Source organism: Carassius carassius, chromosome 9 (assembly GCF_963082965.1).
Source record: "Carassius carassius chromosome 9, fCarCar2.1, whole genome shotgun sequence".
Taxonomy (NCBI): domain Eukaryota; kingdom Metazoa; phylum Chordata; class Actinopteri; order Cypriniformes; family Cyprinidae; genus Carassius; species Carassius carassius.
In genome coordinates this window covers 34,399,585-34,543,763 of record NC_081763.1, presented here as the reverse complement: position 1 = coordinate 34,543,763, position 144,179 = coordinate 34,399,585, and the positions used below count along the sequence as shown (strand labels likewise).

The 144,179-nt window shown below is 39.2% G+C and overlaps 3 protein-coding genes across 7 annotated transcripts; 2 read left to right on the top strand and 1 right to left on the bottom strand.

Moving 5' to 3' along the window:
- The first annotated feature begins 40,315 nt into the window (after window positions 1-40,315).
- LOC132149781 (uncharacterized) lies at window positions 40,316-50,905 on the top strand. The gene is made up of 6 exons (XM_059559180.1): window positions 40,316-40,448; window positions 40,567-40,890; window positions 40,993-41,298; window positions 41,440-41,526; window positions 50,681-50,761; window positions 50,850-50,905. The coding sequence occupies exons 1-6, from the start codon at window positions 40,388-40,390 to the stop codon at window positions 50,903-50,905; spliced, it is 915 nt and encodes a 304-aa protein (XP_059415163.1). The 5' UTR covers window positions 40,316-40,387.
- A 24,279-nt stretch (window positions 50,906-75,184) lies between these two features.
- On the top strand, window positions 75,185-133,312 carry LOC132149698 (uncharacterized). 3 transcript variants are annotated; one of them, XM_059559102.1, is made up of 15 exons: window positions 75,185-75,308; window positions 87,827-88,178; window positions 88,300-89,921; window positions 90,272-90,655; window positions 103,133-103,552; window positions 109,683-110,132; window positions 110,603-111,037; window positions 121,482-121,568; window positions 121,765-122,019; window positions 122,106-122,348; window positions 124,588-124,845; window positions 129,047-129,355; window positions 132,454-132,702; window positions 132,788-132,871; window positions 133,203-133,312. In XM_059559102.1, the coding sequence occupies exons 3-15, from the start codon at window positions 89,272-89,274 to the stop codon at window positions 133,267-133,269; spliced, it is 3,891 nt and encodes a 1,296-aa protein (XP_059415085.1). In that variant the 5' UTR covers window positions 75,185-75,308; window positions 87,827-88,178; window positions 88,300-89,271; the 3' UTR covers window positions 133,270-133,312. The 3 variants fall into 3 exon arrangements, with proteins under 3 accessions (XP_059415085.1, XP_059415082.1, XP_059415084.1); XM_059559099.1 differs by lacking the exons at window positions 121,482-121,568; window positions 121,765-122,019 and adding an exon at window positions 120,855-121,292; XM_059559101.1 differs by lacking the exons at window positions 121,482-121,568; window positions 121,765-122,019 and adding an exon at window positions 120,855-121,292 and having other exon boundaries at window positions 132,788-132,866; window positions 133,203-133,306.
- LOC132149700 (uncharacterized) lies at window positions 78,164-85,281 on the bottom strand. Of its 3 annotated transcripts, XM_059559108.1 has the most exons (6): window positions 82,560-85,281; window positions 82,341-82,449; window positions 81,253-81,336; window positions 80,353-80,722; window positions 79,440-79,599; window positions 78,164-79,152 (listed from the first exon to the last, which is right to left on the bottom strand). In XM_059559108.1, exons 1-6 carry the CDS (start codon window positions 82,753-82,755, stop codon window positions 78,929-78,931), a joined length of 1,143 nt encoding a protein of 380 aa, XP_059415091.1. In that variant the 5' UTR covers window positions 82,756-85,281; the 3' UTR covers window positions 78,164-78,928. The 3 variants fall into 3 exon arrangements, 1 of the variants encoding a protein (XP_059415091.1); XR_009435051.1 differs by lacking the exons at window positions 78,164-79,152; window positions 79,440-79,599 and having other exon boundaries at window positions 80,592-81,336; XR_009435050.1 differs by lacking the exons at window positions 78,164-79,152; window positions 79,440-79,599; window positions 80,353-80,722; window positions 81,253-81,336 and having other exon boundaries at window positions 82,148-82,449.
- Window positions 133,313-144,179: the final 10,867 nt, after the last annotated feature.

Here is a 144,179-nt window from a genome sequence, read left to right as displayed (position 1 = left end):
ATGAACACAGAGACCTCAATACTTGGTACACCACACACAATGACGGTAACAATCAGTGAATAGTGTTTGAGTATGAATGGGTCATTTTGAGTAGAAAATGAACTCTAGTGACAGTATGTTACTAAAACAAACAACAAATAACAACTAAACTAAACAACTAACAACAAAAGCAACCATAAAACAGTGTAATTTTTTTATTATTCATGCCCCATTGCATGATGGGGAAAATGGATCATTACTTTGATATTTACTTAAAGGCAGGGTAGGTAAAAAATATATAAAAAACTTTTTTTCCAAATTTGTTTAAACTTTATTTATATATCAATACATAATTAAAATGTAAGTACTCTGAAAAAGAAAGTATAAAAATCGAGTGTCTGTAGACCTCTCATGACTGTTTTAAAGACAGCTCATTATTTCCATTCACTCCACCCCCTCCCTTCTGGGCTCCTTCCAAAGCCTCTACTACGGCTCGCTAAGTAATGTTATGTTAGCTATATTACGCAGCTACGTGTGCTAATGACACATGCTTCATGAAAAAATAAACAAAAAAACATGTATGATCAAAATACAAAAAGAAAGATTTACCTGTCCAGCAGAAATAAAGCCATCAAGGAGTCACTTTTCAGCCCCTTGAGTTCCCTCAGTTCTCGCCATCGCTGGAAAGCCACGCCGATATTAACTCGCGTTTTATTTCTTTGTTTATCCAAAGACTTTTTGTTCATTGCCTTTTCTTGTACTGTTACGGTCTTCCTTTTTTTTTGCCTGGTTTGCCTTCACTAACTGCATAGGCCAGTACTGTGAATTTTATGGCCTCAGGACTCGGCCATAAAGCCAGTGCTGGAGCAGTCTCATATGTAATAGGCTGAGCGGTTTAAGTGCCGTCGCGGCTGCCATATGCCCCAGGAGCCTCTGAAAGAGTTTCAGTGGGACTGCTGTCCTGCTCTTGAACATATTCAAGCAGACTAGCACCAACCATGCACGTTCCTCTGTGAGGCATGCTGTCTGTTCTACCAAATCCAACTCCATACCGAGAAAAGAGATCCTCTGCCACGGCAAGAGTTTGCTCTTTTCCCAGCTGACCTGAAGGCCCAACAGGCTCAGGTGCCGGAGCACCACATCCCTGTGCTCGCACAACTGATCTCGAGACTGTGCTAGTATCAGCCAATCTTCTAACGAGTTGAGAATGTGAACACCCTGCTCTCTAAGAGGAACGAGAGCTGCCTCCGTAACTTTCGTGAAGACACAGGGAGACCGGGACAGCCCGAAGGGCAGGACCTTGTACTGATATGCCAGTCCTTCGAACGCAAACCGCAGAAAAGGTCTGTGGCACGGAAGGATGGACACATGAAAGTACATGTCCTTTAGGTCGATCGCTGCAAACCAATCTTGGGGACGGACGCATCTGAAAATGAGTTTCTGTGTCAACATTTTGAACTATAGCCGATGGAGGACCCGATTCAAAACTCATAGATCCAAGATCGGTCGTAACCCACCGCCTTTCTTGGGTAGGATGAAGTATGGGCTGTAAAACCCCGTCCTCGTATCGGCTGGAGGGACCAGCTCTATCGCGTCCTTCGCCAGTAGGACTGTAATCTCTTCCCGCAAGACAGGGGCATCGGACGCTCTCACTGTAGTGAAGTGGACACCGCAGAGCTTGGCCGGGCGATCTGAATCGCATAGGCGAAGTTGATGGTTCGCAGAAGCCAGCGAGACAGGCTGAGTAGCGCTAACCAAGCGCTTAAAAACCGTACAAGCGGGAACCACAGCCATACCCGCAGTGGGACATCGCACGACCCAGCGAACTCGCAGTGACAAGAGGAGTGGAGGTCCCCAGAGGGTTGGTTCCCTGCGGGGTTTGCCACCACTGTGACCCTCAAACCACCCGCACTACTGCCGGAAGTGGCTCTCGTCTGTCGACTGCCAGAACGAGCCCCAGATCCCGGCCGCGGCAACAGGTCTCCACCCCCTGAAGGTATCGAAGCCTGCTTTGCAGCTCTGAAATGGTCATATTCCAGCAGTGAGAACATGACTCATCCACGAAAGCCACCTCAGCGCACGGGTGAAACGCCATCCTCATAAGGACGATCTGTCGTCTTTACAAAGACGCACCAGTGAAGCTCTTTTAGAGAAATTGGCTCGTTTAGTTTACACTCGAAGTAAATTGGTCTATGGAAGCGATATCCCATATTCGTTGGTCACTGATGTGGCGTAGAGAGTGAAGAAAGGGAACTTTAATTTCTACTTGGGCAGTTCCATTTGAATTGCGAGGATTTTTTTTTTCCAATGTAATAGCACAGAAATGTAATGCCCCTACAGCCCTCTTCTATAGGGCTATGTAAGCAGGTATCGTTGGCACAAGTGAAGGACATTATTATTCACTTAAAGCCGACTTCTGGTGGTTGTGATGTGGTTCCTTTACGTCTTCTCAAGGAGAAAGTGGATATTGTTGGGCCAAGTATTACGTCAAATATTAATTGTAGCCTTTATAATGGGGTTGTTCTAATGGGCCTTAAGCAAGTGTATGTTTAGCCACTTCTTAAAAAGCCTAAATTGGATCCACTAGATTTGAAGAATTACTGGCCTATCTCAAAATTACAAAATAGTAAGGTAAGCCATTTTTTTGCAGTGTGCCAGACCCATATTTCACGCTTTCAGCTAGTTCAGAATGCATCAGCTAGGCTGCTTGTGAGTGCTAAGAAGTCAACACAGCTCTCCTATCTTGGCCTCTCTCAGATGGCTACCGGTGGGTTTCAGGATAAAATATAAGGTTCTGTTGTATGTGTTCAAGGCAGTGCATGGACTAGCTCCTACTTATGTCTCTGAGCTGATTACTTAAGCCTTTGGAATAGCCTACCTTCTGAGATTAGAGAGATAACATCCATAAATGTTTTTAAAGTTAAGGTTAAAAATGATTTATTGGCATTAGCTTTCAAGGAGTTGGGCTAGTATCTACGTTTTATATGGATTGTTGTGTTTTAAGTATTGTTCTTGTTTGTTGATTGTACAGCATGAATGAATGAATGAAGTTTATTTTGCCTCAGAACTACTTTCTGCTATCTGTATATAACAATGAATTGGTCTTTTACAAATGGGAATAACATAAAAAAGTAGTTATAAAATGATAGAACAGATTTATATACACAATTATAAAATAAATCACAAATTATAATATATAGATAATAATAAGACATTATTCATTATTATTAACTATGTGTTAATCATGTAGGCTTATTTATTCAATTCCTTTTGTATGAAGCAGGATAAGTGTCTGTCCCCTGACGCAGGCTATAGCTGAACTTAGCCAGGAGTCGACTTAATCCACAGACACACTTTCCCATTTGAAACTGCAGTCACCAATCCCAGACCAGGTTTTCTGTGTCACGGTTCGTGAACGCACCGTCTCCAGCTGTAGTCATGTTATGTCATGTTGATTGGTTCATGTGGGTGTGGCCACTGATCGCCTGATCAGCGGCAGGTGCATCTCATTCCTACCGCCTTTATAACGCCCTGTCTTTCGTCTCCTGTTTGTCAGATCGTTGTTTGAGGTCCGTATGTTGATGTCTGTTCGTGCGCCTGTGTTCCTGTCCTTGCCTTGTTTCCTGTTCGGTCTACTTTGGATTATCACTGTCACTCACGGATTATCACCACGGCTCACCGATCTACCACCACCGTCATCTCTACCAACGCACTCAAATCACCTACCCACCTGTCTGTGCTGCCATCGCGGTTCCTGCGTCACTCACCAGCATTCATCCATCACAACTCCTGTCAATAAACTACCTTTACTTGCATCTGCCTCCTGTCCTCCATTGTTAGCGTCACAGAACGATCTGACCAACATGGAGGCAGCGAGTAACCAACCTTCCTCTCTCGAAGCTTTCCTCAGCGCCAGTGTTCGGAGGATGGACTCCCAGGAGCGGACTCTTAACGACACTGGTCGCGCGGTTCAGGCTTTAGTGACGCAGGTGTCCGAGCTCACCCAACAGTTCCAGCTATTACGAGCCCCCACTGCGCCACCCACACCGCCTGTTCCACCAGCACCATCGGAGGCCCCCTCCCAGCCGGAACCACGCCTCCCGATTCCGGAGGCTTACTCAGGTGAACCCGATTATTGTAGAGCTTTCCTTAACCGGTGTGATATGCATTTTGCCCTCCAGCCTAGGACGTTCGCCACTGAGAGGGCCAAGGTGGCGTTCGTCCTGACCCTGCTCTCTGGGAGGGCGGCATTGTGGGGAACAGCGGTGTGGGAGAACCAGGACCCATGCTGCGCCTCGTTCCAGGCCCTCTCCGTCGAGATGAGACGGGTCTTTGATCGGGCCACCGCAGGACGGGAGGCGGCCAGGAGGCTGGCGGAGCTGCGCCAGCACGAAAGATCCGTCTCGGACTACTCCATCGAGTTCCGGACACTGGCGGCGGAGTGCCATTGGAACGAGGAGGCGCAGTGGGACATGTTCCTGCATGGGCTGGCTGACCGCGTCCAGAGGGAGATCTACGCCCTGGACCTTCCACATTCCCCCGTCGTTCAATGGACTCATTGAGCTGGCCCTTCGGGTCGACGCACGTCTGGCACGGATGGAGAGGAGGGGGCTACTCAACACCCCATCCAGGGGACCGGCAGACGTGCGGTTCAGCGGCGGGGACGTGGCCAGCCCCGTCTACGATCACGAGCCCATGCAGGTAGGGCGAGCTCGGCTTTCCCGGGAGGAGAAGGAGAGGCGGAGGTCCCTGGGCCTTTGCCTTTACTGCGGGGGAGCCGGACATCAAGCCCACGCCTGTCCGGTAAAAGGCCAGGCCCGGTAGTACGTATGAGGCTACTATCGGGTGGGATCTCCGCCGAGAAGACCTCATCATCATCATCATCATCACCATCATCTTCTACGCTCCTCCCGGTATGGCTGCGGTGGTCAGCACAGACACATCACTGTCAGGCACTACTGGATTCCGGGGCAGAAGGTAACTTCATGGACAGCACATTAGCTCACAAGCTCCACATCCCCCTCAAACCTCTTCCGCACCACATCACGGTTCACGCCCTCACTGGTCAGCAACTTCCTACCATATCATACATCACTGAAGACATTACACTCATCACCTCTGGCAATCACTCCGAAACCATCTCTTTTCACATCCTTGACTCTCCCCTGGCACCCATTGTCCTCGGACACCCTTGGCTCCTCCTCCACAACCCTAGCATTGACTGGCTCTCTAACTCCGTTTTGTCTTGGTCCAAAAGATGTCATGAGTCTTGTCTAGTGTCTGCCTGTCCGTCTGTGTCTGTGTCTGTGTTGCAGGAGGAGGCGGTGGATTTGTCTAACGTGCCCGCTGAGTACCTCCATCTGAAGGAAGTGTTCAGTAAGTCTCGGGCTGCTTCTCTTCCTCCGCATCGTCCTTACGACTGTGCCATAGATTTACTATCAGGTAAGTCTCCGCCTAAGGGCAAACTCTATTCACTTTCTGTTCCAGAGAGGGAGGCTATGGAGAAATATATTTCTGATTCTCTAGCTTCTAAATTCATCCGCCCTTCCTCTTCTCCTGCGGGGGCGGGGTTCTTTTTTGTGGGAAAGAAGGACGGATCTCTGCGACCTTGTATTGATTACCGGGGACTGAACAACATCACGGTAAAGAATACTTATCCTTTGCCGTTGATGTCTTCGGCCTTCGAGAGGTTGAAGGGAGCGTCAATTTTCACAAAACTGGACTTACGCAATGCGTATCATTTGGTTCGGATCAGGGAGGGGGATGAATGGAAGACCGCTTTTAACACCCCCAGAGGGCACTTTGAATACTTGGTTATGCCGTTTGGGCTCTCCAACTCCCCAGCGGTCTTCCAGGCACTTGTCAACGACGTGCTGCGAGATATGATCGATCAATTCATTTATGTCTACGTGGACGACATATTGATTTTTTCTTCTTCTCTCCAGGAACATGTGCAGCACGTCCAACGAGTGCTTCAGAGGTTGCTAGAGAATGGGCTTTTTGTCAAGGCGGAGAAATGCGAATTTCATGCACAGTCAATTCCATTTTTGGGGTATATCGTGTCGACTGAGGGAATACGCATGGATCCCGAGAAGGTTAAGGCTGTGGTAGAATGGCCAAGCCCAGATTCCCGTAAGGCCCTACAGAGGTTTCTGGGGTTCGCTAACTTCTACCGGCGTTTTATTCGCAACTTCAGTCAACTAGCCGCACCTCTGACCGCCTTGACCTCCGCCAAGACGGCGTTCAGGTGGTCGGACACAGCTGAGGCTGTGTTCGCCAAACTGAAGAGCCGTTTCAGTTCAGCCCCTATTCTGATTACCCCTGACCCTACACGTCAGTTCGTGGTGGAGGTCGACGCATCAGAGGTGGGGGTAGGAGCGGTGTTATCTCAACGTTCTCCCTTAGACGACAAGGTCCACCCTTGCGCGTATTTTTCATATCGTTTATCTCCGGCAAAACGAAATTATGATATTGGTAACCGAGAATTGTTGGCAGTTAAGATGGCATTAGAGGAATGGCGACACTGGTTAGAGGGATCGGGGGTTCCTTTTATAGTATGGACTGACCACAAGAATTTAGAGTACATTAGCACCGCCAAGAGGTTGAACTCCAGGCAGGCTCGGTGGGCACTTTTTTTCGGACGTTTTGACTTTACTATCTCGTACCGCCCGGGTTCCAAAAATATCAAACCCGATTCTTTGTCGCGTATTTTTGACCATTCCGAACGCCCGTCCACTCCCGAGTGTATTTTTCCTGAGACATTAGTGGTCTCCACTCTCACATGGGAGATCGAATCGAAGGTCAGAACGGCCTTAGAAGGGGTAACGCCTCCGCCCGGGTGCCCACCGAACCGTTTATTTGTGCCGGAGGGATTAAGGTCCAACGTTATCCAGTGGGGACATTGCTCGAATGTAGCTTGCCATCCAGGGGTTAACCGTACTAGATTTTTAGTCAAGCAACGATTCTGGTGGCCACTTATGGCTCGCGACATTCACAGTTTTGTTTTGGCTTGCTCGGTTTGTGCCACTGGTAAGACTTCCAATCGGCCCCCTGATGGGTTACTCCAACCGCTGCCGGTTCCTTCGAGACCCTGGTCCCACATCGCTCTAGATTTTATTACCGCCCTCCCACCCTCCCAGGGAAACACGGTAGTTTTAACCGTGGTGGACCGGTTCTCGAAGGCGGCCCATTTTATTCCCTTGCCCAAATTACCCTCAGCCAAGGAGACAGCGTTGACCGTCGTAGACCACGTCTTTCGTTTACATGGCCTCCCGATAGACGTGGTTTCCGACAGGGGACCCCAATTTGTGGCTAAATTTTGGCAAGAATTCTGTAGACTACTGGGAGCGACTGTAAGTCTGTCCTCAGGGTTTCACCCCCAGAGCAATGGGCAAACCGAGAGAGCCAACCAAGACTTGGAAAGGGTGTTGCGATGTTTGGTCTCCAAGAATCCTTCCTCCTGGAGCCAACAATTGTCTATGGTGGAGTACGCCCACAATACCTTACCAGTATCAGCTACGGGCTTATCTCCTTTTGAGTGTAGTGTAGGTTACCAGCCACCTATTTTTCCCAGTATGGAATCCGAAGTTGCGGTCCCCTCCGCTCACGCCTTCGTCCAGAGGTGCCACCGCACTTGGACCAGAGCCCGTGAGACTCTACTCCAAGCGGGGGCGCGCACCAAGGCCAAGGCCGATCGCCACCGGTCTAGGCCTCCCGTATACGTCGTGGGTCAAAAGGTGTGGCTTTCAACCAAGAATATTCCTCTCCGTTCCGTATCTAATAAATTGGCTCCCAAATTTATTGGCCCGTTTACTGTCACCAAAATCATTAGTCCGGTGGCAGTCCGCCTTAAACTCCCTCCTACGTACAGGAGAATTCATCCCGCCTTTCATGTGTCCAAAATTAAGCCCGTATTTCATTCTCCCATTAATCCGCCTACCCCGGTCCCTCCCCCGCCGCGTCTCGTAGATGGGGAGACCACCTATTTGGTAAATCGTATTCTGGACTCTAGAAGGAGGGGACGCGGATTTCAGTACTTGGTGGACTGGGAGGGTTACGGTCCGGAGGAGAGAAGTTGGGTACCTGCCAGGGACATCCTGGATCACTCCCTTATCGATGATTACAATCGACAGGTAAGAGATTCTGGGGACGCCAGGAGGCGTCCTTAGGAGGAGGGGTACTGTCACGGTTCGTGAACGCACCGTCTCCAGCTGTAGTCATGTTATGTCATGTTGATTGGTTCATGTGGGTGTGGCCACTGATCGCCTGATCAGCGGCAGGTGCATCTCATTCCTACCGCCTTTATAACGCCCTGTCTTTCGTCTCCTGTTTGTCAGATCGTTGTTTGAGGTCCGTATGTTGATGTCTGTTCGTGCGCCTGTGTTCCTGTCCTTGCCTTGTTTCCTGTTCGGTCTACTTTGGATTATCACTGTCACTCACGGATTATCACCACGGCTCACCGATCTACCACCACCGTCATCTCTACCAACGCACTCAAATCACCTACCCACCTGTCTGTGCTGCCATCGCGGTTCCTGCGTCACTCACCAGCATTCATCCATCACAACTCCTGTCAATAAACTACCTTTACTTGCATCTGCCTCCTGTCCTCCATTGTTAGCGTCACATTCTGGTCCAGGTCCAGAAGAATCATCATAATAATCGACCTGACCAACCCATGATGTGCTGCACTGCTGGAAACACAAACTAGACTTGATGTTTGTTTATTTTATTTCCATATTATGACTTTGGTAACTATGCCCTTTGAAGGTTATTGGACACTGTGAAATGTGTGCTTTAAGTTTGTGACAATCATATAAAAATTATTACTTTTTTCATTGGAGTAATAATAAAGAGGCTGTCCTACATTTATAATTACTTGGATACACACACACACACACACACACACACACACACACACACACACACACATCAGTATCGGTGAGTACCAGACAAATGATTCAGGGATTTGTCTCCACCTGGTGGCGGTTTGAGTGTCATAGTCTGTTTATTTATCTGTGAGCTAAACCAGTCTGTGCCAGCACGAACACACACTCAGCAAAATATCTTTTAATTATCTTAATCGACAAAAATCCTTCCAAAATACTGAGATATAATTTTGTTAATACGATTAACTAAGGGGCATCATTTAGGTTTTTTGGCATGAAAGTGTTTCAGGTTTAGTCGCCATTTTCACTGAATCTGATCACAGCGAGCCCATGAAGATGAAAGCACATAAAAACTTGTAAACTCAATATAGTCTATATTTATAATGGTTTACAATATATAAAAAGTACCATATGTGCATAAAAAACATTGTCACTGGAAATATAGTCTGACCAGAAGTCTTTCAGCTTTACTTTCACTTTCGGTTTGACGTCATCTCAGTGGCATCACGTGATCCCGTAGATGTCTGATTCCTTCCTTTCAGAATCTGAATCAGAATAAGCTTTATTGCTTAAGGTAAGGTATTTTTACACATATGAGAAATTTGTTTTCGTGACAGAAGCTTCTGCAGAGCAACAGAATGATGGCGACAGAACAAAAAACACATAATAAAAGAATAAAAAATACAAATAAGTAGCGGCATATTGCCGGAACATTGCCAGGTCGCCTTCTGTGTGAAAGCAACCACGTCCCGGGATTGATTCCGGCATTGAACCCGGGTCGGGGACCTAGTAACATTGCCAGGTTCGACCCGGGATGAACGCTGTGTGAACAAAAGCCAGATCTAATGCTGTGTCGAAGTGATGACGCACGTTATCGCGCGACTCTTTAACCGGTTGTTTTGAAGGAAGATCAACATTTGCGAGATCAACGTTTATGTGCAAACTATAATGAAGCAGAGATCAGTTAGTTCCTCAATTTTTGCGCTGACGCCAAGATCGTTCGCTTGCTTCAGTGAAAGTATAACCCCCAATTTCCACCAGATGCGGAACGGCTGCGGAACGGCTCCGCTGCGTGACAGCTCCGTGTTCCGTCGTCCGTCAATACCCACCAGGTCCGTATTTGTTGCGGAACGGCTGCGGTCATGACTGACAGCTGACGTCACGATGCCCCATGTAATCTCGCGAATTCTGGTTTGATCGCGCGATATGTAGTTTCTATACAGAACTACCAAACCAGGAACAGTTTTCCATCCGAAGGAGTATAGGATAGAACTCTTTTCTTTTCTCTTTTCATTTCTTAATTAAACGGATCTTTTATTTTGTTTCTTGCTGTTCTGTTTTGTCACTCGACTTCCTGTCCTGCGTACTCTGCCCTGTAGTGCTGCGGAGCGCTCCGGCATCCGGCAAAAATAGAAGCTCTGCGTATCTGCTCCGGAGGGCTGCGGATCGCCGGAGTCGGAACGCAGCTGTAACGCATTCAGTGGAAATACACTCATTGACTTTAATGGAAACCTATTGACTCCGCCGCCGTGCCGGAGCCGTAGCGCAGCCGTTACGCATCTGGTGGAAATTGGGGGTGACGCCCATTTCACACATACTCCGTCTGCGGTGCGTATGCGTTGCGTAATTTTTTACGCACCCATGTTAACGGATTCCAGCGTTCACACTGCACGCGGTTGCGGTCCGTCAGTGCGTTCCAGGAGCAGTGCGTCAGCGATCGTTTACGTACCAAGTCTATTTTTGCTGTGCTGCATGCGCTGAATTAAAGTGACAGCGCATTGTTCGCGGTAAAAATGAACATGGATTGACACGGAAATGCAGACATTTCACAATAAATGTATACTAATTAAAGCCTACTGTGTTTCACACGCAAAACATGGGTTTTGGCTAGATTTAAAACAAGAAAAAGAGCAACTTTAGAGAAACAATGCATATATAATGTTGCCCTTTTATAGAGGCAGAACAACTAAGTGATTTAAGACCCATTGGATTGCGTGTAATAAAGATTTAAATGCAAAAGGCACGAGAGTCGACTGTTTCTGTCAGTGGTGAGTTTTAATTTTGAATGTTTGTGATATCCTAAAAGAGAACAGTAGGCTAATGTTGTGTTTAAATGTGTTGCAGCTTGTTTCAGTAACTTATTATAAAAACCTAGCAGTCAAATGCATGAGTGATACCTTGTTTATATTTGAATTTAAATATGTCTATGAAAGATTGTTACTGTACTGTGATGAAATAGTATCCCAATGCTGAAAAAGCTTTTTGATGTTTTTTTTTTTTTTTACATGATTTGATATCAAAATAATGGACAAATGTTTTTTGTGGCATAAACAGCCGCGGATCAGTAGCGGATAGCAAACGCATCCTGTGTGAAAGCACATTGAGTCCCTGCTGCTTCAGCACCACATACATAACGCACACGGACTGCAGACGCACTGCAGACGGATTATGTGAAACAGGCGTAACGTGCCTAATGTTTTCGACTCGTACATTACACGTCACGCCCTGATGTCACGTGTCGTTACGGGATCTTTATGGGTTGTGTGTGAAAGCACGCACATATCCCGGGTCATCACTGGCAGTGTGAAAGTGCAAAATCTAGCGACCCGGGAACAATTGCCGGAACATTTTACCCGTGTATTTGCCGGAATGGCAGTGTGAAAGGGGCTTATGACTGGTAATATAAGTCTTTAGATGATTTTCTTAAATGTAGCTAGCACATGAAACATTGATCAGAAGTAAACGAATAGAGCAGGACTGTGAATAAACTCATGTCAGTGTTTACAGTCAAAGCTCACTGAACACGAGAGAAACACACGATATGAAGCACAAAACACCAGACACAAGCAGAGAAACATCACCAGACTATTCATGCTCACTAATAATAATAATAATTAAATCATGATATCTGGCGCCACCGACCGCACACTCAGTGAATATTAACATCATTAAACACATTACAGTGTCAGAAACAGATCAGATGCTGGAGTTATTATTATCACACATGTGCTTCAGTAAAACCAGTGTCATTACACTTACTAGCACAGTCTTCCTCTGTCTATGATTGTATGCTGTATTGATGCTTTGGAAATAAAAAAGTTGCAAGATCTTTTGGTACACATGTGTCTGAACGCTCGTTTGTCTCGTTTGGTCTAGATGAGGCATGTCTGAGCACATATGGGCCAGACTTTCACCATACTCTACATGTTTTTCTTCAGATATGGAGATCATTTTCATTTAGATGTCTGTTTGTATTAAGGTATATGACACAGATCACAGCACACAACTGAGAGCCATATTCAAATTAAATTAAACGTGTTTATTGTCATATGCACAGTGAAGAAAACAAGTTTCCCTGAGCAATGCAATTCTTTGCATAATGCCAAGACAAGTGCAAAACTTTGTAAACACACACGCACACACACACACACACACACACGCGCGCACGCACACACTCTCACACACATAATAACATAACACTGTGCATCTATATGTCTGTATGTGCAATACTGACTTTGTACAATAGAACAATAACGTGAGCAAATTACATCATGATGATATCAGCAGTAACATTAGCATTGTGCAAATTAAAATGAAGCTCCTTGATAAAAAACAGCAATAGTAAAATTAACAAATGTGAAAACTGAGTGAAGTATTATTATTAGAAGTAGAAATAATAGAAGCAGGTCATCTAATGAAAGGAATTTATATTATATTAATCACTTGATATATTATGTGTATGTGTTTACATTAAACGTTATAGGCCTATGTTATGATTAATATGACACACACACACACACACATGTATATATATACACACAAATTGCTGTAATACTGTGAGATAGTAGTACTGTTTGTAGTTGTGGGGGGTCTATTTGGGAGAAAATTCAGTGCTATTTTTACTCCCAGTTTGTCCCTGGTCATCTATGGAGGATGATATACCAATAACAGATAAAGTAAGAGATATTATTAAGGGATATGAGTTTAAATAGTCCAGATGGATAGAAATTAGTAACACACTTGAATTCTGAAATAAAATAAAAACAAATTGAAGACCAACTGAATATGATTTAAGCTCTTACTGCAATTATTGTTAAATGTGAATTATTAGTCATTTAAACCCCTTTATCTAAACCTCTCTACTTAACCGTTGGCCGTGTGCATCCGCCATGTTTGTAGTTTAAGGCTTTGTAGTTTGTAGTTCTGGACCTAATCCTTAACCAAAGCGCATTGGATTGTGGGTAATATTAGCCATTAGAGTGTGCACAGATCCACACTTCAGAAATCGACCTCAAATAGTAGACCATCCGGGGACTTCTGGCTCACTCTTTTCAACACACTGTGCTTTGGGACAAACTTATTTTAATCTCACATACTACTTAGGATGATGGACAGCAGGTTTGACAGACTATGGCATAATGTGGTATTATTGTTCTCGTTATGACTGAAGGAAGACACTCATTGACAGTGAATACCTTTTCTGTAACAAAGCAGTTTTATCACTAATAACTGAATGACTTTGTTTCTAAAATGTAACACCATGAGAGGAACTGCCAAAAAAAAAAAAAAAAAACAGCAATGCAGATTGTGTTCAGATTAAATGAGTCAGTGTGGTTAACAATATACAGATCTCACACCTAACAACATGTTTCACAACCACTGTTATGTTAATCTTGTGTTTCCCCAGGTCAGTTGTTATAGTTAATACATACACACATTATATATACAATTGCTACAGAAAGTATTCAGACCCCCTTAAATTTTTAACCCTTTGTTATATTGCAGCAGTTTGCTAAAATCATTTAAGTTATTTTTTCCTCAATGTACACAGCATCCCATATTGACAGAAAAACACAGAATTGTTGACATTTTTTCACATTTATTAAAAACGAAAAACTGAAATTTCACATGGTCAGAAGTATTCAGACCCTTTGCTCAGTATTTAGTAGAAGCACCCTTTTGATCTAATACAGCCATGAGTCTTTTTGGGAAAGATGCAACACGTTTTTCACACCTGGATTTGGGGATCCTCTGACATTCCTCCTTGCAGATCCTCTCCAGTTCTGTCAGGTGGGATGGTAAACGTTGGTGGACAGCCATTTTCAGGTCTCTCCAGAGATGCTCAATTGGGTTTAATTCAGGGCTCTGGCTGGGCCATTCAAGAACAGTCACGGAGTCACCTTCGTTATTTTAGCTGTGTGCTTAGGGTCATTGTCTGTTGGAAGGTGAACCTTCGGCCCAGTCTGAGGTCCTGAGCGCTCTGGAGAAGGTTTTCATCCAGGATAGACTGTACTTGGCCGCATTCATCTTTCCCTTGATTCCAACCAGTCTTACTGTCCCTGCATCTGAGTTAAATATATGAGTGTCACAGCAAAAGGTCTGAATACTTATGACCATGTGATATTTCAGTTTTTCTTTTTTAATAAATGTGCAAAAATGTCAACAATTCTGTGTCTTTCTGTCAATATGGGATGCTGTGTACATTGAGGAAAAAAAATTACTTCAATGATTTTAGCAAATGGCTGCAATATAACAGAGAGTGAAAAATTTAAGGGGGTCTGAATACTTTCCGTATCCACTATATATATATATATATTAGTGGTGGGCCGTTATCAGCGTTAACGTGCTGCGTTAATGTGAGACTCAAACACATCAAACGTGACGTGCTAACATGGATGCAGCTGAAGCCGCCGGGTTTGCTTCAGGGAATTTGTAAAAATTTTTAAAGAAGCTTCCCAATGGAAACCTCGACAAAACGCACGCATGTTTCACACATATGTTTCACACAGTGCGTATGCAGTCTGTGTGCGTTACGTATGTGGTGCTGAAGCAGCACAGACTCATTGTGCTTTCACACAGGACGCGTTTGCAGTCCTCTACTCGGTACGAGAACGATTGCTGCACTGCTGCAGACGCAATGCTCCTGGAACACACTGACGGACCGCAACCGCGTGAACGCTGGATCCGTTAACATGGGTGCGTATACGAAACACATACGCACTGCAGACGGATTATGTGTGAAACAGGCGTAAGGTTGTTTGCACCTTGTGCTTTCTCAAGCACTTTGTGAAACATTTTGGAAACAGGAAACAGCCCCTGTTCTAATGCACCACCTGTCTTGAGAAAACCGTTCTAAAAGACTTACTTTTTAGTCAGTAGTTTATGTGGGTAGCACACATATTCTGAATGCCTTCGGCAGAATTCAAATGAACTCTCACACACACATAATAACATAACACTGTGCATCTATATGTCTGTATGTGCAATACTGACTTTGTACAATAGAACAATAACGTGAGCAAATTACATCATGATGATATCAGCAGTAACATTAGCATTGTGCAAATTAAAATGAAGCTACTTGATAAAAAACAGCAATAGTAAAATTAACAAATGTGAAAACTGAGTGAAGTATTATTATTAGAAGTAGAAATAATAGAAGCAGGTCATCTAATGAAAGGAATTTATATTATATTAATCACTTGATATATTATGTGTATGTGTTTACATAAAACGTTATAGGCCTATGTTATGATTAATATGACACACACACACACACATGTATATATATACACACAAATTGCTGTAATACTGTGAGATAGTAGTACTGTTTGTAGTTGTGGGGGGTCTATTTGGGAGAAAATTCAGTGCTATTTTTACTCCCAGTTTGTCCCTGGTCATCTATGGAGGATGATATACCAATAACAGATAAAGTAAGAGATATTATTAAGGGATATGAGTTTAAATAGTCCAGATGGATAGAAATTAGTAACACACTTGAATTCTGAAATAAAATAAAAACAAATTGAAGACCAACTGAATATGATTTAAGCTCTTACTGCAATTATTGTTAAATGTGAATTATTAGTCATTTAAACCCCTTTATCTAAACCTCTCTACTTAACCGTTGGCCGTGTGCATCCGCCATGTTTGTAGTTTAAGGCTTTGTAGTTTGTAGTTCTGGACCTAATCCTTAACCAAAGCGCATTGGATTGTGGGTAATATTAGCCATTAGAGTGTGCACAGATCCACACTTCAGAAATCGACCTCAAATAGTAGACCATCCGGGGACTTCTGGCTCACTCTTTTCAACACACTGTGCTTTGGGACAAACTTATTTTAATCTCACATACTACTTAGGATGATGGACAGCAGGTTTGACAGACTATGGCATAATGTGGTATTATTGTTCTCGTTATGACTGAAGGAAGACACTCATTGACAGTGAATACCTTTTCTGTAACAAAGCAGTTTTATCACTAATAACTGAATGACTTTGTTTCTAAAATGTAACACCATGAGAGGAACTGCCAAAAAAAAAAAAAAAAAAACAGCAATGCAGATTGTGTTCAGATTAAATGAGTCAGTGTGGTTAACAATATACAGATCTCACACCTAACAACATGTTTCACAACCACTGTTATGTTAATCTTGTGTTTCCCCAGGTCAGTTGTTATAGTTAATACATACACACATTATATATACAATTGCTACAGAAAGTATTCAGACCCCCTTAAATTTTTAACCCTTTGTTATATTGCAGCAGTTTGCTAAAATCATTTAAGTTATTTTTTCCTCAATGTACACAGCATCCCATATTGACAGAAAAACACAGCATTGTTGACATTTTTTCACATTTATTAAAAACGAAAAACTGAAATTTCACATGGTCAGAAGTATTCAGACCCTTTGCTCAGTATTTAGTAGAAGCACCCTTTTGATCTAATACAGCCATGAGTCTTTTTGGGAAAGATGCAACACGTTTTTCACACCTGGATTTGGGGATCCTCTGACATTCCTCCTTGCAGATCCTCTCCAGTTCTGTCAGGTGGGATGGTAAACGTTGGTGGACAGCCATTTTCAGGTCTCTCCAGAGATGCTCAATTGGGTTTAATTCAGGGCTCTGGCTGGGCCATTCAAGAACAGTCACGGAGTCACCTTCGTTATTTTAGCTGTGTGCTTAGGGTCATTGTCTGTTGGAAGGTGAACCTTCGGCCCAGTCTGAGGTCCTGAGCGCTCTGGAGAAGGTTTTCATCCAGGATAGACTGTACTTGGCCGCATTCATCTTTCCCTCGATTGCAACCAGTCTTACTGTCCCTGCATCTGAGTTAAATATATGAGTGTCACAGCAAAAGGTCTGAATACTTATGACCATGTGATATTTCAGTTTTTCTTTTTTAATAAATGTGCAAAAATGTCAACAATTCTGTGTCTTTCTGTCAATATGGGATGCTGTGTACATTGAGGAAAAAAAATTACTTAAATGATTTTAGCAAATGGCTGCAATATAACAGAGAGTGAAAAATTTAAGGGGGTCTGAATACTTTCCGTATCCACTATATATATATATATATTAGTGGTGGGCCGTTATCAGCGTTAACGTGCTGCGTTAATGTGAGACTCAAACACATCAAACGTGACGTGCTAACATGGATGCAGCTGAAGCCGCCGGGTTTGCTTCAGGGAATTTGTAAAAAATTTTAAAGAAGCTTCCCAATGGAAACCTCGACAAGACGCACGCATGTTTCACACATATGTTTCACACAGTGCGTATGCAGTCTGTGTGCGTTACGTATGTGGTGCTGAAGCAGCACAGACTCATTGTGCTTTCACACAGGACGCGTTTGCAGTCCTCTACTCGGTACGAGAACGATTGCTGCACTGCTGCAGACGCAATGCTCCTGGAACACACTGACGGACCGCAACCGCGTGAACGCTGGATCCGTTAACATGGGTGCGTATACGAAACACATACGCACTGCAGACGGATTATGTGTGAAACAGGCGTAAGGTTGTTTGCACCTTGTGCTTTCTCAAGCACTTTGTGAAACATTTTGGAAACGGGAAACAGCCCCTGTTCTAATGCACCACCTGTCTTGAGAAAACCGTTCTAAAAGACTTACTTTTTAGTCAGTAGTTTATGTGGGTAGCACACATATTCTGAATGCCTTCGGCAGAATTCAAATGAACTCTCACACACACATAATAACATAACACTGTGCATCTATATGTCTGTATGTGCAATACTGACTTTGTACAATAGAACAATAACGTGAGCAAATTACATCATGATGATATCAGCAGTAACATTAGCATTGTGCAAATTAAAATGAAGCTACTTGATAAAAAACAGCAATAGTAAAATTAACAAATGTGAAAACTGAGTGAAGTATTATTATTAGAAGTAGAAATAATAGAAGCAGGTCATCTAATGAAAGGAATTTATATTATATTAATCACTTGATATATTATGTGTATGTGTTTACATTAAACGTTATAGGCCTATGTTATGATTAATATGACACACACACACACACATGTATATATATACACACAAATTGCTGTAATACTGTGAGATAGTAGTACTGTTTGTAGTTGTGGGGGGTCTATTTGGGAGAAAATTCAGTGCTATTTTTACTCCCAGTTTGTCCCTGGTCATCTATGGAGGATGATATACCAATAACAGATAAAGTAAGAGATATTATTAAGGGATATGAGTTTAAATAGTCCAGATGGATAGAAATTAGTAACACACTTGAATTCTGAAATAAAATAAAAACAAATTGAAGACCAACTGAATATGATTTAAGCTCTTACTGCAATTATTGTTAAATGTGAATTATTAGTCATTTAAACCCCTTTATCTAAACCTCTCTACTTAACCGTTGGCCGTGTGCATCCGCCATGTTTGTAGTTTAAGGCTTTGTAGTTTGTAGTTCTGGACCTAATCCTTAACCAAAGCGCATTGGATTGTGGGTAATATTAGCCATTAGAGTGTGCACAGATCCACACTTCAGAAATCGACCTCAAATAGTAGACCATCCGGGGACTTCTGGCTCACTCTTTTCAACACACTGTGCTTTGGGACAAACTTATTTTAATCTCACATACTACTTAGGATGATGGACAGCAGGTTTGACAGACTATGGCATAATGTGGTATTATTGTTCTCGTTATGACTGAAGGAAGACACTCATTGACAGTGAATACCTTTTCTGTAACAAAGCAGTTTTATCACTAATAACTGAATGACTCTGTTTCTAAAATGTAACACCATGAGAGGAACTGCCAAAAAAAAAAAAAAAAAACAGCAATGCAGATTGTGTTCAGATTAAATGAGTCAGTGTGGTTAACAATATACAGATCTCACACCTAACAACATGTTTCACAACCACTGTTATGTTAATCTTGTGTTTCCCCAGGTCAGTTGTTATAGTTAATACATACACACATTATATATACAATTGCTACGGAAAGTATTCAGACCCCCTTAAATTTTTCACCCTTTGTTATATTGCAGCAGTTTGCTAAAATCATTTAAGTTATTTTTTCCTCAATGTACACAGCATCCCATATTGACAGAAAAACACAGCATTGTTGACATTTTTTCACATTTATTAAAAACGAAAAACTGAAATTTCACATGGTCAGAAGTATTCAGACCCTTTGCTCAGTATTTAGTAGAAGCACCCTTTTGATCTAATACAGCCATGAGTCTTTTTGGGAAAGATGCAACACGTTTTTCACACCTGGATTTGGGGATCCTCTGCCATTCCTCCTTGCAGATCCTCTCCAGTTCTGTCAGGTGGGATGGTAAACGTTGGTGGACAGCCATTTTCAGGTCTCTCCAGAGATGCTCAATTGGGTTTAATTCAGGGCTCTGGCTGGGCCATTCAAGAACAGTCACGGAGTCACCTTCGTTATTTTAGCTGTGTGCTTAGGGTCATTGTCTGTTGGAAGGTGAACCTTCGGCCCAGTCTGAGGTCCTGAGCGCTCTGGAGAAGGTTTTCATCCAGGATAGACTGTACTTGGCCGCATTCATCTTTCCCTCGATTGCAACCAGTCTTACTGTCCCTGCATCTGAGTTAAATATATGAGTGTCACAGCAAAAGGTCTGAATACTTATGACCATGTGATATTTCAGTTTTTCTTTTTTAATAAATGTGCAAAAATGTCAACAATTCTGTGTCTTTCTGTCAATATGGGATGCTGTGTACATTGAGGAAAAAAAATTACTTCAATGATTTTAGCAAATGGCTGCAATATAACAGAGAGTGAAAAATTTAAGGGGGTCTGAATACTTTCCGTATCCACTATATATATATATATATTAGTGGTGGGCCGTTATCAGCGTTAACGTGCTGCGTTAATGTGAGACTCAAACACATCAAACGTGACGTGCTAACATGGATGCAGCTGAAGCCGCCGGGTTTGCTTCAGGGAATTTGTAAAAAATTTTAAAGAAGCTTCCCAATGGAAACCTCGACAAGACGCACGCATGTTTCACACATATGTTTCACACAGTGCGTATGCAGTCTGTGTGCGTTACGTATGTGGTGCTGAAGCAGCACAGACTCATTGTGCTTTCACACAGGACGCGTTTGCAGTCCTCTACTCGGTACGAGAACGATTGCTGCACTGCTGCAGACGCAATGCTCCTGGAACACACTGACGGACCGCAACCGCGTGAACGCTGGATCCGTTAACATGGGTGCGTATACGAAACACATACGCACTGCAGACGGATTATGTGTGAAACAGGCGTAAGGTTGTTTGCACCTTGTGCTTTCTCAAGCACTTTGTGAAACATTTTGGAAACGGGAAACAGCCCCTGTTCTAATGCACCACCTGTCTTGAGAAAACCGTTCTAAAAGACTTACTTTTTAGTCAGTAGTTTATGTGGGTAGCACACATATTCTGAATGCCTTCGGCAGAATTCAAATGAACTCTCACACACACATAATAACATAACACTGTGCATCTATATGTCTGTATGTGCAATACTGACTTTGTACAATAGAACAATAACGTGAGCAAATTACATCATGATGATATCAGCAGTAACATTAGCATTGTGCAAATTAAAATGAAGCTACTTGATAAAAAAACAGCAATAGTAAAATTAACAAATGTGAAAACTGAGTGAAGTATTATTATTAGAAGTAGAAATAATAGAAGCAGGTCATCTAATGAAAGGAATTTATATTATATTAATCACTTGATATATTATGTGTATGTGTTTACATTAAACGTTATAGGCCTATGTTATGATTAATATGACACACACACACACACATGTATATATATACACACAAATTGCTGTAATACTGTGAGATAGTAGTACTGTTTGTAGTTGTGGGGGGTCTATTTGGGAGAAAATTCAGTGCTATTTTTACTCCCAGTTTGTCCCTGGTCATCTATGGAGGATGATATACCAATAACAGATAAAGTAAGAGATATTATTAAGGGATATGAGTTTAAATAGTCCAGATGGATAGAAATTAGTAACACACTTGAATTCTGAAATAAAATAAAAACAAATTGAAGACCAACTGAATATGATTTAAGCTCTTACTGCAATTATTGTTAAATGTGAATTATTAGTCATTTAAACCCCTTTATCTAAACCTCTCTACTTAACCGTTGGCCGTGTGCATCCGCCATGTTTGTAGTTTAAGGCTTTGTAGTTTGTAGTTCTGGACCTAATCCTTAACCAAAGCGCATTGGATTGTGGGTAATATTAGCCATTAGAGTGTGCACAGATCCACACTTCAGAAATCGACCTCAAATAGTAGACCATCCGGGGACTTCTGGCTCACTCTTTTCAACACACTGTGCTTTGGGACAAACTTATTTTAATCTCACATACTACTTAGGATGATGGACAGCAGGTTTGACAGACTATGGCATAATGTGGTATTATTGTTCTCGTTATGACTGAAGGAAGACACTCATTGACAGTGAATACCTTTTCTGTAACAAAGCAGTTTTATCACTAATAACTGAATGACTTTGTTTCTAAAATGTAACACCATGAGAGGAACTGCCAAAAAAAAAAAAAAAAAACAGCAATGCAGATTGTGTTCAGATTAAATGAGTCAGTGTGGTTAACAATATACAGATCTCACACCTAACAACATGTTTCACAACCACTGTTATGTTAATCTTGTGTTTCCCCAGGTCAGTTGTTATAGTTAATACATACACACATTATATATACAATTGCTACAGAAAGTATTCAGACCCCCTTAAATTTTTAACCCTTTGTTATATTGCAGCAGTTTGCTAAAATCATTTAAGTTATTTTTTCCTCAATGTACACAGCATCCCATATTGACAGAAAAACACAGAATTGTTGACATTTTTTCACATTTATTAAAAACGAAAAACTGAAATTTCACATTGTCAGAAGTATTCAGACCCTTTGCTCAGTATTTAGTAGAAGCACCCTTTTGATCTAATACAGCCATGAGTCTTTTTGGGAAAGATGCAACACGTTTTTCACACCTGGATTTGGGGATCCTCTGCCATTCCTCCTTGCAGATCCTCTCCAGTTCTGTCAGGTGGGATGGTAAACGTTGGTGGACAGCCATTTTCAGGTCTCTCCAGAGATGCTCAATTGGGTTTAATTCAGGGCTCTGGCTGGGCCATTCAAGAACAGTCACGGAGTCACCTTCGTTATTTTAGCTGTGTGCTTAGGGTCATTGTCTGTTGGAAGGTGAACCTTCGGCCCAGTCTGAGGTCCTGAGCGCTCTGGAGAAGGTTTTCATCCAGGATAGACTGTACTTGGCCGCATTCATCTTTCCCTTGATTGCAACCAGTCTTACTGTCCCTGCATCTGAGTTACATATATGAGTGTCACAGCAAAAGGTCTGAATACTTATGACCATGTGATATTTCAGTTTTTCTTTTTTAATAAATGTGCAAAAATGTCAACAATTCTGTGTCTTTCTGTCAATATGGGATGCTGTGTACATTGAGGAAAAAAAATTACTTCAATGATTTTAGCAAATGGCTGCAATATAACAGAGAGTGAAAAATTTAAGGGGGTCTGAATACTTTCCGTATCCACTATATATATATATATATATATATATATATATATATATATATATATTAGTGGTGGGCCGTTATCAGCGTTAACGTGCTGCGTTAATGTGAGACTCAAACACATCAAACGTGACGTGCTAACATGGATGCAGCTGAAGCCGCCGGGTTTGCTTCAGGGAATTTGTAAAAATTTTTAAAGAAGCTTCCCAATGGAAACCTCGACAAGACGCACGCATGTTTCACACATATGTTTCACACAGTGCGTATGCAGTCTGTGTGCGTTACGTATGTGGTGCTGAAGCAGCACAGACTCATTGTGCTTTCACACAGGACGCGTTTGCAGTCCTCTACTCGGTACGAGAACGATTGCTGCACTGCTGCAGACGCAATGCTCCTGGAACACACTGACGGACCGCAACCGCGTGAACGCTGGATCCGTTAACATGGGTGCGTATACGAAACACATACGCACTGCAGACGGATTATGTGTGAAACAGGCGTAAGGTTGTTTGCACCTTGTGCTTTCTCAAGCACTTTGTGAAACATTTTGGAAACAGGAAACAGCCCCTGTTCTAATGCACCACCTGTCTTGAGAAAACCGTTCTAAAAGACTTACTTTTTAGTCAGTAGTTTATGTGGGTAGCACACATATTCTGAATGCCTTCGGCAGAATTCAAATGAACTCTCACACACACATAATAACATAACACTGTGCATCTATATGTCTGTATGTGCAATACTGACTTTGTACAATAGAACAATAACGTGAGCAAATTACATCATGATGATATCAGCAGTAACATTAGCATTGTGCAAATTAAAATGAAGCTACTTGATAAAAAACAGCAATAGTAAAATTAACAAATGTGAAAACTGAGTGAAGTATTATTATTAGAAGTAGAAATAATAGAAGCAGGTCATCTAATGAAAGGAATTTATATTATATTAATCACTTGATATATTATGTGTATGTGTTTACATTAAACGTTATAGGCCTATGTTATGATTAATATGACACACACACACACACATGTATATATATACACACAAATTGCTGTAATACTGTGAGATAGTAGTACTGTTTGTAGTTGTGGGGGGTCTATTTGGGAGAAAATTCAGTGCTATTTTTACTCCCAGTTTGTCCCTGGTCATCTATGGAGGATGATATACCAATAACAGATAAAGTAAGAGATATTATTAAGGGATATGAGTTTAAATAGTCCAGATGGATAGAAATTAGTAACACACTTGAATTCTGAAATAAAATAAAAACAAATTGAAGACCAACGGAATATGATTTAAGCTCTTACTGCAATTATTGTTAAATGTGAATTATTAGTCATTTAAACCCCTTTATCTAAACCTCTCTACTTAACCGTTGGCCGTGTGCATCCGCCATGTTTGTAGTTTAAGGCTTTGTAGTTTGTAGTTCTGGACCTAATCCTTAACCAAAGCGCATTGGATTGTGGGTAATATTAGCCATTAGAGTGTGCACAGATCCACACTTCAGAAATCGACCTCAAATAGTAGACCATCCGGGGACTTCTGGCTCACTCTTTTCAACACACTGTGCTTTGGGACAAACTTATTTTAATCTCACATACTACTTAGGATGATGGACAGCAGGTTTGACAGACTATGGCATAATGTGGTATTATTGTTCTCGTTATGACTGAAGGAAGACACTCATTGACAGTGAATACCTTTTCTGTAACAAAGCAGTTTTATCACTAATAACTGAATGACTCTGTTTCTAAAATGTAACACCATGAGAGGAACTGCCAAAAAAAAAAAAAAAAAACAGCAATGCAGATTGTGTTCAGATTAAATGAGTCAGTGTGGTTAACAATATACAGATCTCACACCTAACAACATGTTTCACAACCACTGTTATGTTAATCTTGTGTTTCCCCAGGTCAGTTGTTATAGTTAATACATACACACATTATATATACAATTGCTACGGAAAGTATTCAGACCCCCTTAAATTTTTCACCCTTTGTTATATTGCAGCAGTTTGCTAAAATCATTTAAGTTATTTTTCCCTCAATGTACACAGCATCCCATATTGACAGAAAAACACAGCATTGTTGACATTTTTTCACATTTATTAAAAAAGAAAAACTGAAATTTCACATGGTCAGAAGTATTCAGACCCTTTGCTCAGTATTTAGTAGAAGCACCCTTTTGATCTAATACAGCCATGAGTCTTTTTGGGAAAGATGCAACACGTTTTTCACACCTGGATTTGGGGATCCTCTGCCATTCCTCCTTGCAGATCCTCTCCAGTTCTGTCAGGTGGGATGGTAAACGTTGGTGGACAGCCATTTTCAGGTCTCTCCAGAGATGCTCAATTGGGTTTAATTCAGGGCTCTGGCTGGGCCATTCAAGAACAGTCACGGAGTCACCTTCGTTATTTTAGCTGTGTGCTTAGGGTCATTGTCTGTTGGAAGGTGAACCTTCGGCCCAGTCTGAGGTCCTGAGCGCTCTGGAGAAGGTTTTCATCCAGGATAGACTGTACTTGGCCGCATTCATCTTTCCCTTGATTGCAACCAGTCTTACTGTCCCTGCATCTGAGTTAAATATATGAGTGTCACAGCAAAAGGTCTGAATACTTATGACCATGTGATATTTCAGTTTTTCTTTTTTAATAAATGTGCAAAAATGTCAACAATTCTGTGTCTTTCTGTCAATATGGGATGCTGTGTACATTGAGGAAAAAAAATTACTTAAATGATTTTAGCAAATGGCTGCAATATAACAGAGAGTGAAAAATTTAAGGGGGTCTGAATACTTTCCGTATCCACTATATATATATATATATTAGTGGTGGGCCGTTATCAGCGTTAACGTGCTGCGTTAATGTGAGACTCAAACACATCAAACGTGACGTGCTAACATGGATGCAGCTGAAGCCGCCGGGTTTGCTTCAGGGAATTTGTAAAAATTTTTAAAGAAGCTTCCCAATGGAAACCTCGACAAGACGCACGCATGTTTCACACATATGTTTCACACAGTGCGTATGCAGTCTGTGTGCGTTACGTATGTGGTGCTGAAGCAGCACAGACTCATTGTGCTTTCACACAGGACGCGTTTGCAGTCCTCTACTCGGTACGAGAACGATTGCTGCACTGCTGCAGACGCAATGCTCCTGGAACACACTGACGGACCGCAACCGCGTGAACGCTGGATCCGTTAACATGGGTGCGTATACGAAACACATACGCACTGCAGACGGATTATGTGTGAAACAGGCGTAAGGTTGTTTGCACCTTGTGCTTTCTCAAGCACTTTGTGAAACATTTTGGAAACGGGAAACAGCCCCTGTTCTAATGCACCACCTGTCTTGAGAAAACCGTTCTAAAAGACTTACTTTTTAGTCAGTAGTTTATGTGGGTAGCACACATATTCTGAATGCCTTCGGCAGAATTCAAATGAACTCTCACACACACATAATAACATAACACTGTGCATCTATATGTCTGTATGTGCAATACTGACTTTGTACAATAGAACAATAACGTGAGCAAATTACATCATGATGATATCAGCAGTAACATTAGCATTGTGCAAATTAAAATGAAGCTACTTGATAAAAAACAGCAATAGTAAAATTAACAAATGTGAAAACTGAGTGAAGTATTATTATTAGAAGTAGAAATAATAGAAGCAGGTCATCTAATGAAAGGAATTTATATTATATTAATCACTTGATATATTATGTGTATGTGTTTACATTAAACGTTATAGGCCTATGTTATGATTAATATGACACACACACACACACATGTATATATATACACACAAATTGCTGTAATACTGTGAGATAGTAGTACTGTTTGTAGTTGTGGGGGGTCTATTTGGGAGAAAATTCAGTGCTATTTTTACTCCCAGTTTGTCCCTGGTCATCTATGGAGGATGATATACCAATAACAGATAAAGTAAGAGATATTATTAAGGGATATGAGTTTAAATAGTCCAGATGGATAGAAATTAGTAACACACTTGAATTCTGAAATAAAATAAAAACAAATTGAAGACCAACTGAATATGATTTAAGCTCTTACTGCAATTATTGTTAAATGTGAATTATTAGTCATTTAAACCCCTTTATCTAAACCTCTCTACTTAACCGTTGGCCGTGTGCATCCGCCATGTTTGTAGTTTAAGGCTTTGTAGTTTGTAGTTCTGGACCTAATCCTTAACCAAAGCGTATTGGATTGTGGGTAATATTAGCCATTAGAGTGTGCACAGATCCACACTTCAGAAATCGACCTCAAATAGTAGACCATCCGGGGACTTCTGGCTCACTCTTTTCAACACACTGTGCTTTGGGACAAACTTATTTTAATCTCACATACTACTTAGGATGATGGACAGCAGGTTTGACAGACTATGGCATAATGTGGTATTATTGTTCTCGTTATGACTGAAGGAAGACACTCATTGACAGTGAATACCTTTTCTGTAACAAAGCAGTTTTATCACTAATAACTGAATGACTCTGTTGTAACACCATGAGAGGAACTGCCAAAAAAAAACAGCAATGCAGATTGTGTTCAGATTAAATGAGTCAGTGTGGTTAACAATATACAGATCTCACACCTAACAACATGTTTCACAACCACTGTTATGTTAATCTTGTGTTTCCCCAGGTCAGTTGTTATAGTTAATACATACACACATTATATATACAATTGCTACAGAAAGTATTCAGACCCCCTTAAATTTTTAACCCTTTGTTATGTTGCAGCAGTTTGCTAAAATCATTTAAGTTATTTTTTCCTCAATGTACACAGCATCCCATATTGACAGAAAAACACAGCATTGTTGACATTTTTTCACATTTATTAAAAACGAAAAACTGAAATTTCACATGGTCAGAAGTATTCAGACCCTTTGCTCAGTATTTAGTAGAAGCACCCTTTTGATCTAATACAGCCATGAGTCTTTTTGGGAAAGATGCAACACGTTTTTCACACCTGGATTTGGGGATCCTCTGCCATTCCTCCTTGCAGATCCTCTCCAGTTCTGTCAGGTGGGATGGTAAACGTTGGTGGACAGCCATTTTCAGGTCTCTCCAGAGATGCTCAATTGGGTTTAATTCAGGGCTCTGGCTGGGCCATTCAAGAACAGTCACGGAGTCACCTTCGTTATTTTAGCTGTGTGCTTAGGGTCATTGTCTGTTGGAAGGTGAACCTTCGGCCCAGTCTGAGGTCCTGAGCGCTCTGGAGAAGGTTTTCATCCAGGATAGACTGTACTTGGCCGCATTCATCTTTCCCTTGATTGCAACCAGTCTTACTGTCCCTGCATCTGAGTTACATATATGAGTGTCACAGCAAAAGGTCTGAGTACTTATGACCATGTGATATTTCAGTTTTTCTTTTTTAATAAATGTGCAAAAATGTCAACAATTCTGTGTCTTTCTGTCAATATGGGATGCTGTGTACATTGAGGAAAAAAAATTACTTCAATGATTTTAGCAAATGGCTGCAATATAACAGAGAGTGAAAAATTTAAGGGGGTCTGAATACTTTCCGTATCCACTATATATATATATATATATATATATATATATATATATATATATATATATATATATTAGTGGTGGGCCGTTATCAGCGTTAACGTGCTGCGTTAATGTGAGACTCAAACACATCAAACGTGACGTGCTAACATGGATGCAGCTGAAGCCGCCGGGTTTGCTTCAGGGAATTTGTAAAAATTTTTAAAGAAGCTTCCCAATGGAAACCTCGACAAGACGCACGCATGTTTCACACATATGTTTCACACAGTGCGTATGCAGTCTGTGTGCGTTACGTATGTGGTGCTGAAGCAGCACAGACTCATTGTGCTTTCACACAGGACGCGTTTGCAGTCCTCTACTCGGTACGAGAACGATTGCTGCACTGCTGCAGACGCAATGCTCCTGGAACACACTGACGGACCGCAACCGCGTGAACGCTGGATCCGTTAACATGGGTGCGTATACGAAACACATACGCACTGCAGACGGATTATGTGTGAAACAGGCGTAAGGTTGTTTGCACCTTGTGCTTTCTCAAGCACTTTGTGAAACATTTTGGAAACAGGAAACAGCCCCTGTTCTAATGCACCACCTGTCTTGAGAAAACCGTTCTAAAAGACTTACTTTTTAGTCAGTAGTTTATGTGGGTAGCACACATATTCTGAATGCCTTCGGCAGAATTCAAATGAACTCTCACACACACATAATAACATAACACTGTGCATCTATATGTCTGTATGTGCAATACTGACTTTGTACAATAGAACAATAACGTGAGCAAATTACATCATGATGATATCAGCAGTAACATTAGCATTGTGCAAATTAAAATGAAGCTACTTGATAAAAAACAGCAATAGTAAAATTAACAAATGTGAAAACTGAGTGAAGTATTATTATTAGAAGTAGAAATAATAGAAGCAGGTCATCTAATGAAAGGAATTTATATTATATTAATCACTTGATATATTATGTGTATGTGTTTACATTAAACGTTATAGGCCTATGTTATGATTAATATGACACACACACACACACATGTATATATATACACACAAATTGCTGTAATACTGTGAGATAGTAGTACTGTTTGTAGTTGTGGGGGGTCTATTTGGGAGAAAATTCAGTGCTATTTTTACTCCCAGTTTGTCCCTGGTCATCTATGGAGGATGATATACCAATAACAGATAAAGTAAGAGATATTATTAAGGGATATGAGTTTAAATAGTCCAGATGGATAGAAATTAGTAACACACTTGAATTCTGAAATAAAATAAAAACAAATTGAAGACCAACTGAATATGATTTAAGCTCTTACTGCAATTATTGTTAAATGTGAATTATTAGTCATTTAAACCCCTTTATCTAAACCTCTCTACTTAACCGTTGGCCGTGTGCATCCGCCATGTTTGTAGTTTAAGGCTTTGTAGTTTGTAGTTCTGGACCTAATCCTTAACCAAAGCGCATTGGATTGTGGGTAATATTAGCCATTAGAGTGTGCACAGATCCACACTTCAGAAATCGACCTCAAATAGTAGACCATCCGGGGACTTCTGGCTCACTCTTTTCAACACACTGTGCTTTGGGACAAACTTATTTTAATCTCACATACTACTTAGGATGATGGACAGCAGGTTTGACAGACTATGGCATAATGTGGTATTATTGTTCTCGTTATGACTGAAGGAAGACACTCATTGACAGTGAATACCTTTTCTGTAACAAAGCAGTTTTATCACTAATAACTGAATGACTTTGTTTCTAAAATGTAACACCATGAGAGGAACTGCCAAAAAAAAAAAAAAAAAACAGCAATGCAGATTGTGTTCAGATTAAATGAGTCAGTGTGGTTAACAATATACAGATCTCACACCTAACAACATGTTTCACAACCACTGTTATGTTAATCTTGTGTTTCCCCAGGTCAGTTGTTATAGTTAATACATACACACATTATATATACAATTGCTACAGAAAGTATTCAGACCCCCTTAAATTTTTAACCCTTTGTTATATTGCAGCAGTTTGCTAAAATCATTTAAGTTATTTTTTCCTCAATGTACACAGCATCCCATATTGACAGAAAAACACAGAATTGTTGACATTTTTTCACATTTATTAAAAACGAAAAACTGAAATTTCACATGGTCAGAAGTATTCAGACCCTTTGCTCAGTATTTAGTAGAAGCACCCTTTTGATCTAATGCAGCCATGAGTCTTTTTGGGAAAGATGCAACACGTTTTTCACACCTGGATTTGGGGATCCTCTGACATTCCTCCTTGCAGATCCTCTCCAGTTCTGTCAGGTGGGATGGTAAACGTTGGTGGACAGCCATTTTCAGGTCTCTCCAGAGATGCTCAATTGGGTTTAAGTCAGGGCTCTGGCTGGGCCATTCAAGAACAGTCACGGAGTCACCTTCGTTATTTTAGCTGTGTGCTTAGGGTCATTGTCTGTTGGAAGGTGAACCTTCGGCCCAGTCTGAGGTCCTGAGCGCTCTGGAGAAGGTTTTCATCCAGGATAGACTGTACTTGGCCGCATTCATCTTTCCCTTGATTGCAACCAGTCTTACTGTCCCTGCATCTGAGTTAAATATATGAGTGTCACAGCAAAAGGTCTGAATACTTATGACCATGTGATATTTCAGTTTTTCTTTTTTAATAAATGTGCAAAAATGTCAACAATTCTGTGTCTTTCTGTCAATATGGGATGCTGTGTACATTGAGGAAAAAAAAATACTTAAATGATTTTAGCAAATGGCTGCAATATAACAGAGAGTGAAAAATTTAAGGGGGTCTGAATACTTTCCGTATCCACTATATATATATATATATTAGTGGTGGGCCGTTATCAGCGTTAACGTGCTGCGTTAATGTGAGACTCAAACACATCAAACGTGACGTGCTAACATGGATGCAGCTGAAGCCGCCGGGTTTGCTTCAGGGAATTTGTAAAAAATTTTAAAGAAGCTTCCCAATGGAAACCTCGACAAGACGCACGCATGTTTCACACATATGTTTCACACAGTGCGTATGCAGTCTGTGTGCGTTACGTATGTGGTGCTGAAGCAGCACAGACTCATTGTGCTTTCACACAGGACGCGTTTGCAGTCCTCTACTCGGTACGAGAACGATTGCTGCACTGCTGCAGACGCAATGCTCCTGGAACACACTGACGGACCGCAACCGCGTGAACGCTGGATCCGTTAACATGGGTGCGTATACGAAACACATACGCACTGCAGACGGATTATGTGTGAAACAGGCGTAAGGTTGTTTGCACCTTGTGCTTTCTCAAGCACTTTGTGAAACATTTTGGAAACGGGAAACAGCCCCTGTTCTAATGCACCACCTGTCTTGAGAAAACCGTTCTAAAAGACTTACTTTTTAGTCAGTAGTTTATGTGGGTAGCACACATATTCTGAATGCCTTCGGCAGAATTCAAATGAACTCTCACACACACATAATAACATAACACTGTGCATCTATATGTCTGTATGTGCAATACTGACTTTGTACAATAGAACAATAACGTGAGCAAATTACATCATTATGATATCAGCAGTAACATTAGCATTGTGCAAATTAAAATGAAGCTACTTGATAAAAAACAGCAATAGTAAAATTAACAAATGTGAAAACTGAGTGAAGTATTATTATTAGAAGTAGAAATAATAGAAGCAGGTCATCTAATGAAAGGAATTTATATTATATTAATCACTTGATATATTATGTGTATGTGTTTACATTAAACGTTATAGGCCTATGTTATGATTAATATGACACACACACACACACATGTATATATATACACACAAATTGCTGTAATACTGTGAGATAGTAGTACTGTTTGTAGTTGTGGGGGGTCTATTTGGGAGAAAATTCAGTGCTATTTTTACTCCCAGTTTGTCCCTGGTCATCTATGGAGGATGATATACCAATAACAGATAAAGTAAGAGATATTATTAAGGGATATGAGTTTAAATAGTCCAGATGGATAGAAATTAGTAACACACTTGAATTCTGAAATAAAATAAAAACAAATTGAAGACCAACTGAATATGATTTAAGCTCTTACTGCAATTATTGTTAAATGTGAATTATTAGTCATTTAAACCCCTTTATCTAAACCTCTCTACTTAACCGTTGGCCGTGTGCATCCGCCATGTTTGTAGTTTAAGGCTTTGTAGTTTGTAGTTCTGGACCTAATCCTTAACCAAAGCGCATTGGATTGTGGGTAATATTAGCCATTAGAGTGTGCACAGATCCACACTTCAGAAATCGACCTCAAATAGTAGACCATCCGGGGACTTCTGGCTCACTCTTTTCAACACACTGTGCTTTGGGACAAACTTATTTTAATCTCACATACTACTTAGGATGATGGACAGCAGGTTTGACAGACTATGGCATAATGTGGTATTATTGTTCTCGTTATGACTGAAGGAAGACACTCATTGACAGTGAATACCTTTTCTGTAACAAAGCAGTTTTATCACTAATAACTGAATGACTCTGTTGTAACACCATGAGAGGAACTGCCAAAAAAAAAAAAAAAAAACAGCAATGCAGATTGTGTTCAGATTAAATGAGTCAGTGTGGTTAACAATATACAGATCTCACACCTAACAACATGTTTCACAACCACTGTTATGTTAATCTTGTGTTTCCCCAGGTCAGTTGTTATAGTTAATACATACACACATTATATATACAATTGCTACAGAAAGTATTCAGACCCCCTTAAATTTTTAACCCTTTGTTATATTGCAGCAGTTTGCTAAAATCATTTAAGTTATTTTTTCCTCAATGTACACAGCATCCCATATTGACAGAAAAACACAGAATTGTTGACATTTTTTCACATTTATTAAAAACGAAAAACTGAAATTTCACATGGTCAGAAGTATTCAGACCCTTTGCTCAGTATTTAGTAGAAGCACCCTTTTGATCTAATACAGCCATGAGTCTTTTTGGGAAAGATGCAACACGTTTTTCACACCTGGATTTGGGGATCCTCTGACATTCCTCCTTGCAGATCCTCTCCAGTTCTGTCAGGTGGGATGGTAAACGTTGGTGGACAGCCATTTTCAGGTCTCTCCAGAGATGCTCAATTGGGTTTAATTCAGGGCTCTGGCTGGGCCATTCAAGAACAGTCACGGAGTCACCTTCGTTATTTTAGCTGTGTGCTTAGGGTCATTGTCTGTTGGAAGGTGAACCTTCGGCCCAGTCTGAGGTCCTGAGCGCTCTGGAGAAGGTTTTCATCCAGGATAGACTGTACTTGGCCGCATTCATCTTTCCCTTGATTGCAACCAGTCTTACTGTCCCTGCATCTGAGTTAAATATATGAGTGTCACAGCAAAAGGTCTGAATACTTATGACCATGTGATATTTCAGTTTTTCTTTTTTAATAAATGTGCAAAAATGTCAACAATTCTGTGTCTTTCTGTCAATATGGGATGCTGTGTACATTGAGGAAAAAAAATTACTTCAATGATTTTAGCAAATGGCTGCAATATAACAGAGAGTGAAAAATTTAAGGGGGTCTGAATACTTTCCGTATCCACTATATATATATATATATATATATATATATATATATATATATATATATATATTAGTGGTGGGCCGTTATCAGCGTTAACGTGCTGCGTTAATGTGAGACTCAAACACATCAAACGTGACGTGCTAACATGGATGCAGCTGAAGCCGCCGGGTTTGCTTCAGGGAATTTGTAAAAATTTTTAAAGAAGCTTCCCAATGGAAACCTCGACAAGACGCACGCATGTTTCACACATATGTTTCACACAGTGCGTATGCAGTCTGTGTGCGTTACGTATGTGGTGCTGAAGCAGCACAGACTCATTGTGCTTTCACACAGGACGCGTTTGCAGTCCTCTACTCGGTACGAGAACGATTGCTGCACTGCTGCAGACGCAATGCTCCTGGAACACACTGACGGACCGCAACCGCGTGAACGCTGGATCCGTTAACATGGGTGCGTATACGAAACACATACGCACTGCAGACGGATTATGTGTGAAACAGGCGTAAGGTTGTTTGCACCTTGTGCTTTCTCAAGCACTTTGTGAAACATTTTGGAAACGGGAAACAGCCCCTGTTCTAATGCACCACCTGTCTTGAGAAAACCGTTCTAAAAGACTTACTTTTTAGTCAGTAGTTTATGTGGGTAGCACACATATTCTGAATGCCTTCGGCAGAATTCAAATGAACTCTCACACACACATAATAACATAACACTGTGCATCTATATGTCTGTATGTGCAATACTGACTTTGTACAATAGAACAATAACGTGAGCAAATTACATCATGATGATATCAGCAGTAACATTAGCATTGTGCAAATTAAAATGAAGCTACTTGATAAAAAACAGCAATAGTAAAATTAACAAATGTGAAAACTGAGTGAAGTATTATTATTAGAAGTAGAAATAATAGAAGCAGGTCATCTAATGAAAGGAATTTATATTATATTAATCACTTGATATATTATGTGTATGTGTTTACATTAAACGTTATAGGCCTATGTTATGATTAATATGACACACACACACACACATGTATATATATACACACAAATTGCTGTAATACTGTGAGATAGTAGTACTGTTTGTAGTTGTGGGGGGTCTATTTGGGAGAAAATTCAGTGCTATTTTTACTCCCAGTTTGTCCCTGGTCATCTATGGAGGATGATATACCAATAACAGATAAAGTAAGAGATATTATTAAGGGATATGAGTTTAAATAGTCCAGATGGATAGAAATTAGTAACACACTTGAATTCTGAAATAAAATAAAAACAAATTGAAGACCAACTGAATATGATTTAAGCTCTTACTGCAATTATTGTTAAATGTGAATTATTAGTCATTTAAACCCCTTTATCTAAACCTCTCTACTTAACCGTTGGCCGTGTGCATCCGCCATGTTTGTAGTTTAAGGCTTTGTAGTTTGTAGTTCTGGACCTAATCCTTAACCAAAGCGCATTGGATTGTGGGTAATATTAGCCATTAGAGTGTGCACAGATCCACACTTCAGAAATCGACCTCAAATAGTAGACCATCCGGGGACTTCTGGCTCACTCTTTTCAACACACTGTGCTTTGGGACAAACTTATTTTAATCTCACATACTACTTAGGATGATGGACAGCAGGTTTGACAGACTATGGCATAATGTGGTATTATTGTTCTCGTTATGACTGAAGGAAGACACTCATTGACAGTGAATACCTTTTCTGTAACAAAGCAGTTTTATCACTAATAACTGAATGACTCTGTTGTAACACCATGAGAGGAACTGCCAAAAAAAAACAGCAATGCAGATTGTGTTCAGATTAAATGAGTCAGTGTGGTTAACAATATACAGATCTCACACCTAACAACATGTTTCACAACCACTGTTATGTTAATCTTGTGTTTCCCCAGGTCAGTTGTTATAGTTAATACATACACACATTATATATACAATTGCTACAGAAAGTATTCAGACCCCCTTAAATTTTTAACCCTTTGTTATGTTGCAGCAGTTTGCTAAAATCATTTAAGTTATTTTTTCCTCAATGTACACAGCATCCCATATTGACAGAAAAACACAGCATTGTTGACATTTTTTCACATTTATTAAAAACGAAAAACTGAAATTTCACATGGTCAGAAGTATTCAGACCCTTTGCTCAGTATTTAGTAGAAGCACCCTTTTGATCTAATACAGCCATGAGTCTTTTTGGGAAAGATGCAACACGTTTTTCACACCTGGATTTGGGGATCCTCTGCCATTCCTCCTTGCAGATCCTCTCCAGTTCTGTCAGGTGGGATGGTAAACGTTGGTGGACAGCCATTTTCAGGTCTCTCCAGAGATGCTCAATTGGGTTTAATTCAGGGCTCTGGCTGGGCCATTCAAGAACAGTCACGGAGTCACCTTCGTTATTTTAGCTGTGTGCTTAGGGTCATTGTCTGTTGGAAGGTGAACCTTCGGCCCAGTCTGAGGTCCTGAGCGCTCTGGAGAAGGTTTTCATCCAGGATAGACTGTACTTGGCCGCATTCATCTTTCCCTTGATTGCAACCAGTCTTACTGTCCCTGCATCTGAGTTACATATATGAGTGTCACAGCAAAAGGTCTGAATACTTATGACCATGTGATATTTCAGTTTTTCTTTTTTAATAAATGTGCAAAAATGTCAACAATTCTGTGTCTTTCTGTCAATATGGGATGCTGTGTACATTGAGGAAAAAAAATTACTTCAATGATTTTAGCAAATGGCTGCAATTTAACAGAGAGTGAAAAATTTAAGGGGGTCTGAATACTTTCCGTATCCACTATATATATATATATATATATATATATATATATATATATATATATATATATATATATTAGTGGTGGGCCGTTATCAGCGTTAACGTGCTGCGTTAATGTGAGACTCAAACACATCAAACGTGACGTGCTAACATGGATGCAGCTGAAGCCGCCGGGTTTGCTTCAGGGAATTTGTAAAAATTTTTAAAGAAGCTTCCCAATGGAAACCTCGACAAGACGCACGCATGTTTCACACATATGTTTCACACAGTGCGTATGCAGTCTGTGTGCGTTACGTATGTGGTGCTGAAGCAGCACAGACTCATTGTGCTTTCACACAGGACGCGTTTGCAGTCCTCTACTCGGTACGAGAACGATTGCTGCACTGCTGCAGACGCAATGCTCCTGGAACACACTGACGGACCGCAACCGCGTGAACGCTGGATCCGTTAACATGGGTGCGTATACGAAACACATACGCACTGCAGACGGATTATGTGTGAAACAGGCGTAAGGTTGTTTGCACCTTGTGCTTTCTCAAGCACTTTGTGAAACATTTTGGAAACAGGAAACAGCCCCTGTTCTAATGCACCACCTGTCTTGAGAAAACCGTTCTAAAAGACTTACTTTTTAGTCAGTAGTTTATGTGGGTAGCACACATATTCTGAATGCCTTCGGCAGAATTCAAATGAACTCTCACACACACATAATAACATAACACTGTGCATCTATATGTCTGTATGTGCAATACTGACTTTGTACAATAGAACAATAACGTGAGCAAATTACATCATGATGATATCAGCAGTAACATTAGCATTGTGCAAATTAAAATGAAGCTACTTGATAAAAAACAGCAATAGTAAAATTAACAAATGTGAAAACTGAGTGAAGTATTATTATTAGAAGTAGAAATAATAGAAGCAGGTCATCTAATGAAAGGAATTTATATTATATTAATCACTTGATATATTATGTGTATGTGTTTACATTAAACGTTATAGGCCTATGTTATGATTAATATGACACACACACACACACACATGTATATATATACACACAAATTGCTGTAATACTGTGAGATAGTAGTACTGTTTGTAGTTGTGGGGGGTCTATTTGGGAGAAAATTCAGTGCTATTTTTACTCCCAGTTTGTCCCTGGTCATCTATGGAGGATGATATACCAATAACAGATAAAGTAAGAGATATTATTAAGGGATATGAGTTTAAATAGTCCAGATGGATAGAAATTAGTAACACACTTGAATTCTGAAATAAAATAAAAACAAATTGAAGACCAACTGAATATGATTTAAGCTCTTACTGCAATTATTGTTAAATGTGAATTATTAGTCATTTAAACCCCTTTATCTAAACCTCTCTACTTAACCGTTGGCCGTGTGCATCCGCCATGTTTGTAGTTTAAGGCTTTGTAGTTTGTAGTTCTGGACCTAATCCTTAACCAAAGCGCATTGGATTGTGGGTAATATTAGCCATTAGAGTGTGCACAGATCCACACTTCAGAAATCGACCTCAAATAGTAGACCATCCGGGGACTTCTGGCTCACTCTTTTCAACACACTGTGCTTTGGGACAAACTTATTTTAATCTCACATACTACTTAGGATGATGGACAGCAGGTTTGACAGACTATGGCATAATGTGGTATTATTGTTCTCGTTATGACTGAAGGAAGACACTCATTGACAGTGAATACCTTTTCTGTAACAAAGCAGTTTTATCACTAATAACTGAATGACTCTGTTGTAACACCATGAGAGGAACTGCCAAAAAAAAAAAAAAAAAACAGCAATGCAGATTGTGTTCAGATTAAATGAGTCAGTGTGGTTAACAATATACAGATCTCACACCTAACAACATGTTTCACAACCACTGTTATGTTAATCTTGTGTTTCCCCAGGTCAGTTGTTATAGTTAATACATACACACATTATATATACAATTGCTACAGAAAGTATTCAGACCCCCTTAAATTTTTAACCCTTTGTTATATTGCAGCAGTTTGCTAAAATCATTTAAGTTATTTTTTCCTCAATGTACACAGCATCCCATATTGACAGAAAAACACAGAATTGTTGACATTTTTTCACATTTATTAAAAACGAAAAACTGAAATTTCACATGGTCAGAAGTATTCAGACCCTTTGCTCAGTATTTAGTAGAAGCACCCTTTTGATCTAATACAGCCATGAGTCTTTTTGGGAAAGATGCAACACGTTTTTCACACCTGGATTTGGGGATCCTCTGACATTCCTCCTTGCAGATCCTCTCCAGTTCTGTCAGGTGGGATGGTAAACGTTGGTGGACAGCCATTTTCAGGTCTCTCCAGAGATGCTCAATTGGGTTTAAGTCAGGGCTCTGGCTGGGCCATTCAAGAACAGTCACAGAGTCACCTTCGTTATTTTAGCTGTGTGCTTAGGGTCATTGTCTGTTGGAAGGTGAACCTTCGGCCCAGTCTGAGGTCCTGAGCGCTCTGGAGAAGGTTTTCATCCAGGATAGACTGTACTTGGCCGCATTCATCTTTCCCTTGATTGCAACCAGTCTTACTGTCCCTGCATCTGAGTTAAATATATGAGTGTCACAGCAAAAGGTCTGAATACTTATGACCATGTGATATTTCAGTTTTTCTTTTTTAATAAATGTGCAAAAATGTCAACAATTCTGTGTCTTTCTGTCAATATGGGATGCTGTGTACATTGAGGAAAAAAAATTACTTCAATGATTTTAGCAAATGGCTGCAATATAACAGAGAGTGAAAAATTTAAGGGGGTCTGAATACTTTCCGTATCCACTATATATATATATATATATATATATATATATATATATATATATATATTAGTGGTGGGCCGTTATCAGCGTTAACGTGCTGCGTTAATGTGAGACTCAAACACATCAAACGTGACGTGCTAACATGGATGCAGCTGAAGCCGCCGGGTTTGCTTCAGGGAATTTGTAAAAATTTTTAAAGAAGCTTCCCAATGGAAACCTCGACAAGACGCACGCATGTTTCACACATATGTTTCACACAGTGCGTATGCAGTCTGTGTGCGTTACGTATGTGGTGCTGAAGCAGCACAGACTCATTGTGCTTTCACACAGGACGCGTTTGCAGTCCTCTACTCGGTACGAGAACGATTGCTGCACTGCTGCAGACGCAATGCTCCTGGAACACACTGACGGACCGCAACCGCGTGAACGCTGGATCCGTTAACATGGGTGCGTATACGAAACACATACGCACTGCAGACGGATTATGTGTGAAACAGGCGTAAGGTTGTTTGCACCTTGTGCTTTCTCAAGCACTTTGTGAAACATTTTGGAAACAGGAAACAGCCCCTGTTCTAATGCACCACCTGTCTTGAGAAAACCGTTCTAAAAGACTTACTTTTTAGTCAGTAGTTTATGTGGGTAGCACACATATTCTGAATGCCTTCGGCAGAATTCAAATGAGCCATTTTAATATAGATTAATCTAGAATAATTCCAAGAGTACAGTGAGATTAATCTAGATAAAAAAAAATAATCTATGCCCACCATATATATATATATATATATATATATATATATATATATATATATATATATATATATATATATATATATATATATATTATAGGATAAATAAAACATTTCATCAATATTTATAGGAGAAGTATGAAGCAGCACTTCTTCATTATGCAATGCATTCTGTCACTAAATACAGCTCTATCAGAATCTGACTCAGTCTGTTGATCAGAGGAAGTGAAAAAAAGGGGAAGGGTGGATAGTGTTTAAAGAAAGAGTTGTAATCATATAATGAAGAGAAATACTGAGAGAAAGAGAAAATGTCTGATAATAATCATCTGTGTCTGCTGGGACTGATCTTTCTCTCTTCACTTCTCACAGGTGAACACACTTCTACACGCTCTTTAAACTCCTGTCAAAGAGTTCAGTCTACATCTGCATACAACAACGTTTCATTTATTAATATATAACATAATGATCAGATGTTCTTGTGTTTCAGGTGTCAGTGGAGTGGATGATGCTCATGTGTTCATCAGTTCTGGTGAAGATGTCCGTCTGTCCTGTAATAATGCTCTTCATGACTGTACATCAACTACATGGAACTATAACAGATTCAGTCATTCAACAACAGTTGAACTGATTGCTTTAGGGAGAAAGAAAGACACAGAGAGACATGAGAGACTGAGTCTGGGGTCTGACTGCTCTCTGAACATCAGGAACATCTCAACAGAAGATTCTGGATCTTACAGCTGCCAACAATGGACTGGTGTGGGTGGAGAACGACTAAGACCTGATGCTGGTGTTTATCTGCATGTTCTTCATGGTAATTTATTATTATGTGGTCAGTTTAAAAAGGGTAAATTCTTGATTTAATCTCTGGTGATGATTGAAGAGTGTGTGATGTGTGTGTTATTCTGTGTTTCAGTCTCATCCTCACAGACTGAGATCAGTGCAGGTCTCTCTGTGACTCTCTTCTGCCAGCTGTATTCATATCCTCGAGTCTCTTGTGGTGATTCGGTCGATTCTGAGAGAATTGATCTGTTCTGGGTGAATCAGGCTGGTGTTAAACTGAGATCAGACTCCAGATATCAGATATCATCCTCATCAGATCCCTGTATCATCTCTCTGAATACAACACTCCTGAATGAAGATCACAACAGAGAGTGGAGATGTGAAGTTACTCACAGAGATCAAGTCAAGAGCTCAGTCACATACACTGTCAAGAGTTCAGGTGAGGAAACATCTCATCAATCAGTCTCTGTTAGATGTGCTAACATAATACTAATGCTAAAGTTATCTTGTGTGATTAAAATATGATTGTCATAATCTACACTTGTCATAATCTAAGATGATCTAAATTCATCTTTTACAGCTGAAGCTGGTTCAACAACAGCAGTGATTCCAGTCCACAGCACACACTCTCAGGATCCCTCAACTACAAACACACACACAACTAAAGGTACATCATCACTGTCTTCATCACACCAGTGCTTTACAGCGGCTCTCAGATACTGTTTTCTTCTTAAATCAGTCTCTACATATAATGAATTCCTCTCTGAAGACATTAATTCAATTCAATTCAAGTTTATTTGTATAGCCCTTTTTACAATAAAAATCGTTACAAAGCAACTTTACAGAAAATTACGTTTCTACAACATTTAGTAGTAGCTTATTAGTGGTGACTGTCAGTTTGTGCGCGTATGACAGGACTTTTCAGAACAATTAATACAAGACGTAGTCAGCCAGACGATGAACATTATTAACAGCAATTATTATATGATGCAGTCACACATGTAGCAATAACTGTTAGCTCTGTTTGTTGATTCAGGGTCAGCATCATCTGGGGTCCTCTGAGGGTCAGCATCATCTCTTCTCAGGTGTTCTGGATCCAGACTGGAGCTTGTGTAAATCCTAGTTACCACGGGATGAAGATCCCAGCAGAAACAGAGAAACAAATAGAGACATCATGTATATTGAAAATAGAAGGGGACCTAGGACGAATCCTTGTGGCACTCCATATTTTACTGATGATAAATGAGATGACTCCCCATTTAAATAAACAAAATGGTAGCGATCGGACAGGTAGGATCTAAACCATCTTAGAGTCTGCCCTTGAATACCTGTATAGTTTTGTAATCGATCTATGAGTATGTGTCTATGGTGTCAAACGCAGCAGTAAGATCAAGTAAAACTAGAAATGAGATGCAGCCTTGATCCGACGCAAGAAGCAGGTCATTTGTAATTTTAACAAGTGCAGTTTCTGTGCTATGGTGGGGCCTGAAACCATGAAATTCTCGATACAGATCATTTTTTTGCAGGAAGGAGCTCAATAAAGGGAATAGATTTGAAATAGGCCTATAATTTGCCAGTACACTAGGATCTAGTTTTGGTTTCTTAATAAGAGGCTTGATAACCGCCAGCTTGAATGGTTTTGGGACGTGACCTAAAGATAACGACGAGTTAATGATATTGAGAAGCGGTTCTTCGGCTACAGGTAACAGCTCTTTTAGTAATTTAGTGGGTACAGGATCTAATAAACATGTTGTTGGTTTAGATACAGTGATAAGTTTATTTAGCTCTTCCTGTCCTATATTTGTAAAGCACTGCAGTTTATCTTTGGGTGCGATGGATGAAACTGAGGTGTTAGACGCTGTAGAATCTACATTCGCTATTGTATTTCTAATATTATCTATTTTATCAGTGAAGAAATTCATAAAATCATTACTATTTAACGTTGGTGGAATATTTGAATCAGGTGGCGACTGGTAATTTGTTAATCTAGCCACCGTACTAAATAAAAACTTTGGATTGTTTTGGTTATTTTGTGGATATGCTCTGCCCTAGCAGTTTTTAGAGCCTGTCTATAGCTGGACATACTGTTTTTCCATGCAATTTTAAAAACTTCCAAGTTTTTCTCCATTTGCGTTCAAGACTACGAGTTTCTTTCTTGAGAGAGAGTGAGTAATACTGTTATACCATGGCACAGTACATTTTTCTCTAACCTTTTTCAATTTGATGGGGGCAACAGCTTCTAATGTATTAGAGAAAATAGTGCCCATGTTGTCAGTAATTTCGTCTAATTCATGTGTATTTTTGGGTACAAATAGCAGTTGAGATAGATCAGGCAGGTTATTTGCGAATCTGTCTTTGGTGACTGGAACAATAGTTCTGCCCAGACGGTAACGCTGAGACATATAGTTAATATCAGTTATACGCAGCATGCACGATACAAGGAAATGGTCTGTAACACCATCACATTGAGGTACAATATCTATAGCAGTAAGATCGATTCCATACGATATAATTAAATCCAGAGTATGATTAAAACGATGAGTGGGCCCGGTGACATTTTGCTTGACTCCAAAAGAGTTTATTAGGTCAGTAAACACAAGTCCTAATGTATCATTTGCATTATCAACGTGAATATTAAAATCTCCCATGATTAGCGCTTTATCAACTGTAACTAGAAGGTCTGAGAGGAAATCTGCAAATTCTTTTAGGAATTCTGTATACGGCCCTGGTGGTCTATACACAGTAGCCAGAGCAAGAGATACATTAGATTTCTTTTGCATATCTGAGAGTGTAACATTTAGCAGAAGTATTTCAAAAGAGTTAAACCTGTATCCTGTTTTCTGGGTAACATTGAGAATATCACTATATATTGTTGCAACACCTCCGCCACGACCAGTCTGACGGGGCTCATGCTTATAACAGTAGTTTGGTGGAGTAGACTCATTTAGACCAAAATAATCATTTGGTTTTAGCCAGGTTTCAGTCAAGCAGAGTACATCAAAACTATTATCTGTGATCATTTCATTTACAATAACTGCTTTGGGTGTGAGTGATCTAATATTTATGAGCCCAAACTTTAAAAATTGTTTTTGTTCATTTACTTTACATGTTTCTGGTTTAATCACGATAAGATTTTTTCTAGATCCTACATTAAATTTATATTTTGACCTCACTATTCAGGGAACAGACACAGTCTTAATAGATTTTACAGCCCAAGTATTTTTATCATTTAAGCGGGTGGAACAAAAGTAATCATAATAGTTATTTGAGAATTGTCTTACTAGTCACATGGAGCGAAGTGTCCTTGAGATGTTGTCAGAGAGCAGCTCATTAAGAGATGGAGTACAGAGAATCACTAACTGTTCACTCTCAGTTTGAGAAACGGTTTATTTGCTGGTTTATTCTGAGCTCCAAAGAGTGTGAGAGACATTAACACACTGATGCTGTCAGACACTTTGATTTTGTGTGTACAGTGAGATTGTGACAGGAGCTGACTAACAAAATACTACAGTAAAAGTAAAGTAAAGAAGTTTGTGTTCATAGTCAAAGAGCAAAACACACTATAGCATTTTTTTTAAGTAAAACAACTGTCTATATCTGCTAAGTTCTGCTGATCTTTACAGTTTTTGAAACTATGGCTGCATTTCTCAAGACTACACACAAAACCACAAAACACACTCACAACATGCAAAACATCACCCACATATTGCAAAAGCAAACCCTTCTTTCAAAACTATTTTAACTCCTCTAATAATGTATTTTTGTTGTTGTTGTTGTTGTTGTTTTGTACCCTTTATTTTACCAGGTGATGTCTCATTGAGATATTCAAATCTCTTTTACAAGGGAGCCCTGGGGCAACAATTACACAAGTTACACAGAATCACAAAAACAGACTCAAGAAACAAAACAGATTTACAATACATGTTAAATAATTTAAAATGACATAATAGGGTTATTAAAAACATGTGCATTGTTCAAATTTGGAACATTTAAGTAATTGTTTAAAATGTTCAAGTGGAATAAAAACAGAAAGCTTCAAAACTTTTTGGAGCAAATTCCAACACCAAGGAGCAGCATAACTAAAAGCAGTCTTATCAAATTCAGTTGTTATACGTGGGGTATTTAGAGCCAGAATGTTAAAGGAGTGGAGATTGTAAATGGAATGATTCCTGTACTGGGTACTGTGCGAGACTTTGTGAACTGCATCACCTTAGTTTTACCAGCATTTAATATCAGTCTAAGTTCAATGAAGGTGGCCTGTAATAAATTAAAAGACTGCTGCAATGATTGATAAGCTTGAGCTAGGGTGGGAGCAGAACAATATAGTACTGTGTCATCTGCATAGAGCTGTATTTTGCCATTATCTGCTACAGAAGCAATGGTGTTTATGTAGATGGTAAATAGGACCGGACCAAGAATAGACCCTTGAGGGACACCTAGCCGGACCCCCAGTGGGGTAGAACTGTGCCCATCGACAACTACAGTTTGAGTTCTGTTGGCAAGATAGTTTCTGAACCAATCAACTGCCTTAGTGCCCAAGCCAATGTCCTGGAGCCTCTTAAACAGCATACAGTGATCAAAGGCCTTTGACAAGTCGATAAACAGGGCAGCACTGCAGTAATGGTGCTATGCTTGGCCCTAAATCCTGTATGCACCAGGCTAAGTATGTTATAGATTTTCAAGAAGCCCTTTAGTTGGGTGTTTACTAGAGACTCTAGGACTTTTGCAAGTACATACAATTTAGAAATAGGGCGGTAATTATCGCACATGTGCTGATTTCCAAACATCTGGTAAGTCGTTTGAAGACAGGGACAAATTAAAAATGTATGTGATAGGTTCCACTATGATATGTGCAGATAGTTTCAGTAAAGCAGGGTCTAGGCCATCAGGACCGGCTGATTTCCTAGTGTCAATTTCCTTAAGTCAAATCCCTCACTGCCATTGTGATGGAGGGGTGTGGAGACTTGTCTGTGTATGACTTCTTCAGGATATGATTGCTCAAATATATCACCTGCCTTAATGAAATTGTCATTGAAAGCATTAACAATATCATTTTTGTTTGAGATCTGTTGGGTGTCTTTAACTATATGCTTAGGGAGAACAGAGTCACTGAGAGGTAGTTCAAGAGATTTTATCATCTTCCAAAATTTAGATGGGTTATTTAGGTTTGAGGACATTAGGTAGAAGTCAGATTTGCACTTTCTTATAAGACGAGTGCACTTGTTCCTAGGATACCTATAGTTAGTCCAGTCAGATTGGAGGTTTGTGGTCTTTGCTAAGACCCAGACTGCATTTCTCTCATGGATCAGTGAAGACAGATCTTTGGAAACCAGGGGTTATCACGCCTTTTAATTCTGTAGCATGTTAGGGGGACATGTTTATCAGTTATCGATAGAAAAAGTGAGTGAAAATAGTTCCACGCCACATTGATTTCCGGTATAAGACTCATTCTAGAGAAATCACAGATGTTTAATTCATGTAAAAAGGCTTGTTCTACAAATGTATTTTAATGAGGATGCATGGGTTGGATTTAGGGAGCTTGGTGCCCCTAACACATGCAATGGTGCAAGGGTCACTGATGTCGTTAGAGAATACCCCTATTTCTTTATATTTCTGTGGAGTTTTAGTGAGTATTAGATCTATTAGGGTTGACTTATCTGGAAATGTTATATTAGGATGGGTAGGGGAGGAAACAAGCTGAGTAAGATTTAGCTCATTACAGATATTTTTCAGGCAGTCAGAATTAGCAGAGAGCCAGTCCCAGTTCAAATCTCCCATAAGCACAATTTCCCAATCCCGTAATTCAACTTATACATCAGCCAGAATGTTTAAGGCCTCCTTTACAGCAGAAGGAAGCTTATAGCAAGCAATAACAGTAAGGATTGATGTGGAAGAGAAAGAAATAACAATAGACAAAAACTCAAACATTTTAGGACGGGAGATTTAGTTACTCTGCAATAAAACCTGGTTTTAATATAAGTGGCAACACCACCGCCCTTACTTTGACGATCACTACGAAATAAATAATAACCAATAATATGGATATAAGAATCAGATACAGATTTCTTCAACCAAATCTCAGATAAAACCAAAACATCAGGATCTGAAGTAGACACCCAAACCCTGACTAGGTCCATTTTAGGCACAAGACTTCTAACATTCATGTGGAGGAAGCCAAGACCATTTCTTTCTTTGAAGTCGGATGGGATAGGTAAATTAATACATGGGGGTGTAGGCCCAGGATTTGGCTTAATGTCACCTGACATCAAAAGAAGTAGAATTATTAAAAGACGATATTTTAATCTGACAGCTTTGGATCCGTGAGAATCATAATTATGAGGTTGGCCAGATGATATTAAGACTTTAAAGCTTTCCATGACCGTTTTACTAGGAACACAAAACTATATATTACTAGGTAAGAAATTATATTTAATGACTGGCTGGTAGAATGCAGTGCACAAGAAATGCATAAATGCAATATATGAGAGTTCAGGATGGAAACCATTTATATCATCAGGGACTTAGTCAAATGAAACAGTATAAAATGTGGTAATATTAACAGTCATTAAGTCATTATCATTGAGTAAACTAACAAACCAATGCAGTTGTTGTGAAGTCTACAATGCCATTGTGTAACACTGATGGCAACAATTTGCAAACAACTTTCCTTTTCAAGCAAGTCTGCTTAATATGGATGAGTTTGACCTCAGTGCCTAATATTTTTGCCTAGTAACTCTGCACACAAACATAAAGTAATTAGTCGCACACACACACACACACACACAGAGCAGTGGGCAGCAGTTGGGTCTGTTACTGTTCAAGGGTCTCAGTTCAGTCGTAGTATTGAGGGTGGAAGAGAGCGCTGTACAGATCTGAGCTCTTTATCTCTGCAAGCTCACATGTACATATGTGAACCTGAACATGATAAATGATCAGAGATTGTCAAATATTGCCACATTTCTTTCCTCTAAATATTTCTGATATGGTGACCAGTAAATACGATTTGGTCAGGCTAGTGTAACCCAGATCATACATCCTGATTAGGATTCTTAGTTATTAATTTAATAATTTTCTCCTATCTGCATATTGGTTCTCCTGGTTAAATCTCGCGATGCTTTGTCATACTTTCGTAAGAGTCTCTGCGTCCATTCACGTGACGGCGTGAGGTCACGTGACCTGCCACGGTTTACAGGAAGTAAAGTACGCAGAGGTAGGGAGCATGTGGGTAGACCTGCAGGAGCCGTTTACCGTGACCTAAGCTGTAGTAAACGAATGTATGTGAGGAGTGTGATTTATGAATTGGCCAGGTGATTTTGATGGTGAGCTAACCAAAGGAGCAGGCCTCAAGTCTGTGAGCCCATATAGAGACTGATTTTACACAGTCTGAAGACTGAGCTACTCCTGCTAGGCCGGTAGGGGGCTCCTTGCAGCCCATGAACTTATTCCCCCACACCGCTCCTACTCATTGCCCACTGCAGCACACCTCATCCCTTTCACAAACTATTTCACTGTAAACCCTCTGGACCCTGATATCCATATCCAGTGTGGGTTTAATGAACTATGGGTGTGTGGGGATATTGTACAAATGGACTGATGATGACTTGAACTATGAACTGATATGGGTCGTAGTTATTAGATGATTGCCTGATCATGTTGACATTGTGACGTACATGAATTTATTGTTTTTTTTCCTCATTTGTTTATGAATGGCCATTCAAATTTAATGTTTTAGTGTTTGTTTGTTTTGTTGTAGTTTGAAAATATATGTATTATATCCTATATGGTTTTCTTGATCTCAATTTGTCAACTCTCTCCCAGAGTCGTTTATTAGATCTTCTGATCGATTAATCTGCTATATGGAAGTTTTACAATCTTCTCGAGTATTATTAGCACACATATGGTACACTAGTCTGTGTGGAAACTTTTAAACTGTGTTTCAGCTAAGCAGGTGTTAGATTCTGCTCTTATCTCCACTAATGTGCTCAAGATACATTTAATGGAAATTTCAATCGAACTGAATTCAAGGAAATGCTAGAAAATGTAAGTTGTTTGGCTGATGTGATTTAAATTGGATAATTTTAATTAAGTTTATTAAACCGGCTGAACGTATGCATATGTTAACTGTAAAGATCAAGTTTAATGGCGTGCAGCAGAAGAAAAGAGGAAGTGGCATCTGAATGTGTGAGAATTCATCATCAGTCTATTCTGGGTTCAGATATGATCTCTGCTCTACTGAGTCCCACACACAGCACAAACATGTTTCCAAACCTCAACAGTGAGATCTCCGCTCTGAAAACACTACAACTGCTATCATGTAAACCTCTGTAATTCTCAATAAGAGCTTCATCTGACAGAAATAAAGTCAGTCTGGTTAGTAATGAGTGAAGCTGGTGAAGCTGTTTGTGGAGATGTCTAATCAGATCTTGAGAGATTTAATATATTTTATCTTCAGTTGATTTCATCTAAGACTGTGTTTGGAAGTCAGGTTAAACAAATGATATTTGTCTTGTATATAAGGAGCGTCTAGATTCTCATTGAGTTGTTCTTCTCGATCATTTGAGGAGTCTTAGAGTGTATTGTTGTCGAGTCAGCAGATGACTCTTCTAGGAGTGGATTTAGAGTCTCGCACCATGTGGACACATCTGTGTTTCTACACTTCAGGACTGTTAGAGTCAGTTCAAACCAGAGAAACTAGTTCACACAGATTTATGCTGTAGATTGGGTCTTATGGCAGCAATGTCTTCACATAAGGCTGTCCCAGTCGATCATGGGTTTAGGGTTTAACCTCATTGGTATTTTACAGGGAGGCAGCTTAGGCCTTTTCTCCCCATACAAATCCCTTCTTGGGACATATCAGTTGTTCTGGTTGGTTTGTCAGGCCATCGGTTTGAGACCATCAGCACTGCATAAGCCTCTGGGTCTCAAGACGGTCCTATTGGTGGCCTTATCCTCTCTCAGGAGGATCAGAGATCTGCAGGCTCTGTCTATCAGCTCTTATAGTGTGTACTTTACCCCTGACATGGTTAAGGTCTTACTATGACCTAGGCCTTGGTATGTCACTCAGCTTCCTTCAACCATTTCACTCTCATCAAGTGCTTTTGGAGTCTGAGAGTGATGTGCAGCCCTGTGATCTCTTACCAGTGAGGTCTTTGGAGCCTTATGTTGACTGAAGTTGAGAAGGTATGCTGTTTACATGGCATCAGCACCGCAGAGTAGAAGTGAACCTATGAACAGGAACGTCTCTGTAGTGTGTGTAACCCTGGTTCCCTAAATAGTGAACCAGAAGCTGCATTGCTGGCCATTCCCTTACTTTTCTTCATCTTGTGATGATATAAGAGCTTCAATCAGTCATCCTATCCAGAGGTCATTCAGGCAACTTAGGTTAGGGTCAAGGGTCAAGGGTCAAGGTCAACTTTATTACCAGAAGGCAATTTGTTCTTCAAAGTCCTGACCTTATACAAGTCTTCAACCATTTTCCATGTGGTACCATGTTTCTATTTCTGTTTGCTGTTACATATGTAACTGAGACATTTTCATTTATTAATATAGTTCACACAGGTCTGTTACATATTTATAATTTTTTATGATGCTAAGCTTAAGTATTAAGATGTTTATTTCTGTTCATTATGTTTGAACAGAACTAGATCATATGATCACAGATACAGGAGAAACTGAAGTCTGTTGTTCTGTTGGATTATTATTCAGAGGTACCACAGTTCATTAATGCTGAAACAGTCAATCTGAAGAACTGATCATCATTTTATACCTTTGATTTAATTCACAAAGTCTTGATTCTGTTCATCTGTCCATCTTTCCTGCAGTGATTGTGAGTATTGTTGAGTTTGCAGTGTTTGCTGCCCCTACTGTGATTCTTCTGCAGATCATCTGTACAAGAAGAGCTGGTGAGTTTTTCAGATGATTCACATTGATCTGAAACAATCTGCCCTCATGAGAGCTCAGTAAATGTTTTTGTGTTGAATTATTTCGCAGGGAGGAAGGACTCGCAGCAGCCAGCGGAAATAGAAAAGAATACAATAACAGAATAAAATATTCTACAAATACCAGCCCAGATTACAGCTAGATTTATCTTCATCTCAATGAATTTTATGGATATTTTCAAACAGTTTTGAAGGATCTTTTCCAGTGCTCCATGCTGTACTGAATACATAAAATATAATTTGAAATCCTTGCTTATGATTATGAAATTATATGAATTATTGTCTTTCCACCTACATCATGCTGCAACATGTTTTTATGTCAGACATGCATAAATACAGATTCACAATGTGGTCTTTAAATGTTTGCTGTGTAGTTATTTGAGTCTTTTTCACAGTCTAAAAGTGTCAGTTCCTGATGTATCCAAATTCCTTAGCATATCCAAAACCTCAGAACAACTTGATGATGTAACAGAAACTATGGACTCTCTCTTTTCTAGCACTTTAAATAAAGTTGCTCCTTTACGCTTAAGGAAGGTTAAGGAAAACAGTTTGACACCATGGTATAATGAGCATACTCGCACCCTAAAGAGAGCAGCCCGAAAAATGGAGCGCAGCTGGAGGAAAACAAAACTAGAGGTATTTCGTATTGCTTGGCGGGAAAGTAACATATCCTACAGAAAAACATTAAAAACTGCTAGATCCGATTACTTTTCTTCTCTTTTAGAAGAAAACAAACATAACCCCAGGTATTTATTCAATACAGTGGCTAAATTAACGAAAAATAAAGCCTCAACAAGTGTTGACATTTCCCAACATCACAGCAGTAATGAGTTTATGAACTACTTTACTTCTAAAATCGATACTATTAGAGATAAAATTGCAACCATTCAGCCGTCAGCTACAGTATCACATCAGACAGTGCACTATAGACCCCCTGAGGAACAGTTCCACTCATTCTCTTCCATAGGAGAGGAAGAATTGTATAAACTTGTTAAATCATCTAAACCAACAATATGTATGTTAGACCCTATACCATCTAAGCTCCTAAAAGAGGTGCTTCCAGAAGTCATAGATCCTCTTCTGACTATTATTAATTCCTCATTGTCATTAGGACATGTCCCCAAAACCTTCAAACTGGCTGTTATTAAGCCTCTCATCAAAAAAACACAACTTGACCCCAAAGAACTAGTTAATTATAGACCAATCTCGAATCTCCCTTTTCTGTCCAAGATACTAGAAAAGGTGGTATCTTCACAATTATATTCCTTCTTAGAGAAAAATGGTATATGTGAGGATTTCCAGTCAGGATTTAGACCGTATCATAGTACTGAGACTGCTCTCCTTAGAGTTACAAATGATCTGCTCTTATCATCTGATCGTGGGTGTATCTCTCTATTAGTTTTATTGGATCTTAGTGCCAGGCTGGGGAGAAAGGTGTTGTAATAATGTAAATTATGTGAAAAATAGCCGAATGTGTTTTCAAACCACCAAGTATGAGAGAATGTATAAGTACACCCCCAAAACAAAATCAAGACTTTGTAAAAGAGCATAATAGAATTTGCCACTGATGATTCAAACAGGAGTTTTACACATTGTAGAGCAGAGCTTGCGGTTTGTCATTTCTCCGATCACAAATGCAGACGTTTTTGCACGAAACGCAACACCTAAAAAGATAGTATAAGTCATTATGATCAGTAATTATTTCCCCACTGGATGCAACAAATGCCTCGTTTATAATGGGTTTGATTGGTTTTGTCTCATTGGGAGATGGCATCACAGTATGATGAGGGGCGTAACATTTCTATAACATGCTTGAGGCATTTAGCCAATCACAACACAGCAGCCAGCAAGGATACACTGTTTTCTTTCAAATCAAAGTGTAAATATCATGTCTGGTAATTTAATGCATTAATCAGATTAATTAATTATGGAGAAAAGTAACGCATTAAAATTATTAAGGCATTTAACGCACTTGCTCTGCCCCAGACCTATGTGGATCAACTGCCATATCATTCAGTTATTTGGTGACTAATATGTGGCAGAGCAACAACTTACTGCGTGATGGAGCCTAGAGAATATCCATAAAATTCAACATATGGGGCAAAATGCCCGTTTGAAATTTTGTCTCATATTTACATCACATAGTTAAATATACAGTTTGGGATTTTTGGCCACCAGGGGTCACTCAATCAAAATAATAACATGAGACGTACTTTGATGACGTCGGGAAAGTGCGTGGGCTCATGGGAGTTGTTGTTCATTGGAACACGCGCTCTGTCGCTCCCCACATTCCTCACTCATTCCAACTTAGTATTTTGACAATCACATCGTTTTGAACGGAGAGATATATGAATTATCAGACCCCTATCAAATCAATATTCCATCTAACTAGTAGTAATATATGTATAATTTATTACATTTTGGAAGTAACTTGCCCATCACTGATCATAACTGACATGTCTATATCACTGTAAAAAAAAATAATAATAAATGACATTTACGGTAAAATACCGGCAGCTGTGGTTGCCAGAATTTCACTGTAAAAAAAAAAAAATATATATATATATATATATATACAGTGTTGGGGAGTAACTAGTTACATGTAACGGCGTTACGTAATTTAATTACAAAATAAATGTAACAGTAATCAGTTACAGTTACTAAGAAAAAATGAGTAATTAAATTACAGTTACTTATGAAAATTGTAACGATTACAAAGAGGATTACATTTGAATATTTACACACATCCACATACAGCTTTTTTCTTTCCCAAATTGCACTAAGACATATGGCCCATAATCTCCGAGACGCGGAAAACACATTCGTAGAATCCAGTCATAAAAATGGAATTCAGCCTATAACGCGGACGCAATATGCCACATTTTGGACGAATAAATCAAAAGTAGGTCAGTACACTTGAATCAAAACCCGATTTGGACTGATGTCTGTAAATATTAAGCTGCAAAAAGACTGAATATGAATCCTGCACGTTCTGCGTGTCTGTGGAAATCAGGCGCTGACTGGACATCGGGAGAACCGGGACAATTCCCGGTGGCCTGGCAGACGATTTGGCCTTCTACTTTAATATTGTTATTGTATAATTGCAGGCCGAATATACTAAAGCGATTATTTCCGAATCCGCCATTCGATAATTAAATCTCTAATAAATCATGAATCGGTTAGTCGTGACTGTCAATGGTTGGGCTCGCGCGCTCTCCGCGCCTCCGCCGAACGGTTTGGATCAGACTCAGAGTAATCAATGCGAGAGAGAGAGACCGGAGTGAACTGTGTAAGCGCACAGCTGGAGAAGAGAAGCGACACTTCTGTTCAGGTTTCAGGTGCAGGTCAGTTTCATCTGTAAATATGCTAATGTAGTTTTGTCTTTGTTTACTTAGTCAAGCAGCAGCAGCACATTGCTCGCAATCACTCAAAATACTGTATAAACGACGTCATTATTATCTTTTGTAATGTTACAGTAGTAAGTTAGCAGACAAATCATCATATTTTATCATAGGTTTAGGGGGAGCTAGTGCATACAAAAACACAACCCCTAGGAAAATTAATGTAGCCTATGGTATATGGCACTAACCGTGGTTTAACTATGGAATTTGTAGTAAAAATAAATACAAGTGGTAATTCATTTGCCAAAAAAACTAAATTGCACTTACAAAACATGGTAAAAGTCAAATAAAAATCTTCAGTATTAAAGTCATGAGAGAGATGGGTGGATAATGGAAGTGAAGGTGCAGTTCAGGAGAGAACTCTTAATTACGTTGCAAGTCCCCCAACCTAAGGATTCAAATCTTTTTGATGTCAGGTCCAAAAAAAAAATAGGGTTGTCCATGTTTCAGAATGGGTTGTGGGTGTATGAGTGTGAGATTTCCCAGCCTATTTATTTTCCCAGTCCGCCCCTCATGGAAATTAATCTCTAGAACAGTCACTTCAAGAGCATTTTTTACTTATTTTGAGAAACTATCATCATATCATATACAAAGAGACAGCAGTGTTTCAAAAAGACACCAATGTTTCAGGAGTTTAGTACACAAAATAGGACACATGCTTATTAGATAACCGTATTTGAGTTGATGTATATGCTTTTATTTTTTTATTAACTATTTTCCCCCAAACCATTGTTAGATGCAGTTAGATGCCTGTAGTTATGCAAAGATTTGGATTCAAAAACAGTATCTATAAACTATTTATTTTGATTTTAAATCTGCTTTGAACTTCAGATCAGTCTCTAATTAAAAGGCAGTACTAAAGTCTGATTGTGTGGTGGATTTGTTCAAAATTGATCATCTTAATTCAGGTGATGAAGGATGGTGAAAGTCTGACAGTATTGAGCACTACTTTAAGGTTAAACCTGCATGGTGTAAAATGGTTGAAGATGATTAACAGTTGCAAATTAACATTCATTAGAAATTTATAAAAGTAATCAAAATGTACTCAAAAGTAATTAGTTACATTACTTTATTAAAGTAATTAAAAAAGTTACACTACTATTACATTTTAAATAGGGTAACTTGTAATCTGTAACCTATTACATTTCCAAAGTAACCTTCCCAACACTGTATATATATATGGTAGCACCATTTTAGGTTTTTCATAGCCTACCTAAATTCACAATAAAGAAAATATATTTAATTAACTGATGTAATGTTAATAAAGCAACATATTGAAGTATTAATATCTGTTTTGAACCATTGTAATACACTGATAGCCACCAAAAACAGCTGGTGATGAGAGAGTCACATGATGAGTCAAAGGTCATCACACACAGCTCTTCCTCAAGCTGAGGAGGGAAGTATTTATATGGAGAAGATACACAGTGCCATTCACACCATCACAGTAACACACATACACTAACCAGAGTTTAACCATGGTTTTGAAGTAAAACTGTGCTTATACAGATGTCAATACGCCAAAAAAAACAATGGTTTCTTCACTTTTGTTATAAAACCATGGTTAATTTTCATAAGGGTCTGAAAATGCTTCGTGCACGTGCCTCTGTGACTGAAATGATTTGGGAATCGTAAGGTTTTATTGAGTATCTGAGAGCAATGAGCAGATATTGCTTCACTAAACTGAACACACCCGCCAGAAACAGAGACGTTACTCTCGAGACTCCTTCAATAAACCTTATTAATTCTGTCAGTAATATCTCAGATCTGATGCTGTACAGATATAATAATGATCACGTGATCAGACGGATAACGCCTGTATGAATAAAGCGTCTCTGAAGGTTTCACTTCATCAGTTTGAAAAGAGATTTGGCGCCATCTATTGGACACTCAACGAACAACAACTTCAAGACTCAACAATCCTGTCAATAAAACGCTCTCAAATCTAATGAAACTGATCACAGAATGAACTTGTCACTTGCTTCACTAGTTCTGCTTCAAACTCTAGTGAGCTTCATCGCTCTCTGCATAGCTTAGACCTGGCTCATTTATTAACATGAGAAACATCACGTGACACACTCACTCAAACAAGCTTTTTTAGGGTTAGAAAAGTTACTTTATTGTTGAAAATGCTTTATTAATTTATATACATGTGATATATGCAAATGGCTAATGCATACAGAAGTGTAACTAATGACAATGACAAAATCTCTATCAATGAACGATGCTCACTGAACCCTGAGTTTCAGTCAATATTAAAATGACCTGAGATGTTGATTCAATCTGTCAGATGATGATCATCCTCTACACATGGAGCCATCGAGCTGCTCAGATTCAGATTCATTCAGTGAACAAGAATCATCTGATCTGAACTTCATCTGGACTCCAGATTCAGGATCCCTGAGAGAATCAGATTCATTTAAACATTAAGATTCATTTTAACATGAAGATTCAGAGAACTTCTGTGTCGTCTGTTTGTTCAAACCTCATCCGTCTGTTTCAGATCTTAAATGTGATTCAGTCAAACTCAGTTCAGGTCTTTCTTTCTCTCAGTTTGATTCACTCACCTGTTTACTGAATCATGAATCTGACAAACACTGGTCTCTGCTCTCAGAACACATCTGAACACAGAATGACACATTAAATATTTTAGTCTTCAAAGTATTTCTATGTATTCAGAGAGATATTATAGTTTAGGCCAGACCTGTATTATTAAAAAGTGCATATTTAAAGAGTTGCAGCAATAAAACAAGCATGTTGTGATGATTTCTCACAACCACATTATCTTTTGATTTAATCATATTTCATGACTCTTTCAGACACAGTTAAACCTTTACAACTCACCTGGAGATCCTTTTACATAGCAAGAAACAGATCAAGATGATGATGATGATGATGGAGAGAGCAAACAACCACCACTGATCTATACAAGTGATCAAATATCAAATCAGCTGATCTATAACTAATAATCAATATTAGAAAGAGGTTTAAAGCTCTGAATGTTGTACCTGAGTCTTTGAGATCAGGAGTCACTTCATTCAGTCAATGTGAGAGAAAAGAGTGAAAGTGGATTGAGTGTGAATCAGATCTGCAGTGTTTTATTAGTGAATAATCAGATGAATAATCACCTGAGTCTGGAGTCAATGCCGTTGCATTCCTCACTGGAAAACAGATTCACAATCATCATGATTCACGTGAAGATTCACAGAAGATTCAGTTCAATCTCAATCAGGACACACACTGTTTCTCTCACCTCTGAACACGGTCTCCAGTCTGAACTGTGATCAAAGAGAGATTCATTAGAGCAGCATTTATAATATTAATTTAATATTAAACAGATGAATGTGGAGAGATTGAGTTGATTTACTCTTAAAGCATGACAGATGATCTCATGATTCAGATTCACACACTGAGACGTGACGAGACGATCAGAAGAGACAGAAATAACAGGATCAATCAGTTTCTGAGGAGCTGATGGATCTGCTATCAGACGATCATCCTGAACAAATCAAACACACGAGGATCAGTGTGTGTGTGTGTGTGTGTGTGTGTGTGTGTGTGTGTGTGTGTGCTCTTGTTTTTGTGACATATCAGGACACAACTCTGTATAATGTCATGGGTATGACACAGGTATTACAAGGAGAGGGTGACTTATGAGGACATAACCCATGTGTGTGTGTGTGTGTGTGTGTGTGTGTGTGTGTGTGTGTGTGTGTGTGTGTGTGTACACACTCACCTGTGAATACCAGCTCTGCTCACAGTCAGGATTGTTGGTTTTATTCAGTAAAACAGACAGAATCATGTACACAAACCCCACAGGAGTCTGAATCTCTGAACACGACACCGTGACATTATTCATGATTCAGTGCTGACAAAAAAAAAGAAACAGATTTTAAACCACAGAACAAATTATTGCAGTAAATTATTATTGTATGAAAAATTTCATAGAGCAAATATGCATTTAAAACAGCAAAAATGTCAAGAGCCTTTTCTGTAATTTAGAGTTACAAAATAATGTTCAAATAAAGATAGCTTTCCTAAATTCCAATAAACAATACATTCCTAAAGAAAAGTTAAGTTAAAGTTAATGGATTAAAGTCTTCTTTTGCAAGCTTTCAAAGGTAGCTTTTTAATTTGACAACATATACAGTAAAATAAAACAAAACAAAAATAGACGTAATATTATTATTTATTTATTTTTATAACACATTATAATATTTCCTGTGAGTCATTGGTAGTGCATTGCGTTAGCAGCGAAAAACGGTTGTGGGTTCAATTCCCAGAAAACACACATAGCCCACTAACAAAAAAAAAAACAAAAAAATGTATAGCCTGATTGTACTGTAAGTCATTTTGGATAAAAGCATCCTCTAAATGTAATATAATCCATCAGTAATTATATTTTAGAGGCTACAGAACGGGAGTCTGTTTACACAATATCACAGAATTCATAAATGAAGAAGTATCAGCACGAGAGCATACAGTCCTGTCTGTGTGATTAACTGACTCTCCAGGTCTTCAGCACGCTGACTGCGCTGTGAATGTAGATTAAAAACGGTGTATCTCCTACCTTCAGCAGATCCTCTGAGCTGAATGAGACTCCTCACCACACGTGACCTGACCGGATCGAGCGCGCTCTGACTCTGTTTGTGCCCCGAAGCGTGATTGGTGGAAAGCGACGGTGGGCGGGGCCACGACGGAAAGTACCTGTATACTTTTTTTTTCTTTTTTTTCTTTTTTTTTTTATTATGCCATACATCAAAACAATACAACGAGAAACATTAAAATGAGAAGGAAAAACATATGAACAACAATATGAAAACCATGCCAGAGGACAATAACAACCATTAAAAAAAAAAAAAAAAAAATTACATAAATAAATCAATATTTTGGGGGGTGTCACTTTATACAATAGTATACCTGTTTACAATATTATAAGTTCGAATAGCTTTTTTTACTTGTACAATTACATAGAATCTTACAATACAGCTTGAAATCATTTAGAAAATGAGAAAAGTTTGGTTTGGAGCCTGATCACTTCATTTTATGGATATGAAACTTCCCCATTAAAATTAACAAATGTATGCGATATGCTTCATCTTTGCCAACTCCATGATCACTGAAGTTTATTATTACATCATATCCACTCAACTGCAAAGAAATGTCCAATATTTCCTAAATAAAAAACTCCATATCAATCCCAAATATTTTTGTATGTATACAATGAAAAAATAAATGAAAAATTGTTTCCTTTTCACCTTTACAAAAATCACAAGAGTAATCAATTTCTAATTTAAAGCGTTCCAGCACATGTTTAACTGGATATATTCTATGCATTATTTTAAAAGAAACCTCTTTTACTTTATTATTAATATAAAATTTGTCTACTGTTCGCCAAGCTTTACGCCAATTAACATCTCCAAAAACAGAAGACCAGAAAAAGCGAGCTGGAGGATGAACAATGTTATTAAGTATATTTCTAATATAATTATTTGAGACTCTATTTTGTATAATATTTGTATTACCAATAAATATTTCACTCTTGATCTCTTCAAAATACAAATCTTTCTCATGTGATGCATTTCTAAGAAGAACCAAAACCTTTTGAGGGATTGCATCCATTACTATACGGCAAATTCCTTAGGTTTATATGCTATTTTACATTTATTCTTTAGATGTTAATAAAACTCAATCATTGTTCAGGAGCTGGCTAACTGCTATAATATTGTTTTCAAACCAGTAATCAAAATATAAAGTTTTATTTTTATATAAGATGTCCTTGTTGTTCCAAATATAGTAGCTCCTTGGTGAGAAATGATGTTTATCGGCCAGAGTCTAAGCCATAAGAGCTTGTTTATGAAATTTTGCCAGCTTCACCGGTATTTTTTCAATTGAATAATTGCACTTCAACAAAAATTCGAGATCACCCAATTGCTTGAACAAAAAGTTGGGAAAGGAGTTCCAAATACTGTCTTTATTTTTTAAATATTGAATAAGCCGATTTATTTTAAATACATTGTTTAACGTATCATAACTCAACACCTCTAGACACAATGACCTTTGGAGTTGCATAAAATGTCTTTTCTCAGGTAATGAGGCTTGTTTTTCCAGACAAAATTAATAAGCATTTTATCCAATTGCTTGGTAACTTTAGGAAGAATATCCAATGATAAGGATGTTTAGACTGATCTGGAAATACATTCAGCTTTTGACAGAAGTACCCGCCCCTGAATAGACAAATCCCTTTGCAACCACATATTAAACCTCTGCTTTAAAGATAAACTCACTGCTTTAATGATTTCATTCGAATCTTTCACAAATAAGGTAGTGTCATCGGCAAACTGACACAACTTAAATGTTCTCCCTAATGCAGCAATTCCTAGAAAATCAAATGTTTTATCTGAAGGGGCATTATTTGCGTTGCTAACAAAAACAAAAAAGGGGAGATCGGACACCCTTGCCTAATTCCCCTCCAATATTAAATCTGCCAGAAGTCCCCCTTGCTAATTTTACAGAACTGCTACATCCTTTGTATAAGGTTTTGATAGCATTTTGAAAGTAACTACCAAAGCCAAAAAATTGTGTTCTATGGTATCAAATGCCTTGTGAAAATCAATAAACAAAATAAAACTATCATCTAAAATACATTCATTGTAATCTACCATATCTAGAATCAATCTAATATTATTACTAATGTGTCTACCTTGAATAAATCCTGTCCGTTCCTCATCTATGATACTTTTTAATCCTTTTTTCAGTCTTTTGGCAAATATTAGAGCAAATAATTTGGCATCATTATTTAATAGATTAATGGGTTTCCAATTTTCTAAATAAGAATATTTTTGTTTGGCTTTGGGATTAATGTAATAACACCCTGTCTTAAAGAGGCGGGTAATTCCCCTTTTTCAATGGATTCTATGAACACTGCTAGTAAAAAGGGAGCTAAATTATCTCGAAAGATTTTATAAAACTCACTAACAAGCCCATCATTACCTGGAGAACGATTATCTCTAAGGTTCCCAATACACTCTATGACTTCCTCCAATTTTAAATCATCATCACAACACAGCTTGAAATCATCATCAATAACTTTGGCTTTATCTTTGACACTATTTAGAAAGTTATTAAAATCAGAAGATGCCAATTTAGAAGTATATAAATCTTTATAAAACTGAGCAACAGACTGTGAAATCTTTTTTTGAACTGTATTATTAATTGACAATTTACTTAAAGAAGTCAATTCACCATTCCGTTTTTCCAAATTAAAACAATATTTAGTCTTTTTTTCCCCCTGTTCCAACCATTTATATCTTGATCTGATAAATGCACCCTCAGCTTTTTCTTCATACATTTTATCCAATTGTTCTTGTAATAATGATAAATCTAGTAATTCCTGCATATTTAAATCACCTTTACTGCACAATCGCATTATTTCTTTAATAACCGTATATTCATTTTGTCTTTTTTCATTTATATTCACATTTTTATTTGAAGCTATGGATTTCCCCACTGAAATAGCTAAGTTCCTAATTTCATATTTTAATATCTCCCACTGTTGTCCATAAACATTCATTATTTTAGCCTGAGTCCAGTGTTTGTCAATTATTTTTGAAGCCATTATTCTAAAATTATGATCATCTAATAACTTTTTATTCAATTTCCAATAACCTCTTTTGGATTTTGAGTCAACTGGGCCATGTACATTAATAAAGACTGATCTGTTCAAACTGACAGCTCTATACACACAGACTGGACACACTGCTCCAGGTCATGTGATATTAGGAAAAATCAATACGTGATTGTTTAGAATAATCTTTGTTATTCCATGTATACACCCTTGTGTCTGGATTTTTGAGACGCCAGATGTCAACTAAACTCAATTTCACAATGAGTTTCATTGCTTCTTGATGACCATCGATCTAAATCTTCATCAAATACACTATTAAAATCACGTCCCCATATAATATTCGCCAGGGGAAATTTACTCTTAATTTGCTTCAATTTAGTTTCAATATTTGTAAAAAACCCATTGTTAAATTGTCTATTATTGGTGGCATATGAATTCACAAGAGTGTAATGAGTTTGATCAACGTTAACATGTAATATCACCATTCTACCTAAATTATCAATTTCATGGCTTAGGACCTGACCTTTGAAGTTTCCTTTTAATATAGCAACCCCTGCAGATTTAGTGGTGCAATGTGAAAACCATATGTCATTTCCCCATTGGCTTCTCCAAAATGTTTCATCCTCTTCAGAGGCATGCGTTTATTGCACAAAATTAAATCCAACACCCAAATTTCTTTCACAACCGCTTTGACATCTTCTTCAGATCTCTCCGCCTGCTATACCGATCCGCGTCATTCAACCTTTGCTCCATTTCTTGAAGTTTCTTTTGAGATTCGGTGCACTGTGTTTTTCGACATGCATTCTCCTTTTTTAAATCGGCAATGTCTTGATAACAGTTATCCAGCGACTTTTTAAGTCCCTCAATTTGTAGAGTGTTCTGTTTGACTGCCAGGTCGATTTGGTCAGCTCTCTGATCAATTTTTGCCGTCAGAATACGAATGATGTTCTCTTGCATCTCAGTCAAAGACAGCTCACTCCCTCCATCATTCTTAGCTTTCTTCGGTGGACGATTAATTGGAGTATTGGGATCGGTATTACAAATATAATCCTCCATCAACCACTTTGCAAGCATAAGAATGTAGATCATTAATACACCTTTTGTCTTTTGCCGATGTACAGCTTGTACAGAGCAGTCTTCTTTCACGTGTTGAACTGTTAGCATCTTGTCAGTGTATATGAAGGACTGATTGATGCATGAGTTTATTGTGATCGTATGCTTGTTCAACTATAAGAAGAACATTAAAATCAAAGAAAAGGAGAAGTGAAACAAACAGATAAATATGATATCAGCTTCCCAGCCTTGACAAAGGAAACACAATTGAATGATGAATCATGTTCAGAGCACAGAAAGAGAAAAACAGGAAGCCTTTAAACCACAAACAACTACTGCATGAGAAATGTTTTCTAAAAATAACAATTCAGCCAAGAAACCTGACGTGTGAGTGTGATTTAAAGTATCGAACATGGCATCTAACTTGTTCAAAAGAGTGATTTATTGTTTAGGCCACTGAGAATTTGGTTCAGAGAAGAAAAATTGAGAAAAACTAGACTGAGTGTTATTGTTTCATGAATTCATTGCTTGGTTAAGACTAAATAAGAATTTAAGATAATACAAAATAGATTCCCCTTTCTAGCTCTTTTGCTTGATGTTTTTGGTGCTTTTTGCATTATTGACACACTGTTTTCCTAATGAATGTTGTTCAGTTGCTTTGACGCAATGTATTTTGTTTAAAGCGCTATATAAATAAAGGTGACTTTGACTTGACTTTTTATTTTCTGCTCTGGACGGATAACCAGAATATCTCTGAATACCAAAAAATGAACTATTCAAATTGTACTGTATACCCCACGACAAAAGCATTTAAACCCAAAAAGAGGAAGAATCTGAGGACTTTCAGTATTACAGGGATTCACCTCTGACTTATCTTAGCATGAAAAAGAAGTCCCATGAGCGAATCTTTGGCTCTGTGTGATGGAAACATGAGCTGCTGAACGTGAATGAATCGTGCGCTGTTCTGCAATGCTCTGTTTGCTCCTGAAGCACGGACTGCTCTTCTCTGAACCGCTGTATATCTTCTTTAGTCTGAACTTTCAGAGAGAAGAACCTGTCAAATAAATGTAGACCTCAACATCGCTCCTTTCTTGTCTTGGTGTTCTTCTGATTGTGAGAAATCCCGAGCACTTAGCTTACTCATGTCATGAACATGTTGATTAAGAACAGAAGAGCGTATTAATCTCAAATGACTTCAAAGGAGATCAGTCATAAGATCATGTCTTCAGTAGATACAAGACAAACACATTATTCTGAACCCAACACAGATCTAAATGACATGAAATCCTCAGCACACTTTAGCTGTATTGTTCCTTTAATACATGAATACATAACTCCATTCCTCAAACAGGAAAGTTCAGCTGCAGGGCTTTATTATGCATTTGTTTATAACATGTCAGTTCATGATGGAGTGAGTAAATCACATTAACTTTCTAAAAAGCCATCAGTGCCAATAAGGAAACCAGCTTTAATATTAAAATGAAAGATTTATGGAGAAATAAAAGGACAACATCTTCCCACCTCTGCTTGTCTTATTAGTAAACAATTAGACACGGCTTGAGTTGAAATATTGTATTAACTCATTAAACGCTCATCAAATCAACGCTTCCATGAAGAAAAGATTGCAGCTTTGAATCAGGATTAACCAGAAGCTGATTTAAAGACAGTATAATGCAAATGATGACAGGATACTGAACAAACTGTTATAAACACCTGTGTGTTACATCATGATTCATTACAGTGTACAAAACATTTCTTCAAGCAAACAAGATGAACAACACAGCAGTGTTAACAATGAAATACAGACGGGCTCCTGCCTCGGGATCTAGTAAATAAATAAATAAATATGGATTATATTAAAAATTGATCATTTTGTAATCAGAATAAACTCATTTACACTTCATCAGAGATCTAGAAACAGAACCACAGGAAACATAAGAACCACAGTAAAGAAGAAACCTGGGGCCTGGTCCTGAAGCAGGATTAGCTGGCTAGCTAGGCTAGCTTCAGTTTAGTTACCATTTGATTTAAAGGGGGAACGTTAGCAGAGAGTGAACTATGATTAAAATCCCCATTAATTATAACCAAGGCATCCGGGGAAGATGGTTGTATATCATATGTGACTCTTGAAATGGTTTCCGTGGTCAACCTTCAGTTTCCTCAACTCTCCGAGCAAATAATATGGTCAGCAACTTACCACAAGCAGTTCTGATCACATTGTCTCAGTCAAATAAAAAAATCGTGCATCCAATAATTAAAAAAAAGTTCTTTAAAAACACATAAAACACAAGAAAACACAATGCACACACGCTCTTCACACATTCTCACACACATTTTCATAATTAAAAATTCAATAATTCATGTTTACCTTCCAGGGTTCACTTCTGAAATAATCAATTTGTGTAAAAATACAAATGAATAATATTCGATATACGTACAGTGTAATAAACAGCAAGTGTCGGTCCAAAGGGATTTTTTTCTTTCACTTTATAAATTGGCTTCCACTAGTTCAGTGGTTCAAGTTCAGCAGACATGTCAGCTCTGGAGACATAATAATAATAATAATAATAATAATAATAATAATAATAATAATAATAATAATAATAATAATAATAGTCCATGCCTGGAAAACCAGATTTATTTATTTTTTCCCTCCAACAAAATACTCAAATAACACTTATTTCTATCGAGATTATTATACAATACAGATTGATTCAAAGCAGCTTCACATTAATACACAGAAAACATGTTGAAACATTTTCAGATTATGGACAAACTAATTCAGTTGTAATGTTAGATATAAAGCAGATCTACAGAAGACAATATATATAGTGTCATTATTCAGATCACTTTAAATAGATCCAAAGGAAGCCAAATGTATAAAATGGTATAGTGTAAACCTAATAAAGTAGGCAAATAGAAATCCTTCATGTGCTCGTGTAAAATCAGTGCAGCTTTACTGATATCTAACGGTGAAATTGAGCAAATGACTGAAAACATCAATGAATTCATCACATATGACAGTCGACAATCATAAGATATATATATATTTCAGCGTGTTCTTCCCTGAGATATTTGGTTAGTAAGACTGAACCCGATCAAAACTGAATATAGACATGAGGCTGTGAAATATGGCTTAAACAAACTGAAAGTGTGTTTGATGGTTGTGTAAGTATACAGTGAGCCGCTCATCTCTCCTCAGAAGACTCAATACTTTATTATTATTATTATTAAGAACTTATGAATAGTAAAATAACAGGAACAAAAGTCACAGCTCCAAAAGATGAATGAATGGGGAGAGAAAAAAAGACAAGATGCCAAATACAGATTCATAATGTAACAATGGAATTATCTTTTACAGCTTTTACAAGTTTAAGAGACTTCATTAAAACAATGAGTTCATTACAGAAAACCTCGTATAAAGGGGGAGACTTGGACAATCAAAGAATTTGCTGTTCAGGATAGTGTCATTTACACAATTGTCAATATTTTCATCTTCATGCTCATAATAACAAATAATAACTGCTTTCACATTTAAAGTTATCAATCTAACTTTGACACTTTTTACACTTTAAGTGTAAAAACAGTCTTTTCTAAATGTCCGCACACTTTGACAATCAAGAAACAAACAGCAAAGAGACTCTTCGGTACAATAACAGAAAGAATATTCTTCCCAACATCCAGAAACTTAGAGAGAAAATATTAGTTGGACATATTTTATGTAAAACCTTTAGGTGAATTTCTCTTACCTTCTTTGAAATGCAAAATGCGATGCCTTTCTCCAATTAACATCCCTGAGAAAGCAGTTCCAGTAACTTTCTTTTTTTCTAGAAATACTGTTTTTTTTTATTTTATCAAATACATTTTTGACATTTACAAAGAAATTACAATCTTTATTATCTACAGTTTCCATGCTCGTGAACTTTGGACAGTTTTATGAGTAATTTGGAAGCTGAAAAATTACAGGTTCAAAGAAAATAAAGAGCACCCACTTTCCTAAAAACATTATGAGGAATAAAATCCGAATAGAATCAGCATCACCAATAGACTTTTGATCGAATTGATCTTGAAACATTATTAATTTCTGTACAGGTAGAATCACGAGCAAATAAAGAAAGGCCAGGAGAAATAAATCTAGACAAGCCTTCTGCCTTCGATAACAAAACTCTTCCTAAAACTGACAAATCTTCCTAACCGATTGTCAGAAATCAATTTTGTTTTCTTAATTTTGTTCTTAAAGTTGAGCTGCTGCCTCACTGTCAAGTTTCTAGATATACAGTATAAACTCAAGTACTTGACACATCCCTGTACTGAAATATAAATCACTGATTGTTCAGATGAGTCAAGCACATTTAGGGAGGTTAAAATAGAGACCCGAGGACTCGGAAATTATTTAATTATTTTCAGCTAATTGTGAAACTTGAATTTCTTTATTAAATAATGTAATACCACAAAATCTTGTTTTTTTTTTTTACTGTACTGATTGATAATAGAAAATTTACTACCAAAGCCAAATGCATTTAAACCCTGTATCAGAAATTGGAGCTCAGTTGTGTCAAAACCTCTTATAACAGTCAAGAAACAGACTGAGTGAATCTGGATGAATGTGATTGTAGTCTAATAGATCTAATACAAGCCTAACATTGGAGCTAATGTGACCTTTAGCCTTGAAACCTGTTTGAAAATCACTCATTATATTTCCTAAACCACTTTTCAGTCTGGATGCATATACTAAAGCTACAATTGTATAGTCAACATTTAATAAAGAATAAAAGATATTTGTCTGGTTTAGTATTAAGCTAATAAGGCCTTGTTTCATTGTTGTTCCTATATTTGTTCCACAAAATAATTATCGGAGAGCAGAGTGTTGTTTAATTTCCAATATCCATGATTCACATTAAAGGAAACTGATATCAATTAGTGATCTGATAGAGGTGCTCAAGTTATTTTTGTGTCAGATATATAGTGAATTAAAGCCAGAAATCTATTCTTGATTTTAAAGATAGAGAGGAATTACTCCACGTGTAATCACAAATATCTCCACACATCAGTGACTTGTAACTTGTCATTTATAAAATGAAATAAATCTGAGATGTGTGAACTGGTGTTTTTGGGGGAAACCGGTCAGCTGAATCATCCAGAGCATCGTTAAAGTCACAGTACCTTCTTTGTACTGTACTTCTTTTTTAGGTCTGTTAATATTTCACAAATTTTCTTAAACATTTCTATATTATGGGCTCGAACGTTGAACCCATATACATTGCAAATGATTAAAATATAAATATCCAATCTTCAAATTTACTGATACACATGTGTGGCTTTTCTCTACAACTACAAATCGCACTGTCACAGGTGTTCAGTCGTTTTGAATCAAAAATACCTTCATACACTTCATACCTTCCTCTCTGGTCTGCACTCATGCTGGGTGGTGCACTATGCATTAAGTAGACTATTATTATTATTAATTTTTTTTTTATTCTTAAGTTAAATATCAGTGTTTTTTTTAATGGTCATTTTCACAGCTTTGACAAGAGACACTCAGTTCATTGAGGTTTGCTAATTTTTCTTTTTCTGTGTGTAATTGTCTTCCACACCGCTAGAGGGAGCACAGTGTCTTTATGCTCTGAAGTCAACTCAACTGTTCGCTGAAGAAGTTCAAACTTTTTGACTGTGATGGACTTCTTTAGTTCCCTTTCATAAGTCACTTCGATGCTGCGGTGATGTCACCACGTATGGGAACACCTTCGGTCTGACGTATACTCCTCTCCGCGGACGCGATGAGTCAACGAAAGTAGGAGCCGTATGATGGGTTATCACGAGGAGGCACTTATGAGAGGTTCGTTGCAGCCTCTCTACAGGTTCTCTCCTTGATAGCCTATGGCTACAGTAAAATATGCATACACTTCCCCTGTGCACTAACGCCAATAGGAAGTATCCGCGCTCTGGAGTGTATTTCTTAAGTCGCCTCGCGTCTAACCCCCACCGTTTCGCTTCTGCGGTCGCCGAGGCCCCGCACGAGGTGTTGGTTAGGGGCGATATGTGCGGCTTGACTATGAATACAGTGATGCACTGGAGTTCCATGTGCTCGCTCTCCCCCACTTGAGCGCGTTAATCAACAGTTTTGCTCTTCAAATGGTGGATTACGGCTCACACAGCCGCCGCGTTTTCGCTAGCGGCTTGGCCCGATGTTATCTTGTTGGATTGAATCCTGCCGTGGATACGCTTCAGGATTATATACAACGAAACGTAGCGAGTTTGACGCACACGCTTTTCTTCATGTTAATATGCCAGGGACTATGCCCTTCACTGAGAGTGCTGTTAGACTGCTAATGCACATCTACCCTCTCACTGCAGTCCCCATACTCTAACTTTGACTGTCTCGCAGCAAGGGCACCTCGAGCGTCATTGAACTGAGCTATCATTCGCGCGCCCCCTCAGACACTGCACAATCCAGTCTTCAGAGTTTGAGGGACGGCGCGGAGGCTGGCAAAGATGGCCAGCGTATGACGGTTCACACAGCCGTCGCGTTCTCGCTAGCGGCGTGGCCCAATGTTTATCTTGTTGGATTAAATCCTGCCGTGGATACGCTTCAGGATTATACACAACGAAACGCAGCGAGTTTGATGCATGCGTTTCCTTCATGTTCTCTAACATTGACTGTCTCGCAGCAAAGGCACCTCGAGCGTCATTGAACGGAGCTATCATTCGCGCGCCCCCTCAGACACTCTGCACAATCCAGCCTTCAGAGTTTGAGGGACGGCGCAGAGGCTGGCAAAGATGGCCAGTGTATGACGGCTCACACAACTGCCGCGTTCTCGCTAGCAGCGTGGCCCAATGTTTATCTTGTTGGATTAAATCCTGCCGTGGATACGCTTCAGGATTATACACAACGAAACGCAGCGAGTTTGACGCATGCGTTTTCCTTAATGCTTGCCAGGGACTGTGCCCTCCACCAGAGAGTGCTGTTGGATTGCTATGCACATCTAACCCTCTCACTGCAGTCCCCACATTCTACATTGTTTGCCTCGCAGCAAACGGTGCTTCGAGCAGCATTGGATTGAGCTGTAATGCCAAACGTTCCCTCAGACACTCTGCGCAATCCAGCTTTCAGAATTCGAGGGGCGATTCAAGGGTCCTGCACAGACGACCCATTTATGACGGCTCGCACAGCCGCCGTTTTTCGCTAGCGGCAAAGCCCGATGTTCAATCTGTTGGCCTAATTCCTGCCGTGGACACGTTTCAGGATTATACACAACGAGACGCAACGGCTCTTATACATACACTTCCCCTGTGCACGAACGCCACAAGCTTTTCGTGCCCGGATATTTTAACATGTATGACAGCGTTGCAGGAAGCGGAAATTTTGAGATCGCTAGTATGGTCTCGGCCGTGTGTGAACGCTTGCCCGACATTTCTCTATGGGTGTTACGCACGATTTGTCATGGATACACCATTCAGTTTCAATAAGGCCCGCCTCCTTTCCGCAGAATTCTTTCCACGGTGGCGAAGCCGATGGAAATAGCGGTGCTGCGACAGGAGATGTCAACTCTGCTGAGCAAAGGGCTATAGAGGAAGTACACCCCTCTCAGATGGAGGCGGGGTTTTTTACAGCCGTCATTTTGTGGTTAAAAAAAAAAAAACAAAACAATGACGGATTACGACCCATTCTGGATTTACACCATCTGAATATTGCACTCAGGAAGTTCCTCAGATTCGCTTTAGAGAGCAAAGCGTATCAGTATTTCTCAAAGTGCATGGATGGATCTCTGGCCCCGTTGCGGCCCCAGGGCGTTCGTGTATGAACTATTTTAGGTGATTAGCTGGTGTTTAGGGCAATCGCAGACTCAAGCACACTCTCATGGGGATCTTTTGCTGAATCATTTAACAGCCTGGGCTTACGTATGGAATGTTTCACCCTGTTGTCTCCGCATCGGACGATTTCGGTGACACGGCGATGTGTGATGTCGCTAAAAATATGTATGTCAACCGAATTCTCCTGACTGAATTCTCTTGACCGGAGTCCGGCTGGGGATTTGCGCTTCCCGAGAGACTGTCACGACGGATGCGTCTTTGACCGACTGGGGAGCTGTTTGTCAAGGGAGTTGGCACATAAACAGGTTGAAATTACTGGCTGTTTTTCTGGCTCTCCAGTATTTCTCGAATCTGCTGATCGGCCGTTATGTGCTGCTCAGATCAGACAACACAGCGGTTGTGTCATACCTGAATCATCAGAGAGGATTATTCTCTCGCCCCCTGTGCAGGCTGGCGAAACATGTTCTTTGTTTTCAGAACTAAATTCTATCGATCCGAGCTGTTCATGTCCCCGGACGTTGGACTTTGGAGCGAATTTGCTATCCAGGCAGACTCTGGAGCAAGCGGAGTGGGGATTGCACCCCCAAACGGTGAGTCTCCTATGGCAGATTTTCGGGGAAGCGAAGTGGAATTGTTTGCGTCAAACACGACTACGCATTACCCGCTTTGGTTCTCCCTATGCCCTCCAGCACCCCTGGGCTTGGATGCATTAGCCCACAACTGGCCCAGGACCAGTTTGTATGCGTTTTTCCCCCAATCTGTCTGATTTCGGCGGTATTATGCAGAATACGGGTGGACAGGGTGGAACAGCTGCTGCTGGTGGCTCCGCGGTGGCACACACACAGCCGTGGTTTGTGGATCTGATCAATCTGTTAGCGGGCTCTCCATGGGAGATTCCCCTCAGACAGGATTTATTATCACAAGCACAGGGACTGATTTGGCACCCGAGGCCAGATCTATGGAATCTGTGGGCGTGGCCTCTGAGCGGAGTGAGTTCATATGTCCCGGTCTTTCTGCTGAAACTACCGAGACTATACTGAATTCTAGAGCAGCTTCTACGAGACGCTTATATGCTTTCAAGTGGAGACTGTTTACGGCCTGGTGTGAAACTCATAATATGGATCCAGTTTACTGCCCAGTGGCGTCAGTACTGGAGTTCCTTCAGGAACGTTTTTCGGATGGAGTGACACCAGCTACCCTAAGGTTTACGTGGCAGCCATTCAGCTTACCACAAATATATAAATGGTGCCGCGTTCATACAGGGTGCGCGACGGCTGAGGCCTTTCCGCCCCGTGCGGGTCCCTTCATGGGTTTTTCCATTGTGTTGCATGGTTTATCAGGGCATCTGTTTGAGCCCTTGGAATTGTTCCGGATAAATCCTGACTTTTATAGCACAGACTCTGTGGAAGTGTTGTTGCGACCAAGGCCTAATTATGTCCCTAGGTCGCATCTATCCCTTTCGCTTTCAGCAGGTGGTCCTGGAGGCTTTTTCTCCTGCTGCGGCGGAGTCTGGGGATCTAAGTCTTTGCCCTGTGAGAGCGTTAAAGACTTATCTGACCAGCTGTTTGTCTGTTTTGGACATAAGAATAAGGCCATGCAGTTACGAAACAGCGCATGTCCCATTGGCTGGTGCAGGCTATTTCCTTGGCCTATGAGGCGCGCGGGCTCGCTTCGCCCTTAGGAGTAAAAGGTCATTCCACGGGAGCAGTGGCTTCTTCTCAAGCCTTTCTCAGTGGATCTTCTATGGATGATATCTGTGCTGCGGCAGGCTGGTCCTCACCGAGCACTTTAATCAGGTCTTACAGTCTGGATGTGAGGATGGCTCCTGGCTCCCGGGTTCTCTCCGTTTGACCAGATGCTTCCTTGGATCCAAGCTATCAGGTACGTCAGGCGTGATGGTATAGCGTTCCGATACGTGGTGACGTCACCGCAGCATCGAAGTGACCTATGAAAGGGAACATCTCGGTTACGAATGTAACCTTGGTTCCCTGAATAGGGAACAAGATGCTGCGGTTCTGGCCGTGCCGTACCTTGATAGCTTTCTTCTTCGTCATGAAATCTGAGGTAAATGGCGCGCGGCACCAGGTATATATATGCTTACGCATGCTGGGCGGTGCCACACGCTATTTGGCCAATAAGATTGGCGGGATGGTATAGGGCTTCAGACATTCGTCACACCGAAGGTGTTCCCATACGTGGTGACGTCACCGCAGCATCTCGTTCCCTATTCAGGGAACCAAGGTTACATACGTAACCGAGATGTTTTTATCTATTAAATTGGAGATGGTAGCTGTGTCCTAAACTGAAGTGTGTGGACTCCGAAGGACGCTTTTGAAGTGTGAATGCGACGACGACACATTAATATGTCAGTATTGTGTTTTCATTTACTCAAATACCTAATGAAAGTGTTAAAAGCCAGGTTTTTTTCTTTACTTTTATTTTTTTTTTACATAAAGCCCACAAACAATAAGACAGCAGCTATATAAGACAATGGTCTTTCTCTTTGTTGTGTTTTTGAAGTGCAGTCATGCAAGAGATGTCTACAAATGTTTTAACCAAACTTCAGCACTGCAGTATGAGGGAGGGAGTGTCCCGGGACAGGTGAGGAGCGAGTGGAGCTGCTCAGGGAGGACATCCAACTACAGAGAGAGAGAGAGAAGAGTGCAAGTTTTCTCTTCTTAAGAGAATGCGTAACAGATACATTCTCCATTAGACACGAGATAACAGTAGGAAAAAATGGGTATATTACAGTTTTTCAACATTTGACTTTTTTCAAATGTCATATTGTCAATGGAAAAACCTGATTTCTCTAGTTTATTTTTGTGATGCAAGTTAAAAATGAAATGCATAAGTAGTATACATTTTTCTTTTTTAGTGTGCAATTTATTCATATATAAGCCTGAGTACTTTCTGTACATTTTGTTTTTCATATTCATGTGTAAATAAAAGAGAAGTACTTATGTACAATGTTCATTTTTTTAATGTAGCTTTTTTTTTTCACAAATTCTTTTATGTGTTTATTTTTTGGTCCTGTAAATATTTTTTTACACATTAAAACAAATTGTTCTATACATAACTGAAAGTACTTTTTACAACCATTTATAGCATAGTTTAGGTTTAACATCAGAAAAACAGCATCAGTTTGAGCCCAGCGTTGCCTCTGTGTGTTCTGGGGTCTTCAGGAGGTCCATCTCTTGGTGAATGGTCCTCAGAGACTCGGAGGATAATGGGGTGACAGTGGAAAGAGGCACATGTCAAACACTCTGGAGAGCATCTTTATGATGGATCACTGGCAAACAGATCAGAAACACCAGGGTCTGGATCGTGGCACCCATCACTGTTGGCGTTCACTTCTCAGAAGATCCAACAGCTCTGTCAGGGCCTCGCTGCTCAGCACAAAACCTTTAAAACCTGTCCAGCGCTGGTACATTCAGCTCTATCCTTCAGTACAGGGGTCTGGTCTGATTTAGAGAAAGCAGGAAAAGAGAAATTGTTTAGAGATATGACAACGTGATTAGTAAAATAAATATTGAGATACTTTAGTAAACTATAATTACTACTAATACCATATTGGGGAAAAGTTGTCATACTGGTTGTCAGATTTAAAACCTTTCCTAAAGGGACAGTTCACCCAAAAATAAAAATTCCAAACCTGGAACAACTTAAGTGCGAGTAAATGCTTACAGAATTCTCATTTTTGGCTGAACTGTCCTTTGAGTAAAAGTATTATCTTGCATACTCTAATACACTTAAGGTATTGAGAGTAAAACTGTTGGGTGGTTTAATCTACAACAATACATCATGATGTAAAAGACCATATTTTTGTAGGGCTGCTGTCCTGTGAGAAAGAAAAAAAAACATAGTACTTTATATTTGTACGAGTATGCTTAACGAATGTACTTTCTTACGGTTTTAAAAATGAAAGTAACAACATTGTGAGAATATGAATACATGATTGTAACTATATGAAAGACTGCATCTGCAGGACTGGGACCGGTCAAACAGAGCACTGCCACTGAACATTAAGCTGTACTATGCTAACAAACAATTATAATCAGTTTATTCCGTTTTATGTTCATGGTTAATTGCCTTAAAAAAATTCGGGTTGCAAACCTGTCTACATATGATCACAATGGTCAAGACAATAAACTACATAAAATCGCACCTTTGTAAGATATCAGCCAGCATTTTAACTGCGTTGTGTGTTTGTGTATTTTGTAGTTTTTCATTTAAAGTTGTAATCAAACAAAGGACGCAGCAAACCTGTGTAACTTACCTGGCCTTGGTCTTGGCTAAGCCTGAGGTACATCACCTTCTCCACTTTGACGTAAGACATAAAAACTCAAATGAGCCCCACCTGGCTCCACCTCCCCTGACAGGATTGACTTCTCGCACCGTTGCTCTTTGACAAAGCGCTAATCGGGAACACCTGGTGACAAATCCCGCGGAGGCGGAGCGTCTCACGCACTTTGGTCTTCGAAGTCCTTGTCTTTCGAAGTGTGCACACTCAACTTTGGGATACAGCTAATAGGACAGGTCGAGCGATCCGCGTTGATGGATCTGGTTTGAAAGCAGCGGCTGGAGCTCTGTCAGAAGTTACAGTCGAAGTCAACAGGAGGTACATTTCTGTCCACTCCAAATATTTAACATATCTGGTATTTTATTTGAAACGTATCTCTCTGAAATGTGACTTAATCTGTCCAATCGCGGCCTCTGTGTGGATCATTCATTGTGTGTTTTATTCATGACCGTTTATGAGCTTTATAGTTTCATTTAGTTTAGTTAGTGTTTCACGGGAAACCCGGATGTAACCTCGTTTCATCCAGGTTCAAACTCATTGTGAATGCGAGTAAGAAATAGATACAATTAAATAATAATAATAATAATAATAATAGATATAATAATAAATTGTAAACTGTTCATGCGAGTATTACAATAAATAAGCACACATATCGCCCTGCTGAAATAAACAGTAACAATAGAATCCATTACAGAAATTCTGATAGTTTCCAATAGAAAAAAGAAAATAAATATTAAACTAACACCAAAACAAAGAGATTAATACAATAAACCCACATAACAATATTGTGAGTGAACACAAATTAAAGACTCTTTGCCGTTACGAATGATGTATTACGACGTATCCACTGAAAAAAAAAAATGCTAGTGATCGTGAATCATCTCCGCACAAACTATTGGAGATAGCACACATTTATCTGGGTCTAACGTTTAAGCAAGGGCGTAACTTTGGGTCTACCATTGGGGGGGTTAAACTCTTTAAAATTTATGTATTTATTAATTTATTGTATTATTTTCTTGTGTAAAAGGTAACATGCTAATTTGCATAATTTAATTATGCAATCCCCCCCAAAACGGGTGACTGTATTGGAGCAAACAGCAGTTACAATTCAGTGACATTGGTTCTACACAGTCCCTGGCACCCTCTGGCTTTACCTCATAGGACACTGGCAAACGAACATCTAGCCAGCCAACTCCAGTCAACAAAACAAATCATCAGCTAACTCAGTGTTTCTCAAACTTTTCTGCCATTCCCCACTTCAGAGGTAGGAAAGGGTTCCGAGCCCCACCTGTCCCCAATCACCCCAACAAAATGTTAATAAACTAGGCTTTAAGTTTAACTGTTAAAATGTATTTTATTAACATCACATTTTAAAAACTTAACATCAAATAACAGCATTAAAAAATTTCAAATAAAGAAAATGAAAGTGCAATTATATTATCACTTTGCATGAAATAAGACTCAAAATTAGATTAAAAAATAATAATAATTGTGTTTGCATTTAGCCTCTGATAACATCAATACAAGTGTGGACTAACATTAACCTAGTTGTGCTTTGATTCATTTTGACACTTTGCAAAATCCATGCAAAAAGAACAACAAAAAAACAAACAAACAAAAATAAAAATAATCTCAAATTGAACCAGAGGTGGTAAATTCCTAATAATGTACGTATTTTTTTAGGTATTTTAATAAGATAGATACCTAAAATACGTTGCGCATACAGCTCAAGTAATGCGATCGTTATAAAGGTGTTTGAACAACAAAACACATCCACTTGCACATATTTGACAATCGGAATATCAGATATATCCTGCTATAGCTAACACATTTGTGAAATTTTGAATAAAAAAGGAAATAAAAGCAGATCATCAGTCATTCAGCACTATTGTGGCTACGGTGTGACAAGCAATGAATGGCGCGTCTCCATGGGAACCATAAAGCGATACTACGATCAATAACGGTAGCCTTGAAATACTTTTAAACTTACGTGTGAAGAGGTTAAGTAACGTCAAGGCTTACATTTAAATGTGTCTTTGTTTTGAGTGTATGGTCAATAAATAACGGAATTTAAAAGATGGGCACAAAACCTGTTTGTCATGTTTCTATTCCCCACACTTTGAGAAACGCTGAGCTAACTTAACAGCTAACTTAAGGGTACCTCCGTTTGGTCAGGATTTTTCGTTTTTCTTTTTTTTTTCTTTTTTCTTTTTTTTTGGCTGGTGTCGACAAACAATAAAAAATCGTTGTCTGGCTGCCTTTCAGTGTCCTTTTCATCTTTCCGTCAGCTTTCTCCAACCATTCATCCCATCGACTGCGCAAAATAGTGAACAAACTTGGTACAGAAAGCGGGTTGGGTAATACCAGAGACTTTGGTAATACCAAATCGGTGCGGTGGGCGGGGGGTACATTACAGATTATTTAAAATATGATACTATCTTTCTTGCTGGCAAATGAAATTAATAAAGAAAATGAACAAAAGTATTCATTCTGAATATTTCATATCTATTTTAATCTGAATGATGTGATGATATTGGGGGGGTTATATTAGCTGGATCTGATTTTTGGGGGGGGTTTTTTTGGGGGGTAATTTGCCCCGTGCAAATTACGCGCATGCGTTTAAGCATTGTTATATGCTTCAACCAGTAACGTGCGGTGAAATCTTGTCATGGGTAGGCTGTGACCTATCAATGTGTGGAATATATGTTCATATATTCATTCAGTTAATTTAGCAACCCAAGTTCATTTTAGGCATCATCAGATCGCTGCCTGCATTCAGCAAAGTCAGTCATGTGAGGCTAATGCACAATCAAATATAATAATCAAATTAATGGACACATCTATCTTATGACTTATACAACAAACAAATGTTTTGTGCGGGACACAGAGAAGGAGGCGGCGCGGCAGCCTAGTCACTCCATCAAAATGCGCAAACGCGCACAGACAGCCACGGCGCACACACACACACACACACACACACCCTGTCAACACACCCATGTGGGGCCCATAAGGGATGGATATGGGCTGGTGAGTGGGCCCCATCTGGGCTGCCCAGATGGGGCCCAGTTAATTTTGTCCGGGGGTTCCATGGTGGCCCCATGTGGGCAAGCCCAGATGGGCTGAAGGTGGGCTTCACATGGGCCCTAGCTAAAACCCACTTGGGCAACCCAGGTTTCTCCCATCTGGGGCCCAGACTAGCTGGGCCCCATGTGGGCTGATTATGGGTCCCTGCTATTATACCCATATGGGTAATAACCATTATTATTATGGGCTAACAAATTCATTTTTGGGGAATTTGAACAAATTCAAATTTTCATTCTTATTTTACAGTCAGCCCATACAGTTCTTTAACAATTGTAAGATGTTAATATTTTTGTTACACAGCCAATATCCCCGAGTCTGGTGGACCCACCACATTATTAGGCTTTTAAATCAATACAGCCATAACAATTTATGTAAAAATACTTAACAGATGTTTACTTTAGCTCAATATTACCAATGGTATATACATAATTTATGGTTCTTATTTGCCATTTACCCCTGTGAGATAACAATTATGATCATATGATAGTTTTTTTTGTGAGAAAACATGGAAATTCAATTATAAAAAATGTAAAAAATAAAAAAATAGAAACAAGATTTTTTATCATTATTGGTGCTCATTTCTTAGAACTTTATTAAGAATAGGTGAAAGTGCTTGAAATGTAACAATTTTGTAACTTTGTGTGTGAATAGCAGGTGCAGAAAAAAAAAACATTCGCACACAGACAAGACACAGCAGGCCCAGTTAGGAGGAGGACACAGTTAATAAATAGCGTAACTTTTTCTTTTAGCAAACATTGAAACTGGGTCTCACAGACCCGAACACCTTGGGTTAAACAAGCTAAAATAACAAGGATACCAGTAATACAATTAATTACATTTTATTTATTTTAAATTTATGACAACATGCTTTTGCACAGTGTTCCCTCACTGTCACAAACAGAATTAGTTTCTTTCCACCTCAAACGAGCCTGAAGCCTGAAGTCCTTGTAGAGGGGTTGTCTGTCGGGCCTGTCTATTACCCCCCCCCGGTCCCTAGCACCAATGAGCCACTTGGAGACCGCCTTCTCGGCATCTTTACGGGTGATTTGGCTGGTCATGGCGTTTTTCTTTAAGCCTCCTTCAAGAAACAAATAAAACGGTGACTTACTACACAACTCTCAGCCAGGACTGTAAAGACAACTATGTTAAAAAAGAGCTATATAAATTAAGATTATTATTAGAAATAACACATTCTCTTGAACACACAAGCTAAGCAACTGAGAGACATGTGCGAACACACTGCTCAGCCAGGACAACAAACGCTTCATTCACAATATTTAAAATCGACATGTTTATAACGTTAGGGTATTGTGACACATTTCTATTATGGGTACAACTTAAAACTTTATCCACATGCACACCTACCATATATTACTTCATACAGTTTTAAGGCCTTGAACTCTCTCTTCCCATTTCGGCCCACAAAGTTATACTGCCTGGATAGGCCATGGTCTAGGAGAAAAGTCATCATCCTTTTTGTGGCCTCGTCAACAGTCCCCCCACCTATGTCAGTCACAGCTGCAACCTGAGGGGGAACAAAGGCAATACAAAGCAAATTTATCTACAGTATATTGCTCACTGGAGTAAACCACTCAACATGAAAGAACTGCCAGAAGCATGGGTGTGAGCTAGGCGTGGAACGGTACATGTATTCGTATTGAATCGAAATGGTAGGGGCATCACTACATTGATTAAAAAAATAAATATAAAATGTTTTTAATGGTAGTATTATTTTATACAGAAATAAAGTATTTATAATTCAGATGAGAATAAAGTTAGTGTTAATTAAAATGAAGGAAAACAAATATATTGATCTGAAATATAGCAAATTAATTTTAAATTCATTCAGATACAATTACCAAACATATCTCAAGGTATTTTTTGTCTCTTTATTAATTTAATAAACTAATTATCTAAAACTTGTCAAAAATTGTCAGTGCACTACAAATAAACTGGTTCTATGCCTTTATTAATAAAACTTATTTAAAAAATACAAGGTTTAAGACATTTATTTTACTTCGGTGGTACAGCCTGAGACATGCAAAATAAAAATAAATGCCTTGTACATTTTTTATTTTTTTTATTTTTGCTTTTCCCTCCATTGTACCGAACTCGTACTGAACCGTGATGCCTGAACCAAGGTATGAACCGAGCCGTGACTTCTGTGTTCCGTTCCACCCCTAGTGTGAGCACTCTTGGGAAGTTTCAGATCAAATTCACTGCAAGCCCCCCAATAAAATTTAATTTAGTTGCACTACCCTAGACTTAACATACATACCAACTCGGACATGAAGTTTGGGTTTGCCAGTTTTTCTTCCATGATTTCCACATCCCTAACTGTCTTTAGGGGGAAACCCTCGGGGGTAGAAGAGAAGGTGGTGCCGATGTTGCCACGCTGTTGTAGAAGCGTTTGTAACATCCTCCCCTGGATTTTTTGTGTCTCTTTCATCTCCTCAATCAGTGTTAAAATGCGAACAAACATGTTGCCCCTGATTTGTCTTTGAGAGGTTTCTGGTGACATGGTGACGTGGTGATGGGTTGAAACATCAGGCCATCTAAGGTTACCCAGAGGTGGTGGAAATGTCGGCCTAGCAGATGATGGTGAAGAACTGAGGGTGGATGGAGGCAGTGGCGGTGTCAGCACAGACCTGAGGGTGGATGCACTGTACAAAAATCAACACTGTAAAAATCTCGTACAACAACAACAAAAAATCTTAGTACTAATTTCCCCTAGCTTTTTCTTTTTGACTCAACTTTTGTAAATAACAGTACGAACTGAAAATAAGTTGTCTGTGATACAAAAAAAAAAAGTTTAGTTGAGTCAACTTGACATTATTTGTTTTCTGGAGATGTGCAACTATTCTCTAACAAATCCTTTGAAGTTGAGGCAATTCAACATTTTGTGTCTATTCGAAACAAAAGTTGTTATTAAGAACAAACAGGTTCAGATGTTCTAATCGTTTTTGTCAAAAATAAGATTAGTGATTTATTCTAGTTTATGGGGCTGAAAACTTGATCATCTTGGTTTCTTTCTTTCTAAGCAACAAATTATGTGTTTTGCTAAACACTGTTCAAAGACCCAAACTCGCAGAAAAAAAAGCCAAGAATCAAACCACCCAACCAAAGGAAATGATCATCACCAAAATGGTAAAAAAATTTACAATGTGGAGGTGATTACCTGAGGGTGGATGGAGGTGTAGGCCTGATTTGGCTGCCGGACCAATTGTCATCATCCTCATCCTCACTGGACAAAATCACTCGTCTAGAAATTTATAACATACAAGCACAATCAATGAGTTAAAGCACTTTAAAAAACAGTTGGTTAAAAAAAAATATATATACATTTTGGACAACAGATGATACCACTATACACAGGGTTCGTATACATTTCCACCAGAGAATTTCCATGACTGATCTTTATACAGTATGACAACACTCTGGGTACCAGAGAGACACTCACATGGATCCTTAGCATCTGTTCCAACACCCCATTCCCCCTTCAGGCATGCACACATCCTTTTGTATACATCTCTTTTAACCCTCTAAACATGTGATTATTACTTTTATTAATTGATTACATTTAATTTTATTTATTGGTTAATTGTATATCTGTTGTCTACCTCCCTTGTTTTGACAGCTTTGAGCCAAATACCATATTTTTCAGGACTATTAGTCGCACCTAAGTATAAGTCGCATCAGTCCAAAAATATTTCATGACTAGGAAAAAAACATATATAAGTCGCACTGGACTATAAGTCGCATTGATTTAGAACCAAGAACCAATAGAAAACATTACCGTCTACAGCCGCGAGAGGGCACTCTATGCTGCTCAGTGCTCCTGTCACCTATCAGATCGGCTGCATATTTATCTACCTGCAGTTTGTAATCTGCAGAACAGGATTTTCTTTTGGGGGCATTTTGTTTGCATTAAGTCTTTTTCAGTTGTCTTTAAGTTAATATTTCAGTTAACAGTTTTCAGTAAATGTTTTCAGGGGTATGCTACAGGAGCACTGAGCAGCATAGAGCACCCTCTCGCGCCTGTAGACGCTCATGTTTTCTCTTGGTTCATGTCAAATTAATTTTGATAAATAAGTCGCACCTGACTATAAGTCGCAGGACCAGCCAAACTATGAAAAAAAAGTGTGACTTCTAGTCCGGAAAATACGGTACACTTAACAAAACTCCCACAAAACTTGTCCTTCCTTTGTCATTGGGAAATTCAAATTTTCATCATCCATTTAGTAGTAGTAGTTCAAATACCCTCACCTCTTTTTGCGCTTCCCCCTTCCCATATTCTCTGTAGAATCAGATTCGGTTGGTACATCTGTGTTCTGTTCATACTCGACTAATTTTGTGCGGGCAATTTCATACGTTGCTTTGGGAGACAGACAAATGAGTGGCAATTAGTTTCATTCAGAGCTAATTTAAACCGAACCAACAGTGAACTCATCATGTCAGATAATCTCATACAAATGGACACCTTACCGACTTTTCTCTTGACAGTCAACTTGTATGTCGCCCAGTCAGTGTGAGGGTCCTGTTGCTCTATGACCGCCTTTGCCATGTTCATCCTTGCTGGTGGCCAGTAGCATTCATCCTCCTCAGGCCCGATAAACCACTTGGTCAGTATAACTGCCAATCCTCCACTATTTATAAATTCAACTATCGCGAAAGGTAACATGCTTAAAGAAAAACAAATACATACAAAAAAAAATTAAAACAAACAATAAAAAATAATAATAATAAATAGCACACTAGTGCAGGAGTGGCAATGCCACGTATCCAGTCTTGAATGACAATAACACCATTTTTGTTTTTAACTCCTCCACAGGTAACAGCTGCAAGTCTTCAGATAAATTAAAAACAAAAAGAATTCCAAGACATGATGAGTCCATTGGATAGGTGAAAAAGGATTTGGCAGTTTCAAAGAAATTACACAGGACTTTAACAGTTCCAGAATGTGACAAAATGTTCCGCACAATAAGAATCCTTCCCCCTACAGAAAAACAGTTATCGCCACGAGAGGAGGAGATCAGTGTCTGTCCATCATTGTAATGCCTGTATTGTTCCCATGTTGCAATTGAATTAATCAATGGTCCAGAAAAGTGGAGCTGTTTAAGTGGGCTGAAAACTGATGTGGTCTTTTGGCTTGCCACTTTCGGCTTCTCATGGATTCGCCTGACGAGTTGTTGGACAGGGTTTTGAGGCCGACGGACAAGTTTTTTCAGTTTACCTAAAAATGTCTCAAAGGGAAAAGCTGAAACACTATCTAACGGGCCGAATTTTCGTGCATCTTGAGCTAGGTGGATCAATGAATGCATGTTATAGCTGACAAATTCAGCGCCATAAATTGCAGCAAAATCTGTTACAAAGAGTTTCAAAATCTCCTCAGCATAGTCACAATTGTCAGGAGAACATAAGGCAGGACTCAGAAGAATTCTCATAGATACCGATAGAAGTAAAAAGTTTCTGTACATTATACTGGGTATATTATTTAGGAGAACAACAGGCCCAGTGTAAAGTAAAAATTGCCGAAGCTCTGTAGCTTTCCATGTGCTGAATTCAAACAAGGATCGTGGTTTCCTTGCAAAATTGCTAGGTAAATATTGCCTGATAGAAACCATATATGCTGACATTACAACAAAAAACTTCATAGATTGCCTGCATTTCAGCGGCCCCTTCAACCAAAGAAATATTAACTTACGCATTGCCCCCAAGCAGACAAGGTGCATATAATCTAACACAAAACTGGTAACTAAACCTATACCCAGATCATTTAGGGGGGAGGCTGACAGTTGGTGCTGTTGATAGCCTTGCCTACCAAATTGCTCATCTGTCCTGAGCTCTGCTGATATTTCAGGATAAGCCACCTTCCCATTAATGTACTGGCCTTTTTGAGTGCACCTCTCACACCCATAATAGCCCGTATGGCCTTTGGAGCATTTAAGAAAGGCACGAGCAGGTGCATCACAAATAAAAGCATCGGGTAATGGTACCCTGAAATGTACACCATTGTACACAATACCACTGTGAGAAACGGCTTTCATATCTACAATGAATTCTTGTAAATACTCTTGCACATTTGCGGGTTTGGACGCACCAGAGTACACTCCAATTACAAAGACACTACACTCTGGAATTTCCTTAATCATACCCAGAATAGGCCACAGACTCATACTGGAGCTACGGAATAAGGGCAATCCATCGATGTTAATTCGAAGTGTGAGAGTATCAGTCACATTTGCTAAATGTCCTAAAGATGTTAGTTCAGCTATGAGAGCATTTTCGATTCCAAAGTGGTAGTAGGACCCCCCAGCCATATTCGCCACATTGCAAGATCTGTCAGTTGACATAAGAGTTCTGCCATCCATTGGGATATCAAGACCCTTTCTCCTTAGGATTTTAAGAAGTGCAGACAGCGCTGTTTGTGGTATGTTGAATTCTGCAGCCCACTCTGCAAGCCCATGCGAATCATCATCATTATCATCTTCCAAGTCAGAACATACATCTCCATGCAAATCACAGTCACTATCACAACCAGGCACCTGGTTTTCAGAATCCAAATCATCAAATGAGGAAATGTTAAAATCATAAAAAGAATCTGAGGAATTTTCATCTTCTAAATCATTTGACGAATTCTCAAAACAGTTCTGATCACAAGCATCGTAGAAAGTGTCTGTGGAATCTTCGCTTTCAGTATGCTCTAACAAATCATCCAGTGGGTATTCCTTTTCAGAATCATGTGCCAACAAATCATCAATCATAGACTCCTTTTCAAGGAGACGCAAATGTTCCTCCACTTTCGCTGATATTTTTCTCCTTTTAGTTCTTTCTGAACACTCCATTATTTCTATAAAAAAAATAGAAAATAAAAAAAAGCATTTTAGTTTTTAGTTATGATTACAGGGGATCGGGAATGACAAACTCTAGAGTACAATTGCAAATCATATACTGTAGTTTGGTGAAGCTGGTATTAATGTGGCTGATTTTACCATCTGTTCTTCTAGTAGCCTTCAATTTGATAAGTAAACTCTTTGAAAGATAGCATTTATCTCTCTGTTAAGGCCTAACCCTTTACTATCGTGTTTCAATTGATTTATATTAATATGCGCGAGGTAGAGAGAGCCAGACAGCGCTCGTGCTGTTTTAAGACGGCGAGAGTGCGCGCGCGCGCGGCCGGGCGGGGCTCTCTCTCTGCTCGTTCGTGTTTGAACCTGTTTTTATACAGTCTGTGGTTTGAACACGGTGAGACTGTGCGCGCGCAGCCGGGCGTGGCTCGCTCTCTCTCTGCTCGTTCTTATATTCGCCCAGCACCGCAGTCATTCACCGATCAAATGGCGGGACAAATGTTTTTGCTATGGCGGCCGCGAAAAAATGTAGGAAAACCCCTGTATCAGTCGGCCTATGTAGCTAACGTGCATGGCAATATGGAACTTTGGAAAACACTGTCGATAAATACACAATATTAAACGACGCATTAAACAATTCACACGTCGCCTTAATGTAACAGACAAATAAACATATTTATTTAGATAAATGAGTCCATTATTACTATGGAAAACCCTTCCACGTCGCTATTTGTTCCATTTAAGAGGTGAATTCGTAGTGCAACAGTTAAACTCCGCTTCTGTGCGTGCTCCCGCGGCCAGGGGATGCAAATCCTGGCGGCAATGAGTGCCTTGGCACAACACCCTAGCCGATAAAACATTGCTGACATTCAAGTGGACTTTCATCAGTGTTTTTGCTTTAACTGTAAATGCAACAAGTGCAAACATTAAAATGCCACCAGATGGTAAAAGCGGAGAAATGGGCATTTTAGAGCTTTTTTAACAGCTTGCGAACTAGAACTATGCCTGTTCGACTGCCTTGCTAACAAGTTCACAATCAAATCCTTCTAAACAATATATTCAAATCAACCACTCAAAATAAGCTATGTATGATCTTGACTTAATACATTAAACTCGTCTGTTCAACGCATATGCTTTAACCAGGTTTAATGGTTTACATTCGCGAAAAGCTAGTTCCTGGCCTCTTAACTAATACTTTCCAAAAAAGCTTTTGGTTAACATACATCATACTGTAAAATCATCTCCTGTTTATTATACATTGAGGCAGATTCTTACCTGTCTTTTGTCCACACGACACCGTAATGGATCCTTAACGGACAGCAGACTCAAGGCGGCAAAATTGTTGCTGGGCAAACTTCTTTCGCTCAGTGATGGGGGTGGAGCGTTCTCGATGTGCACTGCACACAGTGCGCACTGCTTACTTTAGGTTTGAACATTTTGTGGAGAAATCTGCTGTGGCAAACTTGTCTGTTGAAAGTTGTATAGTGCTTCAGACCACTATTAAATTGCTATGGCTTCTAAATAGCTTAATAGTCTAATAAAATTCATATAAAAAGTGACCCTAGCCCAGTGGCTATTGTTAAAAAAAGCATCCATGTCTGACACAATTAATTTTGAATATATTATATATAAAAACATAATATCTTGTGGAGCCCTGGAGCCCACTAGTTTAGCCCATATAATGCCCATGTGGGGCCCAACAATAAAGCCCACTCTGAGCCCATGCCCAGCCAAAGCCCAACTAGCCCAAGTGAGGCCCATGTGGGCCCCAAGTGGACGTGTTTGCAGGGCACACACACACACACACACACTTTTGGTCTGGTGACGGCGCTACAGTCAGAAAACATTGCGTCAGCAGTACAGCTTTAAAGTACAAAAACAGCTTATTCGCTCCTACAAACTGCTAGGCGCACACACCGACACGCAAGTATACTAGATGCTAGTATTCGGGAAGCGCGCGGATTGAGTGAGAGCGAGTAGATCACGTGACATGAAGCAAGCTCGGTCTCTGCCTCAATGTTGATAATTCAAGACAGCATGAGAACTGACTGCGCATGCGCAAATCTACATAAACTACGTTCTATGGACCATAGAGGCACCGCTCACCTCTGCCTCAATGGCCATGGCTTTTGAATTTCCTGCATGAAACAACGGTTTTTAGGAGCAAACAATGGCAAAATGAGTATATTATGTGTATTCCTGAAAATTGTTGTTACAAAAAATAATATTTGAAATAAAATTAATGCAATTAATAATGTGGTGAATTAATAAAGCTCTTGGAATTAATAAATGTAATGTCAACATTTCCTTTGGTGAGGCACTGCCTACCCTGCCTACCCTGACCGCACGTCCCTGGCTTCAACTGTTTTATATCTATAGATTTTATTTTAGGTGAGTCGTGATGATTTGAGAAGGCTAAACTGATCAAACACAGGCTCCCTGTCTATCGCTATATGTAACCAACAAAAAATATGCACAGTTTGGATTAAATGAAAGTGTAGTCAAATGTTTAATTAGTGTTTTTGTGTTTTGCTCTGGTCAAATTGGTACAGAGAACCGTGGATTTTCACTGGTATCGGTCCCGAAAACTGAAATTTAGGGACAACACTACTATCAACTTTTAAAACCATTAAAAATGATTTCCATTGTGTTTTGGGACTTATTCCATTGAGTGGTTTTAACAAGCCACCAATAAAAGGCTATCCCAATATAACCCCCCCCACCAGGGCAGAATATATGCAGCTTTATTTATATTGATGATGTTTATTTTGTGTACGGACCTCTGGATGATGGATTTAGTCCAGTGAATGTACTAGTCTTTTGTTCACATCTGGAAATAATAAATATTAAATGTGAATTTAAAGCTAGATAATAAATATCATTAATGAATGTCTTTTCCCTCAGGTTTGAAAGGCCTGCAGTATGGCGTGTGCACAGCAATCTGCTACAGAGTACCTCGAAAAGACCAGGAGCGACCTGGTGAAACACATGAAAAACCTTCCTCTGATCATTGAGAATCTTAAGCAGAAGAAGGTTTTCAATGACGATAACGTCAATGATCTGACAGGTGAGAAGACAGAGTTTGATAAAGCCAGATGTATACTGGACTGGGTCATTAAAAAAGGTGAACTGGCCAGTTATGAATTACTCAAGTTTCTGAATGACACTAAGAAGAGGACATTAGATCCTGATTTACACACCAGGATCCGCTGTTTTCCCTTCAGAGATGAAGATGCAAAGCCCAGCTGTTTATTTGGTGGGTACAAAAAAAGTATATATATATATATATATATATAACACATACACATACAAAAAACAACCTTTTCCAATACAATTTTTGATGTTTTGTTGTTTTTTTTTTTTTTTGCTAATTTTAGGTACAAAGTCCTGTAAAAACTACCAGACACAGCTCAAAAAGAAAGCGGAAAGTTTACTGAAGGACCAAAGGGAAAGTTGCTGTAAATATAAAGATGACAAGGTACAAGGAAACTTCAGTTTTATTCCTCTTGTTTTAGAGACCGGCTCTGCGGTAAAAACTCCTCAAGACAAAATATATTTGAAAAACAAAAAATGCACAAAACTGAGAGCTTACATTCCTACCGAGGGTCAAGTGTTATCACCTGAGGACCTCCTGAGATGGAAGGACAAAAGCATCCTCATCATCGGCAAACCTGGAGTAGGAAAGACTACAGTGGTCCAGGAAATGCTGCGTCTTTGGGCAGAGAAGGATGAGAGACAGATAGACTACATGTTTTACTTTGATCAAAGTGTTCTGGCTCACAATAGTGTTACCAGCTTGGAGTCTCTTTTGTTTGATGTGTATATAAAACCAATGGAAAAAGACAAAAAAGAAGTGTTTCAAGATATTGAGGAAAACTCTGAGAATGTTGTCATCGTGTTTGATGGTGTGATGGATTTGGGAAAAAAATCCATCTTGTGGAAGATCATGAAGCACGAGCTCCTGCCGGATGCCAAGATTGTGATCACATGCAGATCAGAGGAGGAAGATGATCCACTTTTCTCTGACTGGCCGACACGGACCGTGTATGTACAAGGATTCAGTGCAGAGTCTATCAACACTTACTATCAGAAGATGTTGGGTCATGATCCTGTTCTTGTAGAAGCTGTTTTGAAGAATCAAGAGCTCTTCAGTCTTAGTCATGTTCCATTGTACGCATTCATGATTAGACTTGATTAAGTTTAAAAATGACACTGTATGCAACTATCATCACACAGTCACTGAAATCTACATCCACATTTTCCGTCTTGCTGTGAAGAAACATGGGAATAAACAAAATGAGCAAATAGACAAGTATCTGAAAGAGAAGAAAGATCAGATCCATCCCTTGATGAAAAATGCTTTCAATGGCACTATGCAGAAGTGCCTGAACCTTTCAGATTTTAGCAGTGATGAGACGGATATTTGTCATGCTTTTCTGAAAATGATCACAACAACAGACTCTCCAACATCTGCAACTACACACTGTGCGTTTCTCCACAACACAATGCAGGAATTCTTCTCGGCTTTGTGGCTTCTTGGACATCCAGATGAAATTGAGAAAGTCCTACAGCTCTGTCAGACTGAGGAGCATAAACACATGAGACATGTTCTTCCTTTATTATGTGGACTTCTGAGTGAACACCACACCAGACTCCTCAAGTGTCTCTTCCCAGAGGATCAGATAAAGAAAACATCTGACCTGCTGATTGAGAAGCTTTTGGACACGTTTCTTCAGGCTCAGAGTGAGAGTGAAGAGTTTGATCTTCTCCATGTGTGTCAGTGCTTGTATGAGCTCCAGTCTCCTAAAGCCTGTTTAATGTTCCTGGAGAAGATGAACCATCAGATTGAACCAGAAGTGGATCTCGATTCTCATCAGAGTTGTGCTCTGTCTTATGTGATTGGTCAGTGCAGAGATAAAGAGGTTTATCTGAATCTGGACGACTGTGACGTAGCTGATATAGGAATGATCATGCTGCTCAGCTGCTCACCAAACATCAGGTACTAGAAACTGTAGTGTTTTAAAGGGGATCTATTATCCCCTTCTTACAAGATGTAATCTGAGTCTAAGGTGTCTCTGTGATGTGTCTGTGAAGTGCATGCATGCATCTTGCTGTAACTGGTCTCAGCTCATCTCAAACAAGCCTCTATCTTCTCCTGTGTGTGTGCAGTGGTCAGTCTTTCTCTCGTCTTGCACTGTGTGAATGTAGGTCAGTGAGTTATGCTTACAAGGGGTGCTTTGTGAGTCTCTGCTGCACTTAGATTAGTAACTAACATGCTGTATGTAGGAATAAGTTGGCATTCTGCGAGGTTGTTTGTTCTAAACCTAATGGAAATTCTCTTTGTTGCAGGTTAAAGACTTGTAAAGAACCGCTGGAGCAAATCATATTCTTTGTAGAATTCTTCCATAAATCATTAAATCAATGTGACTGCAAACTTTCTGAGGTGAGAGAAAGAGACAACCCAGGAACTTTAAATGCTCTGCTGGATCTGTGCTCACATGTGAAGAACTATGAGACTCAAACAGGCAGAAGTTTTCTTCCAGCATTACAGTCAGTTTTCCAGTTAAGTGATGATGTCTGGATCATAGATCTCTCAAAGAGAAAGAGCTCTGTCCTCCTGGAAGTGCTGAAGCTTCAGACAGAGAAGAAAACAGTCGAGCTGGGAGGATTGTCAGAGAAAGAGAGTGATATGAAGAGTCTCCTTCAGTGTCTGCAACACATCTCAAAGCTGAGGTGAGAACATTTCTGGCATCTTACATTACGTTATTGTGAAATGTGATTTCTGTATAAGCTGGGAAATGTTTTCTGGTCTTAATGAGAATCTTTAGGGGCTCTGTTTGTTTCAGTGTTCGCTACAGAGTGATGTATTCTGATCATTCACTACATCTGATCTCTTTTTTGTGTCACTGGCTAAATCTAAGAGCAGTTTTTGTGCAGAGTGAGATACAGCTGGCCATGAGAGTGAATACTCCTCATATCTGTAGATGTTTGAGCAGAAATGATGAGTGTATTTATGAGCATCTTTGTAGATTCAGCCATCAGATGATAGCAGAGTACATGTGCTAAATGAAGCTGACAGTTACAGGTAAGTGTTAACACTAGGCATGATAATGTGTGGCAGTAGATCAATATGATTAATTATACTTGCATTCTCTATCATTTAATTCAGTTAGTTCTGATGAGCACCACACTGTTCTGGTGTGTTTAAAGTGTATTTAATACAGATATGCCTGTTATTAAAGGATACAGTTACTGCACAAAAGTTTTATAACTTTTACATTTCCACCGATAAATAATTTTGCGCTTGCATATCTTTGCATTCTCTTGTAAATATATTTGTGTTCACTTTCAAATCTATTGCATCCCCTCAAAGATATTATCATTCTCTCACAAAACTGCTTGATTTCAGACAAACATTTGAACGAATTGACTTTGCCCATTCATCAAGTTTTCCTTTGGTCTGATTCCACCACAGTTTTGACCTGGATTAAATCTGAATCCTATAGATTTAAGGTTTTTGTTGGTACACGAATAGCAGAGATTCAGGACCTGTGTGTGGACCTATGCAGGGGCGAAAATCTCATCTAAATGTTGGGGGGGACAATAAACATAACATTTCTCATGAGCAAGTTTTGAAGGGGACACCAATAAAACAGGCAAAATTGTACTTAAGGATATAAAGGAAGGCCTTACTATTGCATGGAGACCGTTCCATTATCCTTCTTCTCAAAGTTTCTTTTTGGTTCAATGAAAAAGCTGACTAAATTGACGAAAACATTTTTCAAAACAATATTTTTTTTGTTGCAATGTTTTTGAAGTTGTTTACGCAATCAAGCCACCAAAATACAATGGAAAACCTTTATTTATTTAGATATCACATTTAATAGCAATGTTGTTGCTTCACAGTTATAATTAAAACATGCATATATAAAAACATTTGCCATGCCAAGCAAAATGAAGACATACACACTCTTAGACATACACCCTCACACAACTGTATAGTGAGATCGGTATAGACGTGAAAGACGGGAAATTATTATGTCAATGTCAATGACTGATTTGTTCGAAAAGTGGATTCATTCAGTTAGGAAACACCTCCTCAGTGTGTTTCTCAAAGACGCAATTAGTGCTGTTACTGCTGTAGCTTAGTTTTAAACTTTTTTCGTTGGTGAAATAGAGCTAACAGGCAATATGGTGCCTAAAATGCACTTAATATTAACTTCTTGTTTATTCAATTTTTATACAAATCTAAATCACAATTGTTATGCTAATATATGGAGAACAACTGCACTCTTAGTATGATGTTATATTAGATTAACTATATAAAATTAAATAAACCGACAGTGGCGGCTCGTGAATTTTAAAATAGAGGAGGCAAACTAATTGTATTGGTCTGGGGATCCCTGCCGATTGTTATTATTAATATTATTATTATTTTCTTAACGAGTTTAAAATGGCTTTTTGGCAGCTTTTAGTCAGAAACCGTATAGAAAATATATTCAATATCGATTCGCTATTCATTATAAATACTTGGTAAATTATCAGCCCAGCCGCACCGGGAGACGTTCAAACCATAGACTGTACAAAAACAGGTTCAAACTAATATCTAATTCATGTCTCTATGATGGTTGGTTGATATTCCAGAAGGGAGGCTAGCCTCCTCTATGATGTTACTTTTCTCAGCACTCCTTAGCGCTGAAAGTGAACACTCAATGCTGATTGGTTCCCCTGGCCTCCCCCTCCTCTTCTTTCACTTTTCACTCATTTTCACCTCAAAATTTGGGGGAACTGTGCCTCCCCTGCCTCACCCGACGAGCCGCCACTGAAACCGACTAAATCATAGTGAACGCGGGAAAATCTAAATGCGCACATGCACTAGTCTAATCTAACGTACAAGACTTGTATATGCGTACACTATGGGTGTGTGTAAGACATTATTAAACAAGCTAGGTAAACGCCTGTATAAAACGCCTGTTATAATCGTTAACAGCGCAGACTACATCGGTGACAAAAGTAAATTGGTACACAATAATATTTTTTGGACACGACTTATTAATGACTCAGCATCATCTATATTAAAGAGAAAATAATCACGTTATCCGATGTTTAATGTGAATAAAGTAGGCTTGACTTATGGACTTCCACAACTACTGTAACACGACGTTTTCTCGCACCGGACTGTGTGTGTGTCTGTGTGTGTCGGTGGTGGTGAGGTAAAGGGGCCGTGGACCAAAGCAATGTGAGGCAAAGCAGGGGGAACTCGAGATGTTTAAAACTTTTTTTGTTGTTGCTCAGTTTGCATTTGTATTGTTTTACTACTTACACAATTAGTTTAACTATATATCTCATTAGATTATTTACAATACACATATTTCAATTATATTTTAGGGGGGGACAACCCTCAGATAGGGGGGGGGTCCCGACCCCCCCGCGATTTCCGCCTATGGATGTGCATTAAGAAAGTAAGCCTGCTGATGACATCACTCGAGGTGAAAGGCTGGCAGAACTAGGGCCACAAAGTTGTTTGAATACAGGACAAACATACCTTCAACTTCCATCTGATCAGTGGCCAGTTCCAGACAAACATTCCTGTTTAGTTTCCAGCTCGCAGTGGTTCATACAGCTCTGTACATTCACAACGGAGTGGTTCAGAGAGGTTTATTTTGACCTTGGACTCACGTATAAAGAAATACAGAGACATCTTGAAGTGCTGCTTGCTGAAAGGACCCGTAGTAATCCCAGAAAGTGTTTTTTGATTCACTTTGAAGCAACTGTTACAAGAAAGGAATCCAAGACACTTCTTCAGCATTTAAAATGACTAAAACACTGTACATTATATTATATTATTGTTAAAAAGGCCCGCTGTAAATGAGCTTTTATTTTGAAGTGTTCTGGCAATCAGCAAGTGTTTGTACTGTCAACGCAGCAACCTAAAGACAGTCTGCTCCGCCCATTTCCAGCAGGTGGCAGTGATTAGCATTTGGTGCAAATTGCCTGCACCGAGTAGGTGAAAGCAAATGGACTCAAGGCTTTCTCAAGTGTTGGTGTTGTGTGCGTATGTTAGTTGAACCAAACCACACACAGATGGAAACACCAATGTATTGCCTGCACTTACATGCTCAAGATTTATGGAATTGTTTTGAAGAAATAAAAGCATCAACAACTTAAAACTGCATCTTTATGTCTCTGACCGGACATCTGTGGTGAACTAGTCCCCCCACTGGCAACCCCAACTGGTTTAGCTGTACAAGTTTTCTTTATGGTCCTTCGAGCTGGAGCTAGAGCTTTCCACAGTTATGGAGATGCATCCATCAGATGATGTTCCTGTTGAGTAGCCCAGGAGACAATTATCTCTGCCTGCACACCTGCTGGATTATGATTTGACTGGTTACAATTTACAAAGATCTTCATCACCACCTAGCTATTCCCATAAATCCCCTTGTGCCGTGTCACCTGAGGAGGATGCCAGGATGGATACCCCACATGTAGCAGCACATTATAGTGATTATCACAGTCCTCAACAGTGGTATGTAGTAGCAGATCGATGGGATCAGCAGGTGGAAACCTTGAGAGAAGAAAATGCTTATTTAAGGAGACAACAAAAGGGCCTGATTACTACAGTTCAGCAGCTGGAGGAGGAAAGGGATGATCTTAAGCAGGCCAATGCCAAGTTTACATCTCAGATGTCTCAGCTACAAGCGGAGGTGAAACAATTGTTAAGTTGGTAGAATCAGTCACAGCCTCCTCGGGCATTGTCTACCTTTCCTGTACCTTGTCAGTCCGAAGCCCTAGACTGCCCTAAACAAGTTCCAGCCCCAAGAAAGCCAAGAGTAGCTGAACCCGTAGCAAATTCAAACCATGCCCAAGCCTCCCACAATGCATCACAATATAGTGGTTCAGCAGAAATTGTGGAGAGCTATGAGGGTTCAAGCAGTCAAGAAAGTTTGTCCTCTTCTGTTGAGGGCATGAGAACTATGTCCCTGAGCTCATCCAGGCCAAGGAAAGTTAATACCAGTTGTTACGTTCCACCCAGTCTAGGATAAGGGAAAGCAAAATTAAAGTAAAAATAACTGATACAACAATTTATTTGATGTAAGACAAACAAGGAAGTATTACGACTTTAAAGAGTTTAAACAGGAGAAAATAATTCAAAAATAAAAAAAGGGCACCCACTCCCTAGAACTTCCTGTTTAGGTGTGTTATAATATATACATTGAAAACGGAGAATAAGTTTCCACAATTGGTTTCAAAACAAATACAGAAAGAAACAAGTCTATATAAATGTAAAAATGTTTAGAAGTTAACAGCAAGGCAAAGAATTAAAAAAGTAAACAACATTACTGTGATACAACAATTTATTTGTTGTAACACAAACAAGGAAGGATTAAGACTTCAGGACTGGATGACAATCCCAAAGAAAATACAGTAAAAAAAATGCCTCTAACTATCGTGACCAAGTCTACACTTACCTTACAGAAATAAACAACAATATAATTCCCTTACTCCCCCTCTAGTTTAAACAGGAGAAAATAATTCAAAAATAAAAAAGAGGGCACTCACTCCTTAGAATTTCCCGTTAAGGTGTGTTATAATATATACATTGAAAACAGAGAATAAGTTTCCACAATTGGTTTCAAAATAAATACAGAAAGAAACAATTGCCTATATCAATGTAACACTGTTTAGAAGTTAACAGCAAGGCAAATAATTAATTAGAAAGGTTTTAGCACTCATTCACAACTGAACAGCAGCAAAGCTTATAAACAACCAACTATTAGCCAAAGCCCCAAAACAACAAAAGAAACAAACACTCCTCTTCCCTCGAGCACAATGAGGCTTTTAAACTCTCTTGACAAGACAACTCCCCAAACGAGCATCCTTCAGTCCAGGAGATCACCTTCACCTGGCTTTACCTGCACAGAAATAAGGCATGGGGGAAAAACAACCACTACTGCCACCTAGTGGTTGAGAAAACATACAAAATATGTACAGTCGTGGCCAAAAGTTTTGAGAATTACATAAATATTAGTTTTCAAAAAGTTTGCTGCTAAACCGCTTTTAGATCTTTGTTTCAGTTGTTTCTGTGATGTACTGAAATAATTACAAGCACTTCATACGTTTCAAAGGCTTTTATCGACAATTACATGACATTTATGCAAAGAGTCAGTATTTGCAGTGTTGGCCCTTCTTTTTCAGGACCTCTGCAATTTGACTGGGCATGCTCTCAATCAACTTCTGGGCCAAATCCTAACTGATAGCAACCCGTTCTTTCATAATCACTTCTTGGGAGTTTGTCAGAATTAGTGGGTTTTTGTTTGTCCACCCGCTTCTTGAGAATTGACCAAGTTCTCAATGGGATTAAGATCTGGGGAGTTTCCAGGCCATGGACCCAGAATTTCAACATTCTGGTCCCCGAGCCACTTAGTTATCACTTTTGCCTTGTGGCACGGTGCTCCATCGTGGTGGAAAATGCATTGTGCTGGAAAATGCATTGTTCTTCACCAAACTGTTGTTTGATTGTTGGAAGAAGTTGCTGTTGGAGGGTGTTTTGGTACCATTCTTTATTCATGGCTGTGTTTTTGGGCAGAATTGTGAGTGAGCCCAGTCCCTTGGATGAGAAGCAACCCCACACATGAATGGTGTCAGGATGCTTTACTGTTGGCATGTCACAGGACTGATGGTAGCGCTCACCTTTTCTTCTCCGGACAAGCCTTTTTCCAGATGCCCCAAACAATCGGAAAGGGGCTTCATCAGAGAATATGACTTTGCCCCAGTCCTCAGCAGTCCATTCACTATACTTTCTGCAGAAGATCAATCTGTCCCTGATGTTTTTTTTTTTGGAGAGAAGTGGCTTCTTTGCTGCCCTTCTTGTCACCAGGCCATCTTCCAAAAGTCTTGGCCTCACTGTGCGTGCAGATGCACTCACACCTGCCTGCTGCCATTCCTGAGCAAGCTCTGCACTGGTGGCACTCCCTATACCGCAGCTGAATCCACTTTAGGAGATTATCCTGGCGCTTGTTGGACTTTCTTGGACGCCCTGAAAAAGAACCTCTTTCCTTGAAGTTCTTGATGATCCTAAAAATTGTTGATTTAGGTGCAATCTTAGTAGCCACAACATCCTTGCCTGTGAAGCCATTTTTATAAAAACTTAAGCAGCAACTTTTCCAATTTCCAATATTTATGTAATTCTCAAAACTTTTGGCCATGACTGTATACAGAATAAAATTATTCTCTAGAACGCAACAAAAGACCAGCAATTGTAAGACAAATTTGTCAGAGAAAGAGTGGAGGAACTTAAGCCAAGAATGTAAGAAGTTATGTTCGCTCTCCATCACCACAATATTCTTCCAGATGGCACAGCTGGTCTTCTAGGAGCAAGAGACAGCATCACCACTCTCCTTGTCCAATTACTAATCAGGAAAGAGTATATCGTGGCCCTACTACAATTCCTGATCTGATTTACCCAAACCCCAGAGAGTTTGCACGGTTAAAGATTGCTGTGGAAAACATTCTTCCAGCTGATGCTACAGAACACTTAAAATTTCATATCCTGCTAGAACATCTCAAGGTTGAAGAGGCTCAGTTAATTGCTGAATCTTACAGCAGTTCACGTCATCCTTATACCAACACTATGCATGCCCTCAATCAACAGTATGGCCAACCACATGAGTTAGCGTTGCAGCACACAGTGAAACTGATGGATGGGCCCAACATCAGCACTGGAGATATTAAAACTTTTCGAATGTATGCTCTGAGGGTGATATCTTTGGTGGGAATGCTGAGAGAGCTAGGTAAGCCTGGCATGGTGGAATTAAGATGTGGCTCGCATGTGTCCAGACTTTTGAGTAAGTTGCCACATGATCTGCGTAGCAGTTTCAGAAGATTTATTTATCCATTAGACGTGAAAATTCCTACCCTCCTTAACTTAGCAGACTGGTTAGAATATGAAATTCAAGTGCAAGAAGATTCCACAAGATATACAAACCGTTCGGGCAGAGGATACTCAACCAGTTTGTCCAGGAATACGTCAAGGAGGGTGAAATCATTCAACAAAGGGATAGAAGTTCTGCTTGGTACAGAGAAATTCCCTTCATCACCACCACATCCCTCAGCGGTCACTGCTAAGATCACAAAGGGGAAAGCTTATTGCCCTTATTGTGATAACAACAAACACTTTAAATATCTGTGTAAATTTCTCTTTACTTTCCAAATCTCAGAGGCAGAATTGGATCAAGGGGTACAACCGATGCTGGTGCTATTGACGGGGCCACAGATCATCAGAGTGTAACCTTAAACTCCACTGCAAAACATGCAAAAGTCGTCACTTGCTTGTTCTTTGTGATGTCAATGCATGGAACAAGGAGAAAGTAGAGGAAGGAGAAGATCCATGTACTAGCCCTGTCTTGGGGAGGCTGCCAACGAGGTGTTATTCATTGACAAGCCCCCAGGAAGTTGTAAGGTACTCTTAAAGATATGTAAAGTCATTCTAAGAAATGGAGATTGCTCAATGAATGCTTATGCCATTCTGGATGATGGCATCTTGTTAAATACTGCAGCAACCTAGCTGAAACTGAAATGTAAGCCAGAGGACTTGAAGCTGCTCATCCAGTTTTCCTCATAGGATCTGATTGCCCTCATTTAATTACCCCAGTTGAGCCAGTTCACTTGGGTCCACCAGGGGGTCATGATGCAATTAGAACACTCCTTGGACTCTCCTTGCAACATCTTCTTACGGAGCAACAATGTCTGTTCACAACAAGTTGGTCACCCTCTGCTACGTTGCATGAACAAGTTGAAAGACTCTGGCAACTGGATGTCCTTCCTTAGAGAGACGAGAAAATGAGTACTCGATCAGTACAAGACCAGCAGTCAATGAAACTATTGGAACAAAGAACTTCTAGAGTTGATGTTGATGGAATTCAACGATATGCTACCCCACTGCTAAAAGTCCAAAATATGCCCCCTCTTTGTGCACCTAAAGCAGCAGTAATGCCTCAGTTAAGAAGTCTAGAGTGTCATCTCAGTAAGTCGCCTGAGCAAGCAGCTTTCTACCAGGCTGAGATTAAAAGATTGGAGCAGGCAGGCTATATTGCTGAATTGCAGTCAGGAGCAGAAGAAATTCAAATGAGCTGCTATATCCCACATCATATGGTTTAACATAATGGGAAACATCGAGTGGTTTTCAACTGTTCATTCCAGTTTCAAGGGAACAGCCTCAATGAATTGTTACTTCCAGGACCAACACTGACTTCTTCATTACTGGCTGTGCTACTAAGATTCCGGGAACACTCAATCGCTATCAGTAGTGACATTAAAGGAATGTTCCACCAGGTTCGACTCCTTCCTGAGGATCGGCCCTTCTCCGTTTCTTATGGAGATATCTACGAAGAGAAGTGGAGCCTAGAATCTATGAATGGCAAGTTCTTCCAGATCTGACAGTGCTAAGCAATGGATTGCAAAGGGTAATGCCTTCAACCATGAGTCAGTGCTTGGACTTCAGTGGAACTGTGAAACTGATACCTTGTCCTATAAGCTTCATGCTATAGAGTGCCGAGAGGTTACTATGCGCAACATCTATGAAGTGCTTGCAAGCCAATAAGATCCTCTCGGCTACATCATCCCATATACCACACGTGCAAAGGTAATAGTGCAGCGATAATGGGATAAGAAGAGGGACTAGGATGATCCTAAACTACCTGAGAATTTAGTCATATATACATGAATTTAGAATTTAGAGAGTGGAACAGCTGGGCAGGAGAGCTCCGTGATCTACAAAATATAGTCTTACCCAGATGCTATTTTAATGCTCCAAAAGATGATGTTTCAAGCCAGTATGAAATCCATATCTTTTGTGACTCATCCGAGAGTGCCTATGGGTCTGGGTCTTCGAACAGAAGATCAAAAGGGAGAAGTGGAGATCACCTTTATAGTGGCCAGATCAAGAGTGTCTCCTATGAAATGGCTGTCAATAGCTCGTTTAGAACTGTGTAGCCCTGACAGGGGCCCAGTTAGCCAAGATCCTGCAGAACGAATTGACTTTGCCCATTCATCAAGTTTTCCTTTGGTCTGATTCCACCACAGTTTTGACCTGGATTAAATCGGAATACTGTATATTTAAGGTTTTTGTTGGTACACGAATAGCAGAGATTCAGGACCTGTGCGTGGACCTATGTGCATTAAGAAAGTAAGCCTGCTGATGACATCACTCGAGGTAAAAGGCTGGCAGAACTAGGGCCACAAAGTTGTTTGAATACAGGACAAACATACCTTCAACTTCCATCTGATCAGTGGCCAGTTCCAGACAAACATTCCTGTTTAGTTTCCAGCTCGCAGTGGTTCATACAGCTCTGTATATTCACAACGGAGCAGTTCAGAGAGGTTTATTTTGACCTTGTACTCACGTATAAAGAAATACGGAGAGACATCTTGTGCTGCTTGCTGAAAGGACCCGTAGTAATCCCAGAAAGTGTTGTTTGATTTGCTTTGAAGCAACTGTTACAAGAAAGGAATCCAAGACACTTCTTCAGCATTTAAAATGAATAAAACACCGTACATTATATTATATTATTGTTAAAAAGGCCCACTATAAATGAGCTTTTATTTTTGAAGTGTTCTGGCAATCAGCCAGTGTTTGATTGTGCTGTCAACGCAGCAACCTAAAGACACTCTGCTCCGCCCATTTCCAGCAGGTGGCAGTGATTAGCATTTGGTGCAAATTGCCTGCACAGAGTAGGTGAAAGCAAATGGACTCAAGGCTTTCTCAAGTGTTGGTGTTGTGTGCGTATGTTAGTTGAACCAAACCACACACAGATGGAAACACCAATGTAATGTCTGCACTTACGTGCTCAACATTTATGGAATTGTTGTGAAAAATAAAAGCATCAAGAACTTAAAACTGCATCTTTATGTCTCTGACCAGACATCTGTGGTGAACTAGTCCCCCCACTGGCAACCCCAACTGGTTTAGCTGTACAAGTTTTCTTTAATTATATTAAATTATATTATATTATATTATTCAATCATAATATTTATGTAAAATACAAGATTAGTTTTATACCTCTTGGTATACATACTGTATTTTTATAAAATTGTGTTAATATTTGCTTTTGTGATGAATTTATTAATGGCCAGTATGTGTCATGTAGATGCAATTTGTCTTTGCAGTCAACCCACTACGCACACCTTGACAATATAATCGCCATCGGCTAGTACATTTTTAGTTTACTCACCAGACTAATAAACTATTTTACACACACACACATACACACACAGACACACACAGTTCTTACCAGCTTATCTTTTTAAAATGACACTGCTCCTTAAACTAAGCTTCTTAGTCAATCAAGCATTATATAATGGTATTATGATAATTAAGCACAATTTAATGATAGAACTTTAATAATTAGAACTAAAAATTGGTAACCATGTATGAATGCATATTTGTCATTTTAACTGAACTTAAAGGTCCCGTTCTTCGTGATCCCATGTTTGTAACTTTAGTTAGTGTGTAATGTTGTTGTTAGAGTATAAATAATATCTGTATAATTCTAAAGCTCAAAGTTCAATGCCAAGCAAGATATTTTATTTAACAGAATTTGCCTACATCGAACGACCAGTTTGGACTACATCCCTCTAGTTCCTGCAGTAATGATGTCACTAAAACAGTTTTTTGACTAACCTCTGCCCACATGAATACACAAAAAAGGGGCCGTGGTCTTGTTGCGCTCAGACGCAGAAGAAGGAAGAGTTGCGTTTGTGTTATTTTCATCTCTGTGTCCAATCACCTTTGTTTGGCCTTCCCAGGGACGCTGTACTTAGAGATCAATGGTTACATTTTATGTTTAACTTGGTTCCCGAAAATTATATTCCACATGTAAAACTATGTGCAGCACATTTTGCTGAGGACAGCTTCCTCTTAATCAGTTTAATGCCGGATTCGCACAAAGATTATTCTTGAAAGATGGAGCAGTTCCCGCTTTGTCTGGAGAAGGCGTTGTTTATGGACCACAAAAAGAAAGTGTATTTTATTATTTAAGTTGGTGCGTTTAACAGTTTCTGTAACTTATTACACAAAGGTCAATGCTGTTCAGCTTTGTTAACTAGATGGTAGGGCTGTGCAAAAAATTGAATGCGATTTTTTTTCATGCGCATCTCATCAGTAAAGCGGCTCTGTGATTAGAAGTACATCTCCAGCACGTGCATTCAGATCAGGATTGCCAGGTTTTCAAAACAAATCCTGCCCACTTGCTTCTCAAAATACTCCAAAACTAGCCCAATCGCATTTCCAGGAGGACAGCGTGCGCTAAGCTGCTGTCGAATCACAACACAGGAACCGCTGGCCCAATCAGAATTCGTTACGTATTTCTGAAGGAGGAACTTCATAGAACAAGGAAGTCATCAGCCTGTTTTTATGACAGTGAAAACAGCGGTATACAGATAAGTTAATTATGCTTGATGGAGAGCGAAACTCTGAAGCGCTCAGTCAGTGTACAGCGAGTGAAAATATATATGTGCTAAACATATAATAGCCTCGAACACACACACTGGTGAGTAAAATCTAAGAGTTTATTAGCCAGTGGCTAACAATAGACATAATTTAGTCGACCAGAGTAAAATTAGTCGCATATGCGAGTGATTTACTCTCAATGTAAAGGGTTGGCAGTGATTGGTTTTTGTAATTTTTTTTGTTTTGTTTTTAAGTTCACAACACAATTCGATGCATACATACAGTATATGATACATGCTACATTAAAAGCAGTAAGCATAAATTAATGAAAATAAATGACTTTTTAAAACTGAGTACAATTTAACCTATTTATGTTGATATATTGAATAAGTACATAAGGTTATATGTAAGGCTATATTGAATACTGATTGTGTCAGTTTATCCCATTTTAGATTAAAATGAAGCATTATTTAATAACCTCAGTTCAAATGTAGCAGCAGCACTTCTGCTTTGCTGCGTCTCATGAAACTTCATCTTTTACTGTCCCTTCAATAAGAAGTCTTGCGTTCAGTGTAAGTCTCTGCTGTATCTGATGCCATTATTTAAGGTTTGTTCAGTTATCAAAACTGTAATTCATTTCTGACATTTAAAGTTGAATTTTAACAAGTGTTTAATGTGAGCTGAAAACGATGTAATCATATAGTAGCTGTAATAATTTCTGTGACATCTGTTTATTCACATTTCTCATTTCTATTTTGTTACAGATTCTCTGATCTGAGTAAAAGCATTCTTCATGAATTTCTTCTGAGTCTCTTTATTAAAGCAGCAGAGATCGAGACACAGACAGGAGAACAGATGCTTGAACAGTTAGCATCAGTCTGCACCAGCTCTTCCGACAATAGACAGACTTACATATTTGATGATTGGGATTTCCTGCTGGATCTGTACTCTCGTGTGAAGAACTATGAGACTCAAACAGGCAGGACTTTTCTTCCAGCATTACATTCAGTTTTCCAGTTACGTGATGTCTGGTTCATAGATCTCTCAGAGAGAAAGAGCTCAGTCCTCCTAGAAGTGTTGAAGCTCCAGACAGAGAAGAAAACAGTCGAGCTGAGAAGATGTTCAGAGGAAGAGAGTGACGTGAAGAGTCTCCTTCAGTGTCTGCCACACATCTCACAGCTGAGGTGAGGACATTTCTGGCATCTTACAGTTATTTTGAAATATGATTTCTGTATAAACTGGGACATGATTTCTGGTCTTAATTAGGGTTGGGTACCGAAACCTAGTACAAATATGGCACCGGTACTTATGTAATCAGTATTTACTAGAACCGAATCAGAACACAGATTTCGTTGCCATGCCTGAGTGATCGATTGAAATATTTGTCTTCTCCGGAACAGACTGAATATGTTCTATAGGCTACTTTAAACTGAATACATCGATTAGTAATGGATTATAAATATACTTCATTATAGTGCTGGGCGGTATACCGGTTCATATCGAAAACCGGTGTATATTTTCGTTACGATTTTAATTTTTAATATACCGCCATACCGATGTATTTAATTACTCAACGTTTGGAATGAACGTTATGTTACGCCGCGGCCACGTGACACTGTTTCAGACGGACCCTTTACAATAAGGGATGCACCGGTTGACCGGCCATAAATCGGAACCGGACTGTTTTTGCTTAAAATACGTGATTGACAATCAGACGGTTTTTGGTCTTTTTTTTTTCGGGCCAATTTTTCTGGAAGTGCGCCCGCGTGCACAGACTACATTGTAATCATTCGCTATGATGTCATTTGTGTGGAAGTATTTCGAAATCTGTGCACAGGACACGTGCAACCATTCAGGGCTGGAAGTGCAGAGCTACACGTCTGAGGCACAGATAGCAGGAAGCGAACAGCCGACTGCACAAAATAAGAGTCCCTTTCCTGCGCTCACTGAAGCTGCGCAAGAGTATCTGTACCTGTCCACGCCCTGCACAAGCAGAGACAGTGAAGGGACAAAACTGAAATCCTTTTTTTCTTTTTTTTGTAAAGTAGAATTTTTGAAAAGCCAGAAGTAAACGTCAGTTCTGTATAGGATGATTATTTTTTATTTCACCTTAAAATTACATCGGCTTAATTTGATTTAAAAATCACCTTCTGTAGCACACTGAAGTGTTTCATTCATCCAATTTAAAAAAAAATTGGGTAATGATTCACATCTATATATCTTTTTTCTTTTTACTTGAGCCAATAGTTATTTATTTTTCATTGGCTCAAGTAAAAATTTTAATTTTTTTAAATTTTTTTACATTTTATTTGGATGAATGAAACACTTTGCATCTTTATTTTATTCGCACCAACATTATTTGATTTTAGCATTTTGGAATAATGTATTTATATAGCATACATGTATTTAGTCTTACTGGTAAAGACCTTTTTAAAATTTAAAACCAAATTTTAAAACTAAAACAAATACTGAACTCTGATTAAGAAACATCATATTGAATGTGTGTTGTTTGGACTCTTTGACTATGCAGTTATTGCCTTTAATTTCACATGGTTACAGTTAATCTTTTCATTTAAGGCCAGTTCTCTGTGGTTTCAAACCAATTCAAAAACAAAAGCTAAATGCTGATGTCTGTACCATCTATGTTTGTATTGAATGTAGGCTACTTACTATGCAGTTACTGCCGTCAATTTCAGATGGTTATGGTTATTGTTTTAAATAGCCAAAAGCCAATCTGGCCTATTAAATACCAAATAAACATCTTGTTTATGCATACTTTTCTTCTTTTTTGTTTGTTGCTTAAAGAAAAAAAAAATCGCAAATCGGTATCGGAATCGACCAGTTTGCTTGTAAAAAATCTGTATCGGAATCGGCCATGAAAAATCAAGATCGTACATCCCTATTTACAATGTTGCACTTCTAAGCAGCGACTGCGAGGCGTGGTGAGGGTAAACACAGTAGTGCTCTGGTGTAACGTTATAATGCCTGTTTCACACATACTCTGTCTGCAGTGCGTATGCGTTGGATATTTTTTTTACGCACCCATGTTAACAGATTTAAGCGTTCATACAGCATGAGGTTGCGGTCCTGAATACGTACTGAATCTATTTTTGCTGTGCTGCATGCGCTGAATTAAAGTGAAAGCGCATTGTTCGCTGGAAAAATGAACATGGATTGACATGGAAATGCAGTCATTTAACAATAAATGTATACTAATTAAAGCGGTTTCACACGCAAAACATGGGTTTTTGGCTAGGTTTAAAACAAGAAAAAGTGCAATTTTAGATAAACAAGAAAAAGAATATATATATATATATATTCACTTTTATGGAGGCAGAAAAACAAAGTTCATTAAGATCCGTGGGATTGCTTGTGATAAAGATTTAAATGCAAAAGGCACGAGATTGTTTCTGTCTGTGGTGTTTTCATTTTAAATATTTTAACAAGAAAAGTAGGCTAATTGTAGTGTTTAAATGTTTTTAAACATCTTCCAAGCACGTCTTGGAATATCAACCAGCAGAAAATGCATTGTACAACTGATTATGCATAAAAAAAAACAAAAAAAAAAAACGTCATAAACCGGGAAACCGGCATAATTTAGAAAAAAAAACGTGATATAAATTTTTGTTCAAACCGCCTAGCATTACTTTATTATTAAATGACCTTGTGATTTCATTGTGTGATGACGTCATCGCCTAGCCATGACACAAAACAGTGTTTTTATGTAGAATAAACAACGAGATTACTCAAATCTCTTTTATGTTATTTGTTCATAAAAAGGTTAACTTTATAATTATTTATAAACATAAAATATTTTAAATTGTAAAAGTAACCATTAACATCTTTATGATCAGATTTTTTTACAGCATTGAATTATTGAACAGTTACACATTTGATGTATTTTCTTATTAACTAGTAAAACTGTATATTAAGAACAAGTATAGTTTAAAGGCAGGGTAGGTAATACATGTATAAACAACTTTCTTCCAAATTTGTTTAAACTTTCTATATATATCAATGCATAATTAAAATGTAAGTGATAAATGTAAGTGATCTGATAAAAAGAGTATAAAAATCGAGTGACTCTAGACCGTTTATTCTGTATTAAACACAGCTCATTATTTCCATTTCGGGACGAAACATAGGATTGGCTTAGGCGACTGTCACTCTCTCGCAACCATGGCAACCACCCTTTTGCCACACATGACCTGCCCACTTGCGCGTGCACGTTTGATTTTAGGAATTCAACAGGCACGGATCCTAGGAATACTACCAAAACAATGGCAGAGAAAGCAAATTTCACAGTACCAGCCTACGCAGTTAGTGAAGGCAAACCAGGCAAAAAAGGAAGACAGTAACAGTACAAGAAAAGGCAATGAACAAAAAGTCTTTGGATAAACAAAGAAATAAAACGCGAGTTTATATCGGCGTGGCTTTTCAGCGATGGCGAGAACTGAGGGAACTCAAGGGGCTGAAAAGTGACTCCTTGATGGCTTTATTTCTGCTGGACAGGTAAATCTTTCTTTTTGTATTTTGATCATACATATTTTTTTCATGAAGCATGTGTCATTAGCACACGTAGCTGCGTAATATAAATAACATAACATTACTTAGCGAGCCGTAGTAGAGGCTTTGGAAGGAGCCCAGAAGGGAGGGGGTGGAGTGAATGGAAATAATGAGCTGTCTTTAAAACAGTCGTGAGAGGTCTACAGTCACTCTAATTTTATACTTTCTTTTTCAGAGTACTTACATTTTAATTATGTATTGATATATAAATAAAGTTTAAACAAATTTGGAAAAAAAGTTTTTTATACATTTTTTTACCTACCCTGCCTTTAAGCAGTGTACTGGTAGTTAGTGTGCTACACAAAAGTCTGTAAAATAGGACACAATGTGCAGTTAATATGAAGAACAATCCGTATTTATTTTTCACAGGTGTTTTACCTGTGTGTTAAATTCATTGTATTTTGTGTTTTAAGGTTACAGGGTTACAACTTAAAGGATAACATCCGGGCAAAAAATGACTAGTACCTTTTCAGTGTTTCTACATATTTTTTCTTGTACCTGTCACAGTTTCTGGTCTGTGTTTCCCTGGGTGTCCACTAGTGGTCTCACTTCCCCATAGAGTCACCCCACTGCAGGCACTACATTTCCCACAAGTCTTTGTCCCATTCATCACTGTTAATTGCACACCTGTTAATTGCACTCAGCTGTCCCCACTTTCATCGTTTTCACCTGTCCTTATAAACCCGGTTTGTTTCATGGAGTCCTTGTTTTCTGTCACCCTGCTTTCTCATGTTCCCTAGTGTTTTTCGTGTTTCTTGTTTTGGACTGCTTTTCTGTTATTGACCTTTTGCCTGTTTTGGATTTTGATTTTTGGATTCCCCATTAAACACTGCAAATGGATCTCTCGTTTTGTGTTTGCATTCATAACATAAGGACTCCGACCATTGCGCAGATTTTTTGGATGATGGCAGTAGACGATGGGCTGGGGTATAATGATGAAGCACTGAAGGACCTGTTTAACAATTGTCTGAATAACCCTTTGCCTGGGTGGGAGATGAAGGGGCTGGAGGTCCTGGACTTTTGGGGGTTCACCAGTTACCTTCACCATCATAGTCAATGGGATACACGACCACACCCATCTCTCCAGACACGATGGCCGCCAGTCCAGCCCCACGGCACAAGATGGCTGCCAGCCCAGCGCCACAGAACAAGATGGCCGCCAGCCCAGCGCCACTGCACACGATGGCCGCCAGCCCAGAGCCACTGCCCTAGATGGCCGCCAGCCCAGGGCCACTACACCAGATGGCCGCCGACACAGCACCCCTGCACAAGATGGCCGCAGACACAGAGCCACTGCACAAGATGGCAATAACAGGAAACTTACAGAGTCGAGTCCGGTCCCCGTGGTCCCTTCAGAGTCGAGTCCGGTCCCCATGATCCTCTTGATCTTCATGGGCAAAGTCAAGTCACTCTTGATCTTCATGGGCAAATTCAAGTCACTCTTGATCTTCATGGGGAAAGTCAAGTCACTCTTGATCTTCATGCGCAAAGTCAAGTCACTCTTGATCTTCATGGGCAAATTCAAGTCACTCTTGATCTTCATGGGCAAAGTCAAGTCACCAATGATCTTCATGGGCAAAGTCAAGTCACCAATGATCATCATGAGTCAAGTCATGTCACCAATGATCTTCATGAGTCAAGTCAAGCCACAGTTGATATTCCTGAACACAGTCAAATCACCACGGCTTTACCAGAGCCTCGTTACGTCTCAGCTGAACTTCCAGAGCCTCGTTACGTCTCAGCTGAACTTCCAGAGCCTCATCATGTCTCAGCCGAACTTCCAGAGTGCTCGTCCTATCCTGTCACGGCCATGGAGGCCACCAATGAACTCACCGCCTGCCCTGTCATGGCCATGGAGGCTATCTACCATCTCATCATGGCCACGGAGGCCACCCTGAACCTGTTATGTTAAATGTTCTCTATTTCAGCCTTACCTGACCAGACTTGCTCTCCTGTGCCATCGATCCCACTGTTGTGGTCCTCTGCTCCACCCTGGGGGTTTCAGTCTCTTCTGCTCAGCTGTGGCGGTCCTCTGTGCAGCCCTGGTGGACCTCTATCTCATCTGCACGGCTGTGGTGGTCCTCTGCTCTGCCATAGGGGGTTTCTGTTTTGTCTGCTTGGCTGTGGAGGTTCTCTGCGCCACCCTGGTGGGCCTTTGTCTCGACCGCACGGTTGTGGTGGTCCTCTACTCTGCTCCCTGGGGGGCTTCTGTCTCGTCCGCACAGCTGTGGTTCTCTGCTCCGCCCTGGTGGGCTTCGGTCCCGTCTGCTCTGCTGTGGTGGGCTCCAGTTCTGCCTGCGCCGCCCGGTGGGCTCGAGTTCCACCTGCTCCACCCAGGATTCTTGCTCTGTTGGCTCTTCCCTAGGGCCTGAACATTCCGTTCGGTCCTGGTCTACTTGTTGTTGTTTTCCACTTCCTGTCCCTGTTCCCCTCTATGGACCTGGCCCTCTGTCCCTCCCTCTGATCCACCACCAGTCCACCTCCCTCCTGGTCTCTTTTGTTCTTTGGTTTGTTCTTGTGTTCTGTGGAGCATCTGGTAGCTGCTCCTCGGGGGGGGGGGGGTAAAATGACCATCTTCCTCCTCCTCCTTCATACTCACAGATTTGCACAAATGACATCCCTTATACCACTGCATTTCAGCTAAAAAATTATAAAAATTACATCCCTTTTTGTTGAATTATGTACAGTAGAATATTAATGGAAACTGTCTCAAATTAATAAGTGTTTGGTCTTATTGTTTATTTTCAGGTTCTGGTTCTTTAATGAAGAAACAAGGATGTCTGCAGTCAGATTCCTGCTGAAGCTCTTTGTTGCTGCAGGAGAAACTGATGAAGAAACAAGATTCTTTACTCTGCTGTCATCTGTGTGCAGCTACAAAACCTTCCCTTTTGATGAAGAGGATTATAATTATTATGATTATGATCATGCTGATGATCAGCGTGATTTCCTGCTGGATCTGTTCTCTCATGTGAAGAACTATGAGACTCAAACAGGCAGGAGTTTTCTTCCAGCATTACAGTCAGTTTTCCAGTTACGTGATGTCTGGATCATATATCTCTCAAAGAGAAAGAGCTCAGTCCTCCTGGAAGTGCTGAAGCTCCAGACAGAGAAGAAACCAGTCGAGCTGAGTGGATGTTCAGATGAAGAAAGTGATGTGAAGAGTTTCCTTCAGTGCCTGCCACACATCTCAGAGCTGAGGTAAGAACCTCTCTGGCATCTTACAGTTATTGTGAAATATGATTTCTGTATAAGCTGGGGCATGTTTTCTGGTCTTAATGTGTGTGTTTAGGGGCTCTTTTTGTTTCAGTGTTAGCTACAGAGTGATGTATTCTGATCATTCACTACAGCTGATCTCTTTTTTGTGTCACCAGCTAAATCTAAGAGCAGTTTTTGTGCAGAATGAGATACAGCTGGCCATGAGAGTGAATACTCATCATCTCTCTCTCTCTCTCTCTCTCTCTCTCTCTCTCTCTCTCTCTCTCTCTCTCTCTTAAATAAACACTTGATGTATTCCACTTTTCTGAGAATAGAATATCAAAGTGGAGATTGGGTTTTCTGGGTTTCTTGTTGAATTATTTATGTGTGTCTGATGTGAAGTAGTGTATTATGTGATGTAAGTTGATGAGTCAAATTAATGAAGTGTTTGGTTCTTGATTGTATATTATCAGGTTCTGGTTTATTCATTATGAAGAAAGAAGGATGTCTGCATTCAGATTCCTGCTGAAGCTCTGTGTTGCTGCAGGAGAAACTGATGAAGAAACAAGATTCTTGGCTCTGCTCTCATCTGTGTGCAGCTACAAAACCTTCCCTTTTGATGATAATTATTATGATGCTGATGTTCAGAGTGATTTCCTGCTGGATCTGTGCTCACATGTGAAGAACTATGAGACTCAAACAGGCAGGAGTTTTCTTCCAGCATTACAGTCAGTTTTCCAGTTACGTGATGTCTGGATCATAGATCTCTCAGAGAGAAAGAGCTCTGTCCTCCTGGAAGTGCTGAAGCTCCAGACAGCGAAGAAACCAGTGAAGCTGAGAAGATGTTCAGAGAAAGAGATTGACATGAAGAGTTTCCTTCAGTGTCTGCAGCACATCTCACAGCTGAGGTGAGAACATCTCTGGCATCTTAAAGTTATTGTGAAATATGATTTCTGAATAAGCTGGGACATGTTTTCTGGTCTTAATGAGTGTCTTTAGGGGCTCGGTTTGTTTCAGTAATAGCTACAAAGTGATGTATTCTGATCATTCACTACATCAGTTTCTGTGCAGAGTGAGATACAGCTGGCCATGAGAGTGAATACTCATCATATCTGTATCTATCTCTCTCTTTCTCTCTCTCTCTCTATCTGAGTGGATGTTGCGAGTGAGTGGGCGGAGTTTGCTGTGAGTTCTGCGGGTGTGATTGAGGTTTTTTTTTTTTTTTTTCTTAACTTTCTTACGGTTTCTTTTTAAATATCTTTCAAGTGTGAGTTTGCGCTTGTTAATATAGGCTTGGGAGGTTTTTAGGTAGGACGAATTTTGCCGCTATCCAGCGTTTGCTGGGTGGCAATGGTGTCCTCAGAACGCGTGAGTTTGGACGATGTGTAGCGAAGACACTGTATCAAGCTCGTGCCTGTGAGTAATGTTTCCGTGGAACAATGCGTTTTGTCTGTAGGAGAAGTTGTTGGTTGCGATAGCATATTATCAGCTTCGTGCATGAACAGCGCTGTTGTTGTCTTTCTAGACACCATTGAAAAAGTCAATAGTGTTATTCAGAATGGCGTTGTTATACAGGATAACTTCACGTCTGTAATGCCACTGCTTCAACCGGCGAAAAGAGTTATTATATCTAATGTTCCCCCGTTCATTAAAGATCAACTCTTGATAGCAGAGCTTTCAAGGCATGGTAAAGTAGTGTCCCAAATGAAAAAGATCCCGTTTGGCTGTAAATCACCGCTACTTAAGCATGTTGTTTGTTTTAGACGTCAGGTATATATGGTTTTGAAAAAAGATGCGGACGAATTGAATGTGGCTTTCAAATTTAAGGTTGATGGTTTTGATTATGTGGTCTTTGTTACCTCTGATGTTATGAAATGTTACCAATGCGGAAAAGAGGGACATATTAGAGGTGCATGTACTGAGAAAGTTACTGATGCTGAAATTGTAGATAGTGAGAGGATAGGTGAGATGGCTGAAGCTGAGACCAGCGCTGCTTCAGCTGAGGAAGACATGCATGTGAATGTGGAAAGTAGGAGAAGTGATGAGGATGAGGAAGGATGAGGAAACTGTGGAGAGTGTTGGGGAATATGCTCGTGGCACAACGATAGGAGCAGACAATGTAGAGAATGAAACTGATGAATCGCAGGAGAATACTGCTGATGCAGAATCTATTGAGGTTCAAGAGAGTCTGGACACTGAGATGATGAGGGATGAAGAACTTTTTAAAATTCCCTCTACTAAAAGGAAAAGAGTAAAGAAAAGCCCAAAGCCTAAGAGCATTAGTCAGGTGGCAGACACAGATGATGATACTGAATGCGGCTCAGTTGAGGACTCTGATGTTGAGGCGACAGCTAGCAGAAATTTGCAGCATGATCATCAAGGTGTGTACTAGAGCCCGACCGATATGGATTTTTGGGGGCAGATGCCGATATTAACTTGAAAAGAGCCGATTTATAAGCCGATATTTTGATTTTAAAAATAATCTGGATATTAGACCCATTTCCTATAAACTGCACTTACACAACATTCAATAGCAAAATATCTGCCTGTTCTATGTATGTGGGCTGTATAAACCATTTTCCAGAATGGATTATGTAAAAAAAAAAGCCTTAGATTACAGTCTCAATGACTAAACAATTGCACATCAAAAGTATATATTTTTTAATGATCAAAAAACAGTCTGGTTTAAAACATTTAACACTTTTACTTTCTTCCAGTTGAAGCTGGTTTTAACAGTCTGTGTGTGTACTGTAAATAAATAATAATACTAAAGTTAAAGTATTTGCAGAAGTAGTCCCACACTTTGCTGCTACAGCATTCACCTTTTTCAGCCATCTGTAGGGCAGAAAGAGAGACAGAGAAAGAAGCATGTGTATTAATAATATCACCATGTATCATTACTCATGTCATCATTAGAATTATAATAATAATAAACTGGGATCTCCTACATAGGCAAAAATGAGAAATATATATTTTTTTTTTATTTGTCAAGCAATAGGTATTACCTACTTATATTTAACAATATTATTTCAACATTTTCCTGTTATGTCTGTAAAGCTGCTTTGAAACAATATATATAAAAAAAAAGCGCTTGTTCAGCTCACATTTATTTACATGTCCCCTCTGGTTTAATCATTTCTGACGCACCTACTGTAGTTACTGTAACTACACTATATTTGCTCTCACAGAACATCGTCTTGCCTACTATTACCGGATGATTACGGAATCAATTCGAAGTTGAATGGTTAACGTTAGTGTCATGAACACACCGCTGTCAATTTTGAGAAGAACCACCTTCAAACAAGTTAATAGCAAGCATTTAAGGGGCCTGCTAAAAAGGAAGCTATTAGCGTTAGAGTAACGTAACCAGCCTGAATTCACCAAATTGTTCTCTGGACCTGAGGGTAGCCTCTTCTTCCTTGCTTCTCTCTTAATTCTCATCAGCAGGACTAGCGCTATCGCTCGCTTCTTACAACGGGACAGATACATGTTTGCTCCTGACCGAAAGGAGGAACAACAGACTATGAAAGAGCTCCCGCTAAACGTTTTTAAAACTCCGCCTGCGCCATAGCGCAGCGCAAATCGCGTTGTATCTGAAGGGCAACGCTGAACCCAGCGGCAAGCGCTGTGCATATCGCGTCCTGTGTGAAAGGCCCAATTACGCGGTCATTATGTGGGAAACACACCGCAATAGAATAAGAATAAGTTAAACGCTAACGTTATAGTTTGACCTCCTATTAACGTTCGCGCTCTTCCACTGATAAACATGGTATTAGCTTTGTGGCTAATCTAATATAGCAATGCATTAGCGGCTGTAAGTGATGTTACAGAATATTTAGAAGTGATAATGATAGGACCGTTAGCTAGAACTACCAAACAGTTTTTATATACAGGGTATGAACTAAATCTACAATCATTTCACATGACAAACGACAGACTCACCGTCAAAACAGTAAGTTACATATCCGTGGCTTGTGATCGCTTTCTTCTGTAGTGGACTTCTGGCGCTGTTGTTAACTCTGGAGCTGCAGAGCTCCCTCTGGTGGGCACACTATGCAACACTCATAACATGAGTGAAGCATGAGACTCTGTTTCTCATGTTTCATTGGCCGTTATAAATGCCGATTTAAATGCAATTAGGTTATATCGGCCGATAATATCGGCCGGCCAATATATCGGTCGGGCTCTAGTGTGTACACAATGGGAAAAATAAGATTATTCCTTCAGAAAACAAAAAATATGAAAAACGTTAAGGTTGAGGAGTATTTTCCTGATTGTAAACTATTCATAGACTCCGTTGCAATGACGATGAGGGGTGACAGTGAGGAGCATTTCACTGTTCAAGAAATGTTCAGGTTGAAGAAATTTGTATCTAAATTGAAACTAAAACTAAAAAACTGAGGATGGTTTTGAAACAACATAAGTCATTTTGTTATTTTAAGTTATTGTTAGTAAGATTATATAGATATCGAATAGATTAAATTTAGTTTTTCTGAATATATACGCTCCAACGATTGGGTCTGAAAGAGTTTATTTTTTAACAATGTTAATAGTATTTTGCAGGATTATATTTCTGATGATTATTTGTTTTTTGGGGGAGATTTTAATTGCATAGAAAACTATCTGTTGGATCGGAACCACATGCTGCTTTGGCTCGTGTGATATGTGAACTAGTTGAGACTCACGGCTTATGTGATATATGGCGGGGGGTTAATAATGATGTCAGACAATATACATGGGCACACGCAAGGGGTAATGTTATAGCCCTGGCTAGAATTTATTTTTTTGTTATAAGCATCATCTTAATATTGTTAAAAAATGTGTAATTGTTCCAGTAGGTATTTCGGATCACTTTTTAAAGTGAAAAGTGAAAGTGATGTGACATTCAGCCAAGTATGGTGACTCATACTCAGAATTTGTGCTCTGCATTTAAAAATATTCTCTAAAGCTCTGGCTAATATGCTGAAAAAGGTGATGGGGGAAGTCATCCATATCGACCAGACTTCTTATATTCCTAGATGATCTATTTTTGATAATGTTTGCCTTATACGGGATATTTTAATATTTGCAATATTTCCAGTACTGATTTGGATCTGGTTTCTATCGATCAAGAAAAGGCGTTTGATAGAGTTGAGCATAGATATCTTTGGAAAACTTTAAATGCTTTTTATTTTGGATTGGAGTTCATTAATATGATGAAAGTTATGTACCAGGGCATTGAAAGTGTTTTGAAAATCAATGCTGGTTTGAGTGCCCCTTTTAAGGTTTTTAGAGGCATTAGACAGGGTTGTGCAATATCAGGAATGTTATATTCTCTGGCTATTGAGTCTTTGTTGAATAAACTACAATCAGAAATTGAAGGTTTTTCTTTGCACAATGGTGATATATTTAAAGTTTCAGCTTATGCTGATGCTGTTATAATCACGGTTAATGGGTAGCGAGTTGTTAACAAAATGGAGGGTATTAAACAAGACTTTGGAGTTATCTCAGCTGCTAAAGTAAACTGGGAAAAGAGCGAGGCATTTGCAATAGGAAAATGGGAGCAGGGACTGCCAGTTTTACACGATAGAATAACGTGGAAAAGGGAGGTCTCAAATATTTTGGAGTTTATCTTGGATATGCAATTACACAGCAAAATAATTGGGATGGGGTAGTAGAGAGGATGGTAGGCAGACTGGCTAAATGGAAGTGGATTCATTCACAACCATCTTTTAGGGGAAGAGTGTTAATAGTGAAAAATTTGGTTTCTTTGATACTCTGGCAACTGTTTTGTGTGGACCCACCCGTAGGGTTATTATCTCAGCTGCAAACAATTTTTGTGGATTTTTTTTTTTTTTTTGGATCGATTGCACTGGATTCAACAAGGTGTATTGTTTCTTCCTAAAGATGAAGGTGGACAAGGTTTGGTCCACTTGCCAAGCAGATGATCTGGTGTGGAGGAGTTTGACTAAGGTCATCCTACAAAGGGTGGAGGGACTTGGACTTGATGTTGTCCTCTTCTTCATGGATTACAGGAAGTTGAACTTGAATAACATATCTCCTTTTTATTGGGGACTTTTTACTTTCAAAAGAATGGACAATTCAGACTCTTTGTTTCGGTTGTTGGAGGAGCCCCTAGTTAAATGGGCTCGTCTAGATGTGACAGATGAGGTACCAAGCCTCTCTCAGAAGTTGTGTGCCTCTGGAACTGTGAAGCTGAGGCGAATTGTCAGTGTGGCTGGTCCTGATTTAAGTGATGTTACAGCAGTAGCCCTGAAGCTGGGGCAAAGGTAAATTCGCCACACAGGAACAATAGTAGAAAAGTGGAGAAAGAAGCGCCCAGATGTGGAAATCGCACTACTTAAGGATTTTGGGAAGGGTTTGGAGGTTCCAGATAAAAAAGATTAGGGCTGTAGCTATCGAATATTTTAGTACTCGAGTATTCTACCAAAAAATCCATTGATTAATCGAGTAATAAAAGATAAAATGTGTTTATGCTTAATTAAAGTGCAATATTAATTATGCAAGAGAGAATAAGACTCCTGGGTGATTGTTGTGTGCTTAAATCTTAAAAAAAAATAATGTTAGATTTTTCTTTTTTTTTGTTGTAGGCTATGTACATTTTGCTGAACAATAGTAATACATCTCTGGCAAATACTTGTCTTTAAACTAAACCAGACTTTTATTTTGACGGGTTGACGTACCTTTACAGTTCTGTGTATGTGATGTGACGCTAGTTTTACTCAAATCAAACGGTCAAATGCTCATGAAGTGACTGTCAGAGCAGTTCTGGAGATGTTGTTCATGTGTTCACGTCTTATTTAGTGATACAGCAGACGCTGAAATTACTTCAGTGTGTGTGATAAAGGAAGACGTGCTTCTGCTCCATTCATTAACAAAGACACACAGAACATGCAGGATTCATATTTAAATACATGTTAAAGACTCTTCAGGCTTAATATTTACAGATATTAGTCCATATCATGATTTGATGTAAGTGCAATGACCTTTTTTTAATTAATTCATTCAAAATTTGGCAAATTTCGTGCCATTCCGCGTTAAACCCTAAATTCTGTTTTTATGACTGGATTCCGCGATTCCCTCCGCGTTTTCTGCATCGTGGAAATCATAGGACCCTAGTTGTGGTATGCCAGCTCTATCTTGCAATGGACACATGCCACGACGTTCTCTTTACGTTTGCCACGCCCTCAAATCAAAACACTGCTGACTCCTTGCAGTATGCGATTTCGGACGCAGGGCTTGTGTCTCCTTCCGCTTTGTGGGTTACATAAACGCGTTGTGTCATAAAAAATCATTGCGAAAGAACCTGACACGAGATTTAAAATAAATTAAAAGAGGCTTCGAGGGAGAAGAATTTGCCTCGATCATTTTTTGTAATTGAGTTACTCGAGGAATCGTTTCAGCCCTAAAAAAGATCCTTTTCCGAAATTTAAAATTACTCCGGACTTGAAGGATATGTCAGGTCCTTTGCTAGACCTTAATGGGCTGAAAGACTTGGATCTGGATATAGTAGAGGGCAAAGTTCTCTGTGTTGTGTAAACATTTTTGATAGAGTTTCTTTAAATGGGCGAGTTGATACAGTCTGGAAGTAAAAGCTTGGGATGGGTGAAAAAGCTAAACCTTTTTGGAGAGTGTTTTACAAACCACCATTGATTAAGAAATCTGGAAATATACAATGGAGAATTTTACACTTCTGTTGCAGTTAATGCATTTTATTTGTTATTAATCCAAGTGTTAATGATAAGTGTGTGTTTTGTGGTTTAAGGGAAACAGTGTTTCATTATTTTTTAGAATGTGTAAGACTTAAATCACTTTTTGTTTTATTGAGTCAAGTGTTTTCAAAATTTGGAGAAAAGTTCACGCATAATGCTTTTATTTTGGGGGCAGGGTATAGTCAAAAGCAAAGAGTAAAATGGCAGCTGATCAATTATGTGATTGGTCAAGCAAAGCTTGCAATCTATTTAAGCAGGAAAAATAGAATAGAGAATAGACTTGGCCAAGAGATTATGTGTCTATTTAAAGCATATGTTAAGTCTAGAATTGTTGTTGACTTTAAGTATTATATTAATGAATGATATATCCTATTCTACAGAAAAGCATTAAAAACTGCTAGATTCAATTACTGTTCTTCTCTTTTAGAAGAAAACAAACATAACCCCAGGTATTTATTCAATACAGCGGTTAAATTAACAAAAAATAAAGCCTCAACAAGTGTTGACATTTCCCAACACCACAGCAGTAATGACTTTATGAACTACTTCTAAAATCGATACTATTAGAGATAAAATTGCAACCATTCAGCCGTCAGCTACAGTATCGCATCAGACAGTGCACTATAGACCCCCTGAGGAACAGTTCCACTCATTCTCTACTATAGGAGAGGAAGAATTGTATAAACTTGTTAAATCATCTAAACCAACAACATGTATGTTAGACCCTATACCATCTAAGCTCCTAAAAGAGGTGCTTCCAGATGTCATAGATCCTCTTCTGACCATTATTAATTCCTCATTGTCATTAGGGTATGTACCCAAAACCTTCAAACTGGCTGTTATTAAGCCTCTCATCAAAAAACCACATCTTGACCGCAAAGAACTAGTTAATTATAGACCAATCTCGAATCTCCCTTTTCTGTCCAAGATACTAGAAAAGGTGGTATCCTCACAATTATATTCCTTCTTAGAGAAAAATGGTATATGTGAGGATTTCCAGTCAGGATTTAGACCGTATCATAGTACTGAGACTGCTCTTCTTAGAGTTACAAATGATCTGCTCTTATCATCTGATCGTGGGTGTATCTCTCTATTAGTTTTATTGGATCTTAGTGCTGCGTTAGACACAATTGACCACGACATTCTTTTGCATAGACTTGAACACTTTGTTGGCATTAATGGAAGTGCATTAGCATGGTTTAAATCGTACTTATATGACCGCCATCAGTTCGTAGCAGTGAATGAAGATGTATCCTATCGATCACAAGTGCAGTATGGAGTACCTCAAGGCTCAGTACTAGGGCCGCTACTCTTCATGCTTTATATGTTACCCTTGGGAGATATCATCAGGAAACATGGTGTTAGCTTTCACTGTTATGCTGATGATACTCAGCTCTATATTTCTTCGCGGCCTTGGTGAAACACACCAATTTGAAAAACTAATGGAATGCATAGTCGATATAAAAAACTGGATGACAAGTAATTTCTTACTGCTAAATTCTGAAAAAACAGAGGTGTTAATTATTGGACCTAAAAACTCTGCTTGTAATAACCTAGAAAACTGTCTAAGACTTGATGGCTGCTCTGTCAATTCTTCATCATCAGTTGGGAACCTAGGTGTGCTATTTGATCGCAATCTTTCCTTAGAAAGACACATTTCTAGCATTTGTAAAACTGCATTTTTCCATCTCAAAAATATATCTAAATTACGCCCTATGCTCTCAATGTCAAATGCAGAAATGCTAATCCAAGCATTTATGACCTCAAGGTTAGATTATTGTAATGCTTTATTGGGTGGTTGTTCTGCACGCTTAGTAAACAAACTACAGCTAGTCCAAAATGCAGAAGCAAGAGTTCTTACTAGAACCAGGAAGTATGACCATATTAGCCCGGTCCTGTCAACACTGCACTGGCTCCCTATCAAACATCGTATAGATTTTAAAATATTGCTTATTACTTATAAAGCCCTGAATGGTTTAGCACCTCAGTACCTTTATTTTTTATTTATATAGTGCTTTAAACAAAATACATTGAGTCAAAGCAACTGAACAACATTCATTAGGAAAACAGTGTCAATAATGCAAAAATGATAGTTAAAGGCAGTTCATCATTGAATTCAGTTATGTCATCACTGTTCAGTTAAATAGTGTCTGTGCATTTATTTGCAATCAAGTCAACGATATCGCTGTAGATGAAGTGTCCCCAACTAAGCAAATGGTAAATGGGCTGCATTTATATAGCGCTTTCAACAGACCACATGGCCATCCAAAGCGCTTTACAATTTGCCTCACATTCACCCATTCACACACTCATTCATACACCGACTGTGGTGTCAGCCATTCAAGGCGCCATCCAGCTCATCGGGAGCAGCTGGGGTTAGGTGTCTTGCTCAAGGACACCTCGACACTTGGTCAGGTGGAGCCGGGGATCGAACCACCAACCTTCCGGTTTGTAGACAACCTACATGAACCACTGAGCCACTGCCGCACTGAGCAAGCCAGAGGCGACAGCGGCAAGGAACCGAAACTCCATCGGTGACAGAATGGAGAAAAAAACCTTGGGAGAAACCAGGCTCAGTTGGGGGGCCAGTTCTCCTCTGACCAGACGAAACCATAGACAACTAGAGCCCCAGATACAGATCCCCTGTAAAGACCTTGTCTCAGAGGACCACCAGGACAAGACCACAGGAAACAGATGATTCTTCTGCACAATCTGACTTTGCTGCAGCCTGGAATTGAACTACTGGTTTTGTCTGGTCAGAGGAGAACTGGCCCCCCAACTGAGCCTGGTTTCTCCCAAGGTTTTTTCTCCATTCTGTCACTGATGGAGTTTCGGTTCCATAAACACTTGATGTATTCCACTTTTCTGAGAATAGAATATCAAAGTGGAGATTGGGTTTTCTGGGTTTCTTGTTTAATTATTTATGTGTGTCTGATGTGAAGTAGTGTATTATGTGATGTAAGTTGATGAGTCAAATTAATGAAGTGTTTGGTTCTTGATTGTATATTATCAGGTTCTTGTTCATTGATGATGAAGAAAGAAGGATGTGTGCTGTCCGATTCCTGCTGAAGCTCTGTGTTGCTGCAGGAGAAACTGATGAAGAAACAAGATTCTTGACTCTGCTGTCATCTGTGTGCAGCTACAAAACCTTCCCTTTTGATGACAAATATTATAATGATGATGTTCAGTGTGATTTCCTGCTGGATCTGTGCTCACATGTGAAAAAATATGAGACTCAAACAGGCAGAAGTTTTCTTCCAGCATTACAGTCAGTTTTCCAGTTATGTGATGATGTCTGGATCATAGATCTCTCAAAGAGAAAGAGCTCTGTCCTCCTGGAAGTGCTGAAACTCCAGACAGAGAAGAAAACAGTCGAGCTAGGTGGGTTGTCAGAGAAAGAGAGTGACGTGAAGAGTCTCCTTCAGTGTCTGCCACACATCTCACAGCTGAGGTTCGTCTTTGTTTTGTGACATTCATGTCTCATGGCTTTCGAGTCCTCAGGCTGTTGATTTACCTCATCTGTCCTCCCTCAAAACTTGACAATGTTTTTGTTTTAAATTTTTAATGAGTCTTTTATAATTTGCATGAATTAATGTACTGCATAAAATGCGAGGAGTTTCTTATGTTTCTCTTCTGACAGACTCGACCTCACTCTCAAACCTAAAGCTGTCTCTGTCAGAGGAACAAGGATTCTCTTCAAACACCTCACAAACATACACGCACTCAGGTACAGACCGGATTATTAATAACTTAAAGCACAATACTGCTAGATGAAGATGAAAGATGAAGCTGGATCATTATAGCAACAGAAAGTGAATCATGGGATTTGTCGTGTTCACCTCCAAAGCCGTTTTTATTTTATGGTTTATGGTTTTTGTAAATGATAAAATGCTTATATTTACAATGTGTGTTGTTGTTTTCAGGCTGAGTGGTTATATGCTGGTGAGAGTTGTGCAGGCGTTGAGGTTTATGAAGGTTCGAGCTCCCATCACCGTTAATGAGCTCACACTTGATCTGAATAAGGAACAGCAGTCAGAGAGCAATCTGTCCAGGATCCTGAGCAAATTAGCCATCCTTCTGAGACTCTGGACTGTCCAGTGTTTGAACTTGACTGAATACAAGATTCAGTCTGTTTCTGTGTCTGTGCTACTGTGTCACCAGGGACCAGTGTCTCTCAGGTCTGACTGTAGGACACATTTCAAGTGTTTGATTTCATATCTACAAATATAATCAACTCTCTCTCTCTCTCTCTCTGTATGTGTAGACTGTCCAAAGAGACTCTCCAGAAGCTTGTTAAATGTGTCTATGAAGCTCAGGAAGAGGAACTGACTCAATGCTTCCTGCAGAAAGTGGACGGGGATCTGACTTCCTGTTCATTGAGCTGGGAAGAGCTTCATTACTTCCTGCAATGCAGAATTCAACAAATCACTCTGAACCTCAAAAAGAGTAACATTCAGGCCAACATCAGAGAAATTCTGCCATTCCTGAACCAGGTTAAGTTTAAACGGTAAACAAGTAATTATTTATTTGAGAAAATCTGCATGTAAAATGTAGCCTATCATTTTTTATTTTTGTGTATAGATATATATATATACATACAGTGTTGGGGAGTAACTAGTTACATGTAACGGCGTTACGTAATCTAATTACAAAATTATTGTAACTGTAATTAGTTACAGTTACTAAGAAAAAATGAGTAATTAAATTACAGTTACTTATGAAATTTTTAATGATTACAAAGGGGATTACATTTGAATATTTACACACATCCACATACAGATTTAACTGATTTCTTTCCCAAATTGCACTGACTATTCTGAGACATACCGCGCTAATAATTTCCGGGATGCGGAAATACAGTCTGGTTCGTAGAATCCAGTCATAAAAAAGAAATGCCTAACGCGGACGAAATATGCCACATTTTGGATGACTAAATCAAAAGTAGGTCAGTACACTTGAATCAAAACATGACATGGACTAGTGTCTGTGAATATTAAGCCCCAAAAATGCAATATATGACTTGCACATTCCGCGTGTCTGTGGAAATCAGGCGCGGACTGGACACCGGGAGAACCGGGACAATTCCCGGTGTCATGGCAGCCGATTTTGCCCCACTATTTAATATCATTATTGTATAATTGCACGCCGAATGTACTAAAGCGATCATTTGCGAATCGGCCATTTGATAATTAAATCTCTAATAAGTCATGAAGTGTTAGTCATGACTCGCGCGCTCTCCGCGCCTCCGCCAAACGGTTTGGATCAGACTCAGAGTAATCAATGAGAGAGAGAGAGAGAGAGAGAGAGAGAGAGAGAGAGAGAGAGAGAGAGAGAGAGAGAGAGAGAGAGAGAGAGAGAGAGAGAGAGAGAGAGAGAGAGAGAGAGAGAGAGAGAGAGAGAGAGAGAGAGAGAGAGAGAGAGAGAGAGAGAGAGAGAGAGAGAATAGAGTGGACAGCTGGAGCAGAGAAGCAGAACTACTGTTCAGGGTTTCAGGTCAGTTTCATCTGTAAAGATGCTTTTTTGTCTTTGTTTTTTTTATTTATTTAATCAAGCAGCAGCACGTTGCTCATCAGTCATCACTCAAAATACTATATAAAGGACATCATTATTATCAGTTGTAATGTTACAGTTGTAATTTAGCTTGAAAAAAAATCAGATTTTTTTTATAGGTTTAGGGGGAGCTATACAGACAACAACACAACCCTTAAGAAAATTAACATTTTAACATTTAACTATAAATCCAGAGAAAATGGTTACTATTGGTTAATTGTGGTAGCCAAAAATGTAAAATTATTTTACAAATGTATTTATTTAAAAATAAATACAAATCCATTTGCAAAAAAAAAAAAGGTTATTTTCGTATACAGTATTAGGATTTTTCTATAAAGATATTGTAGTATTGTAGAGTATTGTATTGTAAAGTATAGTTTTGTTCAATCTTGAGTATTAAAGTCATGAGAGAGATGGATAACAGGGCAAAATAAAGAGACTGAAGAGAAAAATGGAAGTGAAGGTGCCGTTCAGGAGAGAACTTTTAATTATTTTGCATGTCCCCAAATTAAAGATTTAAACCTTTTTTTATGTCAGGTCCATACAAAAAATAGTTTTGTCCATGAATTTGTTTGTATGAGTTTGAATTTTCCAGTCTGAATTTTTTTCCCAGTCCGCCCCTCCTGTAAATTAATGGCAAAGACATGGTTTCATTTACTACACATAGGCCTACTGAAGCTCGCAGTGTTTTCAACCTCTGCCGCCTCAATATAGGAGTACACGAGCACATAAACATAATTTCTAGAACTGCTCTGTGTCACTTCATATGCATTTTACTTATTTTAGGAAAACTATCATCATATACAAAGAGACAGCAGTTTACAAAAAAACACCAATGTTTCAGGAGTTTATTACACAGAATACGTCACATGCTTATTAGATAACTGTATTTAAGTTGATGTATATGCTTTTATTTATTATTCTTTAATTTTCACAAATTTATAAAAGTAATCAAAAAGTACTCAAAAGTAATTAGTTACATTACTTTAATAAAGTAATTGAAAAAGTTACACTACTATTACATTTTAAACAGGGTAACTTGTAATCTGTAACCTATTACATTTCCAAAGTAACCTTCCCAACACTGTATACATATAAATATGTGTATTTTGTAATAGATTCATAGTATGCTAAAGAAAAAAAAAAAAAAAAAAAAACAGCAATTTAAAAATGATAAATATGTTGTGTCTGTACAGGATGAGCTCTGCCTTCATGCTGTGTGTGATCAGAGAGGTCTATGAGTCTGGCTCTTCTGGGTTTGTGTCCAGTCTGTTGAGTTCAGTGGAGAACTACATTAACCTGCAGAGCAGAGATCTGGACTCTGTTCACTGTGCGTCGCTGCGCTTCACACTGCAGCACTGCACTGCAGCTTCACTCAACCTGCTCTGGACCTCCATACCAGAGGAAGAGCTGCAGAGCATTCTGCCTCTCTTCACACACCTCTCCCACCTCAGGTCTTGCTGCTTTCCTCTTTATCTCTGTTCTTCTGTTTCTCTCTCAGGTCTGCCTGTGTCTTATATTCATTAGCTTTCTGTGTGATTCATACTACAAGCCTTGAAGTGGCATTAAATTATGTTTTAACCAGTTAAAGGCATATTGTTTTGTTAGTAGTATTTTTATAATTATTTTAATATTGTTTTTAATGTCTTTAAGGCCAGTTATTGGTTTGCATTTATGGTACCTCTTAAAAACACAGTCCTTTAAAAGTCTAACAAAACTGCTCTTCAGTTAATTGAAATGAACATAATCAAACATTTCTATCTCAAAAGTACTGAAAAATATATTTATGAATGGAACTACTATAACACCCAGAATCATTTAGAGCCTTCAGAATAATATAATTCTTTAAGATTCCCATTCATACTAAATGGTTTAAATTTTCTAAAACTACTTGAAGGCTGTTAATGATGTTTCCAGAATTTAATTCAATTAAAGTTTATTTGTATAGCGAATAAATTAAGTTGTTACAATACATTTAGTAGTAGCTTGTCAGTGGTGACTGTCAAATTGATGTACATTAATGTCGTAATCAAACAGACGATGAACACTATTAAAAGCAATGATTGTGTGTTTATATCAAACCTGTAGCAACATGTGATAGTTTATGTTGTTTCAGTGTTGGCTTCATCTGAGGGGTTGTCATCATCTCTTCTCAGGTGTTCAGTCATCTCAGGTCTTTGTAAGGGCTGGATGATCTAGACTGAAGCTTGTGTAAAAGGGAAGAATGATGTTTTTGTAAATTGGAAATATGATTGCTGTCTAATATAAAACCCAGATTTTTGATTACAGAGGAAGTAACAGTACATCTGTCTAGATGCAAATTGTAATCCAAGAGATTCTGTATATATATATTTTTTTTTGGTCCAGTAAGAAATATCTATTTAAGATTATCTATTAAGAAATATAGATAATATAGAATTTTAATTGAATTTTAATCTCGTTGAAATGTATAGTTGAGTATCATCAGCATAACAATGGAACAATGGAAACTAATTATGTATTTTCTAATAATATTACCAAGGGGAAACATGTATATTGAAAATAGCAGAGGACTTAAGACGGATCCTTGTGGCACTCCATACTTTACTGGTGATAAATGAGATGACCCCGTTTAAATAAACAAAAGGGAGTGATCGGACAGGTAGGATCTAAACCATCTTAGAGCCTGCCCTTGAATACCTGTATAGTTTTGTAATCGATCTATGAATGAGTATGTCATGATCTATGGTGTCGAACGCAGCAGTAAGATCAAGTAAAACTAGCAATGAGATGCAGCCTTGGTCTGAAAAAAGCTTGATCATATGTTGTTTTAAACAGTGCTGTTTCTGTGGGGCCTGAAACCTGACTGAAATTCTGTATTTCTGATGTTATCTATTTTATCAGTGAAGAAATTCATAAAGTCATTGCTATTAAGTGGGTAGAAAAAAGCCATCATGGCAGTTATTTAAGAATAGGCTTACTATTCATATGGAGTGAGAATCTGTCCTGATCTAGTGTTCGTCTGTGTTCGGTGTTGACAGGGTGCTGTTACTGATGTTACAGAATCTGTCCTGATCTAGTGTTCGTATGATGTTACAGAATCTGTCCTGATCTAGTGTTCGTATGATGTTACAGAATCTGTCCTGATCCAGTGTTCGTCTGATGTTACAGAATCTGTTCTGATCCAGTGTTCGTCTGATGTTACAGAATCTGTTCTGATCCAGTGTTCGTCTGATGTTACAGAATCTGTCCTGATCTATTGTTCATCTGTGTTCAGTGTTGATGGCTGCTGTTACTGATGTTACAGAATCTGTCCTGATCTAGTGTTCGTCTGATGTTACAGAATCTGTCCTGATTTAGTGTTCGTCTGATGTTACAGAATCTGTCCTGATCTAGTGTTCATCTGTGTTCGGTGTTGAAGAGCTGCTGTTACTGATGTTACAGAATCTGTCCTGATCTAGTGTTCGTCTGATGTTACAGAATCTGTCCTGATCTAGTGTTCGTCTGATGTTACAGAATCTGTTCTGATTTAGTGTTCGTCTGATGTTACAGAATCTGTCCTGATCTAGTGTTCATCTGTGTTCGGTGTTGAAGAGCTGCTGTTACTGATGTTACAGAATCTGTCCTGATCTAGTGTTCGTCTGATGTTACAGAATCTGTTCTGATCTAGTGTTCGTCTGTGTTAAGTGTTGGTGGCTGCTGCTACTGATGTTACAGAATCTGTCCTGATCTAGTGTTCGTCTGATGTTACAGAATCTGTCCTGATCTAGTGTTCGTCTCCTGATCTAGTGTTCGTCTGATGTTACAGAATCTGTCCTGATCCAGTGTTCGTCTGATGTTACAGAATCTGTCCTGATCTAGTGTTCGTCTCCTGATCTAGTGTCCGTCTGATGTTACAGAATCTGTCCTGGTCTAGTGTTCGTATGATGTTACAGAATCTGTCCTGATCTAGTGTTCATCTCCTGATCCAGTGTTCGTCTCATGTTACAGAATCTGTCCTGATCTACTGTTCGTCTCCTGATCTAGTGTTTGTCTGATGTTACAGAATCTGTCCTGGTCTAGTGTTCGTCTGATGTTACAGAATCTGTCCTGATCTAGTGTTCGTCTGATGTTACAGAATCTGTCCTGATCTAGCGTTCGTCTCCTGATCTAGTGTTCGTCTGATGTTACAGAATCTGTCCTGATCCAGTGTTCGTCTCCTGATCTAGTGTTCGTCTGATGTTACAGAATCTGTCCTGGTCTAGTGTTCGTCTGATGTTACAGAATCTGTCCTGGTCTAGTGTTCGTCTGATGTTCCAGAATTTGTCCTGATCTAGTGTTCGTCTGATGTTACAGAATCTGTCCTGATCTAGTGTTCGTCTCCTGATCTAGTGTTCGTCTGATGTTACAGAATCTGTCCTGATCTAGTGTTCGTCTGATGTTACAGAATCTGTCCTGATCTAGTGTTCGTCTGATGTTACAGAATCTGTCCTGATCTATTGTTCATCTGTGTTCAGTGTTGATGGCTGCTGTTACTGATGTTACAGAATCTGTCCTGATCTAGTGTTCGTCTGATGTTACAGAATCTGTCCTGATCTAGTGTTCGTCTGATGTTACAGAATCTGTTCTGATCTAGTGTTCGTCTGTGTTAAGTGTTGATGGCTGCTGTTACTGATGTTACAGAATCTGTCCTGATCTATTGTTTGTCTCATGTTACAGAATCTGTCTTGATCTAGTGTTCGTCTGATGTTACAGAATCTGTCCTGATCCAGTGTTCGTCTGATGTTACAGAATCTGTCCTGATCTAGTGTTCGTCTCCTGATCTAGTGTTCGTCTGTCGTTACCGAATCTGTCCTGGTCTAGTGTTCGTCTGATGTTACAGAATCTTTCCTGATCTAGTGTTCGTCTGATGTTACAGAATCTGTCCTGATCTAGTGTTCGTCTCCTGATCAAGTGTTCGTCTGATGTTACAGAATCTGTCCTGGTCTAGTGTTCGTCTCCTGATCTAGTGTTCGTCTGATGTTACAGAATCTGTCCTGGTCTAGTGTTCGTCTCCTGATCTAGTGTTCGTCTGATGTTACAGAATCTGTCCTGGTCTAGTGTTCGTCTCCTGATCTAGTGTTCGTCTGATGTTACAGAATCTGTCCTGATCCAGTGTACGCCTCCTGATCTAGTGTTCGTCTGATGTTACAGAATCTGTCCTGGTCTAGTGTTCGTCTGATGCTACAGAATCTGTGCTGATCTAGTGTTCGTCTGATGCTACAGAATCTTTCCTGGTCTAGTGTTCGTCTGATGTTACAGAATCTGTCCTGATCTAGTGTTCGTCTGATGTTACAGAATCTGTCCTGATCTAGTGTTCGTCTCCTGATCAAGTGTTCGTCTGATGTTACAGAATCTGTCCTTATCCAGTGTTCGTCTCCTGATCTAGTGTTCGTCTGATGTTACAGAATCTGTCCTGGTCTAGTGTTCGTCTGATGTTACAGAATCTGTCCTGATCTAGTGTTCGTCTGATGTTACAGAATCTGTCCTGGTCTAGTGTTCGTCTGATGTTACAGAATCTGTCCTGATCTAGTGTTCGTCTGATGTTACAGAATCTGTCCTGATCTAGTGTTCGTCTGATGTTACAGAAACTGTCCTGATCTAGTGTTCGCCTGATGTTACAGAATCTGTTCTGATCCAGTGTTCGTCTGTGTTCAGTGTTGACAGGCTACTGTTGCTGAAGATGCTTCACTGCTGCAGTGTCTCTGATGTCCAGCAGGAAACAGCAGCTGTTCTGCTCTCTGTCCTTCAGCACAAGCTGGACTTCTCTTGCAGCTCTGCTCTGGATCTGACAGCAAACACAGACTCGGAGCCTCTACATCTGACCGCTGAAGACTGCCGTGTGATATCCAGAGTCATTCAGAGAGCTCATTCAGACACAAAGACACGGCTGATTCTGCAGGACTGTGAGATTCATACAGCTGGAATGGATCAGCTGTTCCCAGTGTTACACTCTGTTCAGCTCTGGTGAGAAACACCAACAGATCACATTCACACAGATCCAATAAAAAACCATTCAGTATATAAAAAGACTGGGTTTTGACAAAAATTTCATGATTCAATTCTCATTAACAAGCTTTCGATTCGATTCAATATCGATTATATTGGATATATATGACAAATTTTCTCCAAGAAAAAAAATCTCTCAACTAATGCTGTAAAATATAAATTAGAGTCAGCTGGTACTACATTTCTATAATATTGAGGGTTAAAACTGACTGATTTGATTTAAATTACACTTAATGAAGTTTTTTTTTAAATGATAAAGTTACAATAACACATATTTCTACTATAATTAGTTTTTTTTTTTAATATAAACATAATGGTGGCTGTCATAAATCCTTGGACTGATTTATTCAAACATAAATTAAACATTGAAGAACAGTAAAATGTATAATGAATATGTTATATGGTGCATATATTTAGCAAAATGCCTCTCTCTGAAGTTTATTTTTCTATCAGATTAATGAGTGTATGGTCACTGAGGTAAATGTGACATTACATGACAATGTTAACAGTCTTTATATTGACGTCTGTGCACAGAGGAAACACTGATAGAGAGGTTACAAGACACAGGATACGGATTGTAAAGTTGGATTTCTTTTAACCTTCAGATGTTTAGTCATGATTATTTGTGCTAAAGCTGTTATTAATGTGGAGGATATGATTAGTTCATGTGCTGCTGTGTCTGTTGATCTGAGGTGCTACAGCGATCTGACACTCCACATTAAACAAGCTCCAGAACAGCATTTATTGTTTGTTGTAGCATTTATTTATTGTCACAATTATATTCCTTCTTAGAGAAAAATGGTATATGTGAGGATTTCCAGTCAGGATTTAGACCGTATCATAGTACTGAGACTGCTCTCCTTAGAGTTACAAATGATCTGCTCTTATCATCTGATCGTGGGTGTATCTCTCTATTAGTTTTATTGGATCTTTATTGGACATTCTTTTGCATAGACTTGAACACTTTGTTGGCATCAGTGGAAGTGCATTAGCATGGTTTAAATCGTACTTATATGACCGCCATCAGTTCGTAGCAGTGAATGAAGATGTATCCTATCGATCACAAGTGCAGTATGGAGTACCTCAAGGCTCAGTACTAGGGCCGCTACTCTTCACGCTTTATATGTTACCCTTGGGAGATATCATCAGGAAACATGGTGTTAGCTTTCACTGTTATGCTGATGATACTCAACTCTATATTTCTTCGCAGCCCGGTGAAACACACCAATTTGAAAAACTAATGGATTGCTTAGTCGATATAAAAAACTGGATGACAAGAAATTTCTTACTGCTAAATTCTGAAAAAACAGAGGTGTTAATTATAGGACCTAAAAACTCCGCTTGTAATAACCTAGAACACTGTCTAAGACTTGATGGTTGCTCTGTCAATTCTTCGTCATCAGTTAGGAACCTAGGTGTGCTATTTGATCGCAATCTTTCCTTAGAAAGCCACGTTTCTAGCATTTGTAAAACTGCATTTTTCCATCTCAAAAATATATCTAAATTACGGCCTATGCTCTCAATGTCAAATGCAGAAATGTTAATCCATGCTTTTATGACCTCAAGGTTAGATTATTGTAATGCTTTATTGGGTGGTTGTTCTGCACGCTTGGTAAACAAACTACAGCTAGTCCAAAATGCAGCAGCAAGAGTTCTTACTAGAACCAGGAAGTATGACCATATTAGCCCGGTCCTGTCAACACTGCACTGGCTCCCTATCAAGCATCGTATAGATTTTAAAATATTGTTTATTACCTATAAAGCCCTGAATGGTTTAGCACCTCAGTATTTGAATGAGCTCCTTTTACATTATAATCCTCTACGTCCGCTACGTTCTCAAAACTCAGGCAATTTGATAATACCTAGAATATCAAAATCAACTGCGGGCGGCAGATCCTTTTCCTATTTGGCGCCTAAACTCTGGAATAACCTACCTAACATTGTCTGTAACATTGTCACACTCTTGCAGTTTAAATCTAGATTAAAGACCCATCTCTATAACCTGGCATACACATAACATACTAATATGCTTTTATTATCCAAATCCGTTAAAGGATTTTTAGGCTGCATTAATTAGGTAAACCGGAACCGGAAACACTTCCCATAACACCCTATGTACTTGCTACATCATTAGAAGAATGGCATCTACGCTAATATTAGTCTGTTTCTCTCTTATTCAGAGGTCACCGTAGCCACCAGATCCAGTCTGTGTCCAGATCACAGGGTCACTGCAGTCACCCGGATCCAGTACGTATCCAGACCAGATGGTGGATCAGCACCTAGAAAGGACCTCTACTGCCCTGAAAGACAGCGGAGACCAGGACAACTAGAGCCCCAGATACAGATCCCCTGTAAAGACCTTTTCTCAGAGGAGCACCAGGACAAGACCACAGGAAACAGATGATTCTTCTGCACAATCTGACTTTGCTGCAGCCTGGAATTGAACTACTGGTTTCGTCTGGTCAGAGGAGAACTGGCCCCACAACTGAGCCTGCTTTCTCCCAAGGTTTTTTTCTCCATTCTGTCACCGATAGAGTTTCGGTTCCTTGCCGCTGTCGCCTCTGGCTTGCTTAGTTGGGGACACTTCATCTACAGCGATATCGTTGACTTGATTGCAAATAAATGCACAGACACTATTTAATTGAACAGAGATGACATAACTGAATTCAATGATGAACTGCCTTTAACTATCATTTTTTCATTATTGACACTGTTTTCTTAAAGAATGTTGTTCAGTTGCTTTGACGCAATGTATTTTGTTTAAAGCGCTATATAAATAAAGGTGACAGTTTGAATACTGCAATAAAATATAGAGAATTTGAAATCTGAGACTTTGTTTCATATTAAATGTACCAAAGCACAATGCTTATTGTGATATATTGGATGGGAAGTGCCCTTCAACTTCCCGTCCATTAACTGAAAACAGGCTAGACTAATAGATTCTTAGGATTTAAGAATCGATATCGTTCCATAGACATGAGAATCGATTAATATGGAGATATCAATTTGTTTCCCAGGCCTAGTATATAATGCATCTCTTGCTCTCTGTCTTTCAGCTGTGATAAACCTCTGCTGCTTCAGTTTCTGGCTCATGTGAGGCCTGAGGAAGCCCCGTCTCTCTCTCAAGCTCTGGGTGAAGAGCTGGATCTCAGTCAGACTCAGCTGGATCCACAGGTCTGTAGAGGTCTGGAGCTGATTCTGGAATATTCTGAAGGACTGACAGAACTGGATCTGAGTCAGTGCCGTCTCACCGATCACAGTCTGGATCTGCTGCTCCCAAACCTCCACAAAGCTCAAATCATTGAGTGAGTGACTGAGAAACTCCCAGTGTACATGTCTCAAGTATAATGTGATAGTTCTTACATTCCTGGTTTGTTTGTTTGACCACAGTTTCAGTGGAAACAGCATCACTGACGCTGGGGCTGAGAAAATCTACAGTATCATCTCTCACAACAGTAACATAAAGACAGTAAGGTGTGTGTCTGAGTGTCACGATGTAGCACACAGTTATTTGTTAATGATTATTTACAGTGTTTTTCTTCCTCTTAAATTAAAGAGCAGGTTGTTTATTCTTCATAGTTTATATTGTCATGCTCACTGGTGAGAAAATCATTAATGCTAAAAATGTGTTAAGTGTGTGTGTTTCATTTACATGTGTTTGTTCATTTATCAGATTCTTTCATCCAAAGTGACTTACAGATGTGTGTGTGTGTGTGTGTGTGTGTGTGTGTGTGTGTGTGTGTGTGTGTGTGTGTGTGTGTGTGTGTGTGTGTGTGTGTGTGTGCGTGCGTGTGTGTGTTTGTAGGCTCTTCAACAACAGAATTGAATCCAGACAGCTCTTCAGCACAGACTCGCGATTTGAGATCTGGTGATGTCAGTAAACTCTCTGGAATCAACAAGCAGATGAAAATATCCAGTGCAAAGACTTTTCTCTTTCGAGTTTAGTGCTATTATGTAATCAGCATTAACTGAATAGACTGTGTGTGATCAGAGAGGTCTATGAGTCTGGCTCTTCTGGGTTTGTGTCCAGTCTGTTGAGTTCAGTGGAGAACTACATTAACCTGCAGAGCAGAGATCTGGACTCTGTTCACTGTGCGTCGCTGCGCTTCACACTGCAGCACTGCACTGCAGCTTCACTCAACCTGCTCTGGACCTCCATACCAGAGGAAGAGCTACAGAGCACCTCAGGTCTCGCTGCTTTCCTCTCTAGCTCTGTTCTTCTGTGTCTGTTCTGACTTATCTTTTATTTTTAATCACATAGGAAAGCACCTAAAAAGAGCAAGCTGTGGGTAAAACTAAAACCGGCTAGTGTTTGAGCTCTGTTTAGGCAAGGCAAGTTTATTTATATAGCACATTATGCACAATGGTAATTCAAAGTGCTTTACATAAAAGAAAGTAAAATAATAATGAAGAAAAATAATAACAAAAAAAGCCATTTTAAAAACTTAATAAAAATTAATTAAAATGAATTTAAAAACAGTTAGAAAATGATTTTACATAAAAAGAAAACAGTGAAAATACAGTGCAATCAGTTCCGACATTGCACAGTGCTCATTCAATAAATGCACAGCTAAACAGATGAGTTTTAAGTCTAGATTTAAATGTGACTAGTGTTTTAGCACATCTGATCTCTTCTGGAAGCTGATTCCAGCTGCGGGTGGCATAGTAACTAAAGGAGGACTCCCCTTGTTTTGTGTGAACCCTTGGTATTTCTAACTGACTCGATCCTAATGATCTAAGTGCTCTGTTAGGCTTATATTCAGTGAGCATATCTGAAATATATTTCGGTCCTAGGTCATTTAGTGACTTATATACGAGTAAAAGTACTTTAAAATGAAAGCTTTAAAATGAGCTGCAGCTGTCTAATGGTCTTTTTGGGAAGGCCGGTGAGGAGCCCATTACAATAGTCCATCCTGCTGGTGATAAAGGCATGAACTAGTTTCTCCAAGTCTTGGCTGGAAACAAAACATCTAATTCTTGCAATGTTTTTTAAATGATAGTATGCTGATTTAGTTACTGCTTTGACATGACTACTGAAACTAAGGTCTGTCTGTTTACTGCAAACACAATACAAGAGAGACTTTATACTCAGGAAATCACACTTACCTCGTTCCTGTGACTGAAATGTTTGGCTCGTTAGGCAGCAGGAAATATCACAATGTTACTGCAGATGTTCCCTGGACCTTTCGTCCTTTTTGACACTGTTACTTTTCTAATTAATATGTGGATATGGTCACGAACTGTTAAACTGTTAATGTAGTGGATTGCGCCTGTATTCTGCATCTGTATTTTATCTGTATGAAATAAAAACATGCATATTCATCTGATATCCCTCATGCATTCATAAAACAATGTTTTACTTTTACTAAATGTTCAATCATTGTAAAAATGTTCATTGGTAATAATGATCGATCCTATTTTATGTGATGCTTTATTTCTCCTTGTGCACTGGATTCTGTCATCAGACTCTTGAGTTTGTCTGAATTCAGAGCGACTGAACATTGTTCATCTGATTTCAGCAGTTATTTTGAGCAATATTCTAATATAGAATGCTTTTTTTCAGCTGGATGTTGAATGTGTTGCTAATCTCAGTATGGCTGAGTGCTGACAGAACATACGAGCATCTCAACATCATCTAGAAAGACAGATGAGAAGCTGTTGAAGTGCCTTGTGTTTGTGTTCACCAGTATTATACTTCAATGATGAGCAGGGTCATGCTCGAGGGGTGTCCTGGTGACCAGAGCCCTCATCTGTTGAGGTGACCCTCTCACCCTCCTGCAGGCAGATCTACGGCCCTGTTGTTCCTGATGGAGACTGTCCTCCTCCTAAAAAACACCACATAGGTCATTTGTTCAAGCAGCGTATTACGAACTATTATTACGTTTTAAAATCAAGGGCTCTCTCTCGTTTGTCGGGTGTGTCGTCATCCATGATCGTTACCACACAAAAAGGAGGAGTGACCCAACGTTCTTGTCCAGGTGTGTAAACTATTTTATGGTTTGACGTTTTCTTTACAAATCTGTTGTGAATGCCATTCAACGAATGTGAAATGCCCAGTGACCACAACACTTACCATATATATAGGTTTACCGTGGTATTTGTAGTTACAGCACATTAACCACAATTCCATGCCTTTCCGCTCTATGACTATTTACAATGAGCACAGTCTGCATGAGAGCTGAGGTGATGATTAACGACAGCAGGAGGAAAAGCTGGAGAGTACGCTTTTACAATATATTAATTTTCTGAAATTGTTTGAATTATTAATACTTTGACGTAGCAAAGGGCTTGTACTGATGGGGTCGTGGGGTATGTAAAAGTTTTAAAAACATCAAATTCGGTGGAAAATGTGACTGTAATAAAGTTCTGTCGAGGTGCTCTGATCGACTCAGACATACCTCTGTAGCATATCTCCTGTTGCCAGTAGGGGCGCTAATTTAGGGAACGCTCCTATGGGTCGTATTTGAGGATAGTGACGACTTAACGATCAACAAAAGTTTGCTCTATGAATGCAATAAAAAGCATTTTCAAAAGAAAAAAAGTGTACCAACGATCATTGCTGTGAGCTATTTATTCATTATTCATTCATCTACCAAACGTAACAATATTCTCCTGACTTCTGAAAGTAGAAAATGAATGAAAATGTACAGCCCATTCAGTCAAAATGACGGATAAGGATTATTTGTAGCTAAATAATCTGTTGCAATCTTTTTGAGGGAAACTTCATGATTCAGACACTTTGCTCCAAGTGTTGGGAACATTCAGTTTTTAAAAGCATCCTGCAAGAAAAAGAAATGTTAGTAATGATTAATTACACATTTTAATAATATACCTCATTCATGGAAAGTTTCAGGGACATAGCAATTTTATGAAAATGATCGTATTTTATAGCCGTTGTCGATTACTTCAGTGCTTACTTGTGTGTTTTTCGTTTTACATTTCTCTCAGAATTATTCTGAAATCCTGAAAATCTAATTAATTGTTTTTTCTTTTGTTTCAGAGCTGATGGAAGACAGCGATGAGCGTGAAGAGAAGAAACATCATGACAAACCTGGAGAAAAACATCTGAGTCACTCCAAGACTAAAAATAATTCTTTAAAGAAAAGAAGAGCCAATAAATCTTTCACCTGCACTCAGTGTGGAAAGTGTTTCTCAAGGAAATATAATCTTGAGCTTCACGTGAGAGTTCACACAGCAGAGTTTCACACAAACACCAAACCTTAAAAAACACATGAAGATTCACACCGGAGAGAAGCCACACACTTGTGTTCAATGTTTCACAGGAAAATCCCACCTAAAATTACACATGAGGCTCCACACTGGAGAGAAACCATACCCATGCCATAAATGTGGGAAGAGATTCATGAATTCGTCACACCTTAAGAGTCACATGAGGATTCACACTGGAGAGAAACCGCACAAGTGTGATCAGTGCGGGAAGAGTTTCACTATTAAAACCCACCTGAAGATAAACATGAAGATCCATGCAGCGGAGAAACAATCTGTTTTCTAACAGTCATGAATGAGTGACAGGACGTTGGTTAATTGGTATTTGTTACCTACTTTTCAGAACAACATGATTTTTCGGAACAAAAATTCAATCCAATTTTGAGATATATCTGTTAAAAAAAAACAGCAATAATTGCACATTCACTCTCCGTTCATGTGTGATCAACTCTTTCATCGACTCTGCAAAACATAAAAGACACGTAAAAATCCACACTGGAGAGAAGCTGTTCACATCTGATCTTATAAGTCAGCAAAGAAAAACACAAGTCTCATTTGGTTTCACTTGTACTTATTATTATTATTATTATTATTATTATTGTATCTGCTTCAGGTAATGATTGATTTAACTCATGATTCATTTTATTAACAACTCATTGTTACTGTCCATTTTTAATTTTTTTGCTCATTCTGTTCGTATCAGGGATACTTTTAGTTCTGAAAGCCATGATGTTGCCTATTGAGCTTTTACACATGTCCTAGTTAATCAGCAGTGAAGTCATCTTAGTTGGGGAAACTTGTATGGTGTCAATGGGAGACTACCACAAATATTACTTTTTTTCATTTTTATTTGATCATTGTAAAAAAAAAAAATGTCGATCTACCTTGGCCTTCATAATAAAATCAATTATATTATCTCTTGTGTGATTATTAATCAAGTTATTAATCAGTAATTAACCTCATAGAGTGTAATTGATTGAATACAGTTACAACCCGAATTCCGGAAAAGTTGGGACGTTCTTTAAATTTTAATAAAATGAAAACTAAAGGAATTTCAAATCACATGAGCCAATATTTTATTCACAATAGAACATAGATAACGTAGCAAATCTTTAAACTGAGAAATTTTACACTTTTATCCACTTAATTAGCTCATTTAAAATTTAATGCCTGCTACAGGTCTCAAAAAAGTTGGCACGGGGGCAACAAATGGCTAAAAAAGCAAGCAGTTTTGAAAAGATTCAGCTGGGAGAACATCTAGTGATTAATTAAGTTAATTGATATCAGGTCTGTAACATGATTAGCTATAAAAGCTTTGTCTTAGAGAAGCAGAGTCTCTCAGAAGTAAAGATGGGCAGAGGCTCTCCAATCTGTGAAAGACTGCGTAAAAAAAATGTTCCTCAACGTCAAATTGCAAAGGCTTTGCAAATCTCATCATCTACAGTGTATAACATCATCAAAAGATTCAGAGAAACTGGAGAAATCTCTGTGCGTAAGGGACAAGGCCGGAGACCTTTATTGGATGCCCGTGGTCTTTGGGCTCTCAGACGACACTGCATCACTCATCGGCATGATTGTGTCAATGACATTACTAAATGGGCCCAGGAATACTTTCAGAAACCACTGTCGGTAAACACAATCCGCCGTGCCATCAGCAGATGCCAACTAAAGCTCTATCATGCAAAAAGGAAGCCATATGTGAACATGGTCCAGAAGCGCTGTCGTGTCCTGTGGGCCAAGGCTCATTTAAAATGGACTAATTCAAAGTGGAATAGTGTTTTATGGTCAGACGAGTCCAAATTTGACATTCTTGTTGGAAATCACGGACGCCGTGTCCTCCGGGCTAAAGAGGAGGAAGACCTTCCAGCATGTTATCAGCGTTCAGTTCAAAAGCCAGCATCTCTGATGGTATGGGGGTGCATAAGTGCATACGGTATGGGCAGCTTGCATGTTTTGGAAGGCTCTGTGAATGCTGAAAGGTATATAAAGGTTTTAGAGCAACATATGCTTCCCTCCAAACAACATCTATTTCAGGGAAGGCCTTGTTTATTTCAGCAGGACAATGCAAAACCACATACTGCAGCTATAACAACAGCATGGCTTCGTCGTAGAAGAGTCCGGGTGCTAACCTGGCCTGCCTGCAGTCCAGATCTTTCACCTATAGAGAACATTTGGCGCATCATTAAACGAAAAATACGTCAAAGACGACCTCGAACTTTTCAGCAGCTGGAAATCTATATAAGGCAAGAATGGGACCAAATTCCAACAGCAAAACTCCAGCAACTCATAGCCTCAATGAAGTGAAGTGAAGTGACATTCAGCCAAGTATGGTGACCCATACTCAGAATTTGTGCTCTGCATTTAACCCATCCGAAATGCACACACACAGAGCAGTGAACACACACACACACTGTGAGCACACACCCGGAGCAGTGGGCAGCCATTTATGCTGCGGCGCCCGGGGAGCAGTTGGGGGTTCGATGCCTTGCTCAAGGGCACCTAAGTCGTGGTATTGAAGGTGGAGAGAGAACTGTACATGCACTCCCCCCACCCACAATTCCTGCCAGCCCGGGACTCGAACTCAAAACCTTTCGATTGGGAGTCCGACTCTCTAACCATTAGGCCACGACTTCCCAATGCCCAGACGTCTTCAAACTGTTTTGAAAAGAAAAGGAGATGCTACACCATGGTAAACATGCCCCGTCCCAAAAATTTTGAGACCTGTAGCAGAAATCAAAATTGAAATGAGCTCATTTTGTGAATAAAATTGTATACTTTCTCAGTTTAAACATTTGCTATGTTATCTATGTTCTATTGTGAATAAAATATTGGCTCATGTGATTTGAAAGTCTATTAGTTTTCATTTTATTAAAAGTTAAAAAACGTCACAACTTTTCCGGAATTCGGGTTGTATCAGTTACCACTTGGAGTAAACAAAAAGGAAATGTTTGTATACTGCTGTAGGAATGTGTCTGTGTTCCTTTGATGTTAAGAAACGGCCTCTCCATATGTAAACTTCAGCTTTTTCCTCTCCGGTTCAATAGGTCCCTGAATGCCTAGGCCATAGAGGTCTTGCCTACGTGCCCAACGTGTACCCCAAACATTTAGGTGGTTTTATATGTCTCTCTGTTAAAGAATATGCTGAATTTGGTCAGTATCTTCTTCCTCCTCTCCCAAGGAAGAGACTCCCTGACTGTGTGTAGCTCATAAGAGTGATAGCGTAGTTACCTGACCTTGACGGAGATCAAGTATGTATGTGTGTTGTTATCTGTTTGTGCAGGACCAGTCGCTGCCAGTCTTCAGGGAGATTCACAAACGGCACCCATGGGCAGGGGTGCACATCATTTTTCTCATAAGAGAACCTGGAGATTTGGTTTGGTCCTCACACTGGATATAGCGTGACCCATTAAATATAACTATTAAAAAATGAATTAATAATAGGTATAATATTATTGCACTTTATTTATTTAGTTTTTTTTTAAATAAAATAATAGTAAATAAACTAAATAATAGTGTTTGATAATATTATTAAAAATAAAAGGCAGTCCTAGTATTAAATACAAATACATTTATATTATTGTAAACGTAAAAATAAAATGCTAATATTTACTACTACATTTGTTTGTTTGCCTATTTAAGAAGAATCGCTTTATGTATTGCCCAATTTTAAGTCGCTTTGGATAAAAGCGTCTAAAAATAAATAAATAAAAGCGTTTTCATCATATTCAAACTTAAAATCAGCAGGCTTTTATTTTGGCGGGTTGCCGGCAAGTAAGTATCCGCGCTTCCGGATTTAGCACTGCTGCTGATTAAAGAGCGTCAGTGAATGAATGTCACAGTTTTGCACTGTGCTTTGAAAACGGCATGGCATAGCCTAGATTTATGCTTTCAGGTTGAAAATAAAACTTATATAGTACAGTTTGTGATCTAAAATGGTAATTGTGTATTAACATCTGTCAGCCATGTCGGTACGCAAATGCACTGTCAGAACATATTTATATAACGCATTTTTTATTTTGGTCGCGCATGCGTACCTGCAGACCACTTATGTGCACCCCTGCCCATATATACATCTTGGGAGAATAACATTGTGTTTGGCCTCTAATCATATGTCATATAAATAAACTTTGGACATATGCTTTATCTATTTTATTTATATAGAGTTTACTTGTTTTTCTGCAAACTGACCAATCAGAATCTGTTTCACATATGTATTGATGTAATTACTGACCTATGTTAGAGTATAATTATTGGTGTTTCTGACATGTACGCAGAACTCATACGAACTCATACTGACTTCTGCTGATGAAACTGCAAACTATTCTCTTCAGTAAACTGAACTTCAGTTGACTGCATCTCTGACTCAACACACCTGGTGCTTGGGTTTTTACTGTAAATTCCTTTGCACCACGATAGTGTTTTCACATATTTCAGAAAGAGAGAGAGAGAGACTGATAACAGCAATCCAAAGAGAGAACAATGTCAAATTTAAATGTCAAATTTAATGTCCCATAGACGCTGTATTAGAAACACCCTCATGGAACTTTAGAAAGACTTTGGAGGATTTACGGTGCTGACGACCATTGAAACGTGGCATCACAGTCTTGTGAAAATTATGTCCATTATGTTTGCTTTGTGGCTTTCCGTGCTTCAATTTTCTCAAGAGTTTTTTAAATGCCTAATTGTATTTTACCTGACACATGACTGGCATTTAATGATTGCTGTTTCTTATTAACAGTTTCACTCTCGATATTCAGTGTCATATATATATATATATATATATATATATATATATATATATATATATTTCTAAGAGTTTTTTTTATAGTCATTTTGATGTTTCATTCGCACCATGAGGCTTCATGAAGAACATTTACTATGAACTTTTAGTTTTACAAAATAAACCGTATCACCGATGCTTTACACAACCAGCAAAAAGAAAGCATAAGGAATAAAGATAAGTGGCACATGATCCGCAGTTTTTGTGTGATAATCTCTTACAAAAACTAACCACGGTTTTATTGTAGTGAAAGTGTAGTAACCTTGGTTAGTTTTAAATAGATGTTTAGTCATTGTTAACAGTGACTAACAAATCTCTTAGTCACTAGCAACATGAATCCACAGGAGTGTCCAACAGCTGAGCTGCCACAGATATATCTGCACCTGTACGATAGCTTGCGGAGAGACTTTAAAGATTCTGAGAAAGCATTAATTCCTAGACAGATAGAATAGCAACAAAGCTGGTGTCGACGACCCGGAGTTATGCAAAAAGCGATGCAGAGAAACATCCGAGACAAGTTTTCCAAAGCCATGAAAAGAATGAAATAATAGAGGAAAGATAAAGGTAGCAAATACAAAGTACATGTTTCCAATAAATTTTACACCATACTGCTGCTGCTGTTGTTCCTTCAATTAGGAAATTTAAAGGGCATACAATAAATGAAATGCCAAACGAACATACAATAATAAACCTTTGTTTTTTTTATCAAAAGTAAATCATGACACCACATAAAATATAAAAAATTGTAACAATTTATCCAGTTTAAAATAATAAATGAACACTAATAAAATAAAATAACGAACTGACTCCAATATTTAGTTTTCCACATCATGCTAAAGTTACAGACTATGAGACATTCATACTTCCCATAAAGGACTGATTATGGTTCTTCTGTATTGCAAACATGATACTTCTTTTGTCTATAATATTCTGAGTATTGGTGCACGTCTCACACCTAGATTGCCTACACTTCATCATTACATCGTTGTTGTGTTTAGGGGATATGCGCGAGCGTCTAAAGTCATGTTTACATTAATCTACACCAGCACGGGGGTGTAAGAATGTTTGGAAACATACCGACGCTCAGCCTTTTTAAACTTCTTTTTGCCCCCAAATTATATACTGGGGCCTAAACTATTGTCATGGGTGGTTTTTCATGTCGGCAGGTTGAAGCGACCCCAGTAACATGATATTTAGCACCTACAATGCAACATTTACCAGGGAAGCTCTACAAAAAAAACAGACCGTTCTCATCCCAAGGCGTCATATACCGGCCCTTTTGACATTTCGTCAACATCCTACGCACATGGCACCCTCTAGCGTCAATATTAGATGCAGATAAATATGGGCCAGAAGGCGCCTCCTAGCGGTCTAACCCTAACCCATAATCTGTGTCTCATATTGACGCTAGTGGGTGGGTGCCATATGCGTAGGATGTTGACAAAATGTCAAAAGGGTCAGTATATGACGCCTTGGGATGAGAATGCGTTAAAAAAACATGTATTTTACTCCCTGGAATGCAATTTTTATCAGAGGACCCCCCCCCCCCCCCCCATAATGCGCTTGGGCTAGTTTTGAGAAGCGATTAGGCAGGTTTTGTTGTGAAAAGCTGGCAACCCTGCGCCTTTATTTGTTTCATTCAGCATTGTGTCTTCTGAGGTGAGGCGAGCAGATCATGTTCTTTCACACATTTACACAACCATGAAACACACTTTATATACAGTTGTGGCCAAAAGTTTTGAGAATTACATAAATATTAGTTTTCAAAAAGTTTGCTGCTAAACTGCTTTTAGATCTTTGTTTCAGTTGTTTCTGTGATGTACTGAAATATAATTACAAGCACTTCATACGTTTCAAAGGCTTTTATCGACAATTACATGACATTTATGCAAAGAGTCAGTGTTTGCAGTGTTGGTCCTTCTTTTTCAGGACCTCTGCAATTCGACTGGGCATGCTCTCAATCAACTTCTGGGCCAAATCCTAACTGATAGCAACCCATTCTTTCATAATCACTTCTTGGAGTTTGTCAGAATTAGTGGGTTTTTGTTTGTCCACCCGCTTCTTGAGGATTGACCGCAAGTTCTCAATGGGATTAAGATCTGGGGAGTTTCCAGGCCAAGGACCCAAAATTTCAACATTCTGGTCCCCGAGCCACTTAGTTATCACTTTTGCCTTATGGCACGGTGCTCCATCGTGCTGGAAAATGCATTGTTCTTCACCAAACTGTTGTTGGATTGTTGGAAGAAGTTGCTGTTGGAGGGTGTTTTGGTACCATTCTTTATTCATGGCTGTGTTTTTGGGCTGAATTGTGAGTGAGCCCAGTCCCTTGGATGAGAAGCAACCCCACACATGAATGGTGTCAGGATGCTTTACTGTTGGCATGACACAGGACTGATGGTAGCGCTCACCTTTTCTTCTCCGGACAAGCCTTTTTCCAGATGCCCCAAACAATCAGAAAGGGGCTTCATCGGAGAATATGACTTTGCCCCAGTCCTCAGCAGTCCATTCACTATACTTTCTGCATAAGATCAATCTGTCCCTGATGTTTTTTTGGAGAGAAGTGGCTTCTTTGCTGCCCTTCTTGACACCAGGCCATCTTCCAGAAGTCTTGGCCTCACTGTGCATGCAGATGCGCTCACACCTGTCTGATGCCATTCCTGAGCAAGCTCTGCACTGGTGGCACTCCGATCCCGCAGCTGAATCCTCTTTAGGAGACCATCCTGGCGCTTGCTGGACTTTCTTGGACGCCCTGAAGCCTTCTTTACAAGACTTGAA

Excerpts from the sequence above, each read along its gene's own strand:
- LOC132149781 (XM_059559180.1), top strand. The coding sequence starts at position 40,388 with ATGTCTGATAATAATCATCTGTGTCTGCTGGGACTGATCTTTCTCTCT. Across the intron at positions 40,449-40,566 it reads TCTCTCTTCACTTCTCACAG|GTGTCAGTGGAGTGGATGAT; the intron begins GTGAACACACTT and ends CTTGTGTTTCAG. Across the intron at positions 50,762-50,849 it reads CATCTGTACAAGAAGAGCTG|GGAGGAAGGACTCGCAGCAG; the intron begins GTGAGTTTTTCA and ends ATTATTTCGCAG.
- LOC132149700 (XM_059559108.1), bottom strand. The coding sequence starts at position 82,755 with ATGTTACCTTTCGCGATAGTTGAATTTATAAATAGTGGAGGATTGGCA. Across the intron at positions 82,450-82,559 it reads GACTGTCAAGAGAAAAGTCG|CAACGTATGAAATTGCCCGC; the intron begins GTAAGGTGTCCA and ends TGTCTCCCAAAG. Across the intron at positions 81,337-82,340 it reads AGGGGGAAGCGCAAAAAGAG|ACGAGTGATTTTGTCCAGTG; the intron begins GTGAGGGTATTT and ends ATAAATTTCTAG.
- LOC132149698 (XM_059559099.1), top strand. The coding sequence starts at position 89,272 with ATGAAAAATGCTTTCAATGGCACTATGCAGAAGTGCCTGAACCTTTCA. Across the intron at positions 129,356-132,453 it reads TTACACTCTGTTCAGCTCTG|CTGTGATAAACCTCTGCTGC; the intron begins GTGAGAAACACC and ends TCTGTCTTTCAG. Across the intron at positions 132,872-133,202 it reads AGTAACATAAAGACAGTAAG|GCTCTTCAACAACAGAATTG; the intron begins GTGTGTGTCTGA and ends GTGTGTTTGTAG.